Source organism: Filicampus tigris, chromosome 5 (assembly GCF_054856515.1).
Source record: "Filicampus tigris isolate MCC_2025a chromosome 5, RoL_Ftig_1.0, whole genome shotgun sequence".
NCBI lineage: Eukaryota > Metazoa > Chordata > Actinopteri > Syngnathiformes > Syngnathidae > Filicampus > Filicampus tigris.
The window spans coordinates 19,311,803-19,455,981 of NC_141221.1; the positions used below are offsets into that span (position 1 = coordinate 19,311,803).

Sequence of the window (144,179 nt, forward strand, 5' to 3'; positions counted from 1 at the left end):
AGTACCATATGGTTTCTCATCAAATTTGACAACAGCATCATTCTTGGATTATTTGGAAAGAATCAACACACATTCTCAAATGATTACTTTCAGATAGGTGCTGTTGTTTGAGATACATACTGTATAATCAGGGTGGAAAGTCGTACAACTTGAAAATATGATTTTCCATTTCAGTATGGGTATTTAAAAACTTTAATAAAATAGAACTATAATAAAATATGACTGAATCATCACGGGAAGTGCAAGTAGTAAAGTTCAGGTTTCAGAAAACTCTGTCCATGAAGTTTACGACTTTTTGGATTATGTCAGATCCATATTTGACCTATTTTCCTGCCTGATGACCAGTGCTTGTCCAAAAACAATGTCCCCACAAACCAGTCCAATCCAACTTTTAAAACTGTGCATTATAGTGGTAAATATTAGTGGTGATGTATACGGTTGCATTATAAAGGTCTGTCACATTGAAAGATCATCACGTCACATTTGGAACCATATGATATGGTTATTTCACATGTTTTGTAAAGAGATTTGTATTTATAACAGGAGACATCAATCTTTTCCTGAAGAAGTTAGAAATAGTCATTCTTCTGCAGCTATGTTCCTTTCACTGAACTGCGGACAACAAGGCGCGTGTGTGGTTGTGTATTTAGGTTCAAGTCTGCTAGCTTTAATGACTGATGTCCTGGGGAGAGGACATCCTGGGGAATGACTAGAACGGCACCCCAAAGGTAGACTATTGCTCATTTCCCTCCTGTTTGTGGAATATGGATGGCAGCAGCGACACAGACACTCAAAGCAAGTATAACTCTTGACAGCCATCATGTAGACTTCTATTATGGGAGATTGCCTTTCCTTTTACTTTTGGCCCATCTGTATGACTTTCACCTCAATCTGTTAGCTGTATACTGAAAAAAAGAACAAAATTGTGACATTATCCATCTTTTATTACTGTTACACTTTATTACTTACAATTAAAAAAAAAATGAACTGATTAATTTTGTATTTGTTTTCAGTTTTACTCATCTTAGGGGTTTTTTCCCCCAAAAAATTTAATGAGCAGGTTTCCTACTGAAAGGCATTGACCTGAAACTCCCAGGGAGTACTCGCTACAGTTTATGCGACCAAATTCAGTCAAGTGTGTCCACCACTGTCTCACCAAACCACATGTATTTGCTTGAGCCTGCGGCATAGGTTACAATTTGGCTGTTTTGCCGCAAATTGAATCATATTACTCCTGTCTTTTACAACTTACTCACTTCTTATGAAATATGCATACAAGTATACTTTTGCAGACTGCCCAAGGATACTGATGCACGCCCAAGTATTCTGTTTACCTATTTTGACATGTCTCAGTTTTGTTTTAAGAGAGACAGCCCACCCATGACTTGCTCTTTGGAAAACTTAGGTCCACAGTGCAACCTGTAAAAATATACCACCTAAAATGACCTCATTGCTGATCAAATAAATACTGATGCTTAGCCCCCATGCATTTGATCTTGATTTAGAGATGCTGACTTGGCTTCGGTGAATCAATAAACTATTTTACTGTGACCTGTTTTTGTTGTAAGGTTTGGTAACATTTTGCTGTTCAGTCCATCCATTCATCATCTGAACTGCTCAATGGCCTTGTGAAAGAGTGTTGAGCAAACTCAAAGTTAAAGTCCCCTGTTTCATCTTTGGAAATTCAACCCAGCATATTCACATATTTCAGCATTCATGCAATTCCTGAAGAAACTATAATTGCTTTTTTAAAAAGCCTTTTTGTCTGTTTTACATTGCTTATATTGACCCATTTGACATCATGTGTTCACTAGTGATGGTTGATGAGCTGAATATAAACGATGGCAAATAACACAATATCTGGAAATTTAACAGAGTGATGGAATTCCATAAAGACACCAATTAACCATTGACGGAAGTGAATCCCAGAATAGTTAAATTAGCCACACGGGGCTGTATTTAAATACTCATTTTTTCAGGAGTTTCAGTGGGTCTTTTTTTCAGTCAGTTGTGAAATGCCACATTTTTTCAAAAGTGTGAATTGACAGAAAAGTTAAGCCTCGGAACAGATAAACTGAGTTAACGTGTTTTTCAACTTAATCCGTAAACCTCTTACTGTGCTGCCATATGTGAGACACACAGGCACACACACACACACAAACTCACATTCTGCGTGAGTAGCCATGATCAGTAGCCGCACAAGTCCCGAGGAGTCACTCCAAATAGCTCCTGGCCTATTTGATAAATTGCTCCTAATATCGTCATAGTCTGGCAGCCCTGTCAGATGTTAGCTTAGTAAGCACAGAAGTAATGTGCAAAACAAGGAAAACTCACTGAACACCAGTATGAGAGCATTTACATAATTTCAAAACTAAAATTCAAAATCCACAACAGCATTGTGCTAACTGAAGAACTGTGATTAGGTTCATGCAAGGACACTTTTAACTCAAGCCTATAGGGCCTTTTGCTTGGGGCTTTAAATAGGCACCCACTGTGCATTTTCGCTGTTAAATAAGCACATCATTCATCATTTATTTTTAGGGAAGGAAAAATTAGTAGGCCAATAGCCTCCCTATTTAGATAAATAATGATGTTCCTGAATTTGTCTGAAGCTATATTCAGTAGGAGCGTTATAAGCCCCTGATCCTTGCTTAAGATTATTTAGCTTGCATTATCGTGATGGTTTTACATTGCATTCTCCATTAACAATTATGAATGTACCACAAATGGGCAAACACTCAAATGGAAATACTTGTTTGTATCTGTTACATGAAACACAGAACCACAAATTATTATTGCACTTAAACCCCTTTTCTCCACTGAGGTATTTGCTGCAGTGGTAAGAGTAGAGTTTAGATTTTCTGTTTATTGCCCCTTTGGTGATTTTTGTTGGGCAACAATTTACAGATCATTAGTTATGGTTTCCTCTGTGAAAACAGTAGTTAATCATCCGTCGGAAACCTTTGACGGTCTCAATGTCTTAAACAGAGGTGAAGATTTTGCTTTGAAAGAGACCTACATGCCCCATTAGTCTTCATGTTTTGATTACTTCTCCATGTGTGAAGAGGAAGTCCTTGACTGAACACGGAAAGCTAGCCACATAGGAGGCAGGCTCCAGTAACACGCCAGTGTCATCAACCTGTATTATATCTCTACTGGCAAAGGGATGGCAGATTCCCCAGACCGCTCAATGTCTATAAAGCATTCATTTTGGAATCAGCCTGGACGAAGCCAACCAACCAAAGTGTGAAATACCTACATCAAATATTTCACCCGAGGGATTCGTGCTCTTGATCTTCACTTTACATAGGTGTAAAGACGAGGGCCAAGTCAGCAACCGTGGTGCATTAAAAGTTGCAGACTTGAGCATATCACAAAATCACTGCGAGCCCAGATGATGGAAAGGGCTCTTTCTTGTATTATTGTTTCCCATGTTCTTCCACCCACAGTAATATTTTCCAGATCAAAGCTCTTACTCAAAAGGCAGATCCCAATTTCACAGAAGAAAACCCAAGTCACCGCAAAGGCACAAAAGGGAATTGGATTTTCCACTGAACATGAGGTAATATGTTTGGCAATGTGTTTGGAACAGAAATCTGCTTCCCAAGACATTTAATTTAGTTTTTTTCACAGTAACTATCACATTTCCAGAGCCCAATTACTTATCAATTTAAATTCTTTAAAGTGGTATCTGTTCAATGACAGCAAACTAGAGTCACATGATTATTTTAGTAGCATCTTCGATTCCACAAGTTCCTGAGATCACAAGACAAGTCCCTTAGTGTGGAGAAACCTGGCTACAGAAAGTTTACTGGCATTACCTTAACATGACTTACACGAAGCTGTGAGGAATTTCCTGGACCACATCAGACAAGTAGACAAGCTTAATAGCTCCACACTTTTGAACAAACACATGTGTACACTTTGCATCCTCTCAGCGCTGGCAGCTGTCAGGGCCTGTGTTGATCTCATAATTTGTTTCAGTGTCTGTAGGCTTTCTCCAATGTAAGGTCAGACTACAACAGAAGGCCAGACCTGCACTTTCAATGTGGACACCATTCGTCTCTGTTTAGTTTGGAGAGGTACCTGGGAAACATTTATGGACATGTAACTGAAGTCTTTGACTCCTTCAACCTCTGCGTTGTAGACATGCTTTTGAAAGACACGAGTCTTGGATGGTGTTTCTCTGGTAAAAGCATTGAACCCAACAGAAATAGTGCAGATCATGGTTTCCATCTATCCGATTTCAATAGGCTTACCGCTTTTTCTTGTTCAGTGTCTGCGTGAAGCTGGGGCTTACTGTACTTAGGGTGAGAGGAGGGAAATCCCTTGTACTGATCACCTGACAATCACAGAACTGACCGTTCCCTTTCACATTTACACCCATGGGCAATTTATCATCTTCCAGTTAGTTAACAAGTTAACTCTACATACTTGGTCTGCATTGTGGGATGAGACTGGAGTATGCACATGAGCTCAGGGAGGACATGCAAATGGCTCTGGCTCAGATGCAAGACTTTGTTGAGGTAACAGGCTTACATTCAACCACTGGGCCCCTCGGCTCAAGATTTAATTACTGATCTTTCGTATGATTAATATGATTATAATAATCATTTGGGCTTTACTTTGACCAAGGGATATTATCCTGAGTGCATCCTATCATTCCAGCATGGCTTTTCTTCTGGAGTAAGTTTGCCCATGAGTAAGACATTACAGGAAACCACAGTCAAATCCAAGTGCTTTATTCACTGCTGAAAAGCTACTGTGCTCGTTGCAAACAGTTAAGTGTGTTTTCAACTTACACATTTATAATTGCTACCATTTGACATCTCATTGTACATGTCCGATGTCATTGGCGAGGACTTGAATTTGGTACATAAAATGACTGCTGAAACAAAAATGCACTGTTATTATATTCATCTGGCAGCAACATTCACTTTTGGGTTTCCTTCCATAAACCTGGCAGCCAGATAGTTTTCAGAACATTTCCTGGGTTTTTTTGGGTTTTTTTTAATTCTATCATATTTATGCAGTATATATTCGATTGATCCAGTTCTGTGTTCTGGCGTGCAAGATCTTAAGGTAGCAGTTTGAATGGCATAACCTGAAAAGCTTTATTGTTTAATTCACTGCCTTAGTACTATGCTTATTCATGTGTAAACTCTCTCTTCTATTACAGTGTGAGAGAGGCCAAACTTGATTACTGCACCTCTTGTACCCTTGTACCCTGACCTTTTACCCCAACGACGATTAAATCCCTACCACCACCACCTCTCGTCTAATGATAGTAAATAGTAAAAAGAATAACCGTAATTAAGATTTTTCATCCAAAGAGTGAGCCACGGTTACCTAATATTTGAATGTCATAGCTTCCATGTACTAGAGCCAATGTTTAGTCTTGACAATTTCACCAGCATTTTGCCAGCTATTTCCACTGGCTAGGCGGAACATTTCCCTTTAAAAAACCACGCGCTCCAGACAGACATTACTGTCTTACACTCTTGGGTCTGTCCACTCATTATGCCCAGATGATGTAAATCCAGGGTGGTAGTGGTGACTGTTATGTCACAACTTAATTTCAGTTTATTTTTAAGTGTTGTAATGTTCAAGGCTAAGTCTCGATTTCAACATTCAAATTATGCAGGCCTGGAGTGACGGGCTTAGTCACACACTCGTGACAAAGCTGCAAATTAGCTTGCTATTTGATTCTTTTTATTCGGTTTTCAGATGATAGACTAAGGTTAACCGCTAATAACCGGGCGCACTGAGGATTGCAAGTGTGCATAATTGCCACACAAATCGTATTGCACATTCTGGGATGTGTGTATGCAAATTGATCAATTTACCACACGCAATGGGGTTTGTCAAACCTGAGATAAATTGCGATTGCTGATTTTGATACATCCGAAAGGCGGCTGCCAGCAGCACAACTGTGCATAACCATGACGAAGAGTTGCAGGCAAAATGCGAGGTGACGGGAAGAACACGTCTTTTCTCCATATGTCAAATAAAATGCCAGAAACAAAAATTTTTGTGACATATACTGAGCAATGCAATTTTTGAGCTTCTGCGTGACCTGGGCATAGGTGGACAACACTATAACTGTGATTGAGCCATAAAAAAGGCGGGCCTGGTCTGATGAGTGATGTGGAAGTGCACGTATGATGCACTGGCTATTTCCTGGATATAGCTTTAGCCAGCCACGCTGGTCTTCAGTGATGGCGGCAGTTGTTTGTTTAATAAAGTGATTGAAAGAGCACCAGCATCTGTTTCCATGCACCCTCTATCTACACCACCTGTTATGGATTACAATTCGTTCTAATTTACCATGGTAGGCTATATTCAATTTGCTAACGATTGATCTGGTTGGAAAGCAATCTCCAATTGCCCACTTCACAGATCTGTGATCTCCCTGGCCAACTTTACATCATTCGCCCATGGAGGTCTGCGAGCGGTTCATTTATAAACGCTTCTTGGTCTCATCAGTTTCTCCTTCCGCCATGTCAAGCACTGTGCGCCTGCCATGCACCTATTTTAAAGGGAATGATAGGAGCTGCTTTTATTGGCGATGAATCAAGCCGGCTGTGTTCATGTCCACATGCCCTGTTTTTTAACTGCGCCAAGCTGCGTGTCTGTGAAAATACCAAAACTTGGTCTGGCCCGCCACTACTTTGGACTGTACCTCGTGCTAGAGTTGCATTGGGCACAAAAATAGAGCTCAGTGTTTAACTGTACTTATACCTTAGCATAACAATATACAAGCTTTTAATAATTGGTCAGTAGGAATTGGAATATTTGAAGAGTTTAATATCATAAGTTCAACCTCAACACCCCCAACTAAGGTTTGGACACATAACCGTTTTTTTACCCTCAACAATGCAGCCGGAGAGCTGATGGAAAAGCCATAAGTGAGACTGATTTTATAGCTTTCCAGGCCTTTGGTCCCTGATGACATCATTTTTGAGGAATGGCCCTCAGAGAAAAGTCAAATGACATCAGAGTGCTTCACATTTAGTTTTCTAGGTCAAACTTTCTGTTTCGTGGAAAATACATAAAATAATGTTCAACGTTGTTCCTATCTAGAATTAAATTGTATACATTTTTTACCCAGTCAACGAAAGTACAGTATATTTCAGTATTTCCTCATTTACTTTGAGGAATTATTCATTTAAAAAGTTATTATTCTATTAAAGAGGTGTCTTCTTTGCAGTTCATTTAATTTATTCAAGTACACACAAAGTCATGGTCTGTAAATATTAATTAAATTATTAAATAATAGATGTTTGAAAACATTTTTCCTTTAATGGGAAATTCTACCATCACATTTAAGAAGTTTATTTCACAACAAATACCATGTTTTAACCTACCCCCAACGAAATTACAATATTTCATTTTTAATATGAAAAAAGCATTTTGTAGAGGCTGTGGTATTTTCATTGTTGAAGAAAGTTGCTCTTGCTTGCTCGAGCCTATTCAGTTTTTTGTTTGTTTGTTTTGTTTTGTCTTTTAAGTATATCATGTACTTGCAGGTGTGCCATCGCTTTACGGTAGCCTGAAGACGAGGGCGGAGGTTTAGTTTGGGTCTGTGTGTGTGTGAGAGATTGTGATTGTGTGGCAATTCATTATCTCAGCCTAGTTCCTATACCTTTGATTGTATTTGTGCTTGCACATTAAAGACTACAGGCCTATTTTTGTTTTCCTTATTTTCAGTTTTTCCTCATGAGATTGTAAGTTGAAGTTTGCAGCAGTTTACTAGTGTGGACAGAATTTTGAGAGTAATGGCTCGCAGTAATGTACTGTATAGAAAAAAAAAGAATTATGCACTAGTTCATTTTTGGATCAATTTGTTATTTTTTTTAATATAAACTATTAACTGAACACGTTCATGAAAAAACCTGTGAACTAAACTATCCCAACAATGTCTATACGTATGTCTGAATTACATTCCCACTGTCATTTCTATTGAACAGTCATTTTGCTGTGTCATTTTCCATCCATCCGTTATCCAAACTGCTTCTCCTCACATTTTCGGGCAGTAGGCAGGTTAGACGCTGAATTGGTTGTCAGCCAATCGCAGGGCACACAGAGAGAAACAAACATTCACACTCACAATCAAACCTAGGGACTCTTTAGAGTGCTCCATTAACCTACGATGCAGGTTTTTGGAATGTGAGAGGAAACCGGAGTACCTGGAGAAAACCCACGCAGGCACGGGGGGAACATGCAAACTCCACACACGAAGGGCCGGATTCGATCCAACGACCTCTGCATTGTGAGGCAGACGTGCTAACCAGTCAACCATGTGCCACCCCTGTGTCATTTTAATTTACCTTATTATTGAGCAACTCAAACATACATCGTCTATGACTATACGATACATGTTGAGTTTCTTATCCAAAAGCTATCCAGCCATTATGCATCAATGTGTGGTTAGAGAAACAGTTATGGTCGTTGGGGGACACAGTGACGTTGTATTGAGGCAATATGTCTTTCTCAATAGTCATGAGTTGTTCTTTCTCCCAAGTCATGACCATTTATCAGCCCAGTCTATGTTTTAAAGAGTAGAGGGCAACCCAAGCTAAATCTAAGTGTGGCTTGGATTGGATTTCAAGAAGCGCCATATTTTGAGTGTTGAGTGAGAGGAAAGCCAGAGAGAGTGTGTTGTGGCCATGCCTCACACAGCATGCGCCACTACTAACTGTGATGGCTGGCAGTCAAACACTACCACCACCCCATTCCTGGGGGTTGCACCACTGGAGGTCATGTCTTCCTGGATGTCCGCCACAACCGCTCACAGTTCCAGCATGGAAAAACTCATATTAAGAGCATTCTGGCTACAATGAGACTCTGAGGCAGACAACTTGAATGCCTGACTAATGACAACGCAATGATAATGCTAACCAGAACAACATTGCTCACTTTCTCTTCTCTCTGTCGGCATGAAAACATTTCGTTTGTGAGTACTAACGTCTAAGAAGTTGAAGAACGTGTTTGAGTCATTTTTTTGTTTTTCCTTAAGGTTTCATACTTTTGTCTTGAGCTAATGGTGTGAGGTTTCAATTACATCCAGTGTGTATCCGCTGATCTCAGCCTGCAATTACATCGGCCTTTCCTGTCCCTGATAAAAAAAAAAGCAGAGTATCGTTTTGTAATTGTAAAGGGTTAAATGGATAGTATTTAAGTTAATCGTAGCATATTCATTGCCACCATGTGCTTCTATTCTTCCACTTCACTCTCTTAGCAAAAGTGTAGAGGAACTATACCATTGTACTTGCAGAAACAAAACGTGCAAAAAATTGAATAGGGAATCCATGAGGTCTTTGAATGTGTCTGGATGTTTTGGGCAATTATCAATAAAATTTGTGAAAACAGGCACTGTTGGATGAGAGGATTTTGGTCACATGGTCACAATAATTCAAAGTCGCAATCATTGAATTGTCTAATGTCTTAGTCAGGTAACAAATTAAGATTCATGGAGTACTTAGCCCAACTCATGAATGGTTTATGAATTGATTTACGTTCATTATAGTATTCATATCCATATAGTGTATCATATCCACATCTGTTTAACGTCTCAGTTGACAGGAAACTTACATGCGAAAATTATGTGACATCTGGAATGATGATGAGTATTTGTGTTTCGTCTGACTCGTATTGCTCATCAGGTTGTTCCGGGCATCCTGGACAAAGTTAATCAATCCATCATTGCTGTGTGCGAGGATCAAGACAACACTGATGCTGTTTTTGGATTTCCCTTTGCTTTTGCATCGTTAAGTTATTTCCATCCCTTTTCTGATGCTTTGCCATTGCAGTGCTGTGGATGAATTGCAGTGCTGTGAATGAATTGGCAAGTATTGTGTTCCGTCTGTTGTGACTTGTTGATTTCTGATGTATGTAAGGTATTTGTGTAGGACTACCAGGATTTTTATTCTATTGCAACTATGAGAGCAGTCATTTTGACGGATTGAGCTTTGTTGCACTCTGGCATTAACGTCATTGATTAAAATAATTATCACTCACTGTTCGAGTGTCTAATAATGGTATTTTGTTTATTAAAATTTTGTTGTGAATATATTTTAATGTAAATTAATTCTTATAAATGAATGAGAAACAATTGGTGGAGCACCTATATTGTCCCGTGCGGCTCTCGTGCTACGTGCATGTCAGCTGTTATAGAATACAGCTGATTTGGGGCCGAAGGAAAGGAGATGCATGTCGCAAACGGCTTTACGGCACTTCACTTCAAAGAAGAGGGAGTAAATGGGAAGTATGGCACACAAAACAACTCGTATATATATATATATATATATATATATATATATATATATATATATATATATACAATTTTTTTTTTTGATCATGGTGACCAGCAGCATTTCTCACTGCCGTTGCTGGTTGCCATGGAAACACGACAGCGCCTTCCCAGCGCAACCTGCATAAGATTAAGTCGAGCCGTCACTTTGACTGGGACGCCATAGTTAAAAGAAATGATGACTCGAAACTAGTTTTATATTGCCGAATACCATAAAATTGCACCATGGTAATGAAATATATACAGAATTAGGAAAAGTCTTATCGCATCTTATATCTTTATACACAGAGTAATAACACATCAAAGTTTGAAAACAGTCAAAATGAATGGAGAACAGCTGTTGAAAGCACTTAAAAACAACAACTTGAGCTTTTAAAAGTCATTTCACAGCTGCATGATTATACACGTTGGCTAGTTGGTCATCTGGTTGAAAACAGGGATAACACGTTTGCTTTAGGCTTCTGTTTTGAAGTTTGGAGCATTCAAGCAGATTTTTTTTTTTTTTTTTTTGGTTTTGTGCATGTGATGCAATATAGTTTTATGCAATACAAGCATTAACATTTACATGTGTCAGTAGGATTTTTCCATCTACTGAGGAAGAGTGGTTGGTGAGTCTCAAAATTACTGCACGGAACTCAATCCCCCCCAAAAAAACATTGCAGATTTAAACTTTAAACTTTTAACTTGATGTGCCATGTGGCTAATTTCCAGCCTTTTCTTTTTGTAGATCACCTAAGGTGTTCCCGTCACTGCTACCCCCTGTAACTTTGGCATGAGACAGTAGTTCTTTACAACCAGTCTTACACAGCTTAGTCTGTGACTGAAAATAATCGCTGAAGCTACATTGACAATTACCTCTCTACCAGGGCAGTAAATCTCAACCGAGGGATTAATTGAGCAACCTCAGGCCTGGCAATGGGAGTCTTTGGTCTCATGATACAGTCGACACAAAATTTCCTGAGGGGGCAGCAAACTTGTTTTCTCTGCCAAAGGTTTTGCTTGCTGGTAACAAGCCAAGTTTTAGAGCTGCTGATGCAGTAATCCTGGTATCTTTGTCCAACCCGTATAACTACACTGTTTTTGGCCAGTTGGAATCTGCAGGAGTAGAAATCTTATCAACGTTTGAACTGGCATCCTGGACGTTTCTCAAATGAATCTTTTTGTTGTTGTCGTTTAGTTTTTCTTTGTTTTTTTGCACCCCCAGAGAACAGCTGTGTTACTCCAGTTGTTGTTGCTGATGCATCGATAATTAAATAATAATAACTTTCCAAAACGCAGCAGCCTTTACCACATTTAGCTGTTTGTCAGACCTTCTGCTCACAGTGTTCAATTGCACGCATCTGCCTCAGAATACATGAATCTTCCCAACTGTAGCAGGAGCAAAAAAAGCCACGTACTACACACACAGCTAATCTTTTAGTTGCTTTATTGTGAACTATAAAAGGGTACCTAATGCATATTCAAACCTTGGAAGCAAGTCCATGTCGTTCATATATTTAGCACCTCAGCAGTCAGTCTAAACCCAGAACAGAAGCTTTGAGTCTATTAATGGAAAGTAACCAAGACTTGTGTGTGTGGTCTCTTTTTTTTTCGTAATCACGTGTTGGTCTTCGAGCGCTTTTTGTCTGAAAGTAAAAAATTAGTTAGGTTTAGATACTCATCTCATTTTCCGCAGTCGGCAGCCCTGAGGGAGTAATGATAGGAAGCAGGACTTGGCTGGCAGATTGGGAAGAGGGATGGATGGAACTACTGTGGTCAGCATTGTGGCAATGAAGTCAGAGTCTGGCCCACATTAAAACGAAGCAGACGCAAGCACTGAGACGGCAGCTTCACTCCAGCCAACATGTTTAGAACACATGAAAATATTTTCCCTACAGACTGCATCTCCTGTGGGCAAATGTTTAGCAAGTGTAAGTGCTTTGTTCAAGTGAGATCACAACAGTGAGAGGATATCTTGTTCATTCTGCAGACGGCCATATAAATCCACGTGCAGGGCTGTAAAGCTCAACAGTGCACCTCAAGCCTCTCATGTATTTAGTGAGTTGCTCCCATATGTGTGCAAGAAATATTGTCGAGCTGGCTAAAACGAATGATGTCAAGGAATATACCGCACAGTGCGCTACTTTTTATTTATTGCACACCGAGGGAGGGGCCATTTTTAGTTTGGGCTTCCTTTAAGCACCTTCTTTTTCCCCATCCTGTTTGTACTGCTTATTGCTATGAGCTCATGCTCATTGACACTTCTGCCCTAAACATTTTGGCCTCCACCCAATGTTTGAGCATATCCTTATGAATGATGACTAAGATGCTGAATGAATGCATGGACAGAAAGGGAATAGATCAGGACATTAAAAGGCAATTTACCTTTCATTATACATGATGTGTGTGTCAACTCTGCATTATTGCACAGTTGTGTATTTTGCCTCTGACCTACTTCTTGAGGTTTTTATAGTTTACTGTTGCTATGACAACGAGTAAATATTACTCAAGCGTTCTTTTCATCTGCACGGTAATTTCCAACAGGTCATATGGTTGCTCTGGTTAAGAAAACGTGAGCATTTATTATCATATTATTTATTGGCTGGACAACCGTTGAAGAGAGAAATGTAATATGTCATCTGGAACTATGCTCCAGTTACATTCGTTTGTCTCCAGACTGCGTGCAGTGTTGACAAAGTATGTTCTACTTCATATTGAACTTGCTAAAGCATGTCACTTACATCGCTGCATTTGGTCACTGAAAAGCACAGTTTGATTGAAATGAAATTCTTGGCATGGTATGACCTCATATTTCTGTGAATTCTGTTTGAGAAGTTGAGAACAAGCACATGGAAGGACATTTGTAATGTTGACAATGAATGCCAGGTACTCAAAGGTTACTCTGTGCCCAAAACTGCTCCAAAACTTGCCACTTATTGCCAGAGGTGTCAAATGCATTCACATTCATTACTCAAGTAAAAGTATCGATATAGGGATTCAAAACGTAGACGTTTAGTAGAAGTTGAAGTGTCAATCCTTTTACTTAAGTGAAAGTATAAAAGTAGTGGTTTTAAAAACGACTTAAAGTACAAAAGTAAAAGTAATGTAAAAGTCAAGTCAAATATTTTCTTTTCATTATGTTCTACGTGCCCTGCTAATCTGAACACAGTTTTCTGATTAATCTTGCGTTCATACATTAATAATTAATCAATCAAAATGTTTGACTTGACTTGAGGACAAAAGCTCACTACCCTACCCTGTGCACTACCCTAATCCCCTAAAAAAAATTTTTATAAAGGCCATAATGATCAAAGTTGGGTATTTTACTACACATTGAGCATCTGTTATTCGTCATCCATCTGCAGCGTGGGTACCCCTCCGTTATCCGTCATTCGCCTTTTTTTTCCAGTAGAAAGGAAATAGTATATTATTAGTTAGCACTAGTACATTATTGGGTATTACATACTGTACCGTATAGCAATAAATTAAACACGTATTATAACATTTGTCAGAAGTCTAATTAAGTCTTAAACCCTCAACACCCATCCATCCATCCATTATCTGTACCGCTTCTCCTCACAAGGGTCGCGGGGCATGCTGGAGCCTATCCCAGCTGTCTTTGGGCAGTAGGCAGGGCACACAGAGACAAACATCCGCACTCACAATCACACCTAGGGGCAATTTAGAGAGTCCAATCAACTTACCATGCATGTTTTTGGAACGTGGGAGGAAACCGGAGTGCCCGGAGAAAACCCACGCAGGCACGGGGAGAACATGCAAACTCCACACAGGGAGGTCGGAGCCGGGATCGAACCCACGACCTCTGAACTGTGAGGCGGACGTGCTAACCAGTCGACCACCGTGCCGCCACCCTCAACACCTTTGATGATAAATTTTCAGCTTGCCTCAATTTTCCTTTTTCAAGCTTGACAGCAAGTTTTTCAAAGCTTTTAGATGGTGGCTCTTCGGTTCGCAAATTTTGCAGTGCATTTGAAACGGGTTGTTTTAGAATAAGTCCTCCAAGTACAAGCAGGGATGTGAGATGGCTGTCTGGCTTTTTGTGCAACGAACCTCCTCACTGCTGCTGCTACTCGTTTGGGACACGGACAGTCGGACATCTTACCGGCAAAGCTATACGTCTGCTCTAGTTTGAGTGTGGCAAGTTCTCATTGATGTGTTTATTTGTGTCACATGCAGGTACTATGCATCATGTACAAACCAAAGGAGTGTAGGAATAGCATATGTTTATATTTTACATCCAACCACAATAAAAATCACTCGATTTACCCGAATTGGTGTTTTGTACAATGATAAACTGGGATGAACACAATCCAAAATGAAATAGTAACAAGGCTTTTTTGCGTGTGTGGGAGTGTGTTTAAAATTTAAGGAGTAAAACTACAAAGTATTCTGAAAAATAAATACTCCACTGAATTACAGATACCCCAAATTACTACTTATGTAAGGTAACAAAGTATTTTTACTTAATTTATTTAATTTTACTTAATTTTACTTAAAGTAAAAATATTTTGTTGCTTGACACTTCTGTGCATGGTCAATTGGTCATGGAGGTCAGTATCACTACATCACCCTGTTACTCAATCCTCTCAAAATGAGTTAGACAGCCTTCTGCAACCGTGGCATTATTCATAGTTGAACTGTTATTTTCCAGTGACACCCCTGACAAAGAAAAAATGTCTTGGACACATATTCCATCTTCTTGGAAACAACTGACCTCATGTGCTGGTGCTTTGCCATATTGTCATGTCAATAATGCATTTTGGCCAATCTAACTAGGTTCCATGACTACACTAACAAAGCTTGTTAGACTGAGACCTGCCACCCACATTCAAAGCACTCCACCCAAAGTCACATGCATACACAATAGCTAATCCCCCAACACAATGACCAAAACTAAATAGCATTAACAGCTCCTCTCGGTCTCTTGGTGGCAGCGCAACACGATGAGTTAACGATGAACATCTGTCTCATTTTTAAAAACATGTGAACACATTAGCATTCATGAGAGCTCTTTCCAGCCATTTTTAACAGTCCTCTTCAGTTTTCATCAACAAATGATGGACATCTCTGCTTCTGTGGCTTCCAACGCTACGCTCTGTCGCAAAAATGTGTCGCTAACTTTGTCTCCTTGCTGTCTGGAGAATGTCAGCAACCTTATTATCCATTTTTCAGAACAGTCTTAGTGTAGAGAATGCCTGCTTAGCAAAGGTGCGGGACAGAAGTAAAGCGAGTTACACGGAGCCGGAGAGTGAGCTATCACTTCTCTTAATGTTTGCTGACTAGGGAGGTAGGGAATGCGATACCAGTGATTTTGGAATATATTCCAATACCAAGTAATACTGGACCTAATATTGCGATACCGATCCGATATCAATACCGGAAGTGACTTTTTTTTTTTTTTTTTTCCACACAAAGCTGTGAACAAAACCACATTTGCACTGCTCTTGCACTCACACCAGTGGGAGCGCGCACATCATCAGTTGAACCAAACTACTTCAAACTATTGTGTTACCATTTCCATGTCATCTTGTCAGCAGTGGCATGCACTCCATGCAGTGCCTACAAGACGTGGGCCTTCACCCTGATTGTTCTTCGTCCAGTCAAACGCGTTTACAAAGTTCTGGTCGGCGGGACCAGAGCCGGCATTCTGACATCATCCCTAGGCTGCTCACAACCTCGAGGCGATTTATTTGCATCTTCACCTTTGTTGTGATGTGCTGTGATGCATTTACCAGCAACCAGTGTGTATGTGTCTGTGTGTGTGTTTCCAACAACATATTTACGAAATTTCTGGGGGATTAACCACACTTTAGAGGTGAATGAGGAGAATTCATAACCTGAACTAACTATGTTAATGTATTTCTTTTATCAGCCCAAACACTTAACCAAAGTGCTTGGCACTCTTGAAAATGTTTGAATTTTAAATTCCTTTTTGCATGAACTCAGTTACTGAAGCACGGACATTTTACGATCAGATCTTCCAGGTGTTGGAGGCTACTCTGCTCATTGAGTTTCAAAGCAGCAGAATTTTTTCTGTACCCTTCCCCAGACCGTCCCGTCCTGCAGGTCTACAGACAATTTCTTGGCTTTCATGCTTGGTTTGTGCTCTGCCATGCACTGTCACCCATGGGACCTTATATAGACAGGTGTGTGACTTTCCAAATCATGTCCAATCAACTGAATTTTCCACAGTTTGACTCCAATTCAGCTGTACGAATCTCTCAAGGATGATCGGCGGAAACATGATGCATCTGAGTTCAATTTTGAGCTTTGTGGCAAAGGCTGTGAATACTTACAGTATGTACTACATGTGGTGTCTCAGTTTCTATTTTTAATAAATTTGCACACAAAAAAAAATCACATTGTCATTATGGGGTGTTGGGTGTAGAATTATGAGGGGGAAAATTGATTTATTCCATTTTGGAATGAGACTGTAACATAAAACATGGAAAAAGTGAAACACTGCATGTGAATACTTCCTGGATGTAATACTGTGCTCATTAGTGACATCCTGACTGTGTAAACCAGTAGGAGAAAGCCTACTGGTAGCAATTGCACAACTCCAAACATTAATTTGCCCCACCGTTGTTGTTGTTATGGTAACGGCCTCCAGTTGCTTTTAAAGCAGTACATATGCTATCGTACTATGAATTTGTGAAGGTTTATCAAAACATAATAACTCACTGGACTCCAACTTAATTTGAAGGCTGGTTGTTTTTCATGGAAAATATAGCTGATTTTGTTGTGTGTTTTTCTTTGTTTTCATTAATTGGCATTTTGATGGTGCATGCCCTTCCAGTGTGTTGTATTTACAAGCAAATGTGGTCTTGGGTCGCTTGGGAGTCCATCTGATAAAGTCTTATTAGAACTACTGATTACTGGCTGATTAAATTAATGGCTATGATTCAGGCAGGCATAAAAGTTACAGCACAGATTGTTTTAATTAGCTTCATGTGTAGAGAAATGAGCTTGCTTTGTTGAGGAACTTGGTTATTGAGAAGGTGTCTCACTATTAATGTTTTACATGGAAAACACAATGATGCTGTGTTTACTGTTTAAAGTGCTATTAAACATTTATTTGAAAATATTTTGAAACCGTTTAATTGTTGCTAATAATTGTGGTGTTATCGTGTAAAAGTGATGTTTAGGAGTATATATATATATATATATATATATATATATATATATATATATATATATATATATATATATATATATATATATATATATATATATATATATATATATATAAAACCTTCCAATAAAGTTGTTGTTAGCCACCAAAGCGTCCAAGCAAATGACCACATCAGAAAAGCAGTGAAAAGTCAAACAACTCCAGGCAACCGACAACATTAAACAAACACTCATTTTAGCTCAAGTTGTCTTGATGCTCGACTTTACTCATTTCCTGGACATGACAAGTAAAAAAACATGACAAGCAAAAAAAATGTATTACTTTAGAATTACAAACTACATTAACATGCATCCGCATGTAAAAGCAGCATGGCAAAACCTCACTTATGGCATAAAAAGGAATTCAAGTGTCAGTTTGGGTGTCTATTAATTCCACTGAGAATGCTGAACACACCTCCTGCTGAGAGCAAACCTGGTTGCGTTGCTGTTGTTTTATTAATCTTCAACTCAAACAGTTATTACAACCAGCAGCTCACGTCTGACAGTGATGACAGCAAAAAGACCCAACAGGCCTCAGCACAGCGGAGCTGATGATCTGTTAAAAACATTTATTGAGCAATCTGACATCAGCTCCATCTGCTGAGAAGCTGAGGTATTACCCGAGCCAACTTCCTTTTGGTTTCAAGGAAGACTCAAATCAAAGTAATCTCAAGAGAAGATATAAAATCACTACTCGAAAATATTCATGAGGCATATTATGTATTACTAAAAATCTTGATGATCACATTTGAAACACATGGGAAGAATTAAATAAAATATACAGTAAGATGGCTACCTTAGCAGATATCTTGATAGTGTTTATACAGCCTTTTGAAAATAAAGAAAAGCAGACCTCTGTATCGGCCAGATTGTAGCCACACACTGATTTCCAGTGGTTGCTTTAGTGAAGACTTCTTTCCACCTACAGTACATCTTGAAACAATTACAGTGTTGCACGGTAAACAGTAAGGCATTTTGCTTTTTAACAATGGATATAAAAAGTATACACACCCCGTTCAAATGACCTTTTTGGGTGATACATACATATATATATATATATATATATATATATATATATATATATATATATATATATATATATATATAAACAAAAACACTGAACTTACTAAACATGCAACTGTAGACTCTTTGATGAGAGAGCAATCAAATGTTCTACAACAGCCAAGTCTCATGATCTCAAGCCCACAATACATTTCTATCATGTCTTGAATGTTTTAATTCAAATGGATTGTGTAGATGTAGAATAGTAACAATGATGGTAAATTCATAGTTCTTTTCATTGTTGAAATACTTCAAGACCGAACCGTATATATTGGATGTTTTAATATTCTGTGATAAACATAAGCATTCCCCCATATGTATTGCCTTCTTAAGCTCCTGTGCGTACAAAAGTCGCTTGGAGACCAGGTTTTCATGGAAATACTTGTTTCATTACTACTTTTCCAGGTACCAGTCGTTGACCTGGATCTGATAGTTCTGCTGTTGAATGCTGTCTGGGGTTGACGCCATTCGTACCTCTATTCTGCTTTTAATAGTAGCCAGCACAAGCAGTAGCACCTTTGTGCTGGGACTCCGTCCCCTAATACAAAGCTGATTCTTGTCTGGATGTCTCAGCGCTTAATCTTAAACAAATACATTATTTACAGAAGATGAAAGGCATTTTTCCACACCGACTTTTTGTCTTAGAACTAGATGTTCAGCCCAGTGTGTATTAATTCAAAGTTGTAGTGTCTACTAGTTAGAAAGGTCACTTCTGATTGAAAATGTCAATATTAAAACAAATATTTGCTGCCTTCAACTAAAGAAACCCCAAAACATGTGTATAGTGCTGTTGCTCTGCTTTTAACTAATGATAATTAATTAGAACGATGGGAAAAGTATAAAGTTTAAAAAATGTTGTCTTTTTTATTTCTGCAAATACTCAACATACATACAATAATCTGTAAAACGTACGTCAACCCTGTTTGAGTAGGGTCAGCACTTTATTAGCTCTTTTTTCACAGGCAAACATGGGTTGCAAATGACCTTTTTCATCTCCTTTTGCACCACAAAATCCCATACCATGTATGCAAGGATGACACTTGGAGCTGCAGCAATCAACCCGTATATACAGTCAATACCTATAAAAGTTGTATTCTTTGTAGCACCCACCAGTTGAGTCACAGCCTCAATAAAGTCCACTCGGATACATTCAGAAAGGCACTTTTAAACATATTTACATTAAAAAAAATGCAGGGTACAAAAAAAGCTGCAAAAGTGCAACACTATCACACATTGTTACACTCGCTCTTCTGGTTTGTCACTTTAAACAAGTGGCTCAAGCAGTCAGAATGTCTTTTTTTAAAGATTGCAGAATAGGCAATTACTAATGTAAATATTGTTCATTTTCCTAAACGGTGAACATTTAAAACCGATCAGGCGTGCATTTTCATTTATTTACCAGACATAGTTCCACCAGACATTGAATCACTTAACTACCAGAAGAGGCAAGCTTGGCAGTTTTTGATCAATAGTAAATACTATTACTGCATAAACAATTCCACCCATTTTTGGGGCTAATGGCAGATTCTATTTTCTCTGGTCAGGCATATCGGTGATGACAATATTTAGTTCTTTCACCATGTTTCAGTCCTAAGTTCGTCAGTATTTACAGGATTTTTCAGTCACAGATAGGTATAGACCTCTGAATCTTGTCTGATTGACCGTGTCGTCTTAATCATATACTGTACGTAAGTTGAATTGTCTTTGGAAGGGCATAATGCACCCGAGGCTCAGGTTTCTGGGGAATTACCTTTGGTTTAAAAGTATCTACAGGTCTTTTGGGGGCTAGTCACTCGTGAAGCTGCAGATGCTCAGTAGGGAAAAGCCGAGATGGAAATGTAGATGATGAAAATGCTCTGGTAGGTCACACGGCCCTGCTGCGAAATGGTGGTGGCCTGCACTTTGAGCCGCACCAGTTCCGGTCTGTCGAGAAGCCGCAACGTGTAGATGACCCCGCGACCTGCTTCGTCCCTGATGCCAAATGCCTGTCCCATCGGACCCATCTGGGATTCTTGCTCTAGTATGATAAAAGATGTGCGTTCTTGCAGGATGCCTGACTCTGAGAAAGCGGACAGCCGCACTACGTTGTGATTGGATGGTATGCCAGAGGGAAGCGTGAGAAGTTTGTACTGCAGAAGCAGAGGAGAGCCTCCTGTGGCACAGTCCAGAGAGCACGGCTTGTAGCATGTCCTTTTAAAGAGTCAAGAGAGGAGGGACATGACGAGTCATTTGAATGCTTTTGCAATACAATCTCGGTTATATATTTTATCATGTATTTCAATGGCTATTTTTGTTGGACTTACCCTGGGCTTCTTCCGCGCTGGTAGGATGCAGGACAGGGAGTGTCCAGGCACTGGTATCCTCCTCTGGTGTTAAAACACATCTGATTGTGGCCACAACGGATGCCCTGCTCTAAGCACTCGTCAGTGTCTAGAGTGGGGAAGAAGGTTCACTCGTCGTAATTGTGGGAGGGATGAAGCATACATAATCACAAACTGATTTTCTGGTACCTTTACAGTTCCTGCCATTGGGTAGCAGCTGGTAGCCTGGCGGACATAGACACCGGAAACTGCCGATGGTGTTTCGACATTCATGTTGGCAGGGCTTTCTGAGTAGACATTCGTCCACATCTACACAGATGACAACACAGTATAGTGATAAGTATGTGGGTGGAGCGTGAAGATGGCAAATTTGATGTTGGTTTTTATCCATCCATCCATCCATTATCTGTACCGCTTCTCCTCACAAGGGTCGCGGGGCGTGCTGGAGCCTATCCCAGCTGTCTTTGGGCAGTAGGCGGGGGACACCCTGAACTGGTTGCCAGCCAATCGCAGGGCACACAGAGACAAACATCCGCACTCACAATCACACCTAGGGGCAATTTAGAGAGTCCAATCAACTTACCATGCATGTTTTTGGAATGTGGGAGGAAACCGGAGTGCCCGGAGAAAACCCACGCAGGCACGGGGAGAACATGCAAACTCCACACAGGGAGGCCGGAGCCGGGATCGAACCCACGACCTCTGAACTGTGAGGCGGACGTGCTAACCAGTCGACCACCGTGCCGCCATGTTGGTTTTTATTTTCTTGTAAACTCTCTCCAGGGGTAACGCATAATAACATTTTCAGGACAATTATTATTCCCAGGGACTCTCACGATAAACGATCGTTTTTTTATTTTTTTTATGTTTGTTTGTTTTTGCCACTGATGTAGTGATGAAGTTAGAGCAAAACCTATTAAAGTACTGCATCTTTCTCAGTGAAATTATCTTTTAATTCTCAAAAATATTGACCATTTACATTGAAATATAGAACAATAACATCTTTTATAAAAAATAAATAAATAAATAAATAAATAAATAAAAATGACTCACGCTCTGTTAAAAAACACACTAACAAATATTAACATGATAAATACAACCAGATAGGTCTACTATCGGTAGTGGCAGAGTAAAATGTCTTATCTCCTTCAGAATATCCTCTTTCACTTGGTTGTACACGGAATGGCTTTTAGGGAACTTCACTTTATTTTTTTTTTAATCCAATTTGTAGTACCTATAAAACTTTTGTAGTTAGGTTAAAAGTGAAAGAATGAACACTGGAGTATGTTCACAGCATTATTATTATCATCATTATTATTTTTCATGGTGTATTTTTTAAAATAAATTGTAGTCACCAGATAAGATTTATATTTTTTTCTATATATGCCACCTGTGTATAGTGACAGGCAGAAAAATCTAATCTTCCATTGGATAACAAAAGGTCCAATAGGCCTGTGTATCCAACTGTTGCCTCAAGAACTGCTTTGGACCACAATAAGATGTGACTGATGTGTACTGCTTGCTAGTGCCAGGTCAGTGTCTAAGCGCTAGTCAAGGGCAGAGGCAGCCTTTGACGCGAGCTTACCAACACATTTGCCGTCTCTGCTGGTGTATCCAACAGGGCAGCTCTGCCTGGTAATACGAGATACTCCATGAGGACGGGATAAAATTGGCCTGCCAATGGATGACACCAGCTGCGGCCGAAGTCTCGCTCTGACTCTGGTTCCATTAGTGAAGATCTGCCCTCTCTCCAGCCCTGCACATGAGCGGCCATCCCCAAGCAGCACAGTTCCAGGTGGACACAAGCACCTGAAGCTGCCAGGCACATTGCGGCACTGGAAGACGCACGGGATTGGCATCTGCAGGCATTCATCGACGTCTGAATGTATACAACAGAGTCATTACTACAAAGGCGTGATACTCAAATTTGTGTCGAATCTGAAAGAGATAAAGCAGTGTCCTACCCAGACATGGCAGACCAACTCCTTGAGATCGGTACCCTCTGGGACATATACACCCATAACCTCCGACTGTGTTCTGACAGATCTGAGAGTAGCGACACATGTGACTTCCATCCTGACATTCGTCAATATCTGAAAAACAATACAGGACAGGTCCATCAACTTTATAAAACATGACAAGTGAGAGTGTTAAAACACATAGCCAGAAGTACAGATGGTGTTGAGTGCCGTTTGCAGTTTTGGGAGCTTTTTCCACCATGGTCACCGCAAAGTAACAGTACCTAAATGGAGGACCTACACAACTAGCCTTCTGATTGACCAACATAATTATGACACTTTGGTGCAACAGAGCGTGAAGAAGAGGACTGCTTATTTTTAAAACATAATTTTACTGTTAAAATAAAAGAAAAAAGAATCAAGGAATCATGACAACGTACGGCACAGTGCAATGTTGAATGAATTTTTAGTTCTGTTGTGTTGCGCAAGTGCAAAATACTGCGATGCCGGTTACACCCTCCTGAAGTGTAATCACAAGCCAGATCACGGTTTACGATTCCAAATGTAACGTGGCGACCTGAACTAAACTGTACCACTTGTTTGAAATGTGGCTTTATATTTAGTCTGTTAGTGCTCCTGTTGAGTATATTTCTGTGGAATCTGCGCAACAAATTATGGCATTCAAGAAAGCTCCTGCTGACTTTATGGAGGCAAACCAACGGCTTCGTGCTGTCGCAAAGCAATGCAGCAGATTTCCTGTGAAATCTGACTCTGTTACACAATGTAAAATGCAGTGCCAACAGGATCATCCCCATCTTTACCCACTCAAGAAAAAAAAGTGTTTCTAAAATTTCCTGGAGCTTTCAACCATTATCTTACGTAATCCAACCTCTGTAGAGTGGAAAACTGGAATTGCTGTCGACATTTTCAAAAATGAATGAAGTGAGGAAGAACAGACACTAACCCACGCACACTCCGCTCTCTGCTTTGGTCATGCCAGCGGGACAGCTGTCGAAACATTGGTACCCTCCTTCATTGTTCTGACATTGCTGGTGAGCTGGGCACACATTCCTCATACACTCATTGATGTCTGTAAAAAGAAGATGGTTACTTCATCATTCAAATTAAACACCAGTACCGGTGGTATAAAAGAACCAATTTTGTGTTTAAATGGCTGACCGACGCATTGTTGTCCTGACAGCTGGTACCCAGGGTGGCAAATGCAGCGGTAGGAGCCCAAAGTGTTGAGACACTGATGTTGACACGGTGATAGGGTAGACTCTCGACATTCATCCACATCTAAAACACAACATTTGTTCACAATCACACAAAAGTGAATTTCCTTTCGTGATGAGCAATGTCTACTATTGGCTGACAAGCAGTCCAGGATTCATCTGGTCTCGCCCTTTCTCATCCATCTAATGACTGGATGGATGAAAGAGTGAACATGGATAAAGGGTGACTTGCCTTCGCAGCTGTTTCTTGTAATGCTGGGTTTAAATCCTGCTCCACACTTGGCTTGGCAGCGGTAAGTGCCCACTGTGTTGATACACTGCTGGTTGTAGTGGCACATGTGTGAGCTCTGGGCACACTCGTCAATATCTGTTGGGTTCAGGTGATGAATAAGCGTAGCAGTTTTCACATGTGTTATATAAAATACGACCCATCAATACAGTCACCGTGCTGTTTGCGAAAGAATGTCATGTGTGCTTGTTTCACCTTGGCATGTGTTGGTCTCCGTGGAGATGGTAAAGCCAGATGGGCAGACACAAGAAAATCCGCCCATGATGTTGTTACATGAGTGAGAGCAGGGAGACTGAAGGGTGCATTCATCTTCATCTAGTTACAACCACACATTGAATTACAATAATCAAGTGGCACAATGACATATATTTAAAGTTAAATATTGCCAAATCATAAATAAGGCGGAGGCCACCTACCAGCACAGTATGAGGTCGTGTCGAGGACAAAGCCTTTAGGGCAACTTTCTTCATGACCATCTGCAAACAGAATCGTTTAACGTGATGTCTTTTTTCCCCTATTTGATTTGATTTTTTATCAATATTTTCCCCCAAATAATTTCCTCTGACCTGGTATGAGAAGGCTGGCAGTGAAGTGGAAGTCCATTGTAAGAGTAAGCATATTGTAGACACTATTCATTCCGGAAACCTTCAACAGCTGGAGCAGAGGGCCCTGACGATTCTCCTCACCCTCGTAAATAATGGTGTGATTGCAGCGCAGCACCATGGGGGTCCCTCCCCGCTGGTGGGACTGTGATGACCATGAGTACATCTGCCCTTTGCCTGTCTGCACGTAGGACTCATCAAACTCCTACAGGACACACAATTCAATCTTGAGAAAACTGTTGAAAATGCGCCGATAACAAGAAGAACAGTGGACACACCTGCAGGCTCAGATGTGAGGTTGTCAATGATGGAGGTACAAATCCATTGATTACAATGTCAATCAGTAAAACTCCCTCGGAATCCAGTCCTCTGGCCACATGGGTGAGACGGAGGACCTCCCCTGGTTGAAGGAATTGGAAGCAATATTTTACACATCCAGTTTAAGGACTGTAGCCTTCAAAGACTCGAGTCATTAACACCATCTTGTGGCTGTTTTGTGAACACCATGACGTAGAGTCAAAGAAAACTGTCAGCACTGGAGCAGTTTTTCCTGTTAGTATGGTGGGCTGATGATGAATATGTAAAATCAAGAACAAACCTGTGTCGAATTCCAGCTGAGACTCCTGCCTGAACTGGCCGTGTGTGAAGGAGTAGCCATTCCTTGTGGGCCCACTCTGAAGCACAGTGGTCCAGTAGATAGGTGCAAAAACAGACACCAGCACCCGCAGCAAGGGACCTACCATCAATACACTGGATTACAGCAGGAGTAAAATACTCAAATGTACACTGTACTAGGAGCACTAAAATGAAGCAAGCCAAAAATATGTCCCTTCTGGTTCGATTTGTTGTGACCACTAACCCACACTTGGCGGAATGTTGTCGAGACGGGCCTGCAAAGTGCTGCTGCCTTCCTCTTCATTATCTGTGATGTTGGCCTCCAAGAAGGACACTCCGAACTCCCTCTCGTTGACTATACCTATTAGGCTACCTCTGGTTTTACGAGGGGCTTCACCTGTCATCAGAAAAAAAAAAAAAAAAAATCTATTATGCCTTCCTCATGCATCATCATAGCGTTTAAAACACATACATACTGTATATGGCTGTTAAAAATACCATGTAAATGTACTTACAGGGGAAGTCAACCCAACCCAAGCATCTTTTTCTCAAGAATATGTTCAATGCAAGCCCACTAGTTGAAGTCAATTCGCTTGTTTTTAGCATCTCTGGGGGGCGCCATTTTGTTACTTCTGTCGACTGAAAATGACATCACAACTGCTCAGGGCTCAGTTAACGACCAATCACGGCTCACCTGTTTTCTGAAGTTGAGCCGTGACAAAATGGCTAAAAAGTGGGGGGGGATTTTGCTGCTAAACTCATATTCCACAAATGCAACATTAATCAGAATGCCGTGTTTCAACTAGTGAGCCTGCTGGGAACATTTTCTTCAAAAAAATATGTTTGGCTTGATTTCCACTTTAAAGCAATGTGATTTTTTTTAAAAATATGACCAAATCAAAAGTTGACCAGCCTCCCTGAACCAATGTGTATGGACTGTTCCATTGCACAACAGTATATTTATTCATTTACAGATATTCTTTTTTTAACTGAACTTTTAATTGTTTACCTACTGTATACCGAAGATTAATATACTGTATTGTTTGAGTTAAACCTGGACAAAGGCCGGCATGACATTTCCTGGAGTCGATACTTGGCCCGCTGCATGATCGTCCACCATTAGTTGGTTCTGGGTTGTTGCAAAGTCGACTGCGCTCTTGGGAGCCTTGACCACATGTGCTACTGCAAGGACCCCAGTCCTCCCAGTTGGAGTAACCTCCATTAACTAAGACATAGAGGCAAAAATAATTGTGGCCATTAGCATATGTTTTAATAAAATGCAGTCACAACCAAGATAAAACTAGTGATGTAATGACTTCCCCTGCCATAAATGACATACATGATTCACGAACAGAAAAGGACAGTTTCATTAACAAAGTATGTGATGGTTGGTGGAAAGGAGTTATGTACTTTGACAGGGAGCTAGGGTGTATGACAAGTCCAAGGGATGCCCCTTCATTAAACAAGGTTGAATAATAAACAAAAGTGAAAACTCACTCTGAACCTGGAGAGTAATGGTCCGTTCAGCTGACCCTGCTTCACTCTCAGCCACACATTCATAATCCCCTTCGTCTGCAGCCTATAGATTGAAATGACAGACATGTATTGTTTCATATGATTGGCAATGGTATACAAAATGCTCTCATTAAAACAAAACATTAGGACCAGACTAATTCTTTGGTATAAGCCAACAATACGTTTATAACGCTTATTCTGTGGAGGGTCGTGGGTGCACTTGAGCCTATGCTAGCTGACAGGGTGAGAGAAGGCACAATCACACGGCATATATTGGTAAGCAACCATCCATAATCACATGTACACCAATATGTTCAATGAACTAAGCATACAGTGCATTACTGAACTGTAGAAGGAAGACTGCACTAACAGAAGCCCTTTGTCATCCCCCCAAAAGCAAAAAGCTTTGGTCTGATATAAGGTAGTAAGGTATGAAATAAAGTCAGTATATGGACAACGAAACAACATGATACACCGTTGGCCAGTTGAGAGTTTATGTGACTAGCAAGACATTGTCGTGCCAGGTAGAAGACTAAAGGCAATGATACACCAAACCGACGTCGGAGGTCGTGAAGCGTCTTGGCGTCTTTACGCACCGTCTAATTGATGTACTGGCCACCGTCGTAGTGTCGTAACCCGTCTGTAAGCGTCTAGGGGGCGTTTACGCATGTTGAATCGGCATCGCCAGTCGTGACATTTGGTCACTCTGATTGGCTGTTAGCTAGCAAATCAGCGCTTGGAGCACCAAATGCGGAGAAACAGCGAGCACGCTTTCGCTGCCTTAATCTTCTTACAAGTACAAGAGCGAGGGTTGACAATGTAAGTATTTCACAATACTGTGTCAAGAACGTGAGGGTTTACTTCGCGTGGGAGCCCATCGTGAGCGAAGAATATAGCCGAATGCATTGTTTACATTGTTATAATCCGCCCCCGGCCAACAGTTTTCCGCTTGGAGTTTTCTAACCATGAGAAATGATGACTACCTCCGCCGATGGTACGGAAGGGTATTACATCTTATGCATGCGCAGAAGGTACTTTAATGGTCAGCGTCGCTGTCTGTCGTTGCGCCACAGGGGGTAAGCGTCTGTCATTGCTGGTGAACGTCGTTTTGGTGTATCAGGGCCTTATCTCACATAGGGAGCACTGTGGGAAGCACAGTCATCCGTCTGTGAGAATCTCAGCTTCAAGCTATGCAATTACAGCAGCAGTTAAAGAACATAACAAGGTTAGAGGCTAAGCAGAGCAGGCCAGAGTCTGGGAACATCCAGTTCTCTGTTGACCTCCTCCCTCTGTTGATAATGCTGTTAGTTTCTAACTGAAGTGCCTCCAATCAGATTGTAGTCGAAGCAGGACACTGCCAGTCATTCACACAGATGAGGCCTGTATTGGATGAATGCGCCTCCTTTCAGAAAAACCTTTTCTCCAAGTCTACTCACGGAAGCTTTACGATTCAAACTGGACTAAGTTGCTGTGAATAAAATGTGTGAACTTTGTATTTACAGTGATGCTGTAAATGATCAGTGATCCATTGTGAAGTGTCTGCATGCGGACAGAGCGGTGCAGGGGTTTTCCATTTCGGAGCCAGCGGAGGACAGGGTTGGGGTCTCCATGGATTGGACAGTCGAGCACAGCGGAGCCACCTTGAAGGACTGTTTGAGACATGTGGGCTTCACCCTTCAGCACGGGAGGCTCTAAGAAATGCACACAATATTAAATTGAGATAATCGGCTGTTCAGAGTTTCCACTTATCAGTCCGATATTACCTCTGATGCGAACAAAGGAGAGCGCTCGGATGGAGCCCACGCTGTTTTCCGCAATACACACATATGTGCCACCGTTACTCATAGTAACGTTGTCGATTATGATGGTGTTCCTGCCTGCTTCATCTACAGTGGCACCTACAAAATAGGATTCATCAAAAATCATTAATTCAAAGTTCAGTGGCAAAAATCTAGGCTGTAGTAGAAAAACAAACATTGTTTTACTTGGTATTACTAGTCTGTTCATTTGAAAGCTATGAAAAATGTGTACTGCGGAATGTTGCTAGTACTGGGAGCTCTACAGCAAGACCATTCCAAGTAAATGATACCTGGGTAAGGTTCGTTGTTGACAGTCCAGGAGATGACAGGAGGAGGTGTCCCCTGAGCGTGGCAGGACAAGGCCAGATCCTGTCCTTTATTCAAGGTCACATCACCAGGTAGCTCTTTAAAGGCGGGCCGCATGTTGACGGACAGGTGAATGTCCTGTCTTGTGGAGCCTGCCGCATTGGTGGCTACACATGTAAACATTCCAGCATCTCTTGGCTATGTAAGAAAAAGCAAATAAGAGTCATTGGCAGGCTGGGCTGACACTGAAGCTGCCGATGTTCTCATGCTCACCTCGGCCCTCTCGATAATCAGCTCTCCGGATCGCAGGGCGGTGAATTTGCCCGGTAGGTTGAGCAAAACTTCACCATCCTTTTCCCATGATACTTTGGGATCTGGTGAACCCTGAGCAGCACAAGGTAACAAGGCCTGAAATCCTTGAATGACAGACATCTCAGTTTGCCCAGGAAGAATCATCGGGGGAACTGAAACACAACGACAAGATACAGTAACTATTCTGTAATTCTTTTTTCCCATTCATTGGGTACCCTGTCATTCCTAGCGATCCAATCTTTCATCCGATCACATCAAAGCTATTTATGAGGCATTTCTCCTTACAAAACCACAACGGCTACATATTTTCAAAGACATTTAGTGTTACAATAGCCAAACATTGCTTCACTTCGTACATCTCATCTCATTAATGCAGAAAAGCATTTGAATTCCTCTCTTAACAAACCTTTAAAACAGCATTTTTCTTTAGGGTCCGTGCAAAAATATCAGGATCTGAACTTAAATCACTTCAACTGTTCTTGGAAGCTTTATGCGTTTTCAGTCAACATACATAGCACAGTGTATTTTCAGAAGGTGAAACTAAGAGCCTTGACTCACTTTGAATAATCAGTCTGATATCATGACTTGTTCTGCCAGCAAGATTCTTGGCGGTACATGTGTAGGTCCCTGCATCACTGCGCTGGGTAGAAGTGATCACCAGTGTACCATTTGCATATATATGAATATGAGTACTGTCAACTATAGGCCTCCTGTCTTTGTGCCAAGTAACTTCCGGTTGGGGTTGGCCATCTGCCGCACATTCCAGACTGACAGGTTGGCCCAGCACAGCAGTGTATTCCCCGTGGGGCACACTCAGCACTGGTGGAACTGAAAACACCCAAGTATAAGATTACTATCATGTCACCGAATTTGAATACTAGTGGGAAGCATTTCAATTTGAGAGCAAAGGTATACTACCTTGCAGGACAAGTTTGGTTCTTCCCACAGCCACACCAGCTTCATTTTTTGCCAGGCATTGGTACATCCCTGCATCACCAAGAGTAACACGTGCAAACTTGAGGGCGCCGTTTGAGAGCAGAGCTAGCCTGTGACCTGTAAAATAAGTAGAAACATTTTTGGAACAAATATGTCGTTTGTACTTTCTTAGTATTGATGATGTACTTTGGTTACCAGCTGCTATGGGAACACCCTCTCTTTGCCAGGTAATGGACGGCCTGGGAACTCCTTGAACCTCACAGGGTAGGATGGTCCCATGATGTAACACCACTTGCACTTCCTCTGCCATTGGCCTGATTTCTGGGGACTCTATTAGATCAAGGTACAGTGAGATTATCTTTTTGAACTTATTGATGTGATATGTCTTTTAGTCAAACACAAGATGGTGCGCCAGAGCCTTGATGCTAGCAAATGGCTACCCACCTTGCACCGTAAGTGAGATGTGTTTGTGAGCCACTCCAGCTGTATTACGAGCTGAGCAAGTATACCTGCCGGCATGACTTGGTAACGCGGCAGTTATCTCCAGCACCCCTGCATAGAGGATAGCAGTTGTCACATAATAACAGAGGTGGTTCGTAACGCACTAGTTTTACTCTGTTCAACTAACTGACGTTGAAGTTACGTATTGAGCAAGGTCTGAAGTCGTTCATTTGGATGTTATATCATTGTAAATTAAATGTTCATACTTCATTTAAATAATAAAAAATCTAAAGTTACTAAGCAGTTACTCAGTTCTCGAGTATTTTTTTTCACTGTGTACTTACTCTTACAAAAGGAGGACTACTTTAACCTTTAGTTGAGTCATTAATCATTATTCTAAAATAACAGTACTCTTACCTGAGTACAATTTTGGGCTACTCTACCCACCTCTGCATATAAATTGAGAGATTTTATTTTATTGACCAAGTGGGACATGACACAGGCTACCCACCGCTGCTCTTGTCATTATTTGAAACATATTACCACATCTGGCAGAGTAAATACGCATAATTTATGCGCCTCTGAAATGTGGTCATGGTGAACAATAAAAGAGGTGAGTTTTCTTCTCAGTGATTTGCATAACACTGCATGACATGATAATGCCAACAACACAAGTAGAGGTGGTATCTTACCAGTAGGAAGGATGCGATAAGTTCCTCCTCTAGATCCCAGCTTGGCTCCACCTTTTGTCCAGGAGACGGTAGGCTGAGGTTGGCCTTTAACATGACAAGGCAACTCCACAGGAGACATTTTCACAGCGGTGACTGTGGTGACATCATCTTCAATGGATGGCGGGACTACGAGAGCAAGGCACAAAAATACAATGGTTGCATTTTAAACTGTTGTGTACTTGCACCACCTTAAAATCCATACCTTGGAGGTTGACCTCAATAACCCTGCGCTCCTCTCCAACATCATTCACGGCTGTGCATTCAAAGTAGCCTTCATCCTCATTGGACGGCGATAAAATCACCAGGGAGCCAGAAGATAATAACCTTCAAAAATAAACATCTTTGTCTTTTACTAATTCTTTTATTGCAGTATCACTGACATGATACAAAAGTGTGAATTTACCTGTATGCACTAGATTGATGGCTACTATCAAGAGGAGAGCCATTCCTTTTCCAAGACACTTTAGGAGGGGGTATGCCTGTTGTCTCACAACTCAGGACAGCTCTGATGCCTGTGGTTACTGTCATGTTGAACGGGCCTGGACTAATTGAAGGACCCACTAACAGGACACAGAGCAGATTCCAACATATTGAGCACAGTCACAAGATTCAGAGTTTCCAGTTTTGCTCTATTTACCAAACACTCTGAGATCGATTCCCCGGTGGTCTGAGCCCGCCTGATTTGATACTGTGCAGTGGTAGCGGCCAGCATCACTCAGCTGAACCCCGTGCACACGTAAGGAGCCTTCTGGTAGCATGGTGTACCTGAAATGTTTCACATACTGAATCATGTTCATAAAATACATCCGATGGGATTTTAATGTTACTATAAACTCAGTCAGTGTCAAAGACAAATAGGTTGTTGGATTCATACACAGATGTGTATGGGTGATTTTATTTGAATGAATCCTTGGACAAATTCTTGAAAATGAATTGCCATGTTTGAAAATGCTTCCATTTATGATTCAGATTACCGGTTCATGAATTCACCAAAATTAGCAGTCTGGCTGACTTTTTTTTTCCGGTACAAAACTACATTTGGAGCATGGTTTACTATATGAAATTCATTGTTGTTGGGATAGTTTTAAATTGTTGTCTTTTTTTCAAATACAATCTCATGCAATTTTAACCACATTAACACAACATAAAGACCTACTTGTTGTTATCGTGGGTTATGGGAAAGCCATCTTTTCTCCACATAATTGTAGGAGACGTGCCATCCTCGACTTCACAAGGTAATACTGCATCCTGGCCTATATGAGCTGTCACCACTGCGCTGCTCTCCTTTATTACTGGTGGCACTGAGAGGCAGAAGTATGATTAGGGTCAAATGTGCCGACCCAGTTTTAACCATGTCTGTTAAAAGAGCAATTTACATAGAATCTCCACAATGAAGAAGAGACTGGTGCTTCCTGCCATGTTGGTCACCACGCAACTGTACTGGCCACTGTCCTCGGGTTTGACGTCCTGTATTTCAAGGTATTGGCCACCTGCGAGCTGCTGAATGCGGCCACCCAGCTAATTGGACAGAAGGATCTGAGTTAGGGATGTTCTTTTACTTCAATAAATGTTTGTGAATGTGTTCTCATCCTGTACCTGCATCTCGACCTCATCCTTGTACCACTCTATGTCAGGAGGGGGGTCACTGTCAGCCAGGCACTCCAGGGTCAAATGTCCATTAACTGGCACTGACAGTGTCCTCACATCTTCAGAGCCGAGGAGGGTCGGTGGGACTGAAGTGTGAACAATGTTTGTGTAATCACGTACTAATTTAGAGGACAACAATTTGTGTAGTTCAAAGAATGTACAACCGGTAACACAAAATTTACACTGGACTTTATAGTGCACATGCTTGCTCAGAAGATAGCACTATAGGTGGATACGTGTGCCTACTGTCTAACCTTGTAAATAGAGGCATTAAAACAAAATTTGAGAAGCGATATAGAAGAATAACTTGTATCACCTTGTACTCGAACCCAATAATTTCTTCCATCCTCTCCAGCTGGGCTGCTGGCCAAGCAGGTGTACAGACCTGCATCCTCAACCTTGAAGAAGACAGCGTTTGTCAGGTAGACTGACTCTTGCATTACAATGCTTTGACTCTGATGCCCAGCATCACGTTTAAATTCTGTGCTTTTTTGGGGGGGTTTGTTTGTTTGTTTCTAGTATGGACTGTACCTACTGTAAAGAAAATGGATGCGTCATACTACATTGTCTACATGGGCAATGGAAATTGCAGAGTGAAGAGTAAAATATTAATACATTCCAATGGATTTTAATTTCAAACTGACAACTGAATTCAGCTCTGTTTTAAAACAAATGTATGTGGAGCTCTGAGATTATTTTCTTTTCTCTTGAAAATCTTTCATTCTCAGAGCCACACAGCATAGGTACATTTCTGATGTACCGGTATGTTATATAAAGCTCACAGCAACAGTAAATATGTTTACAACAAAGCCTAACGCCGCACATGCAATGTAGCATACCGTCGCTGTCATGTGAAAAACACTTATCTCCATATTTTTCATTTTCTTATTTTTACATGAATGGTGTATCTGCGTTACAGACATTGAAAATTAAAAAAAATAAGATATGTGTTTTTCGCGGGACAGCGACGATATGTTGCTGTTAGATACTGTTGTTTTCCACCTGAATTTTGCTTATACTGAGAATGTGTCCATCCTCCTGAATGATGTTGTTCCCTCCCAGCGGATGACCATCTTTGAGCCAGCTAAGGGTGGGGGGTGGTACACCCTCTGCAGAGCACTCCAGCTCCAGTGGGCTGTTCACTGCAATTGTTAGCTCTTCCGGGGCACCAGACTTGGATATCTTTGGAGGCTCTGGATCAGAATTAAAGATGTGTTGTTGAAATGTATTCATACTGGGATCAAAAAAATGTTTTAAGTATACCAAGAATGGTGAGATTAAAACTCTTTGTGCTGCTTCCAGCCTGGTTGCTGGCAACACAGCTGTAGAGGCCTGCCTCTGAGGGCGCCACATCTGGCAGCTGCAGTCGTGTCTCCTGTCCGTCCAGCAACAAGTTCCGGTGAAGTGACAGTGGCTGGCCGTCCTTCATCCAAGTCAACGTTGGAGGGGGAACACCATGGGCCTCACATGTAAGCGTTACTAACGATCCTTGCACAACTGTCACTGGCTCCACTGGTTCCACGTGATCCACACCAGGGGGCACTATAGAGCATATAACTCTGTGACGTACAGTATCTGAATCCAACTGTCCTAATAATGAACACTTTGGTGCATATGGTATGTTACAGTTTTCAAAGTTGATGGAACTAAATGAGTTAGTGCTAGTTTCACGATTGTTAAGCATCAACCACGTGTGTAATAATGGTACCTTGAACCTGGACGTCATAGCTAAGCTCAGCAAGACCAGCTCGACTGCGAGCTATGCATGTGTAAACTCCAGCATCTGACAACTGCACAGGAGAAATCCTAAATGAGACAAATGGACAGTCAGCATCACTCTCATCTATAATATGACAACATATACACAAATCAGCGCTGCAGACAGACCTCAGTACTGAGTCACCAGAAATTAGGCGTATGTGGGGTGATAAAAGTAAGGGGTGTCCATTTCTGAGCCAGCTGATCTGAGGTGGAGGGTTTCCATCAGCATGGCACTCAAGAGTCAGAGCATTGTCCTGTATGGCCTGCACCACTTTGGGTTCGGTGGTCTCACCCAAGATGGAGGGTCGCACTGTAACAAAACAAACAAACAAAAAGGATAAATAAATTAAACAGCAACCTCTAATTTGATCGAAAAGTATGACAATTGAATGTCAAAACTGACCATGGACAAAGAGGGTGTAGATCTTGCTCTCCTGGCCAGCAGGACTGACAGCTAAACAGGTATATGTTCCAGAATCCTCAGGACTAAGCCTTAGTAAAGTTAATGTGCTGCCATCAGGAGTCACACTGGTAAATAAAAAGCACAAAATAGTTTACATGCAATGAACACCAGAATAACATTCTCTTTATTATCATCACGGCCCCACGTCTTTCTCACGGTCAAACAAATAAATGGTTGTCTGTTACTTTCATTTATCATACAAGCTACTGACCATCTGTATACCATCTGCTATTAATGTTCTCCATGATTGTACCATAATCAAATCAATTTGTCTCTCTACACATTCATCTTTCATGCTTACAACCTTCAGTGCTAATGATTTTTGTTTATTCTCCAAATCTTTGGGGAATGACAAAGATTAACAATTTAGACTATTGTAAAACAAATTGAGCTACTTTGAAAATATAAATAATGTATTATTATGATGACCTCATACAATGCATTATTATTCTGTCATGAAATGTGGGCTGGAAATAACTTACGCTATGTGACGGGTATCTGACCCTTCCAAAGTCAAGCCGTCTTTAAGCCAGCTAACTTGAGGTATGGGGTTTCCGGCTGCTTTGCACTCGAGTGTTACCTCTTCTCCCATGGTTGCACTGACCTCAGATGCATGATCAGAGTCCAGAATAGTAGGTGACACTACAAAGGAAAAAGGTCAATGCAAACAATATTTTGTTCTTTCATGGGTGACACTTCAATTTTAAATGAGTCATTGTTTCAGTTAATACATGTCATTTTTTTTACCCTGGACTGTGAGAATATAATCCTTTTGTTCCTGTCCTTCACTGTTCTTGGCCACGCAGGTGTAAATTCCTCCATGAGCCAGAGTAAGAGGCCCCAGCTCAAGGCGGTTACCCCGAATAGACCACTGCCACTGCAGGCTACTCTCTGGAAACAGAAAAGTTATCATTTTACTTTGCATGGTACTACTATAGTATTTACATTTCTTTGTCACAGTCTTACCAATAGGTGTTCCATCTTTGAGCCATGTGATGCTTGGCACAGGGACCCCTGACGCCTCACACCGAAGTGAAACATGAGAGCCCAAGGTGAAGTTTAGGGCCTCTAGGCGAGGCTCATCAAGCACAGGTGGAACTGTAAAGATAGAATTGCAATGTAGTTCAAACACTGTTCAACACTCTTGCTTCACTACTTTTGTCTATAACACAAGATAGTCTCACCATAAACTGACAGTCTAAATGTCCTGTCTACCTGTCCAGCCACATTGGATACTTTGCAAGTATAGGTGCCACCGTCTGCCATCTGGGAGAAAAGTAATTTCCTCAGTATGGATTTCATGTGTGACAATAGAATGGAGGGATGACATGGCTTTGAAGTTTGATACGTTGTGTTTGAAAGCTCAAAGTTTTCCTAACCTGAACCCCTGTGATCTCCAGTTGGTGGTGATCTGTCTTCAGTCCATTCCCTGTAACTAGCTGGAGTCCATTTTTATACCATGTGACCTCAGGCTCAGGGACACCATGTGCCTCGCATTTCAGGGTTACAGAGGAGCCAAGCTGCGGGGTCACCACATCTGACTTGGCATCAAGACGAGGCTTCAGGGAGGGCAGGACTGTTGGTTTGCATTTAGAACGAGGACATGATCTCATTGTGATTCATTCCGACTTGTCATGAATCACTTCTAAGCTACGTATTCTCTGTCACAGCTGTGGTAAACAGATTTTTTTTTGCTGAAACAATTCTTTGAAATGTGATCATCTGTGTATGAAGCTGACGTGTGGGGATGGCTCACCATAAACACTGAGGAGGAGACTCTTCTGGTCCTGGCCAGCTGAGTTAGAGGCTGTGCACACATATTGTCCTGCATCCTCCACTCTTGCCCGGGGGAGCTGTAGCATCTGGCCACCTATAGTATTAAAGACGACATATTACATTTACTTTGTAATTGTTCGTATACAAACATTTGCGTTGTCTGGATTGTCTGCCCACCAATCAAGTGGGAATTTTTGGCGTGTGCTTTGCAGCTCAGCCACCTCGAGTCATCATAATAGCAAAATCTATACTCAATATATTCAACATTCATCCAATACTTCTTGATCCTTGCGGTGTTTTGGCAAAACCCGTCACAGATAATCTATTAAATTAAAACACCTGGGAACTGTTTAAAATTGCATAATGTTATCCTTTAAAGAAAAAAAAAGGAATAATAAAGACCATAATTACATACCGGTATTGTATTATAAACATACAATTGGAACATCAGTATAGATTGTTTGTTGTTTAGATCTAACCTGGCAATATGTGGATACCAGTACTAAAGTGGAGGATCTGCCCGTCTTTGGTCCAAGTGATTTCTGGTGGAGGGTATGCTTGGACATCACACAGCAATGACACCATGTGACCCTCGGTGACGCTCATCTCCTCCTCCTTAGGGCCTAATATTCTTGGTGGTACTAAGACACAAAAAAAAACAGTGAATTGTACATAAACTGTAGATACCAGTCACCATGTCAAGTTAAAAATACCCAGCGATGATCAATACCCAGTGATAGTTAATCCAACTGAAAAAGAAAAAAAAAATCCTACCTTGAACAGTTAGACTGAACAGCTTCTCAACTGACCCAACCTTGTTTTCAGCTATACACAGGTATCCAGCCATGTCTGAAACCTGCACGCTGAGGAGCTATATAAAAAGACAAGAGTTATTCCTAAATCATATTTTGATCCGTTGGCTCACTAGGACAACATTGCTTTACCTGCAGTTGTGCGCTGTCCTCACTGATGAGATGCTGTGAATCTGTGTGTACTGGCTGTCCATCTTTAAGCCATGAGATAGCTGGGGTTGGATGTCCAGTTACATCACAATGGAGGGCCACAGTGCTGTTGACCACGGCTCCTATTTCCTCCATAAACTCCTGCGACGCCCCCGTGATCACAGGTGATACTGACAATTTCAAATGTTGGAATGGATTGTTTATATCATCTATTTCGTAATTATCGTTGCAACAAAATGAGGCAAACATGAATGCTTACCCAAGACCTCCAGTTCAAAATGCATATGGTCCTCTCCAGCCTCATTGACAGCCTCACAGGTATACCTTCCTGCATCGTGTTTCTGCACTCGAGCAATTTGTAACACCTGTCCACCTGAGAGGACAAACCGAGACGAGCAGGTGGGTGTTTCGCCATCGGAAGTGATCTCACACAATGAATGACCTCTAATCTGACCTGGCAGTAATATTGCTCCGTCAGCGCTGGTGAGCTTCTGTCCATCTTTGTACCAATTGAGTTTGGGTGGTGGTATTGCATTACTTTCACAGGACAGGCTGATGGGATGGCCGAGGGTTACTTCCCGCTTCTCTACCATGTCCGCATTCTCCTCATCCTCCCTGTCCTCCACGCCCCAGGCTGCTTCTCGATTAGTCACACGGTGGAAGACCGGCGGAACTAAAAAGGTGATGCCAAGTTTTTGCTAGGTTAGAGCCATGTTCAACTGGTGTGATAAAACTTTGATACGGCATAACACACCTTGTACTGAAACATGGAAGTATCTCTTGTCTTCTCCTGCCGAGTTGGTGACCACACACGTGTACTGACCTTCATGGGACAGCATTGCATTCTCTAAGTGCAGGAATGCCCCATTCTCCTGGATGCCAACATGGTTGTTTCCTGTCAACATCTTAAGGGTTAAAAAAAAAAAAAACAGACTTAGATTCCTGGATTAAACTTTCCAGGGTATAAACATTGTGAGTTTGTGCTGTAAAACATCTGCCGTAACAATAATCTTGGAAATGCTGTGTCTTACTAACCTGCCCATCTTTGAACCAGGCAATCGTGGGCTCAGGGAAGCCTTTAGCAAGGCAGGAGAGAGTTAAACTCCCATTGATTCGTACTTTCTCTTCCCAAATGCCGAAAGATGTTGAGTCCCCCTCTATTTGTGGGGGTACTTGAGAGGGAAGAAATGGTATAAAAATCAGATATATTGTTTAACAACCACTTTAGCTTCACAAGCATGTGTAAATCCATCCTACCCAGAACAGAGAGGGAATAGTCCTTGACAGCAGTGCCAGCTGGATTGGAGGCCCGGCAGGTATAGAGGCCTGTGCTGTCCCCTTGTGCTGAGCCCACCCTTAAAGCGTGCCCACCTTGGGTGTATGTCAGCTGGGGGCTGGACACAATGGGCTGGTTGTCTTTCAACCAGGTGATACTTGGCATGGGTGAACCTTCCACATCACAGAGAAGAACTATCGGGAAACCCAGCACCACTGACACGTTTGAGGTCTCACTGGGACCCTTGATTGTTGGAGGAGCTGTAGAGAAAGCAAACCTTTCATGCGTCAATATATTTGAAATATTTATACCTACAACAACACTGTTACCAAAGCACTTTTGCAACTATAATCTCATCTTGAATGGCACAGTAATTATTTTAATAACTCTCATTGTGTGTCCTGTCAACACAATTATGAATGTTTTAGATTTAAAAAAGAAAAAAGAAAATGTTATCAAATTATGAGTAAGGACAAAAAAAATGGAAACCTTGAACTGTTAGTCTGAACTGGCGCATCTGTGTCCCTGCATTGTTGCTGGCCAGACACTGGTAAAGTCCTTGATCTCTCAGCCGGACTGATTTCACTTTCAGCACCTGGCCATCTTCCAGAAACTCCACATGTGGATCTCCATCACGGGACAGAACCCTGGGAACAGGAAGGACCGATACAGTATATCATATCCTTGGAGTTGTTGAATTGAGCGTCTGAAAACCGATTAATGCCTGCATACTCTCCGTCGCGACTCCATTCCACTCTGGGTGCTGGACGCCCACTAACCCTGCATTGAAACTCCACCTCCTGGCCTAGGACAGCTGTTATATCTTGTAGTTTTGATGTCCCTGAGATCACTGGTGGAGCTGCAATAGTAGGTTAACACATAACAAGGTGTTATTTATATACAGTGGCTACGGAAAGTATTCAGACCATTGCAGCCATTTGCCAAAATCAAAAAAAGTTCATTTCTCATTCATGTACACTAAGCACCCCATCTTGACAGAAAAAAAAATCTGAACTGTAGAATGTTTTGCAAATTTATTAAAAAAGAAAAACTGAAATATCATATAGTCACAAAAGTATTCTGACGCTTTGCAAAAAAACATTGCCCACCTTTGTGTGTGGGGGGGGTTGCGTGTGTGTGTGTATATCTATCTTTACATATAGTTACCAACAACAGCAATAGGCACGGCTATAGTATGAACACAATGTTTGAAATCAAGTAAAGCTACTGTATCAATTAATACATTTGTAAAACAAGACATGCATTTCACAATATATATTCTTGTAGTACCAATATATACAAAGCAATATATACAGTATAATTCAATACAACATACCAAGAGGTATTTCCATTATCGCTAACTTATTAAACTACTACATTAAGACTGCTCTAAAAATGTGAATAAAATGACCGAGGATATATACAATTTATTTTAGATAGATAATCCGTAATAAATACAACTCATATTTGATATAAATAGATTGTGCAGATGTGCTAATGACAGGATTGATCAAAGTGATATTTTTCCACTGGGCCACAAATCACTGGCAACAACACCGGCAAATGACTTGGTCAGTGACGGTGATTAAAAACTAGGTGGGGTTGCTGCATTGCGAGCTCACCTTGCACCACAATATGATATTCCATTCGTGCCTCTCCAGCTGAATTTTTAGCAGTGCAAGCAAACATTCCTGCATGTTCTGGTTGGACTCTGTAGATTCTGAGCAGACGGTTCCCATTTTGCAGATGCAGCCCAGGACCGTCGAGCTGGACAGATAGAAATCACCACAGTGTATCCTGACTGTCCCTAGCGTCATTTTGCAGTTACAAGAAGGACCACATGGTGGCATTGGAGAGTCACTTATGGCTTGAGTCCCTAACGTGCAGGTGCAGATGAATGAGACACTAGCGTCACCAACTCACAAGATGACCATCTTTAGTCCAGGTAATCGCAGGGGAGGGAATACCAAAGGCATCACAGCCTAGAGTGAGTGGCTGCTTTAAGGTCACAGTAAGGTTGTGTGCCTGGCCATCATCTTGGATTTCAGGAGGAACTGAAATAATACAGGACATCAGAGGATTTCTGTTGTGCTTTGTACTTCCAAATAGAAGTGGGGATGAGGTTTTACCATTCACTTTCAATCTGGTCTTCCTATCGACAGAGCCCGCCTCATTCGTCGCCACACACTTGAAGTCGCCACTGTGACTGGCAGAAGCTTTACTAATTACAAGAGCTCCATCCCTCGTCACAGAAAATTCTGATTGTCCAGGATGTATCTCCAGGCCATTCTTGAACCAGCGCACCTTGGGATGTGGCGAGCCTGCAAGACAGGGATGCATGAGGTTTAAAATAACCCTCTGAAAAAAAAACAACAAAGAGGAGTGGGCAACCAACCCAAAATCCCAAAAAAACGGAAAACAAAAGCGTCTACTGATTAAAGTGGCATTGGGCAAGATTTCGACCTTAATAAAACAATTTTCACAACTCTTTTGATGAAACATTGACTTACAAGTAGTTGAATAGGACTTTTGTCATGCCCGAGGGGGTGTCTGTATCATTTTTACTGGCACTAAGCAACTTTGAGGAGGATGGGAGCAACCCTGGTACACAAAAAATATACAAATGTCCTGAATTGTTTTACGGCATGCTCACTTCCTCCTTTCACTATAAGGACGGAAGTCGATTCGAACGTGTATGCACTATTACTGGTGTCATGGCAGAAGCCCCAAAACAAACAAAAAAACTATATTGTTCGAACAAAATTAGATTCATTACCTCATTGCTATTCATCTTTCACACAACCACTGGAAATAGAAATGTAATTCGGTCCAATTTGCAGGCCAGCGAGAGCTCAGGATTTCACGAGACGACGAGCTGGCGCACATGGGAAATGTGGTTGACTTTTGTCAATACACATACCGCTTTTATCCACATGGCGCTGCCTAATCAACAAAAACTGGTATATGACGCAGTGTTGCTTAAATATGTTAGTGAGCGGGGAGGGCATGTCAAAAAGGGTTCCGTTTCCTTTCACTGTCAGATTGAAAATTCAAGGGCACTATGACAGCCAACATGTAGAAGTAAGGTTTGATGAAAGATTTGGCCTACTGTTATCGAGATTTATGTCCTAACACAGAGGGGGAGTGTTAAGCAGTACGAGTAGTTCAAAGGCACAACGCTCCGACTCAGGAGCTTCAAACAGATGTTTTCTCCAGATTAGTGGGCACAAAAGAGCTAGAAATGGTGCATGAGAGATATGTGGAATGGAGAAAAGGTGGGAGGATGAGGTACTTGCTCCTAACGCAGATTCACAGGATGAAGACAACTGTTGAGAGCACAGCGCAGTATCCGGTAGATTGACCCAAATATTGTGGGTCTGTCTATTTACAGAGGTGTTACGTATGGAGACAGCATCTTTCCTCAACCCCCTAAAATAATTCCCACGAGTCATGAAGAAAAAAAAAAAACTGTGATGTTATCATCTGGTGTCTTTCTGGACACATGTTTACCGTTAAGGAGATTTAAAGCAAATTTATCTCATTGCTGGAAGGAAATGCAAACAGATGTTCTGTTTTGCATGTTAGACCTCATTTAATTGACTCTAGAGTTTATTTGCAATGGGACCGACATAGACTGATTGATCCACCATGTGTTTCTGAAATGATTACCTCTTTTAAACGCAATGCTATTGTCTGTGAATGAATAACACCCCTCAAGCAAAACTGGGTTACATCTTCCTCATAAGGGAAGTTATCTGGAGAAGAACCTGGAGATTTTTACTTCTTGCAGCCGACTGCCTCTCTCTCTGCTCTGTGTAAAGCACACGCTTGTGTTTCAAGTGAGCAAGCACAGAGTCTGCCTGTTTGACTTAGATGCAGGCAGGGGTAGGTGGCTTCATGTGCACCTCATACATACAGTATATGGCCTTTATCTGCTTGCTGCAACTTGTAATTAGTATTCCTTTCCCAGCAGGCCCAGGTGCAGACGAGAGCAGATGTGTCTCATGGAGGTAGCAGGCAGGCGGATGTTCCAGCTGTTGTTTCACATTAGATACAGCCCTCACCTTCTCCATTTGAGGATTAGCAGGTTACCGTGGCCCAGAACGACACAATCCTTTCTTTTTTGCGTGGACATTTTTAATGCAGGGAGAGAGAGGCAGGTTGTTGATTTGAGCCCACTTTTAAACTAGCGGGCGGAACAACCTTTTCCGGGTTAATGGAGCAACAAGTGGATAAATGGTCACAATATAGTTCAATGGACCACCATTGCCAATTTGGACAAATGACATGGCCACTCGATATATGGACGCATTGGGTGACCCAGTTTAAAAGCAACTCGGAGGGAATGGATAGCGACTATTTCGATCGTATTCATGGAGGATTTATTCATTTTAGATCAAATTTACCGAGTAAAGAGTGAGCTGTAAAAGTGGGGGAGCTAGCAGGCTAGCCTTACGCCTGCACCTTGTAAGTAAATCGTCGCTGTCATGTGAAAAACACTTATCTACATTTTTTGTCATTTTCGTATTTTTACATGAATCATGTTTCCGCGTTACAGACATCGCATTAAAGTGAACATTTAAAAAGTTTCCAAAATTGGAGATAAGTATTTTTCACAGGACAGCGACGAAATATTTCCTTATCCCATCACAAATCACCCACAGCTTTACTATTTAAACACACAACTACCAGTAACAGCTGCTAAACCTCTATAAATATGGGTGTGTGCGTGTCTGTGTAAAGCTTATTGGTCTCTTTTCTTTTCCATTTCATTCTTAATAACAAAAACGGTTATGTGGAAAGTTTTTAAAAATTGTCATCCTCATGGGATGAATAAAGGATTAACCAATCAATCTATCCATCCATCCAATCTAATTTAATGTACAGTATGGTGAAAATTGGTTAGCACGTCAGCCTCACAGTTCTGAGGTTCTTCCTCCTACATTCTAAAACAATGCATATAAAACATTAATATGACCAAAACAAAACCACATAAATATGTATTATCTTTGATATACTGTATAATCGTTTTTGTCCTTTTTTTTAAGGATATTTGTCATTGGAGTAATCTAAAAGTAATTAAAAGTAATCAAGCCTCCAGGCTCCAGTACCAGTTCTCTCGAGAGGGGTTGACTTTCTCCACTCTGCAGTTGTCCAGGGAGAGAGGCGCCGAGGAGGTGTGGGCATTCAGTACTTATTGCCCCCCCCCCGGCTACGTGCCTGTACTTTGTGGTTTACACAGGTGGACTGAGTGTAAAGGGATTCTTTCTGTTATTTGTGCTTATGCACCAAACAACAGTACCCAGGGGTGCTGTAAAGCACTCCCGCTATGGACTACATCATCCTGCCGGGGGAGTTCAATGCTCACTTGGGCTATGACAGTGAAACCTCGAAGGGCACAACTGTGACGAACAGTATTGCATTTCTTGTTTTTGTAAATGATGTGGTTCTATTGACTTCATTAAGCTGATATCTCCAAATCTCATTGGAGCGGTTCGTGGCTGAGTATGAAGCATATGGGATGAAAATCAGCACTACCAAATCTGAGGCCATGGACCTCAGTCGGATCAGTGCACCGTCTGCAAAGACGCGAATGCTGCATCGGTTCGCCGTGGTGAAGAAGCAGCTGAGCCGAAAGGTAAAGCTCTCAATTTACTAGTTGATCTACATCCTACCCTCGTCTGTGGTCATGAGCTGTGGGTCATGATCGAAAGAACAAGATCCTGGATATAAGCAGACTAAATGAGTTTCCGCCGTCCGGGTTCTCCCTTCGATATAGCCTGAGAAGCTTGGTCATATGGGAGGGGCTCAGAGGAGAGATGCTGCTCCTCTGCATTGAGAGGAGCCAAATGAGGTGACTTAGGTCCCAGGGACGACTCAGGACACGCTCGAGAGACCATGTCACCCGACATCTCTAGGACAGCCTTGGAATTACGCCGGAAGAGTTGGACCAAGTGGCTAGGGCAGGGGTGTCCAGCTCTGGTCCTCAAGGGCCGCTTTCCTGCCTGTTTTCCAGCTCTACTGCATCACACCTCATTTTAATGATCAGCACATCAGCAAGTTCTGAAGAAGCTTGATAACGATCATGATCGCTTGAATCAGGTGAGTTGCAGCAGGGATAGATGGAAAACAGGCAGGACACCGGCCCTTGAGGACCGAGTTCTGGGAGATTTTAGTTGGGAGAGGGAAGTCTGGGCTTCCCTGCTAAAGCTGCTGCCCCACTACCCGACCACGGGTTAAGTAGAAGAAAATGGATGGATGGATGAAAGTAATCAAGTTACATTACTTTAACATTATGGTACCAGGATTACATTACTAACTACATTTTTTAACAGCTAGGTCAATACAAATTGTGTCATCATGTTTCATCTTCCAAACCACTTATCCTATACAGGGTCGCGGGGAGGGGCTGGAGCCGTCAACGGGCGAAGGCAAACTACACCCCGAACTGGTCGCCAGGGCACACACAGACACCGCCACTGAGCGAGAATCGATCCCACGCTGCCCGCACACAACACGGGCGTGTGTACCACTACACTATCAATGACGCAATACAATTTGTATTGGAACACATTTTTCCAGTAACCACCCAACTAAGTGTTTTTGTGGGAAATGACAAGCTCACTACCTCACACTCACTCAGCCTCACCATGCGAATTTATTCACAAAGAATCAGTGAACAAAGGCGAAAGTGTCTCTCAGGTGTCAAAATAATGATAAAGTAATTTGATTAGTACAAGGAGGCAGCAACACCAACAGTTTTAATTACCCTAATATTTGAATTTATTGTTACCTTTCGCTGGGCAGGGAATGATGACTTTGCTGTTAGTTATTTTCTCCATGACTCCATCTCCTGGTTCTGCAAAAGACGGGGCCTCTGTGGAAACAAAAACATGGGTAAAGGCAAAGTCAAAATTCAGAAAGGGTTGCAAAAGCCAAAATGGTATCACGATAGACCAAGTCAAATCACTCTTTGGTTCCTCTCCAGAAGCCAAACTTCAAATGAATCATCACTTAGATAACATCATAGATACATATGAACTAACCAAGTATTCATTGGAACAAACATTAATAAAGATACATATTCCAAAGATATCAGGTTCCTGCTTGATGGGCAAAAAAAAGAATTACAGCATTCTACTACTCTTTTGGTGGCCCAATAAAACATGATCTGGGGCCTATTTTGAGGTTGGAAAATGCAACACAGACATTTACAACTGTGTTACACTTAAACATGACTATGAGTCAATGGAGGCGAAAAAGACTGATTCTCCCCCTGATACGCTCCTATTAAAATGACAAGACAGGTTAAAAGTGGGGTATACATATATATATATATATATATATATATATATATATATATATATATATATATACACATATATATGTATATATATATATATATATATATATACATATACATATACATATACATCCATGATCCAATCCGCTTATCCTCACAAGGGTCACAGGCATGCATGCTCGAACCTATCCCAGCTGTCCTCGGGCAGTAGGCGAGGTACACCCTGAATTGGTGGCTTTGCAAAGTGTGCAAATTGTTTGGGATTTCTCCAATGAGCCGTCAAGCAAATTTTTAAAGTAAAATTACGTAAAGAAATTCGTCTTTGCGACAGTGAGTCTCCTCTAAGTTTGACTGCAAAGTGAACAGAGGTCAGCTGCTACAGAAAGTAAATAAAACCGAGTTATCTGAGTTCTTTTTTTTTTTATGTGTTAATGTGTGTAAAATTTGTATTAATCTCCATATTTAACGCTTTAACTCTGACTGCCCTAGTATATATATATATACATACACACACAGTAGTGTATGTGGTAGACAAAGAATCCATCATTGCAAACTTAATTTAAAAGACAATATTTGTCTTTTTTGTTAATTTTTTACTCGAGCTGTAAAAGGCTGGTGTTAAGTTACAGGAATTCACCGAGAATTTCCAGGATGATCTCCAAAGTCTCCCGTCCAGCGCTGTTGTGAGCCACGCACTGGTAAGTTCCTTTGTCAGCCAGGCTGACCTGATGGATCCTAAGAGGGGACGTGTCCTTGATCCCAACAGGAAGACCATTGTGAAACCAGTTGACCTCTGGGCTCGGCTCTCCCTGGACCACACAAGGGAGTATGACTGTTTGTCCCACCAGGGCTTTCAGTAGAGGGGGTGCGGGCTGAATCCTGGGCTTGGCTAAGGACAAAAGAACAACTTTAACATGTGGTTTTATCCTATCCATTTATAATTTTAACAGTTTAGAGAGAAGTGATGTTTTATCATGAATTCTATCAATATGAAAGTGTTCTCAAGAGACAGGTTATTGCGTTTCTGCTTTTATACTAAAGCCCCACAAAGTTACCTTGGATGTGTAAATTGTAGCTTAAGGACACATTGCCGGCTGGGTTCTCTGCAGTACAAGTGTACAATTTACTATCAATGAGGCGTACATCAGTTATCTTCAGGGAGCCTGAGGGCAAAACAGTGAACCTGGGGAATGGTAAGGAGTGAAGAGCAAAGAAATGACACAAAAAAGACCACAACACTTAATGAGTCCGTTAAGATCTAGTCTCTATTTGTGGAAAGGAAGTTATCTTGCTTGGAAGAAAAAAATTCCCAGAATTCCTTTGTTTTTGCAGTAACATTAGTAAGACTAAAAGGACTAAAAGTTTAAAAGAAATATTTTTGTCCCTCGAATGCCATTGCTTTTGGCAGAGAGTGCCAACATATATGTATATATATATATATGTATATATATATGTATATATATATATATATATATATATATATATATATATATATATATATATATATATATATATATATATATATATATGTGCAACATATATATATATATATATATATATATATATATATATATATATGGGGTGGGTGTGTGTGTACTAAGGAGACACAAAGTGGATAAAAAATGGAAATATTTCTATAGAAATATTTACATATTAAATAGCTTGCAAATATTAAATATTTAAATATTTAAAAAAAAAAAAAAAAAAAGTTAGTCTGAGTGGTAACAGTGTGTCGCCCTGAGTGACAAATGTTAAGTCTAAAAAAAGAAAGCACTCAGTGGAATGCAGCATCCTCGAGTGAGCTCCCCTGTGACTTGTTACCATTGTCCAAGGTAATTACAGTGTAAAAGGGTAGCCAGAGTTTAAGTTGATGAAGTCATCCTGGGAAAGGTCACCAAGATGCCAACATCAATAGAACATTACCGAGTGTTAAGTGCAAAGTATGTCACTAAGGCATCACGGGTAATTTGATTTAAAGAAAGGCCTGACCGTGGTGCTAGATGTATGTACTGTACATTACTGGGACATCTGCTTGAGAAAAACTAATGCAAATGTCGCCATTACTTCGCCTGTCAGAGAGAAACAACAAGTATGCTTTTGGCTAAAACATGCCCAGCTGTTTAATGTTTCAAGGGAGTGAAATGCTGCTTAGTAACTCAAAAAGTTTGTGTACATCTGAACAGTATCAAAGTAGAGTTGTATAAATGCAAAATACACACACGTAAACAGACCTCACCCAGTTATGGTAGATAAGTGTTTTGCTAGGCAACTGAATTATAACAATAACATGTTTATATCAGTGGAAATAAGCTTTAAGCAAAAATAGTTTGTTACTCCATGCTGTGGGTTATCTTCCAGTCGTGTGAAGAAAAGCAGTGACATTTGAGGCACCAAGCGCACCGCGGTGCTTTGGGCAAAATGTTGTTTTGCAGGGTTATACAGGCTGAAGTACAGGACAGGACAGGACATCCCCTCTCCATCAGTCCACACATTGATACACTGTCTAAGGCCTCATGTACGTATAGGGGGGCTTTTTAAAAACCAAATTTTTCCGTCTCTCCGTGTGGAAAAAAAATCCATCCAAACTGCCTCATTTGTTTGATAAAAAACACATGCACACCAAACCACATGAGTACGTTTTTCAGCGCATTTACAAGCATGTCAATTCATGACAGAGTGACCGACTGACGATGACAGATTATCCTAAAATATGTAAATCTCCTGTTACGACTGTCAAAAGCAAAACACGGATCCAGAGATATCTGCAAATCTCCACTTTGGTCGGAGTTTTCAGAAATCTTCGTTTTTAATGAAAAAAAAAAACAATCTCCGGGGGCGTGCCTGGCTCGTACCTGGCTTCGTGTGGACAAGGCCTAATACAAATAAGATAAACGAACTAACTGGTCAGGGTCAGGTCTTGAAACACCAGACCCACCCCCCTAATTTACATGATGCAACAATCAGCACCCTGCTCGTCTCCTCTGTGTTGTGCAGCATGCATAGTGTCTGCAGTGGCTCCAAATGCAGAGCATGGGCCCACGTGGGGGTTGTTCACAAAGATATGTTATACTCATCAGACAGGACTACCAAAGAGTCAGCATGTTGTTTTATTGCTAACGCACCCCAGGGATTCCCAACTTCAGGCAGACAGGGCTTGTATCTCTTCTCTGTCAGTTAGTCCCCCCCCCCCCCCTTCCTGGCATCCCCCACACCACCACCCACATTTCCTTTCTTCCTGGCCGCATAGACAAGCCATACTGCATTTGAGTCACCACTGCAGCTTTCAGCTCCCTCATCATCCTCCTCTCGACCCATTTTGTCCGAGGGTCTGCCCTTTATCTTGTCTGTGTACCGAGTCGGCCTGCCTGTCTGCAGTCAGTGTGACCACACATGAATGTGAGTCATGCAGGAGCAGATGTTCCACCTCAATTTAGCGAGCAAGTCAAGGCGACACACAGCTCCCCTGCAGACTGTTGCCTCCTCTGCCCAGCTGCGCTTTAAAGGGCAACACTAAAAACTTGAGTCGAAATGAATGGCAGGCATAGATCAGACGTAAGGCATGCTGAGGACCTTTGTCTTTCACTACACATGACACAGTGATGTAAAAACCTTCCACTTACCCAGCTGTGATGGGGGGGATGGGGAGGCCATTTCTGTTCCACGTGACAAGTGGCGTAGGACTCCCTTGGGCCTCACAAGGTAGAACTACCTCTGCTCCCACCTCTGCAGCCATTTTTACTATGTTGTCATGGTCACTCACACCCACTATCTTCGGTATTGCTGGGAAAAGGGAAGCAAGTGTGAATGTTAGCCCTCCAGGAAACTGCTGTATTTGGGTGACGACGGTCAGACATGTGTTTGCCTTACTGTTAACACTGAGCTGGATTTCTCGACTAGCGTAACCCACAGAACTGGTGGCAGTACAGACATAAATTCCTGCATCGTCAGTGGTGGGGTGAGGGATGTGGAGGTATCCATTGGGGTCGGCCTGAAGCGAGGAACTGTCCCGAGGCAGAGGCTGCCTTCCCTAAAGCAGAAGCATGCATTGAAGAACCACTATAGCTCTCCGCACGTGGCAATGCTGGGACATGGGGCTCGATCTCAAGTTTGCAGTCAAACCTTTGATGTTTCATATAATTACAAGGCTCCCCTCTAACCTGCTCTCTGTCTCCGGTATGAACATACAAGAATGCAAGCTACCGAATTTACACTTGTTTTGAACGTTTAACAGCTTTTGCCTTATCTGGCAAGTAGACTACTGTAATGAGTTTGACTGTGCAGCACACTGATAAAATTGTTCAGGAAAACAAAGTAAAAAAAAAAAAAAAAAAAAGAAATCTGGCTCAAAGCCCTGATGTGACATTTATAAGTGTAACACAGCCTTTGTACAGTATTTATGTTTTACAGACTTGAAAGCTGTTCGTAATCAAATGATAGCAGCGTAAGCAAAAAGCATCGAGCTGATTACTTTGCAGTCATGGGTGCAAAGGGAACCATAAAAGTCATGTTTGAGTACGGCATAAACAAATGTATCGTGAATGGGATTCGACACAAAACTTGTGAGTGCTGTTCAAATGGGGACAACTGACTGCATTTGAACAAACAACTGTTATATTGACATTATTTAATTCAGGCTTTTTTCAATTCATTTATTAGCAATGCTAAATTAGATTGTGTGAACATGTGTGTGCAGCATGGTGGAACACGTGCCTAGCATGTCTGCCTCTCAGTCAAAGTATATGGGTTGAATATTAACCGCACTCAAAAGGTTCCAAGTTGAGTTTCGAACCCAGAAACTTTGACTGTGAGACAAATGTGCTAGCCACATGCTCACTGTGCTGAGTCGCTGACAACAACTAAATAATACAATACAATTAGTCAAACGTACTTGATGTCATGAACAAGGCAGTTGGCAGAAAAAGAAGGAAACCTGAGGTAATAAACCACAATTTGATATGTTGGGAATATGTGCTCCATTTATTCCATCATTTTCTATAGGGTTTATCCTGTTCAAGGACAGGGGCTGGATTGACTCGAGCAGACTTAAGGCAAAAGGCAGACACCCTGGACTGATCCCCGGTCAACTGGGAGTTTGTGAATGGTTCACTGAATGGCAAACGGCAGCTTACCTCAAGGTTCATTCTGTGTAATATGGTTAGGCAATTAACAAAATATTCTCAATGTCTATCACTAAGCAAGATTGGAGAAGTCTTTGAACTGGATTGCAAAATGCTGCAAAAAATGCTTAACCGACAAATACTACGAGTGATTACTTGAGAAAATGTAGCTCACATTTCCATCAAGTTTAATTGAGCCCTTTGTTTAAATATAATATAAGTCAGCCATGCTGTTCTGTACTCATGCCTCATGATGTTTCATTTTCAGCAGCAAGGCCGGCAAGGGTCGTACGAACCAGAATAAAGAATACATGCAGTCAGAATAACAAAAAACGTCAAACTCCTCCTACCTTGGACCAGACCACAACTGGTTTAGGAACGCCACTCGTCTCACATGACAATGTGATGGCTATACCCTCGTTGGCTATGTAGCGGTAGGGCCCAGTGTTGATCTCTGGGGGCACTGTGAAGAAAGTAGGCCACAAAGCACAGCTGACTATTTGCTTGACCCTCACAAATCTCACTGGCCTTAGAAGGTCAACTGTATGGGCACTTCAGGCATTTATTCATTACAAAGTGATGAAGCATCATCTGTCTTGTCTGTCATTCCCCTCTTCTGAGCAAAATGACCCCACTGCTCAAAGCATGTTGCAAATTCAAGCATCTCACAATGTTGACAGCAGGTGGTGAGGCCCCTGAATACCTGCTCTTTTCTATAATAACATTCACGTGAAAACAAAAGACTACTTACCATGGACCTCGAGGGTGACTGTGATGTTCATAGAGCCTGCTACGTTCACTGCTGTGCAAACATATGCCCCAGAATCCTCTGGGACAGCTCTTTCAATGTACAAACTTCCGTCACTCCTCACAAACATTCTCCCATTCAGTTGAACCTTTGGCGGAGTCACAAAGACAGATGTCAAACAATCAAGACTGCATAATACCGTATACAGCTTTTTTCACTGTTACTACATCTTACATGTTTCCCATTTAATGACCAGTGTCTTTCTGGGAGGGGTATTCCATCCAGCAGCATACATGGGATACTGAGGGACTGCCCAATGCCAGTAGTAATGATGGGGGCCCCTTGAGCTAAGAGAGGGGGCTCTACAAGTGGAATTATTCAATGATCATTAGTCAAGGACTAGCCGGTTTGCACTTTGTAGGGATAGTGAGAAGCAAAAGGCGAATGTTCAGAAGGCGAAAAGATACTAAACAAGCCTACCCAGTCCAGTGACACTAACTCGGGCCTCAGCTTTGATGGTTCCAAACTGGTTCTTGGCCTCACAGGTGTACAGCCCTTCATCATCCAGCCAGACACCTAAAGTCAAATTGAACATGAATGATGCTTCAAACACAGCAACAATCATCACTTCAATAACAAGTGATGCTATTGGTTTGACTGTGCTGTAATTAGGAGTTGAAAATAGAAACAAACAGGGTAAATGGTTTTGGCTGTGCTGTCAGCCTGCTGATGCACGTCATGCTGGCAGATGTCGTTCAACTCAAGTGTTAAGATTCTCAAGCCAAAGTTGAAACAGAGCATGACAAGACATTCAACTTGAAAGCATGTACAGTGAGATATACAGGATGTGTCTATGTAGGTTCATAAAAATTAAGTCATGGCATGCCATTGACAAGGACAATTTATGTACTAGTATCAATGATATTTTGTTTTGTTCACAGATGTATAGATTTATAGTACCATCCTTGACATGAAAGTGGAAGAGAATCATTCTTTTCATGATGTACACCAGAGCTCAGGATTAGGGTAATGCACCATGAGTAACTCACTCTGAATCAGAAGGAATCCATTCTCCAGCTGCATTTTTCTACTGTCATTGTCTGTGCTTGCGAGAATGTGTCTACCATCTTCAGTGTACCAGGTCATGGTTGGTGGTGGGAAACCTTCAGCCACACAGGGAAGGGTGATGTTTTCCCCTACATTAACCGCCATGTCAACCGGTGCCTCAGAGAACAAAGGTCCCACTGTGGTGAGAAAAGTGGTAAGAGAATTATTTTCCCTAAATTGACATGATTTAGAAGGCAGTCTGGTTTTACCTCCAACCTGCAGACTGACTGTGCCAGAGGCGCTCCCAGCAGGGCTGCTGGCCACACAGCCGTATTGACCAGCATCTACATCCTGCACCCCTCGAATGTGCAGAGTCCCACGGTGTACATCCTGCTCAACAAAGGGGGCTGAGCCCACCTCAAGTTTCCCTGGAAATACAGAATAAAATCAAGCTCCAATTCTTCCTTTGCATTTCAATGTATTCAACCAGGTTATACTGTGAGTTACCTTTAAACCAATGGACAAGAGGAGGGGGCGTTCCACTGGCCTGACACTTCAGAGTAGCATCATCCCCAACAGCCACAAGCAGGACCTGCTGCGCCACTGTTATGATAGGCACCTCTGAGGGAAAACAGCAGATTTAAAGTTTAATCACTTCATGAGCCAAACGTGGAAAAGTAAAACTTACTAAAATGATGTTTCACAGTGGTTCTCAAACTATTTAGCCCAAGTACCACCCCCCAAAAAAGGTTTTCCAAGTACCGCCATCATGACCCACATTAAAATAAGGAGCACAGTAGACATAAGTGTTCATTAAAAAAAAAACAAGGCAGAGATTATATTCATAATATTATTCAACATTATTGTACATAATGCAAAACTCTGTAACATTATCCCTTGTATGGTGTTCGTATTTTTTGTTACTCAGCGAGTGTTGATGGGTCTGGTGGACCCGCTAGAGTTTTGGGTTTTCAAAACAACACAATCAAATAATTTTCTGTCAAAATACTCAACAAATGTTTACTACATCCCAATTGCAAGTCATATGAACAGCAAACATTGTTAGAATTTGCCCTTTACCTTTGTTAGATCACATTTATGAATTAATGGGCTACTCCTTTTTTTAAAAATAAAATGTAATAAAAAAAAAAGAAGAGAAAATCAAATAACAGTGTATTATCATCATTTTTAATAAAAACTGAACGCAAAGCGGAAATCAACCCAAACACATATTATTCAAGAATATGTTCCCAGCAGGCCCACTAGTTGAAAGAAGGCATTCTGAATAATATTGCGTTTGTGGAATATCATTTAAGCAGTTAAATCCACCCCTTTTTAGCCATTTCAGGAGGCGGCTATTTTGTCATTCCTGTCGACAGAAAATGACATCACAACTGCTCAGGGCTCAGGTAACGACCACTCACGGCTCAGCTTCAGAAAACAGGTCAGCCATGATTGGTCGTTAAGTGAGCCCTGAGCAGTTGTGGCGTCATTTTCAGTCAACAGAAGCGACAAAATGGCCACCACCAGAGATGGCTGAAAGCGGGTGGATTAAACTCTTATTCCACGAATGCAATATTTGTTCAAATGCCTTGTTTCAACTAGTGGGCCTGCATAGAACATATTATTGAAAAAAATATGTTTGGGTTGACTTCCGCTTGAAGTTAACACAATTTTAAATTGATCTCTTATCGGCCATCACATTTTAAAGAAAAAATGCAGATAATCGTTCGGGCCTAAGATACCCAAACCAGACTTTGAAAATCACTGATGTTACGTAATCGCAATGACATTCAGTATAGCGTACAGTCGGTTTCAGAAAACCCTTTGCCAAGCACCTGTACTTTTTGCACGCATGCTGAAAGAATGTGGCCACACTCACTACAATTCCTTCCTTGAAGCATTATTAAAAGAATCTTTTGAATCTCAAACACACAGAGGAAGATATTCCTAGTAACAGAGGGACGTCATACATACTATAGATACCTGCATAAGTAAGTAAGACAGACTGTGAGGCAGTCCCAGCCACATTGCTTGCCAGACATGTGTAGTTCCCAGCATCCTCCGGGATAGCCCCTGTTATGGTCAAAACTCCTTGCTGGTGTAGACTCAACCTGCATCAGGTAATTGGCAGACAGAATTCACGACGCTGTCTCACACTGATTGCATGTGCAGATGTACTGAAAAACGAACATTATAGCGCAAAGCAGTTTTGTTTCTCTTGTGCATCGAGTAATTTATTTTCACCTCAATAAGCTCATAAACAGTATTTGGCAAAACAATCTTGACACCAGAACAATGATTCAAACAGGATGTAGCAATCTCTCTTGTAGCTAGAGTGGAATGTAATGAGTCCTTTGTGCCGGAGGTGTTGAGTGGGTTGAGAGTCCTCTTACCTCGGCCGATTAGCAAGGAACGTGTTTCCATGGCTCCAGAAGAGCAGGGGAGGGGGAGAGCCGGATGCTGAGCAGACAAGGCGTATTTCATCCCCTCGGGAAAAGACCTGGCTCTGGGGGTGAAGTACCACAGAAGGTCCCTCTGCAGTCCAATGAGCCAAAGAACGCTGACAGTTACTCGGGGCCTTGTTGACCCTGTGTCATTTATATTTTAGCAAACTAAACATTGGTAAAGAACCAACTCAGCAGCACTGAGACTACAGTTTGTGAAATTCATCAGGAAAGCCAGAGGCCATGCCACAATAGAAACCACAACTTTTAACATGCATCATGAAAAACATTTTCTGACAAGGTTGTGGCTAAATCCGACTGTAGGATGTGCTCAACCTGTAATGGAAACCAGATGACAGCGTCCCGACAGGAACCAGGAGGCCCAGTGTGTTAAGTATTTAAACAGATGCCCATTGGAGTGTGATCGGGTCGTACCTGGGACGAAGAGCCATACAGTGATTCCGGTGTCTCCATGAGCATTTGAGGCCACACAGTGATAATCCCCAGCATCCTGAATCTGCACACTGTTAATCTGCAGGGATGAGTTGGGCAGCACCCTCACCCTGCCCGAACGGGCTCGGATGGTGCGACCTGCTCGATGCCAGGTCAAGTTGTAGCGCATGGAGCCCTCCACTTTACAGGAGAGCACAGCCACGCTTCCCACTAAGGAAGTCACATTGACTGCTGGCTTGAGTACAGGCGGAGGCTCTGTTGTAGAAGGGAAAAGACCAAAATATAACAGCTTGGAACAAGTAGAAATGTTTTTTTAAAAACTGACACCAGTGCAAAGTAAAAGGTTTGTGTGGGAACTGATTTTAAAAGTTTACTTCACCATATTCACACAATTACTGACGGATAGCTTTATTTGTTTCAATCAATTGGTACAATACAGGACATAGGATGCAATTCTTTGTTTCCTTTTTCAAAGTACATGAATGGTGCCATACAGTATCACCCATCCATCGCGTAGGGTTACCAGATGTCCGTGCTTCAAAAAATGGGCATGTCTAACACTTTTTTAGGACCCTAAAAAAGGATCTAACTGGAATTTGTAAATTGTCCTGGATCACATTCTTAAATTCTGCTTTCTTTTTGCACACTCTATGAATATAAATGGCATCAGCATTGTTGAGCATCTCACTACCAATCCACATATTCATTGACAAGGCTACATGTTAATCATTTCACAGGTCAACACAATTTTACAATATGTTTTGATTAGAGATGCAAGTAAGCTTTTCTAGATTTTTTTTTTTTTTTTTGCATTGATTCAGAATTTGCCCTTGTTTTTTCTCTGGCACATCAGATTTTCATAATAACAATAATAATAATAATAATAATATGTACTCTAGCAGTACATTTACTAATATTTATAAATTAAGGGTTAGGTTCAGCAAACAGGTAGATTTTTTTTTTAAGCTATCAATTATAATGCATCGTGAAGTATTGCACAAACTTTTATTGGTCAACTTAAAAACAAAAAAAAAGAAAAATATCTTAAAAACTTTATGTGCTAGAAAGAAAGTAAAGACATTTTTAAATCAGTGTCAAAAATACTGTTATGGACACATTAAAATCGCAGATTAAAATTTGCAGCTGACCAGGTGTTATAGACATCACCAGTTTGTCTTGTTCCGCCACAGTCTTCAGGCAGCTGCTTGTTAAACTAAAAAAAAGTCAGCCTCCCCCCACACCCGTCCCCACAAGCCGCAGGGGGCCATGCCCGCCCCCCAAGATGCTTGTGACCTGCAACTTGAGATATGGCTGTCTCAAAATTAACATTTTTCTTTTCAATTGACTTTTTATGTTATTTCATAGTTGTTATTTTTGCGTTGCGAAATATTAATGTTTTTTTTTTTTTTGTTGCTAGGACATTAAATTTATGAAGAAACAATAGTGCGATTTGGTTTAATTGGTGGCCAGTCTGTGCATGGCACATCACAGTACAGCAAGTGAGGGACACCTGTCAATGGGAGCGGGAACTACTGTCTGTAGGGTATTAATAATAACCACCCCCTCCAATGCATTTAATGTGCCACCCTTAGGGCAGAGGTCTGGGAGTGGGGACTAGTCTGTCTACCGCATTGCACAGTAAATACCACACTATTGCCCGCCGAAAAGGTCAACTTCCAAGCATCACTGTAATGCATCATGTCTCTACTTTGATTAAGTAATCAAACAGCATCATACTATTTGTGTCGGTGATTCAGCTATCAATGGTAGAAATGTTAGCCAAACCGGGGTTTAATGTTACAAACCATGGCTAGCCAAACTGAAGTGTACTGTGGAAACAGCTTTCGTGTAAGCGTTGTGCAGTACCTCTAACAGTCAGCTGGGTTAAGGCATGTCCTTGACCTGCACCACTCTGTGCTATGCACTCATAGTAGCCCTCATCCTCTGCTGAAGCATGGTGAATCTCCCAAGATGCAGTGGCAGATTTCCTGATACAAAAACAAGCTTGGTTCAGTGGCTCAGCGTAACAGTAGCAACCCGATCTTATTTCACGTCACATTCAGTTAGAATCTCAGACACACACTGGAATTTTTGCCACAAGTAAATTTCAGGTAATTCAAACCAGAGCGTTGAACTAGGACACATTATTAATTGATCAAGACAAGTGAGTATACACTCTATGATCTCGTTCTCTGTGACATATGAGCCAATAATGCTAACCAATTCCAAGAATATGGATGGTGGAGATAATTATCTTATTAGAACTGCAGAACGTTCTGAGTTGTGAAACAAAAATTACTGGAAGAATTTCTCCAGCCCCAGTGTCCTTCCACTTCTTGTAAATCTTAGCCTGTAAGGTATGTCGCTCTCCACCGAACAGTGAATCATAGCCGGCTGCATGTAGATACCCTTCACCACATCAGGCATGTTCACAGCTGGGGGAGCTACACAAGGGAGGGAACAAGGTTAAAGGCGACAAGAAAGATTGATGAGATGTGAGAACCTTAGCAGCATAGCCAAGGAGACACGTCTGATGGGAGGTAGAGTCTTACCTGGAACTATGTTGGTGTACGAAACACTTGAAAGTCGCTGGAAGCGATAGCCCTCCTCGTCTTTGCCAGTTACCTTGATGAAGAAAGTCTGGGAAGGTGTACGCATCTCTGGGACACTCCACAGGCCCTGCTGGCCAAGGTCAGAGGGCAGAGGCACCTGGATGGTGCGCAGGGAACGTCCCGAGCCAGACATTAGCTCTACATGAGTCAGCTGACCTGGTGGTTTCAGGCCTGTGCATTTTAGCAAAATATATGCTGGCAGTCCTGAAAAGTACACAAATCCATCCAACCGTCATTTCCCCAAATGGTCTTTGGCAGATGAATAGCTAACAGAAACACTTGCAGCACCTTTTATCGGCCTTTCCCTCGTGTGGTTGAACTCTTTAACAGGCACACTTGAAAAACCAGCCCGGAAGTCCAGATTGCTGACTCCTGTGACCCTCAGGGTATGACGACCACTGCAGCTCACCTTTAGGATGAAAGCAAAACGATGAGACTACTGTCATAAGATGAAGCGCAAATGATTCCAAGAGTGGTACCTTCAGGTTCCACGCTCCGGGCCTGGGAAACTTCAGGTTGACAACACGAGCAGAGTTAGGAATGTTCAGAAGCTCTTTAAGACCGTGCTCAACACCTACGACGTGGCCTGCATGGAGTAGAAAATACAATTTTAGCTGTTCAATGTTTGGCGATACACTTTGCACTGTTTATTGAGGTGGAACTGTTACGTTGTGTACCAAGGGGGTCTCTAAGCTCAATTTGTGGAGCAGGCCCACTGAGTGACACAGTGACCTCACGGAGGCTGGGGTCAAAGGGCACTTCCCACAGGTTCTCCTGGGCGTTGTCATGGTTTGAGGACAGTAGATGGACCTTCATGGCCTGAACAGTTTCCTCGACCCACTTCAATACCTAGCAAGCATGGAAAAACTCAGTAAGAATATGACATCTCATGCTGGTGCATTAGATGAATCTGGGTTCCGTCAAACTTTATCTGTGAAGGTTCCTCTCTCAATAGGATAAAAGCAGGAAGGACGTGATCATGACCTTCCCGAGAGAGTCTGTTCCTTGCCCAAGCAGTGGTCTGCTCTCTATCTTTGGACTTTTGTTCTTCATCATCACAATTGTATTCTTCTGATGTTTTTTTTTAAACAGCTCAACTGTCAAAGTGATAACCTCCCATTTTCAGCATTTTCTAGTCTGTATTCCCAAGAGTGTGTTTTTTGCATCAAAGCTTTTATCGATCATGATGTTCGTACATCAGTATAGAAAGTATTGGTATAAGTGTTTCACAAAACCAACCCTTTTTTCTCAGTCAGTTATAGACAGGCATTTCCCATTTGTCTGCCGAACACGTTATTTCTAATTTGTTCCAAATTGATTCAAATAGGTCCAAAACAATGTGTGATGGCTCGATTACATTCAATTGCAAAAGCAGTCATCACAGCAGCCTATAACCTCCCTGTCTGTTGCTCCCTAGAAAAACATCTTGCCCTATACAATTACAGTTTGGACAGGTGCTTGACTACAGTTTCATTTTGTTGTATGATAAATGAAAACAGGAGCAGCAAAAAAAAACAAAAAAAACACTGACATTTCACAGTGTTATTGCGGTGGCCACAATGGACCCACTGTCCTCCACCTTCCAAAGGCTTAACCAGCAACTGCTGTGTAGTATTTGTTTTGACCTTGTATAGTGAGGCATTGTGGTTATGCTGCATCTGTAAAGTAAGAAAGCCTGCAATGGGCCCTTTGACAAAGATCCAAATGCAACACATTTTAAGACATTGATAGAAAACCCAAAACAAGAAAACCTTTGATAACATAATCATCAGACCTACGCGATGTGGTCTACCTATTGCTGACAGCAGCTGGTTCCTCTTGACGTTTTACAACTGGAAACAGCTGTAATGTCTGCCATATGTGTAGTCATCACCTGCAGAGCAGGAAACTGCTAAGAGGTGACCTACATCTGGCCCTGAACCTCCACAAAAGAGCACAAGAGGAGTGTGCATTAGGTTGCCCTTACACCACAGATAAAAACAAGTGGAGGGCAGACATGGGAGCACCACCGTCCACGCAACAGTGCTCGTCTGAAGCATGCTGAGCTGTGCAGCTACGCCCTGTTGCAGCTTGTGGGAATGCAGAGGATCAAAAGTCCTTTGAAACATCATCATCCAAGGTGTTTCAGCTGAACAAGTTTGTAGGGCCAATACTCCATTTTCTAGTCAGAGAAGCATGACGGATGGGCTAAATTAACTGTTGGGACTCCATTGTATTCCATTGACCAGGTATATTAGCTGACCCCAGTTAAAGAATTGTGAGATGCCAGTAGCACAGTTGGCGGTGCAGATGTTCGACCAGGACAGCTTGACAGCAGACCCCTTGTTCAGCAACGGTCAGTTTTGTACTTGTAGTGGTCTACAAACCACACTCACAAGAATTTTTAAGAAGCTGTCCCACTTCAAATCAAGATTATTAGAGCGAATCAGTCCCAGATGGACTCCGAGACTACTAATTGAGCTGCAAAACACCTGCCAAGACCTTTTATGTGACTCCACCTGTTTTTCTGTGAGGCAGCCTTTGTCTTGCACACTCAGACAGATGACCTGAGGATAAATATTACCTTGGTTTAATTTTATTGCAAACAACCATTAGAGATACTTGAATCCCTCTGCATTACCCTAATGAGAAAACCATGAGTGATTTTTCTTTCAACTTCTTAAACACAAAATCCGAGTATATGCATGGAACTCAATTTAAAAAAAAACCTACAACTGGCTCGGTCATGCTCTAAAAAAAAATAAAAAAACAAGCCCCATCGGGCAGCTGTTGGATGGAGAAAAACCATGACAGATCATATCCTGGGATTAAGGAGTAATCTACACTTGTTTCTGGTTGCGCTACACTCTCCCTCCATGGAGACCAGACAGAGACCCCATACAGAATATTTGTCTGTAGGGAGGTTCGATGTGCTACCATAACTCTAGTTAGAGATTTAAACAATTCGCATTACTTGGCTAAAGGTATGCTACCCAAGACCAGTGAACAACATATCTTGAAATTTAAAACGTACAAATGTTTACGTGGAATTAAAGCATATCAAGATGCTAGTTCCAGCAAAAGACACGAGGGGAAGATTGGTTACATGCATGCATAGCTTGACGGAAAACAGACCTATGTCCCGACCCCACCCACCTTAACACACACACACAAATGTTTGAATTCACGGGTTCAGTAGGCCACCAGAACACAGAGCTGCTGGCTCGGGTTCTTCGCTGCCCAGCACTGTGCTGAGTTGACAGGCATGATACCAGTATCTCTTGTAGAGGAAAGACGGCCTTCTTTTACGTCTGCCTAGGAAGTGAGCGTTACTATCCTTGGCAGTTGTCTAATACTCCCAGCATGTTTAACATCACCCATGCCGTGTTTTAAAGAAGTATTGGGAGAGAATTCTTAAATTCTGAAGTATAATCCTTGCACCACAATGGATTTGGGCTAGGTCAACATCTATATTGATTTCTCATTAGCTCTCTGCATGCTAGTTTCCAGAACGACAACTATCAATACTTACAGTGAACCCATCACAACTCGAAAGGTTTTGTGGCCAATCAACTCTTAAATCAAACTAAATTTAAGTTGTGCTTTAGTCCAGAGCCCAAACAAAAACTGTTTGAGACGGTGCCAGAAGCTTTAACATATTTTTGTTCCTACATGATGATCAACATTGCTAAATTATTACTTACGTGGGGCCATAATCATGCTACGCTAAGATTTCCACAGTTAGATATGGTTAATTCTGAATATCCAGGCATTTCTGGTAATACACAAGATGCAACGTGCCTTCGTTGATGAAAACAACCCACCGTATTGTATTGCTTTTGCCTGTGACTAGCATATAAACCTCACAGAAAATCATGCCTAGAAGTTGTTGTGTGGTGGGATATCCCAACCATAACATGATGGAAACTAAATTATCATTCCATATTTCTGTGTAGACCATGAACGTCGGATAAAGTGGGTAAAAGGAGTGAAGAGAGTGGGACTGGATGGTTCGTAATGGAAGCTAACCAAGACTGCAGTCCTTTGTGGTGAGCACTTCTTAAGTGGTAAGACTCGTTCTCGAGTGTGATAAAAGTCGCACTTTTGCCTCTGCAGCCAGATTGTTATAGTGGTCAAACATCTCATCACATTTTGAAATGAAAATAATCCTCACAAATAGAATGACAACGACCCAAAGTTCAATGCTTTTCAATGAGCGGAGAGATTGTTTTCGCCGACTTGACCGCCATCTTGACTTGTGACCTCATTTTAAGGTAGATGATGTTTGAGGTATCTGAGGTCAAAGATCTATCCATTCATCCATTTTCTAGACCACTTATGCTGCCTGTTAAAAAATGAGGAGAGCTGGAGCCGATTCCCAGCTGACGTCAGATGAAAGGCACTACACCAGGGGTCTCAAACTCAAGTCCTTGAGGGCCGCCATCCATCTATTGGTTTTAAATTGTACCGATCCTAAACACAGGATTGTTTTATTGAATGCAATGTAACAAGGATCGGTGGATTGAAACCAAAATAGCGATATTTCAATCCACTTCCGTCAGTGTTTACTTAGTCCGTCATTTTTGTGTCCCATCATTCACCAATCGTCAGCAAAATGGGCATCATTCAGTGACAGACCCACCTCTGCTGAACGCAGAACACAATGACCAGGAATGGGGGACAAAAACAAAAACAAACCAAAAAACTACGGAAGCGTAATGAAAATAACATCATGGAGTGACCAACTGCTGATTACAATTTGACTGACAATGATGGACGGGTGACCAGGCCACTGATGGATGACGACAGCAAAATTTAGTCAATTGGCCACCTTTTGCGTTCTGATCTCAGGCTGCTGAGATAGCAGATGTGAGTCTCCACAAGAGTATTCATAGAAGCCACTACGTCTACTAATAATATTTGGGTGCCTATGAGACTGTGAAAGACAATACTCATTCCGTTAAAATCACCCAAAATAGTGCGAGTTTCGTTCTAATATTTTCAGACTATGATGATTATATTTTTACCCTACTCCACATAAATTTCATTGAGAATCAGTCACGTTATTTTCCACTAAGTGACGTAATGGTTCTGCTCTACGAGGCAACCTTCTTAAATGAAGTCAATAAAAAGTAGTGAGTTTGTTTGTGAGTTCGTTGTAATATTTTCAGACTTTCATTATTGTATTTTTATCTATGCCCACGTACATTTTTGTGGCAATCGGCCATGGTTTTAGGACGTAACGGCTTCTATGAAAACTCTGAAGCTTGCAGGCTGGCTGCATTGTCAGTAATTTTGCTGTAACACTTTTTTTTTCTTTCTCTAAGGAAGAACAAACCTGACAGGAGTGCTATCTAAATTATGGGACTACTTAAAGACGACATATGACGGTTTCATAGCACTATAAACTAGGCAAGAAGATGAACAGTGTAGTCACTTCAAGGATTTAACTTATTGCAGGTATTTTGGGGCCTGCTTATTCACCCCAGCCAACAAACATGCAGGAGACATGCTGTGCATGTTTCTGTCAGTCATCAGCAAAACAGGCATCCGTGATCAGTCAGTGATCGTCCGTCAGTGATGGACTAAAAGGTCCATCGATACTTGATCCGGTTAATGATCCGGTTAATTAATAAATCCCCTTCCGACAGTGCTTCCATTTTTTGGAAGTTTGTCATCAATCATCATTCCTCAGCAAAATGGGCGTCCGTCAGTGGACTGGCAGACCTTCTGTCAGTACTGACGGAATGCCCACCTCTGATTAACACAGTAAATTTTGAGTTGTAAATGTAATGTATATGTGAAGTGAAAAAACTTGTGTTTGCAAGTAGCACATTCAAATTCATTCAATCAAGTTCTTGTTCTTAAAATATGTTTTGGGCAATCAAGCCCATTTTGCCCAAATTATTTTATTATTAAGCACTGCTGTTTTTTTAAAATTATTAATTGCAATGTTCTGTACGCTGATTAGGGGCAAAGCACCACAAAAGTTAGCTGTCCAATCAGACACCCCTTCTCTAAATGGACTGACAGTGAAGGCTTCTTGGTCATGCTCTCACCTCATTGACCTGCTGCTTGTCCAGGTGAAAGATCTGCCCCGAGGACATGGTTGCAATCTCCTCATAGACCTTGTAGCCAGGCTGAGAGCGGTCACCACAGTCCCCAGTCAGTACAAAAACCACCTGGCAACAAGACAAAAGCGATAACAGTTACTTTTGTCCCACGTTGACGTTTTTGACACCTCCACGCCTCCAGAGTGATGCTGACGCCTTCTGTCATGCAGAGACTTCAAATACAGTCAGCTTCATTCGAATGTTAGTCTGTCTCATGCCATTGTATTACAACTTGTCCTTTTTGTGAAATATACATGCAGTGTCACTCCAATTGTTCTGGACTTTTTGTGATTTGAACATTGACTCAGTAATTGCATAAAACCATACAGTAGAGTGTGACAAAAAAAAAAAATCACTTTCCTGCTCTTTGACTACCCATTACTTAAACACTTTTTGTTTAGCCTTGTTTAGTTTTATAATTCTATTAAATTTAATGACATGTTCTTTAGTTAAACCCCTAGCTTATATTAATGTCAATGCCAAAATGAGACTAACGAACAACAACATTGGAGGAGAACAACGGTCTTCTGGATTTGTTTGACTTATGGCTAAGGTAAGGAGACAAACTGCATTCGAGAGGAGACTGAAAACTGTACGATAATGCAGCGGGCGGCAGTGTTGTGAGGCCCAGGGCTAAGGGATCCTAACTGGGTAAGCTAATATTAGCATGCTTGTTTATATTTGCATTTCAATCTGTGTATCCTCAAACGTTGCAAAGAGTCAGTAATGGCGAATGTGCTCGACCTTTCAGCCGCCGCAGAGGTTTATGTTGCCAATATTGTCTCAGCATGCTTAGAAACCTGTCTAGTACTACAAACAGCGGTATCAACTTTTGCCAACGCAAAAGGGAGTGGCAATAGTGGGCAGAGCCGTACACAGTTGAGTAGGTACCATGCTGCAAAAAGGAGCAATTTGAAAGTCATTCAGTGGTCTGGTTGCTAATACAGTCACATCCGGCCATTGCGTTTGCCTTTACTTGGCTGTGGCCAGCCTAGTAGCTGTGTCACATCAACTTGCCAAAAGTACAAACTTTCTGTCACCATTTTATCTGCTAGTTCATAATTTGTCCCTGTGTAAGCCCTAAAGTGTATGACATTTTTTTTTTTTTTTAATTTCTTAACACATTCTTGTTGACCTTGTTCTTGTCTCATGAGTTTGACTACTTTGGACTAATTGTGTGTGCACCCATAAATGTTTTAGAAACTATAAGCATTCTCTGAACTTGTTTCCTGTGCCCAGAAGCTCACGAACGAAATCAATTTTTTGTACCTTGTTGATAATACAATGACATGACCTAAACTTTGAGATACAAAATTGGTCTTTTACTAATCATGTACTGTTGGTAATGGTTACCTGAGACTGACGGAGTTGCACCAGCTGTAGAACATCCCTTTTCAGGCGGTAGTCTTTTGCTCTAGCATCAGTGAAGACATAAATGAAAGATCCAGGACGGGAAACCTCCAAGGCTCTCTTAATGGCTCCAACACTCATCTCAGGGCAGTCACCTCCACCCTGTGTAAATTATAGCTACAATAATGTGTTTCCTCACACAAATATCACTGGACCAGATTACTTATTCAGAATTGTTTTATATAACTTCAAGTCAGGACATCATCAATACAAATGTAAAAGCATGAATCATTGTGCCAAGATTGTAATTCTACAGCCATACATAGAGTCGTATGACCAGTAGGTAAAGGTGACTAAGATAGTAGATCTGGGTTTCTATCCAAATTACAAATTACAAAAGATTCTCCGTTGAAATTGACATTCCTGAGTTACCCTAGCGCTGGCTCTTCAGGGATCAAACTACTGTTTGCACTGCATTATACTGACCCTATCCCGGCACAGTCTACATACACATAAAGCCTGAGATAATATTGTGGTATATTAATGGTGCAATAATCACAGCATGTGTTCTGTTCCCACCTGAACAAACAGCTCTTGAAGATCCTGCTGGAACTTTTTAGGGTCAGTTGTGATGGACACTGGACCGATATCTGCAAGGATGAAACGATAGACCATCAAGTTACTAATATATATATATATATATATATATATATATATATATATATATATATATGACCTAAACTTTGAGATACAAAATCTCAAATATATATATATATATATATATATATATATATATATATATATATATATATATGACCTAAACTTTGAGATACAAAATCTCAAATATATATATATATATATATATATATATATATATATATATATATATATATATATATGACCTAAACTTTGAGATACAAAATCTCAATATATATATATATATATATATATATATATATATATATATATATATATATATATATATATATATATATATATATATATACGTATGTGTATATACATCGTCAGTTTGTGTAAGCAATCAATTTTGTGCGCTTTTTTTGCATGCACAAACCTTGTGTAAATCAGGCCCTAAAGTATCTTGGAGTAATGACTCAGAGTTTGCAGTGGTGTATCAAGCTGGTGACGCTACTCCTCCAATCTTATTTATTTTCTCAACAGTAGTGTTGTGCTCCTCATGAGTGCCCATAAAGGCCTAACAGCACCATCGCACCTCCTTGCCAGCCACCACAGCTTCTTAGCAATCCTGAACCTTGACAAGGACCTTACGGGTAGGCCACATTAACCGAGACCAAATGTGTTATGTTAAGGCAATCCACCAGAACATTTTCCCCCCACTACCACTCTCAGCACCTCAGGCTGGCAATACTGGGGGGCTGAGAGTTGTTTTCTTTTTGTTTTTTTCTGGAGGATGGTGGAGACGGTATGGTGGGGTGGGTGATTGGGGGTAATTACACACAGGCAGACAGCATATGCTTCTCATCAGGGCCCAAACACCCTCCCCCATTAGCGTACTCTTATTTTCAAACTGCAGCACTTCCAATATAGTCCACAGGGAAGGAGCAAGCAGCCTTACCTGGCCCAACCATCGGTTCAGTTTGACAACTTAACAGGTTTGTTCCCAGCGTGACTCGCAAAAAGAAACATTTAATATTTAAGAGGTAAAACATGTGTAATAGATAGCTTTTGTCCTTTACAGCCGTGTCAAGAGACAATTTTGAGTAAAACCAAACTATTCACTTCTGTTATCCAATAAAATTTAATATAAAGATGTGCACCCCCCCCCAAAAAAAAATACGAATGTTTTAAAGAAAATGCTAATTAGGCCTACTTTGTAACAGGATCATAGTGAAGTTAAAGCTGTTTCAAATATTTGGTTACCTCCTTGAGATAAAATACCACACGTACACATAATTAACCGACAGAACAACCACAATATTACACATAACATTTTGTATTGCAGCTCATGTCCCAGTTTGCCATCAATTTGACTTGCAATTGTCTCTTGTATTTTAACACGAAAACATTTACGATAAATAATTTTAAAATGGATAGATTTGGGGTGTTTGTTTTTACTTTTAAGTGCGAACAAATCCTTTACGAAACCATGCATTTTATCCAAATGACTGTTTCCAGTAGTGCAAACAGTACCTGGATCATGGAACGGAACTAAGACAAAGTTTTTGATGGGTCTGGTCCTGCGGTTGAGGGTCTTCTCCAAGATCCGCGAGGCGCCGTCGATCACCTGTTTGAGGTCGTCGTACATGGAGCCGGTCACATCGAACACAAAGGCCAGGGTCGAGGCGCTGTCATCCAACCCGTTGCCGTCCTCCAAAGCGGGGGATGCCCGGAGCCTGTGCACGCTGCTACATAGCACCAGCACCAGGCACGTTATCAAGACACCCTTCATCCTTTTTTTTAAAATTCTAATGCATCCGTCTGCTGGAATGAGATGAATCACCGGGGAAACGTGTTTAAAAGTTTAAAAAGACGTATGAAGTAGCAGAAGTGAAACTCTATTTTAAATCGGCAAAAAACACGAGTAGAAAATGCATCCAAATGCGGCATGAAGTAGGTCCTGAACTGCACATCCGTGCGTAAAGTTTGGAGCAAAGTGTGGCGAGGCTGACTTCTGCGGCACCCCAGGAGAGCTACTGCTCTGACGCTCCAAAAGGGGGCGGGGATAGGTATTAAAAAGTTCCTGCAGTGACAACCTGACTTGGACGCATGAGTGTGTGTAACTCAACCCCGCCGTGATTTGCAGCCTTTAACCTGATTCAACATGCCCCTTCAATCCATTCTGCGATTAGAAAGGATGGATTGTAATCGTACACACTCGTACCACAAGAACAGTATTTAAACATTGTCCCAGTCAGATATTATAGATTTTTTTTTTAGATTAACCCTTTCATGCAAAGTGGTCACTACAGTGGACAGCTATTTAAAAGTTGCTTTCGCCTATATTAATTAAATTAAACAATATATTTATATTTTAAATAATAACATTCAATCATAATTAATGCATGAAAGGGTTAAATATATTTTGAAATTTAAATTTAGATTAATTAATATGGGCGAAAGCAACTTAAATAGCTGTCCACTATAGTGACCACTGTGCATGAAAGGGTTAATTTTTGGATCAACTACCTAGTCCACGTTTGCTTGACATGCCACAGACGAACCTGATAATAAATTAAACGTTGGCTACGTACATTCCATCAGTACATACGACGTCTACTCTGACAAAAAAAAAGAACCTTGAGGGGCAGTAACAAGATGAACGACTTCTTTTCCCGCTGTGGTGTATTCGTAACGCTATCAGTATTTGCGCTTATATTTTAGACACCTTCAAGAATAAACCGATTAATTTTAGTGTGCATTCAAAAGTCGGAAAAAAAGCGAAGAGGTCAGTTCCACGCAGGCCCAGGGGAGAATGCAACCACACAAAAACAGCACTTAATACACATCATTATTTATTCATTCAGTCACAACAAGTAAGTATAGTTGACAGTGTCCCAAACATTGTCTTTTGTTAGTTATTACAACAATTGCATCCTAAACATTGGGTGGGTGAGAATGTTCTAATTAGTCATATACTTATAGAAAGTAATAAAATAATACTCTACTAATACGGGTGGCATGGTAGTCGACTGGTTAGCACGTCCGCCTCATAATGCAAAAGTCATGTGTTTGAATCCGGCTCCGGCCTTCCTGTGTGGAGTTTGCATGTTCTCCCCGTGCCTATGTAGGTGTTTGGCGGGTATTCCAGTTTCCTCTCACATTGCAAAAAACATGCATGGTAAGTTAATTGAATGCTCTAAATTGTCCCTAGGTGTGAATGTTCATTTGTGTCTCTGTGTCCTGGGATTGGCTGGCAACCAATTCCGTGTGTCCCCCACCTACTGCCCAAATTAGCTCGGATAGGCTCCGGCATGCTTGCGACCCTTGTGAGGATAAGCCGTTTGGATAATGGATGTATGAATAATACTAGGACACACAACACAGCCATTTAAATGCATTTTATTGTGTGCTCTCATACTGATCAATGACAGGTAAATGTCATTTGTCATTCTGTAAATTATTATTTGCATAAGGCGTAACATCAGTGACAGTGCGATAAAACATGACTGATTCAACAAAAAATGAAGAATTGGAAGAAGGCATGATCGCATGCTCTGGCTTTACACATCAGGACAACTATAAAGTGGACAATAGTAGCCACAGAGCGGGCAAAAGTTTTACAAATAATTGGTGTTTGTTTGTGCCTCTCGTGAATGCTCAAAGTGAATGACGGTAATGAGCCTCAATTAAGCCATGAGCTTTGGCAATGCTGCTCAGCCATTGCACTGCTGACACTAGACACTCGTACTCACTGGGAAGTGAAAACACAATAGGATTCACAGGTAGCAAACATAGTAAAATAAATCCTTAGAAAACTCCCCACTCCCAACACTGTTCCACAAATAAAAATTCTATTTTCTCAGGAGACGAAACTCAAGAGCGTGAGAACAAAAAAAATCCCACAATAGTAGTGAAAAACGCAGTGCAAAACATTTCGACAACTTTGATAAAAATAAAACTTCATTCCAGTTTTAAGAGGTGAAAACTCTTGAATACAGCAAAGCAGGAGCTAAATTACCATAATACTATATGTACACTTTACAATACACTGCTTTGTAATGTTAAATTAGTGCTTACTCTATCACCATGTAACACACTTTTCCATGTTAAACTCAAAGAGTCCATGATGACAGCACAGCTCTCTGCCTCTGCTTGTGAAAAGTCTGGAAAAGCCTCCAAAGGAATTCATCTCGTGGGACTTTTGGCGGGGAAAGAAGACGACTCCGACGTTTGCACAGAAGCACACAGTAGCAGCAGAAGCATGTTGAAATGACTGAGGGCATTGCTGCCAAGTTTGAACGGCATCGGAAAATGTGTCCCCGATCCTTGGTGGAAACACAAAAAAGTGTCTGCTGATTCAGTCAGTCCACTCCTGGATGAGCAAGAGCCATTGTTAGGAGGCCGTGATGCACTCATTTGATGGTGCTGATGTGACTGATTCCAATGCTAAATTGAATCCGTCTGGTGAGGTGAGGAGAGCGATCACGATAAAAAAATAAAATAAAATAAAAAACATGCCTTTGCTCAGACCATGCAGGATAATCACTTCAATGGTGTGTTCAAAATATGCATTCACAAGCTCACTTCACAGCTGACAAAACGCTGAGCACGATGTCAGCAACAATTGGCAGAGGCTGGTGGATTACATGAGGCGGCGGAAGAGGCTCTTCGCTCGGCACTGATAGACCATTTGATTGCCAGCAAACAAGTGGGCCGCCTGAATAATTCATAAGAACAAACTGAGAAGAGAAAGCAGCTGCTTTGCTTTGGATGTAGGCCATTCACTGATTTTTGTATCTTTTTAATTGGCTCAGATGACACAAGGATGGCATGATATTGAATGCTCTGAACTTCCCCTTGGCTATGTGTGCATGTGGCTTGCACGTGGATACTCCACTCACCTTACATTCTTAGACTAGACCATCATAGAGAGACAGTGCTTGCACAATAGAGGGGTCGGCCTTGGAGCCCTCTTGAAACTCCTGCAGAGTCAGCTTCCCGTCTGCATTCTGGAAGAGGAACATGAGACACGGACGCCATTAGCACAGTATTACCAGCAGGGGGCAAACAAGGCCGACCACCTTGCTGCTTTTCAGTCCCGATGGACTTGAGATGGCTCTGTGGGCTTAGATTTTAGCCAGTTTACTGACAATAAAATCACCAGATTCTGCTTGGACACGCCCATGCAGGCCTCAGCTTATCATTCGAGGAAGACAAGTAGATTCCCTGAGCTCAGAGAGTGGACACTGGCACCGATTGGCCTGTTTGGAAGGAGACTACCGTACAATGTTGACAGTATGAATGACACAGTGAGTGCTAGATACAGCTTTGCAGTTCTAAATTTAACAGTGTCCATCTCAATTCCCTAGAGGTAGCCGCTACACTCTTTTTAATGGTAACAATACACACACACTGCTCTTATACATGATGCACTTGATATCAAGTCTGTTGCGCTAACACAACACTAACCTTGTCCATCATTGCAAAAATGCGGTCCACTCGCTTTTCTGGTGTGTTTTCTTCTTCTGGCAGCTCCACAGTGTTTCCCTGAAATACCAACTTATTACACTTACCATTTCAAAAACAATCAGCCATAAGTACAGTTGAACCTTTCAAACAACCCAAAAGGTTGTATAATTTAAAAAGAATGATGATATAACAACAACAAGAAACTATAGTATTGACTGTGTGTATGTTTTGCTTTATCTATGGCTATTTTCACTTCTTTCCCACCACCTAACAAGGATGGGAATATTCGCTGCAGAATGATGGTCCAGCACCTCTTTTCCCAGTTCGAAAGTTTGAGGTTCAAATCTCAGCTCTGACTTTCCTGTATGGAGTTAGGGCTCCTCCTACATTTCAAAAGTACTGCATGTTAAATGAATTGAGAACTAGACTAAAATAAATGGTGAATGTTAGTAAAAATTGTTGTGTGTCAATATGTTTTCTGCAATTTGCTGGTGACCAGTCCAGGGTCGTCCAAATTCAGTTGGTATAGGTTCCAGCTCACCCACGACCTTAATGAGTACAAGCTACATTGAAAATGGATGGGTGGAAGTAAATGGAAGAGCGAACCGTCGATGAACCCTTTCATTGTGTACGTGCCGTGAGGGCGTGAGGACAGAAAGCCGCGTCGTGTCAGAGCGTAATGCACAGGGTGGGCGTTTACAGCGACGCAATGCGCTCTCGACTTGAAAAATGTTCAACTTGAGAGCGGCGTCGTGGTGACGTCAGAAGGTGTGTCCAATAGGAGGGTGGCTGGAGGAGTCATTTAAGAGTGCCCACGGCAACACACCAACCAGCAGGAAAATGCTGCTTTCCTGGTATGCCGCTAAAAAACATTTCCAAATATGGGCTTGCACCGGAGCACCATAGTCCCTGCCGCCATGATGAACATTATGAAGACCAAGTGCAGTGTGAAAAGGACTTAACACTCCAGTCGGAAATGATGCAATGGTAGTCGACTGCAGATGAGTGAGTCGATGGCGAAGTAAGTGAATATGTAGCGGCTGAAAAAACAGTCCAGGAAGGAGTCAGCTACTAAAGTTAGCTCCTAGAAAGTGACTGGATATACGGGATACATTGTCACATTGTGATTATTACATTAGCAGCTCATTTTGTTTTACACTTACGTGTGTTGATGTTTAAAAAATGAAACTGCAACATACATTGTGTTGTATACCCTCTTCATTTGTAATTAAAATTAGGAGAGTGTAGAGTGTGTTTTATTGTTTGAACGCATAGGTTACTTCAGTGATGAACTTTGTTTCTACGTGCAAGATTTCCTGAAACACTTTTTTCTTTTAAGTCAAAACATTGGAGGTCAACCAGACCCGGAAGGGATTGTGTTTGGTTCCACTCTATGTAATCTTTGGTCAACTTACCACCATCTGATAAATGGCATCGACTATGTTCAGCATCTCATCACGGGTGATGTAGCCATCATTATCCAAGTCATATAGTTTGAAAGCCCCTGAAAAAAGAATTAAAGCATTAAAGTACTACGACTAGTGAGCAAATAACATCATTCCAGAGGCACCGTGACCTCAATAAATGTAAATATAAAAAAAATGGAAAAAAATGTGCATAATTGTGCTTCTACAAGGATTTAAACAAAGCACTGCTTCCATAGATAAAACTCATAACAGGCAGGCAACTTAAAGCTGCACTCCACAGGATTTTTGCCCTGAAATATATTTACAATAGCCTTTTCATTTGACCATTTATGACTCAAACATCTCATAAAAAGCAGATTTATAACACTTTAGCTGTTCACAATGGGTATTGCAAGCCTCTGGAAAGTAATTTTCAGATTGGAATCGGGTTTGAAATTCCCGCGCTCTTTCTACGGATGTGACGTTATGCTTGTTCTTGTCGTTGTCTCACAGAGTCACGACCAGAAGCTACAGTATTATTTTGCCATAATGGATTCTACATATGCTCAGAAGAAACCGCCGTCTAGCGCGCCCCAGACATCCACAGTCTCCCCCCAGAAGGCAAAAAAAAAGAAAACCAGTAAAAAAAAAAGATTGAAACTTGCTAGTGACCGACGCTGGCAAGAACTCGGGTAAACATTGGTTTCACACTTGAGCGGTGGAGAGTACTGAGATCGGACTTGGCTTGAAAAGAAGCGCACAAATGGCTTTCTTTCTACTCCAATGATAAGAAGTGATAATATTGTCATTTCGAAAAAAAAGTGTTGTGTTGTTTTCAATTAGCAGTTACTTCATAGCTCGCCCACTTTTCGGTCCAAACTGAGGGTGAAAGTCAAGTGGACGGCGAAATTTAGCATGAAAGGAACACCAACAATGGATCAAATTGAAACGTATGATGTAAGACGTTCCACTCTGCGGCTTTGCATTCAGGCTAAATGTCGTCCTATTTTTTCTCAGTAATGATAACATATTATAGGTACAGCATGCTTGCAGAATGTAAACACCATTATGCCGAGAGCATTTCCGAACGTATCACATTGTGCAATGAATGTTTGACTTGTTACGACGATTCAAGCCACTGTGCTGAGTCTATCAGTTGTGCTCGTGTGAGAACATCCATCGTGCACGCGAAGAAAGGAGTGTGCAATTTCATTTATCGGCCGCAGGTGGCAGTAGCAATTAGAAATTCAAAATCCTGCAAATGCAACTTTAAAATGTTTTGGATAAAGCACTTTTTGCACCTTGTGCTGAGTGAAAAAAAAAATTATAGCAAGTCGTGTCTTGCAAATCAACCAGTGCAAAACAGTGACACACAATTCTAAATTCTGTCATTTCAATGTCAACAATAGTGATAGGGGTACATCTTACATCTAAGTTTCTCATCCAGAGTCCCTCGAGATGTCACAGACAACGCCTGGATGAATTCTGAGAACTCAATGCGCCCATCCTAGAAAATGGCACAAGCAAGAAAAAAGATGGCATACTCTTACTTACACATTTACACTTCTTGAGAGATGTCCTTGCTGCATGCTGCACAAAACAGGGCCAGACATTTGCTTCAAGTTTGTTGCTATTTTTGCCCTGCACCTAGTTCTCTCAAGAGGCAGAAATATGTCACCTCTGGTCATTAGTTGGATGGATGTCAATGGCTCACAAGTCTAAAAAGTTACACTTAAATACCTGTCAACGCTGGGCTCTGCTGAATCTTATAAAAGTTGTAATTTGCCCGTATATTTCTGTATATAATCTTACAAAGTATCTATATATAATCTTATACAGTATTTATCGCTCAGCGGGAGAGGTGGGGGAAACGGAACAGACATTTCTATATAGAATCTTACAAAGTGTTTAACGCTCAACGGGGGGGAGAACGCTATGCTTGTGAAAGTCGACCGAAGTTTACAGTTGCAATCGCTAACGGACGCTCCGTATTAGAGCCGAAATGGGCAAGACGAGATCGGTCTAACAAAAAACGAGTTAAATTTTTTTTTCCCGTACAAAAATTGTTATACGGCGTACACAATTTGAAAAAAACTTGTAAAATATGGGGAAAATGTATAAGTTGACAGGCATGCACTTTACAAACACACAATCACTGGGTAATAGAAAGTAAACCTGTCAGGGTTTTCAAGAATATGGTAGCCACTTCATCATACCTGACACGGTGTTTGTCCCTGAATTACTGCAGCGCATAATTTATGCAGTTTTGTATTGTGCATCATTAAATAGTGGACAAGAAGGTCATGTTCCGTGGATCAGACCGACTCATCACTCAAGTTATCACTCAGTAGCACTGTGATGCGTGCAACAGTGACCATCTCATGGAAAGTGGCTTCCTGATGGTGCAGCAGTCAGCCTCACTTCCTGTCTACATTTCTCTTAACATTTAGCTGTGCACTCTAGACCAATGGTTCTCAACTATTGTCACCTGGGACCTGCATTTTCCTATTGTTGCAAAGTCACAACCTACTTTTGAAGACGTTAAGAACAATAAAGAACATGATTTGTTTAAAAATAGCCTCTGAAAACATATGTATAGTAAGTATAGTTATATTATTATTATTAGTGCTGTCAAGCGATTAGAATTTTCTAACTAATTAATCGCAAAATTTTCCGTGATTAATCGCATTTTTCAACTACAATTTTTTACAAAGCTTAGAAACGATATTTACTTGAGTAAAATCTTGGAGTTAATGTGGAAAAAAATTAAAAGTATATTTTGATTCAAAGACTGTTGTAATAGCTTTCTTTGATCCTTGAATATCATTCTTTCCTATAAAATACAACTATTAACGATACACCAAAGACATACAACAAACATGGTATTTGAATTTGGCGTTGCAACGTGCACAAATTATTTTGGATTTCTCCAATGAGCCATCAAGCTACTTTTTAAAGTAAAACTACGTGCAAGTCCATCTTTGTGACAGTGACTCTCCTCTAAGATTGGCTGAAAAATGAGCATAGGACAACTGCCACAGGAAGTAAATAAAACTGAGTTAAACAAGTTCATTTTTTTAATGCGTTATAAAATTTAAATTAATCTCCATATTTAACACTTTAACTTTGACAACCCTAATTATTATATAATAATACATTATCATTCACTTCAAAAGCTGCTTGATGAGTTTGATGCGCCGCCATAACGTCCTCCAGTCAGAATCTGAGCTGCACTATATTTGTTTACAGAGTAAACATTTAGCTAAAGCTTGAGGCAGCTACATTTCCTGTCAGTTACCACAATGTACCACTTGGGACATCTCTGTAATGTACCGGAGTAATCAAAATAAGAAGACATACCGGGCAATTTTTACTAGCTGTTCGCAAACCTACCCAAAATCGGTCTGTAACCCATTTTGTGTCCCGACCCAACAGTTGAGAATCAATGCTCTAGATCATGGGTGCCCACACTTTTTGAGCCTGAGAGCGACTTATGACATGACCGAGTCAAAATGATCTACCACCTACTAAAAATGCAAAACGCATTATTTACAAATATATTGAGAATTATATCTATATGTACCGTATATTCTGGCATACCTTGCATGACTGCATCAACCTATATAGCACAATACAACAACAAAAAAATGTTTTGTATTTACCTTACCCTGATGACTTGCACTGAATGGAATCAACCAGGGACGCAGAGTCTGAACAGTAGCTGCTGATAACCAGCCTCAAGCAGATTTGCAGCAACAACAATCTGCCCATTCGCTCCATTCGGCGTGTATAAAACAAGTCAACTTTTTTGCACACTATCCTAATGCTAACAATATTGCGGTCTTGGTAAAGTTCAAGAACTGTAAAATAATAAATAAATAAAAATAAAAAAATAAAAAAGCCGCCGAGTTAACAGGACGCTGTGTGGCTGTGTGTGACGTAGAATGCCGCGAGGGGAAATGGCAAAAAAGTTGACTTGTTTAATACACGCTGAATGGAGCAAATGGGCGGATTTTTGGTGCTTCGCTCCGCGTCCCACTGCTCCAAACGCATCATTGGCACCGCTCCGCACGCAACGGCGGCCACCCGCGCGAACTACATTGACTCCAATTCAAACGAAACACTCCCAACGCAGCTGGAGTGAACGTAGCATGAACGTAGCAATACAGTAGTGAGGACGGATGATAGGCTGGCGATCCACCCACAATGCCTTTGCGATCGACCGGTCGATCGCCATCGACGTAATGGGCACCCCTGCTCTAGATGGCCAGTCAAAACCTCTCCATGGCTTTAGACAAAAAAAATCTATCAAAAGCAGACACACTCATTGCTCATAGAAACTGTTAAGATCAGTGTATTCTTCAACCATGGTGTGCCTGATGCTAATCAAGGTCATAGATAAACATCAGCCAAAGGGGGACTGTCTCATCTTAAGGACACACTGCATCTTAAACAACGCCAATAACCCCACAGGGCTTACGTACCTATTGGGAGATGTTCAAAGGCAGTTTGTCTTCCAAATGACATTCTAAAGGTCTCTCACAGTGACAGCATGCACACTTTGTCTCTATATTATAATACGGTTCAGCTACAGGAAAAAAGAAAAATTGAGTTGGCATGAGCGGATTATAAACATGTGTTCCTATAACCTGCGACTAAGCAGCTAGAGCAGTTCATTTTCCAAAAACTGAAACTTCTGAATGTTTTGGGAACAGGATGTAGAGTGAAAGGTGACACATGACACATCGTTTTCATACAAGCAAGTCTACGGTTTTGCCCTACATTGCTATGATAGAAAATATAGATGACAAACCTTATTTTCATCAAACACGTTGAAGACAAAAGAGGCAAACTTTGTGGGATCTCCAAATGGAAAGAACTGCTTGTATATCTTCTGGAAGCCCACAGAATCAAGCTGTCCACTGGGACAGTCTTTAATGAAGCCTTTGTACCTGTCAGGAAAAAGACAGATGTTGACAAGAATGAACCAATAGGCATAAAGGTAGAAATAAAACTAAAGGGTAGGGTTATCACGGTAAACACCTCCTGTCTGCAGTGAACATGCAGTAAGGATACATCTGATGAAAAAGGTGAAAATGCAAAGCTATTTGTCTCATTCACAGATAAGACCATAGCCCTAATTCAATAGCAAGCCCAGAGTGGTTTGCTGTAATCCAATTACTCTCTCGTCCTCTTTTGATAATATGCATGGCTGATGGATAAATCCGAGCGCTTCCCCTTACCAAATGGCATATCTGGAGAGTGGCTTTATGTACACTAGACTATATATACAAGCAATTCATAAGTGATTTGAAGTGCAGTCACTCAAAGGTGGGAAGTTTCCTTGTACAGCTCAATCAAGAACCAAGGCAGCCTGACTGAACACTAGTACTGTAACCCCATTATGGGCAAGAAAAAGCGTGTTAGCCTATACCGGGATGGAGCAACTAATTGACCACCCAAGTTCAACAATATTTTACTACTTTCCACTAATGAGACATCTGCGATATACAGTATGTGTTTGAAAATGTTCCCAATGTGTTAACACTAGGGATGGGAGCACGAGATCTCGCGGGATTAGAACGCCACAAGATTTCTCGTCCTTGCACAGCACGAGATCTATTTTCTTTTGACGGTGTTTTGGAGTCCGGGTGAATATAGCAGATGTCCTAAAAGGAGATGTCACCGAATGGGAACTTCCGAGGCCAAATCACGGAGTCGCTGTTGTGACCGACAACGCTCGCAACATGGATGTGGCGATGCGTGAGGCTGGCTTTGAGCCAGATATGTTTAAGTGCTTATCGTGCAGACAATGAACGCAACGCTAGTGCAGCTGGTCCAAAATTGGCCGCGTATCATGTTTGTTTGGACGTGTCAAGCGTATAGTTTCTTTTGTTCACCGATGCTCAACAGCAGCAGCACTTTTGACGTCAAAATAAAGACAGCCCAAGCTGCCCGCGCACAAACTAATTATGGAAGTAATCATGCGCTAGAACAACTGTTTGGACATGATGGCTCGCGATCTAGAGCAGCGGGGTGCCGTATCTGCGGCTCTGAGGAGCCCAGAACTACGACGAGTTGCAGAAAACTTGACAGAGACGCAGTGACATTCCTCTTGTTGAAGATTCAGTAAGAGGAAAGATCTCAGCTTTAGCTGTTATTGCAGCAATATTTGAGAGCATGTAACGAAAGTGACTCCTGTTTGCATTTACACTTTAGAGCTAGATGATTAATTTTCTTGCAGTCTGCTCGATAAAAAACATTTTGAAAACTGAAAAAATTACATTCGGTATTTTTTTATATTCGAAATTTAGCAAAAATCTCGTGAGACATCTCGTCTCATGGGATTTTGTCTCGTCCCATCCCTAGTTAACACATTTCCCTGATGCCAGCAGGCTAAATTACCAGAAGATACAAGCTTGTTAACACAGCAGCAGGTTAGTGAAAAATAAAAAAAATATAACAATAACTCAAACGGTCGGTAAAACATATTGCATCCGTGATTTTTCGGTGCTGTTTGGACTTCTTATCATAAGGAGTAATGCTGGCAAAGGCGTCATTGTTTTTGGAGTAGATGAAGTTACGCCTCGGGTCCCACTTCTTAGTTTGAACTGCTCATACAGGGGCTTGTGATGGCGATTGCAGCAACAACAGGGAGACACTGTTGGCAAAGGATGTTTTTTTGTTCTGAATCTTCCTTTTTAGAGCAAAAATACTTTCATATTTCGGATGTTGACTTTCTTTTGGGGACTAAATCCACTGCCGCTTCTGCCGCTGTCGTCTCCTCTATGTCGCCTGTTAGTGTTTTCAGAGCAGACAGCAGCGGCTGTGAGAGTGGAGGGGGAGGGGCCGGTGACTGATTGGCGGGAGGGAGGAGGTGAGCGAGACAGGGAGCACGGAGTAGCTTGCTGCTTTTATGAAGCAAAACAAAAGTTTGCGTGTTCTACGAAAAAAAAAAGTTAAAACATCGCACGTCCTATGATGTGAATATCGCGCATGCGCACATCGCAATCATGATGTTCAAACGACATATCGTGCAGGCCTATATTGCATGTATTCAGAGAGCTAGCAACTTGCACCTTTTGGGTTCGAGAGAGCTCTCCCTTCTCTTTACCTGTTCCGTAAAAGGTCAAAGGCTGTGAAAATGCAAGCACAGAATGTCATAGTCTGTCCTATAAATTTGTTTTTTTACCTTAGTATCGTTTTCTCAATACAGCCACTGGTTGCTATGGAAACCCGGCGGCACCGTCCAAGCGTAACGTGCGTAAGATTAAGTAGAGCCGTCAAATTATCTGGCACGCCGTAGATAAAGGAGTAATGACTCATATGCATATGGCATATTTAGGCCATTACCGTGATAGCGATATTTTTCGATATATTGTGCATCCCTAATATATAGAGATATAGATAAATATATAAAGCTGAAACAATTTCCTCAGTAGTCCTGTGCATAAAATATTTCACTTATTGCTAAGTTACTACCATTTGTTTCAGTTTTAACAAGCATCCATCCATCTATCCATCCATCCATTTTCACCAGCGCTTATCCTGTTCAGAGTCATGGGGTGCGGAGCCTATTCCAGCTGAGTTCGGGCAAAAAGCGGACTACAACCGAACCTGGTCACCAGTCAGTCGCAGGGCACATATAGAGCCAAACAACCATTCACACCCACATAGACTGCGTTTACATGCAGTCAATATCATTCCCGGGTTACTCCGTTTCCAACCCGAATCTGCGTGCGTGTATACCGCAATTGGAATATGCTCATGGTCAACCACAATAATCTTGGTCTTTTTAGTACAAGGAAGTGCTTGCATGCGCACTGCTTGGCACGCAACCCAGCGGAAATACACGTTAAGAGATAAACAAAACATGGCGAAATCTAGAGCAAATCATCTGCTTTATTCGTGCGATGAGTGACATGAATATAATGTGGTCTATTGACGGAAGCAAGGAACAAGCGGAGATGACGTAAATTGCGTCATGCCCTCCGTGCGTTGCTGTTTCAATTGGGTTATTTAAATGTGGGGGGTCACGCTCTCCACTCAAGCCATACAAACGGGGTCTTCCGAATGACTCAGAAATTGGAATATTGACTGCATGTAAATATAGTCATAGTCACCACCACTGAGTAGGTACTGAATCCACACACGAGTCTGGCGAGTGCACCACTACACCATCAGTGACTTTCTTCAAGCACGTAATGAGGAATCATAGGATACACACTGTCAGCGCAGTGTCAGCCTGTCTTCACAGCCTTAACCAGAATCACATTCACTTGTCAAGAACAAGAATCACATTCACTTGTCAAGAACATGAGCCTGTATTAGACATCTGACTTGGTGACATGCACAGCCTATACTTGGGGTCGTGATGCACTTATAGGGGCATAAAAGAGGCAAAACTGGGCACAAGACTACGATTAAGAACTGACATGGAGATAAAGTATGTATTCCTTTTACAGGTCCTCAGGTCCCAATTCAGTGCGCAGTGACACGTTGGTACTGATTTCAGGTGAATATCGGGAATACTAATTCTGTTTCTTGTATGGATAACTAGAAAGGGGGACTGAATTTCTGTGAAACACGGGCATTTTTCAAACCATGCTAATTCTTGTATCTGTGCATGTGCTCTAATTACAAGCCATCTGGCATTTCCCCTGGTAAAATTCTCTCTCATCCCTCACCCTCAGCAGTGTTGATTGCTGCTAATCTCCAAGTGACAATTCATGCAAACTTTGCAATGAAAAAACTGTGATTGATGGTGGCCTAGCTTGCTTCATAGGGAATTGGAAGCAAGCAAGAAACAGGCCAAAGGCTAGCTACTGTACCTTAGAGGCTTTGGACCCTCCAATGCTCCCTCCCTCCCTTACCAGACTCATGAGAAGTGACTAGCTCTTTTCAAGCATGGTGAATTAGATTGTGAAAGGCAAAACCAAAGCAGGAGAATTGAAGTGTGAACATTGTAGAATGATTGCTTTATTACAGTGCTCCTTTTGATCAGATGTGCTATTCTTTGTTTTTTCATGCCCCCAACAATAGCTCAGCAACAGCAGCAGCAGCATTCAGCAAACAAATAAGAGGACTGCACTCATGCTTGAATCGTCTTTGTAATGAAGGTGAATTGCTTGCTACCCCAGCGCCCCCGGCTGTCAAATAGTGCCTTCACAATTACATTCAGAAATTCACACCTCCACAGTAATAATCGCTCTCACCACTGTTGTGTGACTTCTGGTCTAGGGTGCTTCTTCGGCATAAATATGTGTCATTTTGATCTATGCAAGTACTGTAAATGTTATATCAGCGTGTGGGCTCTGATCTGACAAAAGATGGGGGTACAGATGGAAGGAATAGTTCCCAGAAGCCTTGTGAAGTATCGGGTTTTGCCATGATAAAATTCTTGAAAGTCAAATGTCCTCATGCCCCCGCCATTCTTCTCTTATCAGGCATTCCTTTTCCAAATGAAGCAAGAAGATAGATACACATTAGCGTTACCAAGCTTGAAAACTATTCAGTCTCAGGAAGTCTTCAAAGTCATTCAATTTTCAGAACTGAGCAGTAATGAAGAGGACTTTAAAGCGGAAGTCAACCCAAACATTCTTTTAAACATTCTTTTAAAACATTCTTTTCTTTCATGGCTCAGCTTCAAAAAACAGATGAGATGTGATTTTTTTTTTTTTTTTTTTTGGAATGTGTGTTTTGCTGCTTAACTCGTATTCCACAAATGCAGTATCAATCAAAATACCTTGTTTCAACTAGCGGGCCTGCATAGGACATATTCTTGAAATAAAACATGTTTAGGTTGACTTCCTCTTTAAATAAGTTATTTGTTTTGGGCTCTGCAAGTATCAACATGCAGTTTGATGGTTTCATATATAATCTAAGTACGAGTCGCACCAAGTCACAGGACCAGCCAAACTATGAAGTGTAGTCTAAATAATACAATAATTAAGAATGAAATCCCACACTTACCACTGTTGCACCTCTTTTTCTGTAACTGCAAGAGAAATAGAGTGGGATTAGATTGGGGACAAAATTCATAGCACCATTAAAGACCATCATTTTGGACAATAAAACTGTGGTAACAGACACTTAAGTGAAAATAGCAAGCACCCAGGTTACACTGAGTGCTTAAAATATTTTATCACATCAGAAGGCTTCATGAAAGGAAAATAATTAATCCAGGCCATTTACGAGACAACTAGTGCAAGTGAACCCTCAGGATGCAACACGAGGACAAGTAAGGCTTGATATGTTATCATGCCTGCACTAATATTCAACAAACACAAAATCCTCGCAGCTTTACACTGTCAAAAAATGTGTCCAGTGTAATTGATAATTAGAAAGCAACTCATAGTTGTGGTGAGTGCAAGGTGCAACCAGAGTAGCAGAACAAGAGTAGTGTCCCTAGAAATTTATAATTTCATCATTTCTTTCCAACACACTATATTACAGGGCATGTAATCCAAAGGATGCGGTCGGAAGAGTCCACCTGCCGAAAGACCCGCAGCTGTGCATTCATTTTAGCCCAGATGCATTTGAGACCTTTCATCGCCCTCAGCTCATGAGAGAGCTCACTGGTATATCAGACTTTAAACGACAGTTAAAACCAATTGCAGTGCCTAACGTATTTCCTCACAAGGAGCCTAAACGCCCACGAGTGAAAACCGTGCTGAAAGACACGAAAGACAGGAGGCATACCTGCAGCATGCTTCTCATTCAGTAGCTTCAGCTACGGACGCCCCTCTCCCCCCGGCCACCGAATTTGCAGCGGAGTAAACGAAGAACAAAAAACAAATGCCAGTCAAGGAGCCTGACACCTGTAAGTGTACTATGTTCACCGCTTCTCTTTGTCAGTCTGCATTGGCCAGCAGCTGCCACAAAGAAAATGACCAACTCTAGCTTCCTCACATCCGTGATCTCCATTTTCATCAGGGGCTTCCTCCTCACTTTGGTCAAGTCTTTGACCACGCCCTGGTTCGAACTAAAAAGGCTGAACGTCGATGCTAACAGATCGCTGTGACTGCTAAAAACATTTGCGCGCAACCATGCTACGTCACTACCCAGAATACATTGTCACATAAACAATTGTGACGTCGATGAAAATAATGTTTTAACAAAATGTGTTCAAACGGAAATTATTCCCTAAAATTGTATCTTATTAGTCAAGAAAAGATGGGGGAACAGTTTGGTTCTCCTCTCGGAGATGCTAACCACCAAGTAAACCACATAAAGAAAACCTGTCATTACACTCAGGGTTCCTCTTATGCGCTTGCTCATATAAGGGCTATTATGCAGGAGGCTGAGTCGGGTAGCTTTCATCTGTACAACTGAACTCGAAAGGCTTCATGTGCCCCTGGCATTGAGTGTCACAGTCAATCTCACCCCTGTCAGCTGAGATAAACTGCCATTAAATTGCCAACGTAGTCAGAAATGGAGGTAGTTCAACATGGCTATGAATTACTTTAGGAATGTTATATAACTCGGTCAGAGCCCAATGTGCAAGAATGCAATCCGTCCATGCAAGAAAGCGTGGGGCCTACTCGGCCGGTTGGCCCTGGAGGGTCTGCTAAAACCCTTCCCGCTTGCACTCTGTCACTGTGAACCTCTTCATGGCTCTGACAACACAGAAGAATCATCACGCTATTAGATAGGCCAAGCGTACACCCTGGAGACATTTTAATATGACCGCTGGTGTTTCCATGTGATGCGAGACTGAACACTAATTCTAGCCGAATCTGGTATCTCTTTCAGCGCTATTGTACTCTTGTAGACTTTTCAGTGACTGTACAATGTATTCATGTTTAGTTTATAAATGTGCCTTTGCATCTAAATCACACACTTGACAGCTCTCACTGCCGGCCAGGCCTTGGTTGGTTTTCTGGCAACACAATCTATTATTTCCCCCCCAAAAAACACCCTCCTTTTTTTCACCACGGAAACAAAGAGCCACTTTAGAAAGAGAAAAATTTCATCAGTCCCCAATCTGTCAAAAACCAAAGGAAAATGATGACGAAAATGGAGACAAAGCTTCTCATGAGAGACCCAAGAATAAGGTAGCAGGATGAATCAACGTAAGACTGATGGGAGTCTCAAGAGATGGGAGAATGATCTGGAGGAGAACAGCTTGGTGCTCCTCTCAGCGATGCTAACCAGATAAGATCCTAATTACACTATTCCCTTCCCTGCTCAAAGAGGGCAATTAGTGGATGGAGCCAAAGAGAATGGGTGAGCGGGAGGAAGAGAGTAAAGGACAGCAGCAAGCAGGCCAGCCCAGCACGAAGCCACGTCTCCCTCCACAGCAATTTCCTGCCGCAGCAGCCCGCCTTGCCTCTGCTGTGGAGAGTGCCACCACGCAAATAACACTGTCATTAAGTAGCCAATGGATGTCAGCTCCCACTCACACCTGCACACTTGACAACAATGGCAATCATAATAATAATAATAATCATCATCATCATCATCATAATCATCATAATAATAATAATGATAATAATAATAATAATAATAATAATAATAATAATAATAATAATAATATTGTGCTCCAACAATAAGACACAAAAATGGTGTAACATTTTGGTAATTATCAAACTGAGCTCAAATCTGATTGAAAACCAAGGGGGAGAATTAATGTTCAGTTTATATTCCGAAAGCTGAATGAAAGAAATCGTCACAAGGAAATACAAGAGTGTGTCTATACAGTGGATGAGTGTTTCTGGCCCAATTGAATATTTTCTCTCTGCAGTGTAACTGTAAAGCAATCTTACAGTATTTATTTCTGAACAAATCCAATTACTCACATGGTGTGAAGGTGCATTGCCTGCATGTAAAAATTGCTAAACATTTTTTTTTAAAACCTACTGCTCAATGAAAGCATAGAACATGATTAATACTATAATTTCGAGCCTGACCTTTACCAATTGCAATTTGTTAAAAATCAGATTGGTTTTTTTGCCGCATCTTGAATCGAGTTAGTGCCATTCTGTTCATTCCACTTATAATAGAAGCAGTGGGAACCGGCTATTTACTGAAAGGTTTGCTGTGAGAAGAAGCCATAACAATACAAATTCTGCTTTTACTTTTGTGCAAGCTATCATTGCAATTAAAAGCTCCAGCAGGAATTGCTCATTAAAAACAAGCAAAGAGAGACCAGAGGGTACTCACAGTAAGTTTTTCTCGTCAATTCCTCCACCACCTCTGGCTTCAGTTTGCTGTTGGATTTACCCATGATTTTCAGATCTCCTCCACACCTTCAAATCCACCTGGTATTACCTCAGTCTGCTCCTCTGCCAGAAACATAAACAAAGGAAGGCCGGTCAAGGCCAATGCAATGACACCAGTGAAACCAAGGAAACACACATTCATGAGGTGTGGTGCAGAAGAATGAATGCAGCTCCCGCAAACTAACTAGCTTAAATATGAACACACTCCCCATTGGGCTGAAGGACCCTATAATGAAGGGCCGTCTGGCTGTTGCGATAGTTCAGGGCATGGTTTGTCTGCTCAATTCTTCACAACAGTCCGTGGAAGAAGAGTTGCGCTTGGATGTCTTGCTACCTTTGTCCTTGGAAACAAGTCATCACACGGCGGGTGAGTGAAGCACACTCCCACGTCCCACTTTCACTTGTCTGGTCTCCTCGCATCCCTTCTTTCGCAAAACTGCCCCCCGCCCTCCCAGGAACACTTCTCTTGACAGATCAGACAAGGAGGTGTCCAAGAAAAAAAATTAATTCAAACATAGAAGAACCTGTCTCATGCACTTCTCATTAGAGAGTGAGCTGTAGAAAAAAAAATAGAAAGCAAAATATTGTAGTTTACAGAAAACAGGAAGAAGCCAGGCGGGTGGGTCATTGAACAAAATTAGGCTCCTGCTCTCAAAATAAGCATGCCAGTTGTCTATCAAGCTTATAGGCAGATTTGGAGAGTGAAAGTTCTCTCCTCCTCCATTCTGACTCATAATTCTCCCTCGTTGCTGGCTTCAAGACAACATGGTATGGTGATTTCCTCCTCTCCTACGAACGCAGCAGACAGGAGATGAAGGATAATAGAATATCTCGATACCAGAGGCCCAGTGTTGGGATGCACTGATGCCTGACTGCAGCCACACATATGCTAAGTACTGGTGTGTGCAGGCACCTTCAATGCAAACGTCCGCATGTGTCCATGGCCAGTGACGTCCTGCTGAGGGAAGTCGCGCTGGGAATGACCATCTTGAGACCTCACGAGTCCTGGTCTGCAAGGTACTGCTATGGACATGAAAACACAAGAGAGCAGTAATAGATGGGTGAAGAGAGAGCAGGAATAGATGGTGATGAATGATGTAGTGGAAATGAGTCAAACCACAGACTTATGACTGGAAAGAAGCTTAAAAAAGCTCACAAGTATTCAACAGTCAAAGCATAGCGAAAGAAAAGTGTTGGTGTTCACATTTAAACTAAAGTAGTCGATGTGAATTAAATCAGTATCCTAATAGAAACAGGTGTCACGAAAACGCTGAACTCGTGTGAGCGTGTTGATATAAAACACATGGCGACGATTTACAAGCCATGACCAAAGAGATTGTATTGGTAAATTTAAGTTTTTCCACGTATGACGTGGCAAAAAAAAAAAGCATTGCCTACATCGTGAGGGGCTGCGGCGCGGCGGCTGCCGGTAGGATGTTGCCTGGCAATACCATAGCAACACACAGTTTATGCCTACAATACAACAGCCACTGCATGTTTTGCTAGTCGTTGAGCTCGAACGTTTAGCACTAAAACGCAGTCTTGCCAAGCTACTAACCTGCCAAAACAAGTCATAAAACACCAAAGATGAGATTCAAAGCCAGCTTAAGTCAATATTCAACATTTTACCTGAAGCACAGAAGAGGAAAGGCGCCGTTCCGTCAGCAAAGACGAGAGCAGAGACGAAGTGCTGGAGCCACTGCCTCGCGCATGGCCGCGTGTTGTGCTGCTCCAGCCCGCCGCCGACAGGGAGTGACGTTCAATCGAGCTGCTAGCCTCAGTGCGCACACATTCGTGACTCAACGCTCTGAATGCGTGTATGGGTGTGTGCGTGTGGGCGCGTGTGCGTGTGCGTGTGTGTGCGTGCGTGCGTGTGTGTTTGTGCATGCGTGTGCGCGTGTGTGCGTGTGTGTGCGTGTGTGCGTGTGCGTGTGTACGCGTGTCCACGCGTTCGTGTGCGCGCGAGTTACATTGTGCGCGTGTCTGTGCGTGTGCGTGTGCATGCGCGCGCGTGTGTTTGTGCGTGTGCTCCAAACTTTTTGCTCCTGGGGGGGCCACACGCAATACAATGTAAGGATGCAATGGCACTTTGACATTTTCACCTTTCCTTTTTCTAACATGCTGATTAGTAGTCAGTTTCGGTAAAATGTGCTAAAGATGTTAAAAAAAACACACATCCAGGTGATAAAGCAAAAAGTCAAAACATATTCATGATTTTGGGGTGGTCAGCGGCCCTGTATCCCACTAGAATAAATTCGGCTGTGAAATGAGCAGCAGCGCAATCACATCTCCACATTGGGATCCAAAACTCAAGCAATATGTAGTAAAGAACGTAGAAGCAGAAAGTAAAGAAAGTACACTGTAAAATCCAATTAGTTATCATTACTTTAAAAAAAGCATGCAACCGACCATTACCGCCACCAACTGACCGGGGTGTGGAATAGATGAGGCTTGAATGAGAGTGTTTGCTATTTATTATTGCAAGTGAGTTTAACTACAGGGTCAGGCAAAATGATCTGACACATTTGTAGGTTGTCATGTCATGTCATCTTCCAAACCGCTTATCCTATACAGGGTCGCGGGGAGTTGCTGGAGCCTATCCCAGCCGTCAATGGGCGAAGGTAGACTACACCCCGAACTGGTCGCCAGCCAGTCGCAGGGCACACATAGACACTGTCACTGAGCGGGAATCGATCCCACGCTGCCCGCACACAACTCAGGCGTGTGTACCACTACACTATCAGCGGACCATTTGTAGGTTAAATAACCTAATAGTAACCCAGTCATCTTTACTCTAAAAACTAAGTACTTTGCATTTTTAAGCATGCAAGTGATTGTTACTTATAAATATGCAAATAGTGAAAATACATGTATAATTGATGCCCATTATATGTGAACGGAATTTTATTTTATTTTTTCTTTAATTTAACCTCCAGTAAGCGTGTTCTGTGAAAAACTGCTCCCCCGTCACCCAAAAATACATATTTTTAAATGTTTTTAATCCGCAAAATGGTGAATCAGCGGGCGCCGACTCACAAGCAACCGACATTCCACTCTAGATTGAAAGGCAGGGGAAATTGTGGGCAGAACTCATAGGAATAAGGATGCTAAGGGTCATGTCTAAAGAAAAGAAATTCATCTTTACATCAATTTCATTAGGTCTTGCTGGCAGATTGGTTGAAAGGAGTCAAGTGTGGTAACAAATGGTGAGATAGGACTGAAGGATTCAGTATTGCCAAAGAAAGAAAGCTATACAGTCTATTATTGTGCAAGTAGTTGAAGGAGACAGTTAGGAGTTAATACTGTTTATGGTGCCAAATAGAACCTCTGGGTTTCTTTTGGGGGTTTGATAAATAAGGAAATACGCAGTGAGTGATGGGAGAGTGAATGATATAATTACAAATCATAGATTAAAAGTGAAAGATTCAGCAAAGACTATTTGGCAGCACAATACCATCAATGATTTGCCAAATATCTGCCAAGATATTGACACTTTTACAAAAGCTAAGTCTGACATACAAGTATCTGAGAAACTAACGTCTGCAATAATCGCTATAGATGAGTGGCTTACCAAATCATGTCTTCTCCTGAATTCCAAGAAAACTGTCTGTATTCTCAAAGCGTTCAAAAGTGCTGTCAAGTTCAAATATATTTCTGAAAGGTGAGGAGCTGCAGCTTGTACAGGAATTTAAATATCGTGGTATCATGCTTGATTCAAATGTAAGTTTTAAAAAGCATCTCAAAAATGTATGTAGAACTGTAAATTTAAATCTGAATAATTTTCAGACAAATAAGATCATTGCTCCCAGACAGGATTGCTAAAATGTTTCTTCATTGTATGATCTTTTCTTACATTGAATATTGCATGACTAACTGGTCACTAACAAGTTTAAGTACACTAAAACCAATAGAATCTCTCTTCAAAAAAGCTGTGAAAGTATTGGATAGAAAATCATTTTCCACCCATCACTGCCCTATTCTCCAGAAACATCATATTTTAAGTTTTGATCATTTTAAAAAGTTTAAACTAGCCTGCTCTATATATAAGATTTTGCATGGACGTGCTCCCCCACCTTTGAGTGAGTTTATTATGTTAAGATCCAGCATCAGTGGGAAAAGAACCAGAGCCTTCACTAGAGGTGACTGTGCAGTACCACATAGACAAACTACTTTCAGTAATCAGGTTTTATCAGTTAAAGGTACTGTGGTCTGGAATGAGATTCCTATTCAAATAAGAGACTGCACCACTTTAAGCACTTTTAAAGTCAACCTAAAAAAAAGTGGCTGAAAAGAAACCAAATTTGTGAGCGCTAATTTTAAATCAAGCTTCTATGTGCCCTCTTGTTAGTATTATTATTATAAATTCATTTTTGGGGTTTTGTTTTGTATGTCACTGATGTGTCAGTTCTATGTGCTGATTTCTTTCTGTCCTTCTCTTTATTGGTGTTGTTATTGTAATGTTACTTCTTTTGACCTGCTAGGGACTGCAGATGGAATGTAGCCGATTGCTAATTCTGGCATATTTACATGTAAATGTTCATTAATATGCACCGTCCCTTTTAAATAAATAAATTACAAATTACAAAGGAAAACTTTATCTAGTTTCATGATTTAAGTCAGAACATCAAGATAAAAACAAGACTGTGTGATGATGAGGATGCTAGATGAGGGCGCAATGAAATGGCTTTAAATCTGACTGACAGGTTGAGCTCAAAGTTGGACAACAAGCAAGCAACAAGCAAAGTGGTTCTCCAGACTACAGCCAGGCCACCTTTTTGACCCACCAGCTCTGGAGTTGCCAAAAATGAACAGTCAGTGGGACCAAGTACTATTAAGTGCATGAATTCCACATGGTGTTGATATGAAAAGCAAGTCCAGTTTGTTGGTTTTAAACATGTCATTCGATATATGCACCAACAGAAAATATGTTTATTAGGCACATGTTGATTGTAGATTGGGGTTTGGGGATGATCGGAGGCCTGATGGTGAGCCAGAAATTTCAGTTGATGGCTGTGCCTCCACATCACAGCAAGCGCAGGGGTGATCCTCCTGCAAACTCCTTCCACAGCAAACTCATTCAAGTATGCCTTCCTTGCCTTGTGCACTGAGTCGCACAGTCACGCTGGAATGAAAACTGGCCTTTCCTATGAAATTGGAACTATACAACTCTCCAAAATGCCTTTTCATTCTATAGAAACTGTTGGCTCTGATTGGCTTTTGAAGAGCTCTGTCTCCGTACTTTTCTGAACATGATCCTTAACCTAGTCCATGTGTACAATGACCTAAAATAATTGAAGTGATGTGAATACGTCAAACTGAACTGAATGATGCTCGTCCTCTAAACTTTAAAGTGAAGCATTTTTCATGTGTAGCTCATCAAAATGCACTTCCCCTCAGCAGTGTGCAAAAAAACTTTCTCCCAACAGGACTATTTCAACCCACGCATAGGAGGCTTGCGTCCAAATGCCTGGGACTGCACTTACCTGCAGTGTCTTATTGTAATCGACTGCAGGGAGCAAGGCTGAGAAGATGGGAGTTGAGATGGGTTAAATTAACGAGAGATTCTAATCTCTCACGTTGAGATCAGTGAAATACCCTTGATTCTCATCAGAGATGGGGGACTCTAGTCATGTGACCACTCAAGTCAGACACGAGTTGCTATTTTTAGGACTAGTGAATGACTTGACTTGGGACTTGGTATCTATAGACTCGACTTGACTTAGACTTGAACTTCATGACTCGCCAAGTCATTTTGTTTACACAGTAGTTTGAAAGCTGCATTTTAAAACAATTTGCATTTTTAGGAAGGAAAGCAAGAAAGAAACAAAGAAAAAATAGGTGTTTCGTTTCATTCATGCCAACCTGGCAATCCAGTCAGTGTCACTTGCACCAACAAGTAAAATGTGAACTGGCAACCTAAAAACCTAAAGTACTTCATGTCGGTCCTGCATTTAAGTGAGAAGCCAATAAAGCCATAGATTAGAAAGCATGGAGACTGTAATCTTGAAACTGCCATTTAAAACGACGATCATTATTCAATATCCATACACCCATACATAGAGTCCCTACAAAGAATACTTTTCTGGTGTAGAGTCCATACAAAAGGCACTTTTCTGGTCATGAGCATTTCCGCCATATTTGATGTGGCAGCGCCTCTGTAAACTAATGGATGTCACCTTTCATTCACCCTTTTATACATATTAATTTAGATTTGGGTAACAGATTGCATCAGAAACAACATACGTCGTTTTGAAATCTGATGATTATGTTTACATTCACATTCAGTACATTTCAATATTTATTACCACATATGTGCCGCTCGTATAAATGTTGAATGATTGTTTACTTCCACATTCAGCATATTTCAGTATTTATCACCACATTAAATGTGCGCTACTCACTAAATGTTGAAAAGTAGTCTGAAAAAATAAAATGCACTGTTCTAAATAATCTAGGTGTAGACATTCATTCTATAAGTTATTTTTTAATTTCATTTTTAGAGATGTAAATGTTCATTTAATTTTTAGAGATAATGTACTTTTAACGTACGTTTTGCGGTATGGTCAGTGAAAAACAATATTCCACTCCAACATATGTTGTGACTGAGCAAGATTTTATGACTTGACTTGCTTGAGACTTGAAGGTTGCAACTTTAGAATTATTTCTTGCATATATGTAACTTAGGCTTACTACCACCTCTAATTCTTATGAAAGTGTATCATATTATTCGGTGTGCATGAAGCAGATACTTAGTCTGATGCGATCTGGTTTCAGTAAATAATTGACATTACTTTATACCTCAGATTCATGTTTTAACGTGATGGAGTGATAAATACTAAAAAAAAAAACCAGTATTGTATTTATGTCACTGATGCAGATGTAGATATCCTAAAATAATGCATGCATAGTTTGTAACTAATGCTTTTTTGATATTTTTGTTACATTCAAAATTATTTCATTGGAGTCATTGACGGTGTGTTGGTTTACTCACTTGACTTCCATGAGGTGGAATTCCAAGCGTGGGTTCATTTCTCACACTTTGATGGTGTGAATGCGAGTCTGAATGGTTGTCTATATGTATGTGTCCCGTTCCTGTGATTCACTGGCAAGCAGTCCAGGTTGCAGGCTGCCTTTTGCCAAAAGTCAGCCCGGATAGGCTCCAGCTCCCTGCTACCCTGAACAGGGCAAGCGGTAGGGGTGGATGTTTTCAGTGGATTAATTTTGCAACTAAATACATAGGAAAAACATGTCAAAATATAACCAACATGTTTAACATTGAACACAGTAAATATAGTTGAATTACTGAATTTACTTAGAGGTTTTATATTTGTCAGTGAACAAAAATGACCACCATTAAATGTAAAGCTTACTTAAAAAAAAGTTACCAGTGTATGTCTTTTGCATCAACGGCAGTTAAAATAGAAAGGGAATTCACCAGGGGAACCTCTGGAAATTATCACAGTATGTATTTTTCTGCTGCTGAATTTCGTCACCCTTGGCAATGCACTGCAGACAGGAAACTCCTTTATTTTATTTCTGGGAAGTTACTGTCAACAAATTTAACTGAGAAAACACATTGTAAAAACTATTAGCAGTGGGAAATGTTGGGAAGGCGATAGGGATAGTTCGTTTAAGGGGCTAACTGTAAACAAGATGGTGTGCCGGGGTCAGAGCACAGGCAGGAAGAGACAGGACTCCAAGGTTCGATTTAGTATCCTTTACTGGACTGATGTCTTGCAAGCGAACATACATTGATGCACAAAATAATATAAATTAAGACTGTTTGGTAGATTGAATTGACTTGAATAAATGGTGTAGCATGAAAGCTAATCAGCTCCATTGAGAAAAAAACGTCTAAAAATGTGTATGCACATCTTTTAAGATTAACAAATTTGCTAGAAAATCACATCCATAGAATGGCAAATGAGCTTTAAATGACCCATTCTCACACAGTGTTTGGATTTACATTGTTTTTCCATAGAATTTTTAATACGGCAACAACAAAAAAGGGTATAAAACAAAACCACTTTGGTCATTTAATGCCTTAGAATTTTCATCAAACAGAATTTAGAATGCTCAAAAAATCAACATTTGAACAAAACAGGCACGTAAGTGACATTTATGTATTTGCGCTCCGGTCGAGATTCGAATCCAGCTCTCCAGGAGACGAGTTTCCTCTCGCGAGATACTTCTTTATCGCGATGGTTCGGGCGTGCCCACCGGCCTCCCAGAGTAGGCTGAGCCTTTTTTACAGGAAATGTTCTTGAGTTCACAGATTTAGAAAGTACAGAAAGCAAGCATGTTTGTGAGAAACATCAATATATTTGAAAAACTAATGTTATGTGACCTTTCATTATAGATGTTGCTTTTACTTCTTCCGGAATGATTACATCCTTGTTTCAAAAAGATCCATCACTGTGACAGTTTTATAAATAAATGCTTGCCCAGCTTTGAACAAAAAGGCAGCCATGCAGAGATAAAAGATGTGCTAGATTTCAGCAACAGCCTCCGATAAGACTGCTCTGACAAGATAAGAAAATAGCAGGACCAAGCTCAGTGATCATTGTATTGAAGATAGTATGTCGCATCCATCCTTTAAAGTAGGATTTACATTCCAGATAATGAATTTAGCATCATTGTAGCATATTGTGGCAAGGGAAAAAAAGGCAGAACAGGAGTCCTCATCATCCATAGAATATCTAAATATAGTTGAAGTGAACACATGAATCTTTTACAAGCGTGACAGATGGAGAGATCAACAGTCAGGAGCAGATGAACGAGAATCCTTTTATGTACAAGGCAGAGCCACTCTACTTAAATTCATCTCAAAATGAAATACTGAAAGGTTGGACTTTACAGCGCAATCTTTCACCAGCCAACTGTCAGTCCATAGCGATGATAAGTAATACACCATTTGGCAGGAACCCTTTTTATGTCCAGGAGAGTTTTATTTATGTGATATATATATATATATATACTATTGCAATAATTGCAATTACTAGTCAAAATTAAAGCCCCCCCAAACTAAGGAAGAATTCATTCTGTTAAAGAACTTCCTAAACACAATCTTCCTTTGGCATTATCTGTTTGCCCGTTGGAGTGTCCCATATGGCTCATGATATATAATTTATTACATCATAAATTTCCAATTCTTCATCCACCTTGCAGCCATAGCCATGGGAGTCCAACAATACTTATCACAGTCGACTGCACTCTGTAAATCCAGAAAGGCTTTGAGGCACAGCAATGCTGGTGTAATGCCAGTGTTACGCAGCTGTTGATTCAGACTGACATTCGCCAGATATCGAGCTCAGTGATGTCACAAGGGGCTTCAATCCAAGGTTTCTGTATATCCCCCCACCCCTGCAAAAAATCCCACTCAGGATTGTAAAAGCTGAGAGGAACAGCAAAAGAAGATGAGTAGGTCAGTCACTTGGCATTTAACGTGCAAGAAGGGGAGGGATTTAGAGAAACTACAAACTATTATAACACATTGTGAGACAATTTCACTAGATGAATAAACAAAATGGCATGGGTAATTATACATGAAACAAAGGGCGGGGAGTATTTAGTAGACATCTTATCAATTAACAGGGGAAGACCTCCTAAAAATGTACAGTCGCTCATAATAAGACATTTAGGAAACGTATATGCCTCTTACATTTTGGGAAGTAGTTTAGAGCAATCTCTTTTCCATTCCATCTAGTCTCTTTCGTCATGCAAAAAGAGATGGTCCAGAGAGACATGCTTGGATAAGTTTGGTGTGGAAAAACTCGACAGCCCCAACATAGTAAACGTTGAAGAACAAATTCCATATTTTTGTCCTTTTTTATTTTCCAATGGTGCCCTAATACTTCCACGTAGTGTAGGCCAATATTACTCAATTTAATCATCTTCAATTACTCTTTTTTCTTTTAAACAAAATATAAATATCAAAATTAGATTTGGTATGATATTAAAATGCATCTAATAGTACACATAGTGTAATTTTGTTACAATTTTGTACTCCATAATATTGCTTGTCGTGGTCATAGTGTTAGATTTATTTTCTCGCCTTCAGACTGTATTTTGAGGATCATGTCTGCCCTCTATTGGTATAAATAGATAACAGCACTAGTATGTGTTCCTCCCATTTGGAGGACTGTGCCGCCAGCTGTATGAAAGGAAGGCATTTAAAAAGAGCAATTAAAACAGAAATCACTCATTTTCTCTATGAAAGTATAATTCAGATAGAAGAGAAACGTTAATGCTCAGTAGCCAGAAGTGCTGAAATACAAACAACAGTCATAGTATACACACAAGAGAGGCAACCAATGAGGGGCCTCTCTGTGGTCCCACACAAGGCAAAGACAGCAAATGAAATGCCTCATCCATCAACTTTGTCCCTGCTGTTTACATAAATACATTAGTCATTCCGCCTTGCAGGATCCCAGCCTGCAGTGTGGGACTATCACATATTGTCCTAGTACGAAAGCAGACCAGGCATGTGCTCAGGAAGGCGAGCCAAAATGGTGTTCATGACCCTGCTCCGTCTGCTGCTACTCCTACCTGGCTTCAGCGCTCTAATGACATATCCATCGGCCGAGGTAAGAGGACCGCTCGCGTCCACGCAAGCGCTGTGGCTTGTGATTCCACCGCTCAGGGCCTCTGCTAAGTACATTGGACTTTTCAACTCTAAACTGTTTATCATCTGTCAAACACCCACAGCCTGGAGAATTGTACTATACTTTGCCGCAACCTCAAAACATAAATATAAATATGTATTTTTCAAGATGCTGTTTCCAAAATACCCGAAAAGAACATTTGTTTTTGTTTGTTTTGTTTCGCAGCATTTCGACTATTCTAGCAGGCAAAGAGATGTGGTTTCACAGACTCTTTCCTCTGATGTCTCAGGTATGAGAGCCTATATCTGAGATGAAAATATAGAGGGCATGAAAAACACATCTAATGTACCTATTGTGCACAGTGAGAGGTCGGCCTCGTCGGTCAACTCCGATGCCTGATGTCACACACTTGGAACTCCTGGTAGTGGTTGGATCTGATGTCCAGCAGGTCCACAAGCAGGATACAGAACGCTACATACTCACCAACCTCAACATTGTAAGTATGAACAACGACTCTCAAAAATGTATGTACACTTTAACAGCTGTTAGGTTAATTGAGGTTGCTTTTTGTACATTATATTACATTCCAAAACACGTGATATATTTTCATATTGTTACTTCTAAATATAACATTACAATTATGCAAAGAATGTGTAGATTATTTGACACACTTTCCATTCGGTCCAATCAACTTTACTAAATGTTCACTGTCCATACAGGCCTCAGAACTGTTGAGAGACATGACTTTGGGAGCCAACATGAGGGTGCACCTGGTTCGCATGATCATCCTTTCAGAACCAGAGGTCGGTAACTCCTTGAAGAACTCGAACAGAGCCTTTCACACTGTATAGAATCCTGTTCTTTCGTCCCATTTCAGTCAGAGATCCGAATGTCTTCAAACATCACCTCTTCTCTCCGGAGCGTGTGCGAGTGGGGCTCACGCTTAAATCCGTCGAATGATACAGACCCACTACACGCGGATCTCCTCTTGTACATTACAAGGTTTGTGGCACGCTGTTGGTGTGAAGGGATGAAATGGAGAAACGCTGTTTTATTTCCGCATGTCTCTCATTATGAACAGGTATGACCTGGTGTTGCCGGATGGGAACAAGCAAGTCAGGGGAGTTACACAGCTGGGAGGTGCTTGTTCCAGTGAGTGGAGCTGTGTGATCACAGAGGATACTGGATTTGACCTTGGGATCACGATTGCTCATGAGCTTGCACACAGGTACTGCGGAGTCCATCACACAAGTGTTGTACCATACATAACAACACCAGGTCATCTAATGGTGGCAACTATAATGGGGGGTTCAAGTATAAATCCCCAATAGGCCAATAGGCCTATATATAATATATTTTCATTATTCTCGTAGAATGAATAGACCCAACTAAATTACCCCCCCCCCCAAAAAAAAAGATCAAAATGAGGATGTGAAGTAAGGGGTTACATTTTTCGCCCAGTTTTGGCATTAATCATGATGGAGTGGGGAACACGTGCAGTAGGAGTGGCTTCATGATGGCCTCCGATGGCGGCTACAACAGTGTGGATCTCACCTGGTCGTCCTGTAGCAAACATCAGCTGCTCAACTTTTTCAGGTGAGGCAGCTGCACTTCCAAACGCATGGGATTTTTCACTTTAGTCTCTGATTATATTCTCAGAAGATTTAAATATCAAAATTTTCAATGTGACGTCTGCCAAAAACAATCCTTTTACTCCACATCATCCAACTCTGTTGACATTTCCCCATGAAAACATTCAACAGTTCTTTATGTTCTGATTTACACTCACCTAACCTACACTTTTTCTTTTACATATTATCCTCTGGCATTTCTTCAGTATTATGTTTTACAGCTTTGAAATTTTAAAGGATATCACATGCAATTGTGTTCCCAGCGAAGGGAATGCTGAGTGTGTAAAGGATCTACCAGCCCTAGAAAGCTCCCTACAGGACTGGAAGCCCGGCCTCTATTATGGGGTTGATGACCAGTGTCGAATAGCTTTTGGAGGTACTGCAAGAAGATGCTCGTTTAACAATCCAGATATGGTAATATCCATGTTATTACAGTGCAATAAACCAGTTGACATTTTACAATTATTAATGCTCCTTTTGCCATCAGCCAATGTGTAGGGTTCTATCATGTCACACTAACGTTAATGATGACACCTCCTGCAAACGCCTTCTAGTGCCACTGCTAGATGGGACCCAATGTGCACCTAATAAAGTAATATCATAAGACCTTTGGTTGACATTTGAGTTAAAGATAAGCATGATGTCCACAAACTACTTTCCCCTCTGTCGCAGTGGTGTCTGAAGGGGCACTGTGTCTCTCCGGACCAGCTTAGCACCGCTGCAGTGGTGCATGGCTCTTGGTCCGGCTGGTCTGGGTTCTCCCCCTGCTCACGAACATGTGGCGGTGGAGTCATTCACCGCACGCGCCAGTGCAACAACCCAAGGTTAACACAAATCACTGTCGATAACAAGATAGCATTTTTTAAACAAGTCACTGAATAATAATTGTGATTTTTCCAGACCTGCTTTTGGGGGAAATGATTGTGTGGATATGAGTATTGAGGCTGAACTTTGTAACCAGCAGGTGAGTGTTCACTTCATGTTTACATTGGGCCTCTACACAGAAAAAACGTTTTGTTGAATTTACTCAATTTTATTTCATCAGGTGGTCGCACCAAATGAAATCATGTGGATAGATACCGGTACATTTATTAATTAGATGTACAGTCTACTTAATACTTAAAAAATGTACATTACTGTTTTGATTATTAATTTAATTAACTAATTGAGTAAATTCAACACACCATTTTTTTCATTGTATACAGTAGAGGTCAGTATTGTTTACTCTGTGGATTAGGGCTGTTCGATTTTGCCTAATAAGAAAATCCCGATTATTTTCTCTCAAATCCGATTTTACGATTACGATTTCTTTGTAAAATAAAAAAATAATGAAAAATGAAGTATTTTGAATGTCTTTTATTTAAACATAATTTTTCTTTCTTTGAACTCAAAATGCCAGTCAATTTAATTTAATGCACACAGAACAATCCATTGGGATTAACAGCATTTTATTTACACAATAGATTTCAGATATGTTCTTAATCAAACCAATAATGAAAGTAGAAAGTGCATATACCATCTGAAACGAAATCATCAACATGAGAGAAGGTAGACAGTCAAGTCTGTAAACCAAACAGTCTGTCAGCAAGTCATTTTGCCAACCAGTCACAACTGCTCACAACGACCAATCACGGCTCAGATTCAGAAAACGGGTCAGCCATGATTGTGGCTACCGTTGTGAGCGGTTATGATGTCATTTTCAGTCGGCAGAAGACAAAATGGCCGCCCCAAGAGATGGCTAAAAAACGAGTGCATTTTGCTGCTTAATTTATATTCCACAAACGCAAAATGAATCAGAATGCCTTGTTTCAACTAGTGGGCCTGCTGGGAACATATTCTTGAAAAAAATATATGTTTGGGTTGACTTCTGCTTTAATAAAAGACAGAGGAAGACAACTGAATGTGAATCCATGAGCTTGAGGCTGAAGTAATGTATCTACTTTGTATCAACAAAATCAATGAAAAAAGCCACAACAGTTGTTGGCATCATTAATGCCAGAAAAATGTATGAAAAATAATTGAGCAATTTTGCCATTGCAGCCATGTGAACGCACGCAGCTGGATTTCATGGCTGAGCAATGTTCCAAAACAGATTTCCAACCGCTTTACCTTCATCCGGACCAGGCTTCCTTTTACACCTGGATCCCTGCGGTGGGCTTTTCACAAGGTGGGAAAACAAAAGATACTCATCCTGTGAATTGAGTTTTGAAACGTTCTTGCTGTAATCAGGTGACGAGCAATGCAGATACATGTGCCAGTCCGAGGGAGAAGCCTTCATCGTGAGCCGCGGATCTCAGTTTGCCGATGGGACACGGTGCGAGGCTGATGGCCAACCTCCTTCTGGTTCAATAGCTGCTTGTCTGCAAGGGAAATGTCTGGTAGAGATCATTTTGATATGAAAGAAAACATGTAAATCATTGACTTTTGTATTTCAATGTAAACATTTGCTGCTGATCAGCTCTTCGGCTGCGATGGCGTGTTGCGCTCTGGGAAAGTGAGAGACGTGTGTGGTGTGTGTGGTGGGGATGGATCTTCCTGCGCATTGACCTCCGACTCATACACTGGAGGTCAGGCAAGAGGTGAGAACAATGCATTCTCACTGAACATGTACGAGAAACAACATTTTGAAATATCAGCTAATATCAAAGGCATTATCACTCGTTTCCCTGTATTTTTCTGAAAGCTTTGAAAGCGTAGTTAGATTATGCATAATGAATTATTTGTGTCTTAACTGATAAAATGTCTTCTGTTCATTACTTCCTGCATTCTGTTTCAGAGTACACCACTTTCTTATCTTTGCCAATAAATGCTACACAGGTTTATATAATCAACAGGGCACCTCTATTCACGCATATGGGTGAGTGACATCCCCTCTGCTTTAGAATCACACAGTAGGAAGATTGTGAATTTCATTTTGGACTGTTTTTGCCTTCTGCATTGATAGCTGTAAAATATGGAGATGAATATATTGTGTCTGGGACGGGTAGAATGGCATTAAATATGACCCATCCCTCCCCACTGGATGATAACTGGCTAGAGTACCGCCTCCATCTGACTCCTGACCTCTTGCCTGAGACGGAAGAGCTACTGCTGCCTGGACCAGTGCAACAGCAGATAAACATTCAGGTCAGAGCAGGCCATTTAATTTTTTCATTGTTAATCGGAATGAACTTAATAAACGCTTTGATTATAAACCACTGTAATGTAATGTATTCTTATTCCAGGTTTATCGCAAATATGGAAAAGAATATGGAGAGAAAACAAACCCCAACATTAGCTATCAGTTTTATGTTCCAAATGATCACAGCGACTTGACACAAATGAAACTTGAAGGCATATGGAGCGTTACTACAGAACCCTGCTCTGTCTCCTGTGGCTTAGGTATGCCATCATTTTTCATTTATTCAGACCCTTCCATTCCCATTGAGTCTTGCTCTGGCGTTAGCACTACCATTCAAGGGAAAGTCAAGTGAAATATGTTCTTTACAATAATATGTTCTATGCAGCCCTACCAGTCTAAATACGGATTAATATTTTGTCTGTGGAATATTAATTAAGCAGCAATATCCACCTCAGGGAGTGGCCATTTTGCCACTTGCTGTCGAATGAAAATGACATCACAGTGCAGAAGGGCTCAGTAAACAGATGAGCCGTGATTGGTCGTTACCTGAGCTTTTAGGCTCTGCGATGTCATTTTCAATTGAAATATTTTTTGTAAAGAACATTTTTGACTTAACTTCCTCTTTAAACTCTGTTTGTAAAATACTAAACATACAGTTACTGCTAAACATTACATTAACATTAACATTACTGCTAAAAACTGGTGCTTTTACCATTGCATTCAGTAGCATTAAGAATTTTTTATGCTATGTATAGTAACAAGGAAGAGATTGTATTTTATTAATATACTTTTTAGAAGTAGAGAATTTTTGGCATCTCTCCTCAGAAAAATGATACAGTAACATTAATTTGCTCTTTGCTATTAAAGAGCTCTTCCCTTTATATTTTCTTTGTCAGAAACAAACAAAAAAAAGAATAAAAAAGAAAAATATAACATACCAAACTTCCTTGGAAATTTTTAGCATATATATTAAAATAAGCATCAAGTAATTATATCTGTTCTTGTATGATCCATTAAGCCAAGCTATGTATGGGTACAATTGCTGTTGTGAAATAAAAAGTTTACAATATCATGCTGTACTATAGGTGAGTAGAAGTGGAAGAAGTACATGTGACCAGCAATGATGGGTTTAACTGTAATTCTTCAAGTATTTTATGGAGACAATACAGACAGATAGATAGATAGATAGATAGATAGATAGATAGATAGATAGATAGATAGATAGATAGATAGATAGATAGATAGATAGATAGATAGATAGATAGATAGATAGATAGATAGATAGATGGATGGATGGATGGATGGATGGATGGATGGATAGATAGATAGATAGATGGATAGATAGATAGATTAATTGTTAGCCGGTCAACAAAACACTACAAACAACAACCATCATCAACAAAATCGCATAAATTGAACAGCAAGAAACAAAATCACTTTAATTGACCAGCAGGGACTGAGGTGGGTTGTCCAGTCTCTTAACCCCAACCCCATAATTAATCAAATGATAGTTGAGCCACGCATCGTCGACAAATCGCCGCATTATGCAACATGCAGGCTCATGCAGACTTTTCTTACAGGTGTGCAGAAGCATCAGTATGTATGCGTGGACAAAGAAACTAATACACGTCTGGAGGGGCACCATTGTTATGCGCCTCCTCCACCTTTACCACTGCATACATCCTGTCAGCTCCCAGCCTGCCCACCAAGGCCAGTATGACAAAGTTACAGCACAACCATGTTTTGGCCTGTGGCACTGATATACAAATGGCACTTTACAGATGGATCACAGGAAATTTTGGGTCCTGCAGCACTTCCTGTGGTAGAGGAGAGAGGATACGTTCTGTAGCATGTGTTCAGAACCATGGCGCTGATGTTGTCAGGGTTCGAGATTCAGACTGCCCAGCTGATTCAGCTCCGAATGCTGTTGAAAAATGTCATCTTCAACTTTGTCCTGCCAGGTAAGAAGTGCACACTAAACATCAACTCATTTTTTTTGTTAGGTTTGCCTCAATAGATAGAAGACATTTGGATAAAGGGAGAAAGCAACGTCAAAATCAACATACTATTTGTGTTCTAAGGTGGCATGTGTCAGAGGCAGGTGACTGTTCAGCGGTGTGTGGGCCAGGAGAAGTGAAAAGAAACGTGTCATGTGTGCGGCAGGAAGACAGCCAAGAGGTTGAAGTTGATGAAAGATTCTGCTCAAATCAGATAAGACCTCCTGAATCTGTGCCCTGTGTAGTGGACGTCTGTCCCATTGGGTGGGACGTAACAAGGGAGGTAAAAAAAAGAGAAGATGACCACAATGTCTTGTTTCAATGTGTGACCAGAGATGGGGACTTTACTGTATTTTGCCAGTCCGTCCTCTGTCTGCGACCTGGGTACCCTTCTGTCGTCATCGTCCCTCCATCCCTATTCATAAAAATAATCGTCCCCCAACCCCATCCTTCTTCGTCCTTTTAAAGCGCTTCCATCCTTAAATTTAGTTTTTTACCGAACATTTACATGTCAGTCCCACTGACCCCCCCACCCCTCAAAAAAAATAAAGTCAATGTATGATGCCGTGGGAGAGATGCTAACGGCAGAGGTTTCATAATTCATAAACGTTATTTAAAGCTCATTAGTGGGCTAATTTCCTATTCACATCCACTTACCTACTGGGGGTATCGTGGGTGGATTTTGAATTGTTTACAACAGTTTAAGTGTTGACCAAGATAGCATTTAGCTGCCTACACAACCACCGTCGGTCACCGGACCATTGGAGCCCGGCAGAGGACATCACGAGAATATTTAAGATTGCATTATAACGCAATACTGTGTTATTGCATTATTTTGCAACACAAATAATTATTGTAAAATAACTAAATGTAATTTTAGGGGGAGAAAGAAAGGCTTCCACTTCCGGGTTGTAGCTTTAAGTGTACGGCGGCGCTTGTATGAACATGAATGATGGCTTGGAGGGATTTTTACGCTCTAGAGATGTCCCAGACAAGGACATACTTTGTATGCAAAGAGTTAAGGTATGTACTAAATGTTAACAGTGAACAAAACAAAATTACTACCCCCCTTTTTCCTGGTCAGTGAAATGGGTGTCCTGTGGCTTAATCCATGGTATTACATGTGTTGAACCACTAGAGGGCAGACTATTTTTCTGAGTACAATGTTACTGCAGGAAACGCACATGAAAAAGAAGGGACTCTACAGTGATGTGCCGGCAGCCAGCTCCGTGGTAACGCGGAAGAGAACAGTGGTCTTTCTTTTTAAAAGAAATCAACACAACACGTCAGTCGGTACATGACCCGGTCAGAGACGATTACAGGAAACCCACTTCCGTCCTTGCTTAGTCCATGCTTTAAAAAAAACAAAACTTCTCGTCCTCCATCCCCAAAATGGGCCGTTCCTGGCACGGAATTCCCATCTCTGGGTGTGACGTGACGTGTGTCTTAGGATTGTTTTTCTTGAACAGGAGCAGCCTGCTTTAAAGTCTGGCTTCTTGATGCCACGCTCTAGACAAGCCCCTGTGTTTGTGTGGAGTCCCGCTATCACTCAGTGCTCAAAGACATGTGGCAATGGTAAGCAAAGATGTGCAATCACTTCTATTCACAGGTGGTGTGTCCTCATCACTCACTCGAAGTATGTATGTATGTTTTGTAGGAACAATGCAGGTGTGGTTCTCCTGTGTGGACCATCACACCAGATGGATGGTACCTGATTTCCACTGTGACCCTTCAAGCAAACCTCCTCCTAAATCTGAGAACTGTAATGCACTCCCTTGCCCTCCTATGTAAGACATGAAAAAAATATCATGCAGGTAATTTTCAGTGGTGTAGAAATACTTCATCCAGAGAGGTGTGTCTTGTATTTTGATTATTTCGTGTAGGTACACGATCACATGTCATAAAAGCCGGTCTGCTGCTTGCTAGCTGCCCCCAAAAAGTACAAAAAATACATTAAATATAATGAAGGAATGAAAGAGGTGACGCAAACATCAATACGCTGTTTTCTGTATACAAATGTAATACTTGAAATCCAATTCTGCCGCCACCCTCCTGAAGGCTTCGGCTGGCACTGTATGTAATGTTACACCTCTCAGTATGATGCCGTGCAGTTTTACACCACAGAATGCTATAAACAAAATAAGAAATGCATAAAATTAGATTGTGCTGGGTTGTTATGACACTGTTGTCAGGAATATATATATATATATATATATATATATATATATATATATATATATATATATATATATATATATATATATATATATATATACACATACATACATGTATGTGTATTGACTGAATATTTTCCACCACCAGGTGGAGATCTAAGCTAGGCATCTGCAGTACAACATGTGGTGGAGGGGTTGCCAACACAGTGCTATACTGTGCTCAGGAGACTGACGGGGAAGAGAAGGTACTGGAGGATTCTGAGTGCAGCGAACTTCCAAAACCCAAAGCAGTGGTGTCATGTAACACCCACAACTGCCCTGCAAGGTGACATAAAAACACACAATACACTTTGTTTTTCCTTTGTCAATGCAAAAATCACCTCACCATCATTTTCTTATGTTCAGGTGGAAGGTTCAGAGTATGTCGCCTTGCTCTGTGTCTTGTAACCTGGGTGTAGCTCACAGGAATGTGTCCTGTGTCCAGTTTGTCCAAGGCAAGGAAAGTGTAGTGCTGGAGGAGAAGTGTCATACATCAGTCAAACCCGCTACCACGGTGCCCTGCCTGTTGCAAGTGTGCAACTTTAGATGGGAAGCAAAACCATGGAGCCAGGTACATTCATCTAAATTGAATATAGACATTAAAAAAAACACAGATGGAAATCAACACTAAAATCTATTAATACCTGTACAATCCACAAAGTCTCTTTACCGCTTGGCCTAATTGAGCTTATAGTTGAGGTGGAGCCAACATCAGCTAACTTTGAGCAACAGGCCAGACAACACACTACAGTGCAAAAATAGATTTAGAGTCTTCATCAACCTAATACATGTTTTGGGAATGTTGGCGGAGGTTGGTATATACCGAAAGATATCCCAGGAAGTACATACAGTATAGCAAAGCAGGACTCAAGATGTGAACCCATAACCTCTTGACTGTGAGGCAGACTTGCTAACCCATGCATCACTGTGCTGAATACCAGTCGTCAGGTCAAATAATGTAGAGTAAATAACAACAAAAACCTTTAAATACAATATGTTGATGCTCTTGCTTCTTATTCACATATTGTTCTCTGCTTCTTGAAGTGTTCTGTGTCCTGTGGATATGGCATTCAGTCCAGAACAGTGTCATGCATGGGGCCCTATAAGCCAGATCCCCTCAGCCCACGACTGTGCATGCACATGCCCAAGCCGATCACCATCCAGGGCTGCAGCATGGACAGCTGCACGGATGTGCCGCCTACTTCAGTAGTTACTCCAGCTATGCTTCCTGCACGGGAGGAGGATTCTCACCTCTCTCGCACTCCATATACATATACAAAACGTTACCGCATGGGCAATCTTCCTCCAAGTCCATCTGAGACAGTCCCCATCCTGCAGTCCAGCACAACAGCCAGTCCTTTAACTACACCCAGTAATTCATTTAGATCGCTCTCTTCATTTACTTTCATTAGGAGCTAAAGGCAGTTTCCCACTAGTGTGTTTGCTCCTCACCAGACGCATGTGGAGAGCTGCTCCTGCAAGAATCAGGCACAGTTGACTTGAGCAACATTACTGGTCCCTGCACGGTGGCCATCGGGCGACCCCTGGATGAGGTCATTCACGTTAAAGTAGAATCAAGCTCCTTAAACTGCAGAAAGAGTGAGCATTACCCAGGATGCAGATGTATAGTTGAAACTTTAACTTCATATACTGTCTTCTTAAGCATGAGGCCAAAAATAATTGATGGAATATGTCCCCACAGGAGAATATGCTGTATTTTTTGACCGACTGGCACTTGTGAGGAAGTGCGAGCAAGCAGCCGGTAGCACGCTGACCACCAGAACCAACGTCCTTCTTGTGCGCCAGCATCTGCTCACTTGGGGGAACGGCATCGTGTTCAGCTACAGCTCACAGAGAAACATGAAAAAGAGCCACCGTCAAGGTATGATGTGTAGTCACTAGTCATTGTATGCAAAGCGGACCAAACAGAACAGCAGCATACCCTTACTAGAAAAGAATTGCTCAATTCCAATCAGGCAAAAGCATTATGTGGATTTTAAAATATCTTGCTGCACCAAAATCTCTTTTTAGCTAATTGTACTCAGCTTCCTTTTTAACATGAGCAAATTCATTTCATTCCCATCAATTTTAATGTATGAGAATCATGGCATGATAAGTAGTTTCCATATAATACTTGTGAGTTGCTGTACTTTTATATTGAACATTAGTGCCTCTCAAAACAGAACATTTTCTTTGTAAAGGCAGAATCATTGTTGCACTACTTGTAATGTGATGTAGTGTGAGTAAACATTTTGAGGTTTAGCTTCATTTAAAACACACGACACAAACTAAATTGCCTTCTTAAACATCACCGTTTACATAACCAAGTGATGCTTGGATCAACGTGTTTTTCACTAATGATATTAAGTTTGTTTTCCCCAAAGATTGTGACAAGCAGCTGTTTTCCTCCAGCGGGGTATTTGAGAATCCAACAACCTCTGACACTAACCACACCTGTCGGGTGCTCATCAACGCCCCTCCCTCAGTGAAGATAAAAATCCAAGCACTGCACATAGGATTGGTATTCAACGCCACAAATTTGCAGTCTTCATACATTATGGTGGGCACTTTAGCCATTATATTTTAAAAAATACTGTGCAAAAAAACACCTTCACATTCAGTCATGTGTGCTTTTTTGTTCAACCTGACTTGTGTGTTGTTCAGATCCGGGACATGGACATGCTGAAGACCAATGTGTTTAAAGGCCCACGGCTCTTCCGATGGCACTCCTCCGGAAATATGGCCGAGGTTGAATTTCACGGAGATTACCAGCACACAGCGGGAAGCTTCAGAGCGCAATATTCCTTTGTACAACTTTAAGATATTTTGATTTCTCAATAAATGATTTTTTTTTAACACGAGATATTTCTGATACAGCCAACTTATCTGATGCCGTGAAACAAGTAAATGTAAGCAGTCAGAATGTACTTAAATCAGATGTTAAATTTAATAAGTACATGAGTAAATTCAGTTCATAATGTTTTTATACAGCCATTCAACACCATGTAACAAAATATATAATTTCTATCAGTGAGACTCGTGTTTTTCGTTTCAATAAGTCCCCGCCTCAAGCTCCTCATAAACTTTACAAACAATAAGTTGCCCTCCCAGACTTTCAGTGCATTGCAGCTCCCTGTCAGTGAGTGCTGGTGGATTTCCAGCTCTCACGCAGGCTGGCTGGATCCCCTCCCCCCCCGCCCTCCCCAACTCTAAAACACTCCGGGCTTGTGTGTGGGTTCACTGCTTGGCTGAAGCCGTGTCCTCCAGCAGAGCTCTCATGTCCAACAGAGCATCATTTACAGTCTGCGCATACTTGGCTGCATTTGTCTCTTCACAGCTGTTGAAGGCTGTGATCGCGATGTTGATGTGCTCATCCATGGGATTGTAACACACTCCATAGCCATCTGGCACCATTGGACCAAAGCACATCACGCAGTCGGTCTTGGAACCGACCTGGAACGAACAGACGCGGTGATGATGACGGCTCACGCACAAGTAAACAAATGAGATGCAATTTCCAAAAAGAAATTGAAAATACATGATTTAAGGACTTTTAAAGGGAAGTCAACGCAAACATATTTTTTTCAAGAATGTGTTCTATGCAAGCCCACTATTTGAAACAGGACGTTCTGATAAGTATTGCGTTTGTGGAATAAGTGTTCATCCACTCGTTTTTAGCCATCTAAGGGGGCGGCCATTTTGTCTTCCGTCGACTGAAAATGACATCACAACTGCTCACAACGACCAATCACAGCTCAGTTTCAGAAAAAAGGTAAGCCGTGATTGGTCGTTGTGAGCAGTTGTGATGTCATTTTCAGTCGACAGAAGACAAAATGGCCGCCCCCAGAGATGGCTAAAAACAAGTGCATTTTGCTGCTTGACTCATATCCCAAAAACGCAAAATTAATCAGAATGCCGTGTTTCAACTAGTGGGCCTGCTGGGAACATATTCTTGAAAAAAATATGCTTGGGTTGACTTCCACTTTAATACAAGATATGATATCAGCAGAACAGCATTCACATCCTATTTGTATGTCACCAAAAAGATCTGGTGGATACATTGGATTCGTCGTCCGTACACATTTTTTGGTGGGGTGGGGGTTTTGGTCGGGGGGATAGGGGTCTGTGCAAATTTACTGATTTTATAACAGTAGTACAAAGGTCATGATGGGATGAAAAATATATTTTTAGGTTTTTCTTCATTTTGATGGAGTTATGCCTTAGTCAATTTAATAAAAAAAAAATGCGATTTCTTATCCAGCAATTCACATTGACACATTTTTTAACACACTCTCAAAACTTTCTTCACTGTATCTAGATGGGCATACCTGGCTAGTTAAAAGATTGTAATGGTGAGCCACAGCAAAAGATGTGTCCATGAATATCTCAGGCATAGATGTGAGGTCTTCAATAGACTGCAGCCTGAGTCCTAGAAGATGCCTGTCAATGGCGTGTCCATGAATGGCCTTAAAAGAGAGACAGTGTTGCTTAGGAGCCAAATTGACATAAAGTGCACACTTTTGAAATTCTAATTTTGACTTCTCACGTTGTATGCGTTCTCCTTATGTGTCTGTGTAGCCTTCTGCAGTAGTGCTAATCGCTCTGAGTTCTGTAGGCAAGATTTGATTCTCAGTCAGACAACGTACGGTAAGTATAGAGCAAACTATATTGCAACAAGCCTGTAAATATTCTCATCCATCCAGGTCATTGTATTCTCAGGACACTAAACAGACCGTCAACCAGACCAGATGAGTTGTGAGTGATTCAATGCCCTGAGTATATTTCAACACGTAACCACACCTGTTTAGCTGGGTCTTGCATTGCTTGGACAAATTTCAATGACTCCTTGGTCGTTACACGTAATACGTCTGTTCTTCCATATTTGAACATTCGTAATGATGCACTCTCATATGTAGCGCAACATGTGTTATACATCCTGAAATGCAAAAATTTGACAAATTGACCATGCATACACTGCATCACTGTGCACCGTCTTCTATTTAGATATCAAAGGTGATTTCTTACCTAAAATAGGCAAGCTGGAAAGCCATTTGAATGAAGGCATCTGGACTCAGGTTGTGTTGCTTTGGCACATTTTTTCCAAAATCAGAGAACATAAGAACATTCACATCCAGGTCGTGTACCATTCTGGCAGTGCAAAGTAAACAAGAAGTTATATGAAATATTTGACTGTAACAAGTCGAGGAAATTGTACTTTCAACCACACTCGCATACACGTACATGTTCATATTTTGTTTGGCTTTTTCAATGTCTCTCTTGACTTCAGGGGTAATGTTAAAACGCAGTTTCTGAGGCATTGTTAAAGGAACCATGGGGGAACGGACTATTTCTGTCTTCTGCCTATGACAAAAAAAAGAGATGATCAATCATTCCCACTCCATTTTAAAATGATTTTAAAAAAAGGTGTATGCATGCACAATAGAAGTAACCTTACATATACTTAACGACATAATCAATGAGAAACACAATGGGTGGGCCCTCTGAAGGTGCATGCTCATACACCAGTCCACAGGCACCATCTTCACCAACAATAAACTGTGGATGATTCATATGAAAATGATCATTCTCAGTCACCTTCATATCTGCATCTATTGATTTATGGAGGTAGGCATTCACTCACCTGTAAGGTCTTGTCAAACCAGCGGTTGCCGCTGTTCCAGCGAGCCCCGCCCCCATGCAGCATTTGCGCAGCGACGCGGCTCTTGTACAGCTCGTCTGACACGCGAGGCATCGGAGCATCCAGACATACAGTGAAGATACTTTTTTGGATGGCACGGACTGACTCTTTATTTGTCTTATCTGCAGAGTGAGGAAAAAACCCACAAAAGGCTCGTTAAGATAATATCCGGATACCATTTTGAAGTAGACTGAAGGCCATTTTTTTCTCTCTCCTTACCCTTAATGAGATTATTATACGCTTTTCCCCACGTGTTACGATGCTGTGACGTTAGGATACCGACAGGTTCCTTGTTGGTCTGCAAAGAGGTGTTCCAAATTTTTTCCAGTTGCATGTAAATTTGATCTACTGTCAATGTGGTGCCGTCACTGTTGTACACATCCAAGATAAAAAACTGCAAGGGAAAACAGGCAGGATCAGTTCGCTCTGTTATGAGCTTTGCAACAGAGGTATGAAAAGAACAACAGCGCCATCTAGAGTACCTGGAAGTTATGAACTACAGTGATGTGCGTGGGAGGCGTTTTGCCAATTGCATGATTTACAACAGTGTCTCTCTTTGGTCCAGGGATACGGCAAGATGACAGGATCTGGTAATACTGGTCCATACAAAGGGGCTTCTTGCTCAGGTACTCTACTGGCAGGGTGTCACTGGAATCAACAAATGATTTTGCAGACTTTACACAGATCTGAACGGCTGGATCGGATCGGCAAAACATTGGCATTTTATGCCAAATCTGTGATTAATTGTGACGCATTAAATTGCCGATTGAGCAATGATGTCATTGATCGGATCTGCAAAACAAGACATTATAGCAAACACAATCTCATTCACTCCAGGAAAGTTTTGTGTTTTTATCGTTAATAATCCAAGGTTTCTCAGGATATAAAGTCGGATTTTCTTCGATTTTTTCCCCCAACATTTTTAAATGATTTTGTTTTTGTTTTTTGGGAGTAAGTGGGGGTTTACCCCTATCTTCCATGCGAGGAATTGTTATCTGGTTTGGCGGAAAATTTTTAGGGTTTGTTATTATTTTTTTCCCCAATGGATTTCAATGGGCCTCAATTATATGCACATTTTCACTATTCATGGGCCGGATTGATCTAGTCCCCTACGAATAGCGGAGGTTGACTGTACTGTAAACAAACAAGTTGTTAAATTAAATTGTACAGATCAGTCCATCTTCTGATCGAATCGGTTATCGTTTTTTGTTTTTTTTTCTGATAGGTGATCGGCTCCAAAATCCTGATTGTTCGCGGAAAGCCTAATTTTTAACACTCTTGTCATAAAAGTATAAAAAAAAAAGTGAAAACATAAAAACTATTCTGTTTTAACCTTGCTAATAAGGGACGATTCATATGGTTAAACAGGAGCATTAGTGCATGGAATGTGAATCTGTGCTGACTCTTGTCTTAACACCTTATATGGAAGATGCTGCTTTTTGAAATATGTGTCATAGAAAGAGCAACACATACAGAAGTAATCATTCAATGCTCACTGAACTGAAGTCTTAGTGTGATACGCTTACATTAAGCATGACTTCCACGGATATTCAATTTAGAGTTTCCACTGTCCTATTTGAAATGTTTGGTCAAACTCACCTGTCAATCATTTTTTTAAACTCCAACACTCCTGCAATCAATTTAGCTGCAAACCTGCAGAGGAGAAGTCTCTGTGTTATTGACACGTAAAAGAAAGACAAATAATGGCTTGAACTAAAATAATGCACTGCTGAAGCATTTGCACTGTCCTTGATAAACTCTTGCTGCATGTGGCCGTCATGTTCACTGCATATCCTGTGGGTCACAGCAGTCGAAAACAGCTGAGCAATGCTCGGAGCACTCCGCTTTAAATAGCCAGCATGGCGAAGAAAGCATGAGTAAAGGTCGGCTTAAAGCTCCAGCTGCATGTGAACTTGTTTACACTAAACTTACATAAATAATCTCAAAAATATTTATTAACTATAAAGCTTCATGTCTGATATGGTGCAGGAAGAACATGACGGAGCAAGGTATTTCATAGTATTGCATTCGGGTATTGACACTTGTGTTTACAATGGTGGAAATTTAACAGTGGTTTGTGGCTGGTGGCCCACCTCATCTGTCCTTGGCGATCTTGGAAGTGCATGCGTGGCAGAACCACACCGGGGCTGGTGTAGACAGCTACCGGCATCCTACAGTCCAAATAGGCTGACTGCATCCACCATTCGGATAGCTACAAAATAAAAAGACAAGAGGGCACCAAAAATTAAGATTACAAAAGTATTCATCGCCAACACACCAAATGATCAGTGGTGGGAAGTAACAAAGTACAAATACTTTGCTACTCAATAGATCTTTCAGGTATCTGTTAATAGAAACATTATGAAAAAAAGGTTGACTATTTCTTGTGAAGAAGTTTTCTCTTATTGTGCTATGTTATCAAAACAGGTATTATATACAATAGACAATTGACAATTGATGGGCACTTGACCCTTTTTTGCCGGTCCGTCCTCCGTCCGCGACCTGGATACGCCAATGTCCTCGTCTCTCCGTCCTTATTCATAAGAGTAATCATCCTCCGACCCCGTCCGCCCTCGTCCATTTAATCCCGCTTTAAGTTATCTCAGGGGGCAGCCATTTTATCACTGCTGTCAACTGGCTAAGAAAAGGTCGATTTTGCTGCTTAACTCATATTCCACAAACGCAATATCAACCAGAATGGCGTGTTTACACAAAGAACATATTATTGAAAAGAATTTTCTTGGGTTGACTTCCTCTTTAAATACATAGTGTGAGTACTTTTACCACCTCTGCAAATGATAAAGGTTCAAACCAGCAACATAAAAGGCGAGATATACTGTACTAGAGGCATTTACCCAGTTATCTGTCTTTCGGGCTCGTCGCTCAAGACCTTTCTGCAGGCGGTCCCCTACACCACCTTTGAGGAACTCCTCCACCAACTTCCGCGTATGTTCCAGTTCCTCTTCACTGACAATAGGCTCCAGCGCAGCCAGGTAGTTATCACACGTCTGCTTCAAGGGTGGTACAGGGAGCTTAGGCAAACCCTCCTGGTGAACCAGAGACCTCTCCTGGATGTGTGTAGCGGGCCCGAGCATGCGACATGGCTTCACCATGCCAGGCCGCAGCTGGAAAAGACATTTTTAGATTAGAATGAGTAGGATCGCTGCCAACGATGAACAACAATAATTTATATCATTTTCAAATTGTACATCCTCACAACATATACACAACTAATATTTATATCAAATCAATGTATGCGTTGAAAAATGTCTTATAATGTAATGTAAACAATCTTACATATGCACAGTAATCTACATTTGCACTACATTCAATTGGTATTTCGTCGGACCATAAAGCTGGTCGGTAGGTTTTGGACAATCCTGCTGACAAACAACACACATGAGCACTGAATTGGCCTACAAATCTGATGATCATTAAGCAATATGTTATCATGTTGTCAAAGATTAACAGAATGTAACAGGAGTCTTGGATGCAAAGAGTTTGCAGTTTGCAATTAGGAGCTTGTTTAGTGCTGCAAACATAATTTCAACTGGTTTACAAGTAACATCCATTCCAGTAGGATGACTTCGTTTGTGAAAAGTGACACCAAAACAACAAAGCAGCAAAGCAGATGTGTTTGTGTGTGTACCATCTTTACTTAAAATAGAAGGTTAACACAGTTGAACCTTTGAAATGGGAAACAAACACTGGCACATGCAAGAAATCTGTGTAGCCAAATAAAGGTTATGGTTATCACCATCACACTTGTTTTTCTGACATCATATTTTAAGACCATAAACACTTTTTTATATTATTGTTTACTATTTAGGAAAGAACCAATAATAGTCAAAAGCTACTCCTCCTACTACTACTTTACACTTAATTTAAGTTCTCCATTAATCCATTTTGTAAACTGCCCATCCAAATTCGGGTGAGGTGTGAAATGTGGCCTATCGCAAACCCAAGGCCAGTGATGGAGCTTGACTTTTATCCTTGGGGTCACAATGGGAATCACGGATCGACATTCATTATATGTTCTCTATGGAGAAATGAAATGTGGAAACAAAATCTGAAAATACCCCAAAAATCTATTATCTGGCCAAGCATCTGGGGGTCCAATCATATTTTGGGGCATGGGGGGGGGTCAATGGCCCTGCAGCGCCCCCTCTAGCTCCGCCAGTGACCAGGGCACATCTAGACATACATTTACACTCACATTCACACTCATGAGAAACTTTGGTTATTCAATTAACCTAACCTGTAAGTTTTTGTGATGTGGGAGGAAACCCACACAAGCATGGGGAGGACATGCAAATTTCACACAGGATGGCCAGAGCGGAGATTCAAACTCAGGATCTAACTATAAGACACACGTGCTATCCACTAGTGAGCTATGCCTAACTTCATAACTGAACAGTATATGCACAGCATTTCCGGGTCAAAGGCACAGCGTATTAAGTTCTTCCGGTCTCGCTTGTTTTCAAGCTACCGGGACACCCTCTGGAGGAAAAAACAACTTTATTCTTTAAATGTCGTTAATGTGGTAAATGGTAGATGGGCTTTTCTACCTTGGGTATTCAAAGCGCTTCACACTGTACCTCATCTACCTACTGATGACGCGGCATCAGGAGCAACTGGGGGTTCAGTATCTTGCTCAAGGATACTTCGACATGGTCACAATGGCCAGGGATCGATCCCACAACTTCCGGGTTGGGAAACAACCACCACTGAGCCATGCCGCCCCAATTTGGCTTTGCCTTTGTTTAATAGCTATTCTATAGTTTGGAGCTAGTGCTTTTCAAGGTGGAAATGTCATCCGAAGTTGTTATTTAAATTTCTTGAAATCTTTAAAAAAAAATTAAAGACGAAGGGATAGTTATTCCAGCCAACTATGTTGTGCCAGCCTTTTAGTGATTCAACTCAGATTTTTATTTGAACAAGTCTACCGGTGAGCTAGAGGAAGTTTATAAATTCAACGAGAACATTTCACTACGGCAACAACGAATCGGCAATCATAGTCTGTCCGTCTCTCTGATTTCTGACGAAGCTATAGTTCCCCCTAAACCCGGAGTAGCGCCGTCCCTGCTTTGATGCAACCAATATTATCGCTGTGCGTACTAGCAACCGGAAGTTCGCACGCAGTTGTAACCCAAATGCAGAAATAATGCGTGCACACAGTCCAATGATCCATTTTATAATATTGTTTATTTATCCGTCTCTTTATAGATTAACCATTCATAGTTAAAATGGACTTGTATGAGTCGTTGTCGTAATGTCTTTTATGTTTACCTAAATCACGATGTATTTAACATGAAACTTCCGGTTAATCTTTTCAAAATACAACTACAACAAAAGGGAGAAACAAGGAGTGCTGCATGCAACAAAATATAAAATCTCAAATTAAGCGACACTGAGTTTCAATAAAACACGCAAATTTATATCAAAATAAAACTTTCAAACGGCAGGTAATGTAGTAGTAGGTCAGTTAGCAGTCCGCACAAATACTAGTAAGCTAACGTAATGACACGCGCGGCCTGCTGAAAAGCAGGCTAGTCTTATCGATGACGAGAAGGACGCATTGATTTTAATTTTTATTGAACCATGGTAAATAAGAAGCGATGGAAGAGGGACGGGTAAAATTGAAGCTAATGGTGTCAAACAGTCTTGCTGTCCCGAGCAGGTTGCGCCCCACCCCCTGTCAAACAGTCCCGGTGCAGTCAAAGCAAATACACACACGTTACTGTCCATACCTTTAGTTTACGCAAGCGCTTGCGAAATAAACTAACTATACACTCACCGCGGTTCTGACAAAAACGGCCAACATCCTGTCAGATCGACGCGCTGATGTTGTCTTTAAAGATGTCAAAGCTTCGAGCAGTCATATCTCAAGGACGCGCGCTCGGCGTCTATTCTGAGCCGCCCGCCCCCCCTCGGACCCAAAGAGCAAAGACAACTGCGAGCCCTTAAAATATCTGCTTTTCGACTTTGACGCCGAAGCAATATTTATCAGATAATATTAGCTAAATTAAACTATCCCCAATAACTTAATATTAATGTCCTTGATAACCCACGATGCTTACATGTAGTTTTTTTCACCCATCATGAAGAATGCCGAAGCTTTTAACCAATGTCAGTAGTGTGATTGTATCAATAACTGTGCTTTAAATACATGTAAGTATGCTCAAGGACAGATATTACTGGATATTTATAAAATAACACTGCACACCTACGTGGTTCGTGAGCATGCACATCTCCATACTGGCCACATGGCGGAGCTCTTCCAGCGTCGCTGCAAAGAATCCCGCATTAAACCCCCTCGCCAGTAAACAACCCAGAGACTTTGCAACTCTTCTAGAACACACCAGCAATATGGGGACTTCATCTTCATGATTTTAATAAATGAATATAATAATGATTTCCTGGTGTATGGATGCCATTTATTAACCAGGAGGTCTGTCAATTGGAACATTCATTTGTTTATCTTAAAAGGCATGTGAAATCTTTCAATAACAGAGCAGAAGAAGAAGCTTTTTCAGTGATGACATCTTTTATTAGAAAACAATGAAATAAAAAGGCAAACATCTACAATCATACAAATCAAAATGCTTCGATTGCTCGCGTCCAACCACTGCCTGTTAACAATGTGTGTTTTAAACTAATAGTTTGCGAGGCGAATATTTGCTCCAGGTCCGTGTGCTGCCAACTCACAAACTCAGATAGTCCACCTGAACCCAACACCGAGATCAGGTTGGAGATGTTGGAGTCCAACGGTTCTGAGTCTGAATGTGCATCTTCATCAGTCCTCAGCCGTTTACACGGCACCGGCCCAAAGTCAGACAAATAGAACTCTGGCTCAACAATATGATAACTAGTGTCCATCCGTCTCTTTTTGGCGTAGCACTGCGCGCCCTGAGATTGTTTTGGCTGCGCGCAACAGTCCGAGTGGAAGTATCCGTTGGTGACCGTAGTCACCACATGAGTGTCCAGGTCCAGGACAGTCTTGTGGTTGACTTGTGTGCTTGGGGCGTGTGACTCCCAGGCGGATTTGTCCGCACAAGTCCAAAAGCTTTCCGACACCATGAGGTCAGAGTCACTTGGAGGAACCATTGCGCACGCCGATGCGTCTTGGTGTGCCACATCTGCAGACTGGCAACTGGACTGGTGCTGGGGCGCTCCGCAGTGCCAAGTGTCCGAGTCCACCCCGCCAAAGTTGCAGTAGAAGTCATTGGCCAACTCCGTAAAGCAACTCCCGGTCAATTCGAGGTATCCTTGCGTCTCTCGGGCTGCGGCGACATCCTCGTACTGCTGCGTCCTTGGCGTCGGCGACAAGTTCTTGCTCATATAAAACTGCCTCGCGTTTCTCAGCACGTACGTTACCAGTAAGTTCTTATGGAGCTTGATGCCTCCTCGCTGCGTCCTGGAGCTCTGGATTTTCCTCAAAGAAATGGAGATCAGATTCTGTGCGTCAAAAGCACACTCCATCCTCAACAGGACCACTCTTCTCCTCCGGTCTTTCAAACGATTGGCCTTTTTAGCAGAAGAAATGGCAAGGTTTCTAGTTGAGACTCCCGTTTGGTTCGAGTAGACCATGTACATGGCGCTCCATGTCTACTCACTAAGGGCACGGGTTTGCAACTCTCATGTTTCCTTGCCACGCCCTCACACAGGCACTGTCCAATGGGAGGGAGGTGGTGCTTCTGTTATACGCAAATATCACTACATGCCTCATTCAGAATGCACATATAAGCCATGCTGCATTTCACTTTTTAAATCTTAGTGCGGCAACGCTTTTTAAATCTTAGTGCGGCAACAGTCACCCGACTTTAGTGCATGGTCAGATAGAACACAACAGGCTATATAAAGACATACACACAGATTTACTACTGTTAACTACTTTATTACTGTTTGGATGAAGTAGTATATAGAGTAAGTTGCAATGGAGAAACAATATAGCATTATAGAGTACAAGTTTTGTATGGTACAGTATAATCTACTCCATACAGTAAATGAAATTGTATAGTAGTGCAGGATTGCATAACATACACTACACTAACCATAACCATAGTAGCACAACACAATACTGTTTCAGAATATTATTAGAGGAAAATGAGATGAAAACGAGAACCACATCTCACGCGTAGAGAAGAAGAGACTTCATTAGGTACACTTTCATAATGAGATCCAATACAATCGATGTATAAAAAGAATGCTGCCTTTATAAGGCAAGGCAGCTTTATACACATTTCATACACAAGGCAACACATTAACAGAAGCCTTTAAAAAAATTTAAAGTAAAGTAAAGAAAAAACTTGAGTATGTTTCTAAAATAATCAAGAAGTGGAGTCTGGATTATTTAAAAACGTTTAGAAGACCTTCATCAAAGGAATGAGAAAACAGCAAGCTTTTTAACCTGGAATTAAAAGCATCCACAATTGGGGCTGACTTCACTTTTGTTGGTAGTTTATTCCGTTTGTGTGCAGAATAACAGCTAAATGAAGCTTCACCATCTTTGCTTTGAACTCTGGGCTCCACTAATTGACTCCAGTCTGCAGTTTTCAGAGCTCTACTGGGCTTATATATTCAATCAGCAACTCTTTAATGTATTCAGGACCCGAAGCATTCAGTGATTTATAGACCCGTAGCAGAATAAGGTAATAGTCACTTCTGATTGACAATTTCAGGGGATTATTTATTGAACCATAAACTTCTTATTAATGTCATTGATGTACTGTAAATTGCCCTGCAACTTATTTATGTTTGAATAATTTGCTCGTCTCATGTTGTTGGGAGGGGGTCGGGGGGTATCAGTATACTGTATTAAAAACACCTCTCATATTAGGGCAAGGTCTAGGCAGGGGGAAGAGGGGGTCTGGCCCCCACAAAGCTAGTCTTCATAGGGACACCCAAGTTGAGAAGGTCTCAGGTTAGAGGCCTGACAAAGTGCAGTCAGTTTAGGTTGAGGGTAGAACTGGCAACATACTGTGCAACTAAACCTAACCCAAGTTCATACATGGTTACTCTAACAACAATAACCACAATAAAATAATGTGCCGAGCATTTGAGAGCAGAGTGCTTTACAAGGCACTTGTTTAGTGTACCTGCATCCAAGTGAGTGGATTTGTCAGTTAGACCTGGTAAAAGGTGCTGGAGCACAATGCCTCTTCAAGATTTGTGGCTGCCTCTCATACATGCCTGTCTAGACCCAGCTTTGCTCCATATGATGCAGTGCAGTTGTACAGCACTGTAAACTACTACTGCAGTTATAACGTTTTGCTAAATCAGTAAAATGATCCTTGTAAAAGCCACATCTATAATATTGGATCTGATTGTGGACTATTAATGTTGACTACTTAAGCAGCATCTTGACACTCTATTATGTGATATACTGTACTCAAATACCATTGACTAAATTGAACAATACAAATAGTAGCCGTGGTAGTGCTGGATAGAGCAGAATGCAGTGCAGATTTGCCTAGTACAGAATAGAGAGTGGCTGGTTAAGATCAGTCCCATTACTGATGCTGAATGCATGCTTCTGGCTGCAGAGACACCACTTTACTTCCCAAGAAAAACAGCAAAGGTGCCCTTGAGCAGGGTACTGAACCCTTAACTGCTTGGGTCACTCGTTATGCATGTCCATAGGATCTGGCTTGTGCGGTTGTTTATTTCTAGCTAATGCATGTTTCGAACTATCTGGATGAAAAAACACGTTCAAGTTTTTCTCTTGAGGATGTTACAACAGTGTTGCCTTAATGTATTAGTAACTCATTAAAGTATTAGCAACTCATTAAGGCAAAATTCTTGTTTTGATTACATTTTAATTTGATGGTCTAAACAGGATACTGTAGTGGTTGCATAGTATAGTATAGCATAGTATAGTATAGTATAGTATAGTATAGTATAGTATAGTATAGTATAGTATAGTTTATATATACTGTGGTATACAGTAGTTGTGCAATATCATTTAGTAGAGTACAGTAAATATATTGGAACAAAAGAAGAAAGCAGGAATGACTAGAGGTCTTTATCTATTCATCCATCTTCATGACCATTTATCCCACTTCAGGATCACACACCTGGCAAAAGGCTGACAACACCCTGGACTGGTCACCAGTCAATCATAGGGCACATACAGTAAATTGTCGAGACAAACAATTGCAATTGCACTGACATTTGCCAGTCAAGTGAGGCAGTCCACCAGTTACTAGCAGTGTATTTATAAATTATTTGTTTTAATCAAGTCGAATTGAGGTCAGAATTAAAGCTGTTTAGGTGCTAAGATTCCCGAGATGCCATTGAGACTTTTGCACAAAACATCCCAAAAAATGAATGCACTTAATATTGTTGCTTATTTTAGTGGTTAAAGTCTATAAGCGGTGTGAGAAACTGCACTAAATTTTCCCTGAGAGGTCTTTCTGATATTTTCGTTCTGAATTAGTTCAATGGGAGGAGCAACATTTGTGATACAGCTGTTAACATGAGTGTCTTACACTGTACAAGTGCACCTTTTGTATTCTTAGTGATTGTCCGTACATGTACCTTACAGCATAGGCTTAGTAAATTACAAAGTAAATCATGACTGTACAGTCTGAAGCTGTCAATGATGTCATTAGGATTGCCTCTGATAATAGAAACCCTGTAACATAACTTGGAGGTGTGCGGTAAACGCTCTTAGTAGAGATATTATCCGTCATCCCACATCTGTTTGTGTGCACATGCAGATGGCTGACATCATACGGAACACCTGGATATTACTTTGATTTGCTGCCAAAAAAGGTGAACGAGGGGGACAGCCGCTATTACGGTTATCATGCTCTGATAATAGTGTCAACAGGAACCTGGCATGTATGTGCTCTCGCAGAAATCTAATTTAAAATGCACATAGCAGATTGACACCAACGTGTGGCATGGTATTGAATGGTTGGTTCAGCACTTCATGAAAAAGTATTAGTGGGCAAATTAGCTTAATTTAGCACACATCTTTAATGATATTACACAAGGATGGCATTCGGTTGGGGCTGAGTAAATGGCCACCGTTTCAACATCTACATTCTTGTATTTAGGATACCAGTGCTAAAGACAATGTGATGCAGTCAAAGTTACCATGTAAACAAATGTACAGTACACAGCACAGTACAGTTTGACAGAGTAACATGAAGGGCCTGCCAGCATAAACTCAAATCCTTTTGCAGAATGCTTTCTATGATTCATAATCTACATAATGTCAAAAGATCAAAAGTGAATTACTGTACTAAGAACAGAAAACTAAATGTTTATATACACACACTGTGCACTTCACACCAGCACAATGTAATGAGTTTAAATACTAAAATTGTGTGAAAATTGTGCTTTACGAAGATACTGCTGAGATTTGAATGAGATAATTAATTTGATAGTGATTTTACTGAAGGTTTATTAATGTGGTTGTACCTTGCAGCTGTAAAAAACTGCACTGAATCACACCAATAGTTTCTCATTTTTTGCACCTAGTCATTCTAATCAAGGTACTACACTATTGCAACGTAGTATTTATTTGTGTAAAACAGGGGTGGCCAAGTCCGGTCCTCAAGAGCCACAATCCAGCCTGTTTTAGGTTTATCCCTACGGCAACACACCTGATTCAAATTATCAGGATCATTATCAGACTTTTGAAAATCATGCTGATGAGCTGATCATTTGAAACAGGTGTGTTGCCGTAGGGATAAACCTAAAACAGGCTGGATTTTGGCTCTTGAGGACTGGATTTTGCCACCCGTGGTGTAAGACATCAGTGCTAGTGTTAGTCATTCCTCACAATTGTGATAAACATATTGTTAAATCAATATAAATTTGAAAATATCACAAAGTAAAACTACAAACATAAACTCATCAGAATGAGACCCTGCAGCTTGTATTTTTTGAAGCAGTCAGAGCTGAACCAAAAAGTGAAATAGATACAATGTGAGCTATTTAAAATATGTTGTCACAAATAAAAAGACTTCTCCTCAATTTAATTTGAAAAAGCAAAAGTATCAGCATTTGCAATAACATATGACAATTTGCTAATCTATTCCTGTTATGTGCTCAACGACTATTAGGTGTACCAACCACCTAAAGGGAAGGGTAATTTCCAGCGTCCAGTAATAGATAATATCACAATCCAAAATATAAAATCAAAACAATTGTATGTGATTGTATTTGATGGAAACAGATGTTAAGTACACACTTAAACACATAATGTTTCCCATAGTTACATTTAAAAATGAATCAAGGTCAATACAAGCAAACACAAAATGCAGTTCTTAAATTAAGGTTTTTATTATTAAGGGAGAAAAAAAAATTCTTTGGGTCATGGCATTTTGCTACAGCTTTTTGAGATCTTTTGGCCAATTTCATTTTGTCAGACAGGTTCTACATAGGTGATTTCTTGATTGAACAAGTCTGGAGGTAATCAGGGTTGGGTGTGGTCAAAGAAAATTAACTGAACATTTTGATTAGCCACAGTAAGGGCGGAATGGTGGACGACAAGTTAGCACATCCGCCTCACAGTGCAGAGGTTGTAGGTTCGAATCCGGTATCGGCCTTCCTGTGTGGAGTTTGTATGTTCTGCCCGTGCCAGCGTGGGTTTTCTCCGCGTACTCCGGTTTCCTCCCACCTTCCAAAAACATGCATGGTAGGTTAATGGAACACTCTAAATTGTCCCTAGGTGTGATTGTGAGTGTGAATGGCTGTTTGTCTATGTGTGCCATGCAATTGGCTGGCAAGCAGTTCAGGGTGTCCCCCGCCTGCTGCCCAAAGACGTTTGTGATAGGCTGCAGCGCGCCCACGACCCTTGCGAGGATAAGCGGATTGGATAATGGATGGATGGATAGCCATAGTAAATTCATGATTTAAGGCAGGCAAGTATTTTCCTAACAGAGTCAGGTAGCTTTTAATAATTTTATTCTTATAAATCATATTACCATTTAAATCAACATTTTTTTGTTTACTTAGGTTATCTTTGCCCTAGCTTTAAATTTGTTTATGTTCTTAAACATTTAAACCAGGAAAGTCATGCAAACAAAACTGAATGCACTAAAAACCCTGTTTAATATCATAAGAGAATACAGTATGGCTCTTTACAGACACTACAGATATACTGATAAATTTGACCATATTCGAAGTACTGTACACTTTTTGCAATTCATTGACAAAATGTTTAATGATTTTAAATCAAAGTACTTGATTCTAAATGAATCATTTACACAAACCTGATTTGCAACTGAAATGACTATGGATCTATTTGAAATTGGTGAGTGAAAAAAAATCCCACTGTTTTACAGTTCAACAAATGAGCTGTAATTGAGTTGAATGAGCCGTTAAAGAAAACAACGTCTGCTAACAAAACGCACCAGTCTTCCGACTCTCGAACATCGAGCTGGAATATGCCGCTCTGTAAAGGATGCACCCGATTACTTCAGAGGTTGGTTGCGTTATTTACATATGCAATATGCATAAGCAAGGTTACTGTGAGGGTGAAATAACCGCGAGATAGAAGGAGAGAAAGAGGGAGGGGTTTGGTATGTGTGTGTGATGGGTGTGTGACGTGTGTGGGGGTGTGCATGCGTGTATGTACGTATGTGATGGAGAGAGGGTGTGTGGGGTAGGCGGAAAATTGGTGTTATCAATATTTAACCAACCCTTCCAGCATATTTATGGCAGACAATAGAGCAGACATGCAACTGTCTCATTTGAGTGGAAGTCTATTTGTTACACGCTGAAATCGAGGCTGTAAATTAGGTGTTTATTGATAAATCCCTGCCGCACATTCAGAGTGAAGAGCCCAGTCCTCGGTACATATTCTGTTTTTAACTTTTAACGTATCTAGGAATTTCTCTTCCAAGCCAGAGGGGATTACAAATATACATTGAGTATAGTTATGTCTACATATGGCAAGCACATGTATGCAATTTAATCACTATGAAAAGTGGGAGGAGAAATAAAAGGTCTCAAGCTTTTTTTCCCCCTTCACTCACAGAGCAGTGGCCTCTCGGAAAATGTTTCCATGTGTTGTGTCTGAGCACACTGAGAGCAATGGAGGAAAACATTCTCTCCTCCAAACCACATGCAAAAGATTCTTTCTGAATCCAAATAAATCAACTCTGTGTTTCGGATCATGTGACTTTCTTTCTTTTTTTCTTTTTCTTTTTTTTTTTAGCTTTGTGTTATTCCCAACATATCCTGTTTCGGGCCTGCGCCGTATCCCAGCACGCTTTACACATGCGTGTTTGGACACCACACACACACACACACGCACACACACCCCCGCACACAAGCAAGAAACACATCCCAAAGCACATTCAGAGTTTCCATTTCCCGTACGTAAGATCACCTGTGCAGACAGAATGGCGTGTTTCAGTGCGACATGCTCAGGCAGGAAAACAGGAAAAGGGAGTTCAAGGGTGTCCAACATGAAATAGTCAGAGTTAGGGGAAACCCAGTGCTCATGGCAGCACTCCAGTTTCTGAAGAAAAGTAAGTAAAGTTTTACTAGTGCTCTAGTTTAGCTTGTGAACATTTTGTTTTTTATATAGGCAGCACAGACTTTGAAGAATCCAACAAGATGATCATGCTAAACCTTAAAAGTGGTATTTACAGTTCAGCAATACTATAATGGATTTTTGGAGTTTGCATAGGAATTTCCAGCTCCCAAACTTAGTTCATTTCTAGTTCTCTAGTTCCATTTTTCGTTCATCACAGACAGGTTTGTTAACGGTTTAGGTCAGGATTCTGTGAGGAGTTTTTCTTCAGCTAACTCACCTAACCAAGCCTTTAAGGATCTTGCTCTCAGCATTGGGGCACAGTCATGCTGGAACAGAAAGTTAAAATTCAGGTCTACCTAAATGATCTTATCCTTGACTTATTAATTCATTAATTACATTTATTTTAAACGGGGGATTGGTAACAAAAAATGCTTGCACTATATCAACATTTTTAAAAGTGCAGACAATTTTGGTATTTTAGCATGAGGCATGAAGTCGATGCACATAATTTGCTTTTGTGGGCAACATAAAATAATGTGGCGGGCCAGATCTGGCCCCTAGGCCTTGAGTTTGACACCATTGATCCAACAAAAACTGCATTTGCAACTGCATTGCAACTGTACTACTTCAGGGGCTTTGGTGTCTTTCTCAAGAACACTTTGACAGGTGTGGAGTAGGGGGGTTGGCTGCTGAAGTCGGGCCGGAAATCAGACCACTGCAAGACAGCCACTCTAATGATTTTTTTTTTTGTTTTTGTTTTTTTTTCATCTGAAAGGTTACTAAATTTGAAAAAAAAAAGCGATTTGGGAGGCTGGCATTGGTGATGCTGGCCAACGTTCCTTATATTTTGCTTGCCCTAATTCATATACAAAGTACAGGACACTAAAAAAACACAATATTAAATGCACCCGCCCAATCTAATGGAACCCAGCTGTAAATGATGTGGTGTCAAATCAAATAATCTACAACGTATAAAGTGAAACTTTAGTTCTTCTATTTGATGTTCCTAAATTGTGCCGATATATGTAGATTTCATTGAAAATCACATTTGCAAGGTGTACCTAAAGGTGTACCTCCTGAGAATAAATACCGTGACAAAAAAGGGACACCTTTAAGTTTGACCCACACCAACCTTAACCAGAAAAAGGTCAAAAACACTCCTATCCATAATTTAGTCTTTGTCATCTCATAGATAGGTTTAACCTATTGTTCTATTGTTAAAACCACATAGTTACAGCTATATGCGACACGGCATTCTGATCAATCGGCCAGGCCTCTGAGGGGCGCAGTGTTCCCTTTGCATCTGTCAGCCATTCCAGGCTCATTCATTGTCAAATAGGCACTGCACTCTTTGCCGGAGCTGAAATGCAGATTTATGCCAGAGCAATGCCGGTTCTTGCATATTAGATGAAAGCCTTGTTTGCATATACCCGCTCTCTCTCTCTCTCTCTCTCTTCCCCTCCCTGCCACCCCCTCCCCTTCTTTCTCTCTCTTCCTTTTTTCTGAGGCGTCACTTTAATATGTATGCAAATGGGCTCCGCTCCACGGGCAGATATGTGTGGAGTCCTGTCCTGCAGTCAGGAGGTGTAGGAGAGATTGTGTTTGTATTTATGAGGCATGGGCCCTGCCGCTCCTGGGAGAAAAATGCAGCGCGTAGTGTGGTGGATGGAGGCTCTGCAGTGCAGGCAGAATGCAGATATGCCAATAACAGAGGTCATGCTTGTCACTAATGATAAGAAGAGACAATTAGAATGTAGTACAGCTGTAATGTAACCTCCCCATACACCCTCTTTGCACACACACAAACAAATCTATGAGCCTGCAAAGAGCAGGCTTTGACATAAAGAACAAAGCAAAGGCAAGCAACTGAAGAGAAGATGCCTTTTTGGTGAATGCTCTATGTGGCGCTTAGGATCTTCACTTTGTGCTGGACTTGGATGGGAAATCCGGGGTGATTGGTTTGAGTCAAAGACAAAACTATTGACCCCTTGCATCCCTCAGGGGGGAAGGATCACTGTCAGGGGCCGAGGCAGAGACGACAAGGTCAGGTCACCTACGAGAGCGGCACCTACGGCCCATTTCATCAGTCTGCTGATTCCCGGACAGGACGCAAGAGCCTCGGATCAATCACATCGTCTCACTGTGCGAACATGAACTACATTGATAACTGCACAGCACAAATTTCTCCAATATTCTGTGTAGGATCACCCTTGCCTTAGCATCAGTTTTTGAATTCACCAATCACCTATGCAGAGGAAACAAATTCAGACGTTTTTTTTGGTGTATAACTTGAAACTATATAAAGCGAACACTCATATGAACTTTCTCACATGGCTGTTATTAAATTCAAACCATAATAATACCTTGGCTTGGTGCCAATCAGTAATCTACCAAAGCAGCGCGCACACACACGTACGCAGGACTGTGTGCAAATCAAATGTTCTCTCTCCCTCCCTCTCTCTCGCACACACACCCCTTCCTCCATCATGAATAAACCATACAGTGTCTATGAGTCATATACCACCCCCACATCCCTCTGACCCACTCCCCCTATTCGATGCTGTTGGAGTAAGGGAAAAAAAAAAAAAAAACGCTAATTAACGTGATGGCTAGCTCCAGCTCCTGTCAGCAGCTTGTGGGGGCCTCTCAACCAGCCAGACTCCTCTGGTCTCTGGTTTGAGCTGCTCTCTCCCCAACTGCCATCTCTGGAGAACCAGGGCCCTTAATTCATATTCAGCCCCAGTCACAGGCACCTGGAAGCAGCCAGCACCACCACCTCCGCCACATGAGCACATCCGCGTTACAACCACAATGTCTATCATCAGCCCCTTCAGACAAGCCCACCTCACCCCCAGTACTGGAAAACACCCCCTCCTCCCCAAAATATTATTTTGTTTCAAAACCCACAAGCCCAAACTGAAATTTAAGAGATGTTGGAGCTTGAAACTTCACCTAGGCGGTGACACAACCCAACTGATGGGTTGAATCACCCCACAGTGAACAGGGAGAGAGAGAAAGGAGAGCTAGAGAGGAAAGACAGAGAGAGCAAGAGAGAGCTTGCCTTGGTGGACTAGCTCGGTAACCATGACAACACCGCCGGGAGAGCTAGGAACAGGAATATACAGAATCTGTTTCTGCTGAGACTTGCACATGTGGCACAGTGCTGCTTTTCCTCTGAGAAGAAGTGGAGGGGACGTGTATGTGTGTGTGCGTGCGCGCGCGCGCGCGTACGCGTGCGTTTTCGCCTTATGAAACATACATGCCTGCTGCCTCTCCAACTCAAACGTCGCCCAGTGAGTCACACTGACATTATGGCGTAACTGAGGTGCACAGCCTCTTTCAATGGCAGCTCTTTGTCTTTAGTTCCAATTGCCAAATGTGTTGAGGTAGAATCTGGCATGCTGTATGAAGAAAGCGACATAAAACACAAAACATAAAGGCAAGAAGAGACCGCATTCTCCCGCTGCAGCCGTTGTTTTTGCCTATTTTCTTTCTGTGCGCTTCAACGCCGCTCCCCTTCTGCCTGTCTTTCCTTTTCCCTCTTGCTCCCTCTTTCTACAGGCTGAGTCTAACCTCCCCCTCCCCTTTCCTCAAGGGAATAAAGGTCGTAACGCAAATGATTACTCAAACCCGAGTTGCCATAGAAACGTAGTCATGTGACTAGAGCAGGCATGCATAGACCACAACAAAGGGGTGGATCAGGAACCAGCACTGGAAAGAGCTGTGGCTCGCCTTTCTGGTGCCTGAGTGCATTTCACTCAAATTCAAGCTTTAAAAATAGGCGAGCAGCATGAAACGGGGAGAGAAAAGCGAAGAAAAACTAAACTCAAAAGAGCTGCGAGCTACGATTACAGACTGTAATGAATCTGGGCTATAACACTGCAGTGTGTCTTATATTCTAGCGTTCACTAGCATACCAAGGGTGTGTCCTATTCATCATGCCCTTCTTGGAGGCAGAAGTCAGGCGCCAGTTGTCTGGAATTTGTGAAATGGCGTCAGTTGTACAAATGTAGAGGGTGGTGGATTTGTATGCTTGTAAAATAGGAGTTGAAGCTGCGACTTTTGGTGCGCAACACTTTCAAGTCTTTCCCCCCCTCAAAGACCAAAAACTAACTTAAATGGACTCTTTCTTTCAGCATGTTACGTTTCATCCGTGGTTGTTCTCTTTCAGTGAGGAAAGAAACATGAAAGGGGATTGTGGAAAACGCAAAGAATTGCTATAACAAAGATGCAGAAATGCAGGGGTATGGAGGAACACAATGTCTCCCACCAGATATCTCCAAATTACAGTATTACAGCTGTGATACAACTTGCACAAGTAGGAGTAGTCGGGGTACACTTATACATAAAAAAATAAAATAAATAAATTATATGAATATATATATATATATATATATATATATATATATATATATATATATATATATATATATATATATATATATATATATATATATATATACACACACACACACACACTAGGGTTTAATTCCTGCATTCTTAAAAAGACATAAATATATAGTATGTCATAGCAGTGGTTGAGTTTTAACTGCTTTGATTCACAATATTTTTTTTAAAAAACATGTACGCTTAGTTCTTAACATATAAAAAGTCTACACACCCCTATTCAAATGCCTCTACACACCCCTATTCAAATGCCTCCCAGTAATATGCCCTCTAACCCGTAGAACTCAATTGAAAATAAAAATAAATATTTTAAGGCCTACTCCGGTCTCCTCCCACATTCCAAAAACATGCATGCTAGGTTAATTGGACACTCTAAATTGCCCCTAGGTGTGATTGTGAGTGCGGATGTTTGTTTGTCTCTGTGTGCCCTGCGATTGGCTGGCAACCAATTCAGGGTGTACTCCGCCTACTGCCCGAAGCAGTGTTGTTTTCATCAACGATGACGATGACGTAAATATTTCGTTAACGCCCCTTTTTTCATGACGATAACGAGACGATGACGAGCTAAACGTGGCTCTTTGACGACGAAAACATGACGTGACGTACGTGAATTTTCGGTGACCAGACGAGACAGGACGAAATTGTTAGCGTGTGGTCCATCAGACGTTCAAAATTTATGACATCCCTTCCTATTGTACACGTAATCTGTCTTTCAAAGAATTGCAATGCTGGTGCAACCTATCCTCGTTTGGGCACGCCCACCTGTACGCGGGGCGCACGCGTCGCACACACCGTTGGACACACCGTTGGACACACCGGCACAACAAAACACAAACAGGTCTGCGGTCATTGTTCTCGGCTCACGCACACTGACACGCTTTCCTTTGACGGACCATGGCGACAGTGACAGCAGATAGGCTTGGTGGTCGGAAACGAAGGAAAGATATGGACATACTTTCTGTACAACCCAGCAGAAAGAACAACACGATGCATTATAGACAGCGGTAACGGTGAATGTGGCCACAAACTGGAAAAGTGGAAAGAATGACAAATCTCAAGCGACATCTGAGGGCTCACCACGCTGATATTTTGTCCCAACTCGTCCTGTTAACATTTACTGTATACATTTACTTGCACTCTGTTATTCAACAATGGGCTTGTGATCAATTTCATTGTTTATTTTTTGAGGCTTTGTTTTTCTCCTAAAACTGCCCCAGTAGCCTCCCGCTGATGCCGCTGTTGTCTCCCTTCCGTGATGACTGACACACATGAGCCATAATGGTAAACCGGCTCTGCCATCGTGCAACCAGTTAAACTGTGGCTAACTAGATTATGGCTAAGTGCCGTTAGCTACAGAGCGCAAAAGTTTAAGCATTTCACCCAAAATACTTAAGAGGAATACGATGCAAAACCTGCAAGACAAAACTTCTTTTTCAAGGCAGCACATAAGTGATAGACAAGCATCTAAAAATCAAACATGTTGTGGCTGATTCAATTTGTGTTGACAAGGGAAAGTCATCTTCGTCAGCTATTTGGTTAGTTAGCAACATGGTGGGGAAAGCATTGCCATCAATCGCAATGCATGTACAGTAAATTGAAAGTCATAACTTTCAACTGATTTTCATGAGGTTTGCTTTTTTTGGTCAATGTGCTCATAAAGAACATTTGAGAAAAGAACTATGAAAGGTTATTTCCTAGTGTATACTGTACTCACCATGGTAATAAGCAAGCCACAAATTCGATGGTGGCCATAATTAACAGAGACCAAGTCGTCCGCAGTGATAATGTTATGATAGGAAGGTACATTAGCATAACATCACTGTAAAAAAGCCGTATCACCCATGACAAAGTAAAATGAACATTAGTTTAGACATGTCCCAACACTGTCCAAAAAATGCCAACAGCCTCTCACGGGTTTTTGTCTTTTTGACTACATTTGAAAAAAAAAAAAAGGAGTTCCAAACTAAAAAGTGAGCAGCGTCACTTTTCTTCAGCATTCTTTCATTCTTCTTCAGCATTTTTCTTAGCCGGAAAGCAAGGTCCGTGTTGATAACACAACACAACATGGTGCTTGCCACATTACCGACTGTTCACAGATTTTTGGTCCTCAGTTTGCTTTTATGGCTGTTTTATTGGTTGTTACCCGAGCCCTCAGCAACTGTGATGTCATTTCAGTTAAAAGCAAATGACAAAATGGCTGCCCTCTTTGATGGCTAAAAACAGGTGGATTTTGCTGCTTAACCCATATTCCACAAACGCAATGTTAATCCCAATGCCCTGTTTGGACTAGTGGAGGCGTATGGAACCTTTTGGGGTTGCTGTGTCTCAACTAGTGGGCCCGCATAGAACATATTCTTGAAAGAAATATGTTTGGGTTGATTTCCTATTTAAGCCACAAACTCAGCTATTTTACATTCTCCATTGGATGTATGGCAGACAGTACTGCAGTGGCAGGCCATGCATTTAGTGCCTGGGCCTTCAGTGGGGACTGAATCGATGAGGTTTAATTTTATGACTTAAATGGTATAAAATAAATTACTGTAACTGCAACCTTACCCAGTTTTAGGGCTGGGCAATATGACTGAAAAGTATATCATGATATAAGTGTTTCATATTGGTCGATATTGATGTATTTTTTTAACTATTGAAAATAATTACCCGGAGAAAAATGAATTTATTTTATTTTATTTTAAAATAATACATAACCTTTAATAAGATGTCCATGTAACTATGAAAGAGTGAATTAAACTGGTGAATATATAGATTGAATAAACTCAGTTTTAAACAGAATGTGCTTAATAGAGCTGGGCGATAATGTCTGATGAACCGTCACAATCGAAGTATTTCCTATCAGTCAATATTGCTAATTATTGATTTTGTTTTAAAACTATTTGTAAAAAAAAGTTAACTGTTTTTGTATTCATCATTATGTAGCCTAATGTGCAGTTTCTACTCCACCGGTGCATTGTAAAAGCTTATTTGAATTACGTGCTACCACAAAGCAGTATGGTTGATACAGATACAGTACATTAGCCTTCATTCAATGTTCATACAATGAAAGTGAATACTCTCCTGCAGTGCATACATTATCGTTGACCAACCGTCTCAGGACTACTTTATATTTTTAGCGGACTCATTATTGCCATAGTCCATTCATATCTTACTTGCTTGATTTTAACTTGAGTGCGGTGCCGAGGGTCGGATATGGCTAACTGGCGCTAGCATTTCAAAGATGGGGAACTCCTTTACTTGTACACCACGTCTCCGTCTCCATAGGGAGCTGTTTAATCGGTGAAGGATCTAAATCTATATGAATGGCTAGATAGCCAACAGGTTTACCAAATACCAATATGGCAATTACACATTTACGGACATTGCATAATCAGTTAAAAGTGTTTGAGTCAGTGTGCCCTGATCTGACCAAGCTGGAGAGGATCAGCCCTACAGACAGGGCCAGCCAGGGAGGAGACCAGCCCACATTATGTTTAGATTTTGAAGACAGTATAAATGTGAGGGCTGAATGTTAGACCGTGCCCCTTTTCTGCCCTTGCCCGTCTCAGGTGAGAGCACTCGTGAGGATGGAAAAGCTGCCCAGATCTGATCATTGAATGATTCCTGAACTTCAGAGATGGAAAAGAAAACAGACGAGAAAATTCAATCGACTTGTGTGAGTCTTTATTTGCATTGGATGCCTTCTTGAAAGATAAAAAGAACACGCATTGAGTAAGCAGTTGTTTTGTAAATTGCTAATTGGGCTTATGACCTCAAGACCTATAAAATATTCTAACATTGGGTTATCATGCATAATATCATTTTATTGTAAGAGTTGTACTGAGACGGTTGGTCATTTATTTGACCGAAGTTACGCCAGTCACTCGCTCGACGCGAGTATGGCGCATGGCCGCCGGGCCCGCAGGCATGCTCCGGTGGGTTAGCTGCTTCTTCTTCGTTGGTTTAAATGCTTCCTCTTCATTGGTTTTGCGGCTCCGTTGTTGGTTTAACGTCTTCTTCGTGATTGGAGGTGGATGCATGTTGCCTACATCACGCATCATGCCGCGATCGGGTTTGTTTTCTAAATTTTTTTCTATCGAATCTTTTATCAAAGGCATTTTCTATTGATATCGATCACGTTTCAATCGCGATATATATTGATACTGAATTATCGGTCCAGCCCTGCCCGGTTTCCACTTTCTCATGCACGAAGGAAATTGTGGAAATTGGTCAGGTGTTTTATGTGTAATCTTGTGTACTGAATACATCCTTATTTAGGATTTAGGGTTTTCAGTCACAAAAGTCAAAAATTTGCTTTGAAAAGGATAATTATCAAACAAAGCTCATGGTGTCTGAAACTTTTGCACAGTCCTGCAAATGTCATATGTTTGTCAACATCAAAGAAGGCTATTTAGCTGATGCTGAGATGCTGTATCTAGTATAAACACACACAAAAGTGCAGAGTAAAACACAGAGCCGTTGGATGCGGCAAAGGACAAACAACGATGAATCCAATCCGTTGTTTTTATTGTTTCCCCCAGTAACATACAATGATGGGCAGTTTGACACTGTCAGAGATGCATTACTTTGACAACAGGTTTGTTTTTGTGGCTGTGGTCTGCAGTACTGCACAACACATTTCAATGTGCAGTACAGTTCTACACTAAGTAAATAATAACGATCTAATAAGTTAACAAAGACCATGTCAAATGAGTAACTCTCCACTTGTGTGAATAAAAAATGAACATGATCATCTTTACCATCAATTTTTGAGGAGACACATCTATTCTTGAATGGAGATTTGTCACTTGTAAGCCATAATTGAACCTGTACAATGACAACTATTTGTGAGACCAATGGTATGATGCAAGACAGCCATATAATAATTTTCCTCCCATTTTTCATGACTAAAAAAAGGTGTGCCAGGGACCAACACCTACAGTTCAATAAGGTGTCCTGTCCTAACAGGATTCAGTTATCCTGCAACCTGTCCACCCCCACTGCGATTAGTCCTAGGCCCGAGTTGAACCCGTCGACCTGCAGCCATCTTTCAATGCTGAGAGACCAACCAACATCCCCCACAGTATACACACACAGTCACTGGCTCTACTTGCAACATAATAATTACGAATGCTCTTGCAACACATAATGTATAGGCAAACACGAATACACCATGTTGGGATCCAGAAAGAGCTCCATGGTTTCATTTTAGTTTTAGCAACCATCATTCTAGTGTGCTCCATCAACACCAGAAGAGCAATAGGACGGGGTGCATTTTTTACTGATGAAGTCACCACATCTGCGGTTATGAACACTAAGTGCTCTGTGCCTCAACTCCTGCTCTCTCTTTCCCTTGTTTCTTTCCCCCATCTCCCACACGACGATGAAGCATCGCTTGCCTCCATACTAGCAAACACCTACCGGTAGTTCATACGCGCAAACAAATAAGCACTCAGTCTGAAGGGGCATGAACATTGTGAGCCCCTAACTGACTGCTGCCGCTCTCAAGTCCACCTCAAGTCCCATGAGGTTTGAGGCAGCAGCTGAGTGTTCACTGATGTCTGCAATTATCCCGTGTCTAGACAACGACTAGTGATGCACATTCTGCTCAGGCACAGCTCTATAGGAGAATAGGCCTGGAACACATACAATATCATTTTAGCTGATGACGTAGTGGTATATAAAAAGGTCAGAGCCAGGCTAGGAGGAAGAAAGAAGTTTCAAAGAAAAAGCCGCGGATGGCAAACGTAAATTTGTTGTGTTAGACAAACGCAAGAACGTTTTACATGCTAATATACTGTGAATTTGTTTGACTTTAATGAAATTGTCCATTTCCTATGGCGTATGGTCAACAGAATGTCAGTCAGAAATGCATACAAAAAAATATGCAATATAAAAATAGTGTTATGATTTGTGAAAAGGGTGAGTTTGATTCCCTATAACTCAGCCAGAATTTTGGCTCTCACATATTAGCCGGTGCCCATGTGGGACACATCTACACACAATCAACCAATTACCAGTATAAAATCAGGTACTCCTAAATTTCCCCTTTTTTTGTTGTTTAAAGCACACCTGTGATAGGAATATGTGTTTAACTTCCCACTCTCCTTGAGCAAGACTGCAAAGCTTCAAAAGATGTCCGGGACAAGATTGTTGCCCTGCAAAGGCTAAAAAGGGTTACAAAACTATCAGCTATTTAAAGGCTGTTGGCACAATTTTTCGAAAGAAGACACAAAACAAGAATTATTTGCCCTTGGTATAAAATACAGAATCTTGTCTGCGACTCCCCAACTCGTCGCCAGGAGACGTTTCTGAAATGTCCCCGCAACCAGCGGAGACTCGGGCCGCCATCAGGCCACCAACTAGTCTCCAGGAAAGTGAGATACTGTCGGCCCCTAAGGGAGCAGCCTGAAAGTACACTGCACAAACTTGTTGATGAGCTGAAGACATTTGAGACCACAATGACCATAAAAACAGTAATGGATTGAAATCTTGTAGTGCCCGAAAGGTCCCTCTGCTCAAGAAGGCGCTCATGTATAGGTCCGCCTTAAGTTTGCCAGTGAACACCTAAATGACTTAAGGAAGGCTTGGAAGAAAGTGGTGCTCAGATGAACAAAGTTGATCTATTTGATACCAATTCACCAACCCGCCGTGCTTGAAAGACGGAAAATGACCAAAAGAATCTACCAAACCATCACCACAGTCAAGCATGGAGGTGGAAACATGGAGTCCTGGAGGGGTCTAGTCAGTCTCCAGATGCAGCTGACCAAATAGAATTCAAGATTCAAGTTTCTAAACTGCAGCCATGGATCTTGAAGGACTAAGAGCAGGCGTGTCCAAACACTGTCCTCAAAGGTTGCTGACCTGCCTGTTTTCCCATTTCATCCTGCTGCAACACACCAGATTCAAATGACCAGGATTGTTATCATGCTTCTTCAGAGCTTGCTGGTGAGCTGATCATTTGAACCAGGTGTGTTGCAGCCCGGAGAGATGGAAAACAGGCAGGACAGCGGCCCTTGAGGACCGAGAGCTGGACATGATTGACTCGGAGAATTTCTTTAAAGAGGAGTGGCCCACAGTCCGACCAACAAGAAAGGTCTCGGCGCTGATTGCCTACGAGGGTTTCTCCACTAAGTACTAACTTACGTTTTGTTTGAGGATCAAACACTAACATCACTCAATAAAATGCACATTTTGAAACATTGTGTGTTTTTTAAGCATGTTTGAATGAAATTTTGTCCATCACCATAACCAATAAACAACCAGAAAAATTACAGACTTTCAATTTCTTTGTAAACAAGCAGTTAGAATCAGAGGATTAAATAATTATTTCCCCCATTGTATACGGACAGAAAACCGTGCTGCAGAATTGTACATCATCAAATAGTTTGAGACAGAATGCTTATCAAGACTACTCACAAAAAGTTGTGCATATTTGGCATTTGGGTGAAATTTCAGTAACAACCTAAAATAACAGGTGAACATAATCTGACCATCTCAAAAGGTGAGTACACATTTCGGATTTTTCAACATTTCAGTACTAAGCACAACTTTCTGTTTTCTAATAAGGAGTTGAGTGGCAAAATTCACAAAAGGTGTTTGATCCATCAATTGATCAATACATTTCATGGTCCAATGAGAAGTGTTTATCATACTGTAGACATTTTTTTAATCAGGGGACCCGAACATCACCTAAAAATTGATTTGCAGTACCTTCAAACAGGATGGTCACAGAGGGAAGTGCCTGCTTTTGCTTTGAGTGTCACCACCAGGTTGCAACAGAGATACAGAGACCAGAAGCGTCACAGAAAGGCATAGAAGTGGATTCATGGACACACACAAATACACTTTTTGAATTTTGCCATTCAGTTCCTTGTTAGTGAACAGCGAGTTGTGCAAAAATTACGGAAACATTGAACAGTTAGATATGCATTCAGAGGTTTAGATGTCAAATTAAGTTCACCTGTGATCGGTATTGTGCATTTTAGGTTCTTTCGGAAATTTCAACAATTGCTTAACATCCCTTATTTATTTACTTACTTATTATGAGTATGTAGTTTGGATTTTCTATGTTGGCAAAACAATTTTTGTCCCAGTCAATTACCACAAATCACACTACAGGTTTCCTTTGCTGTCAAGAATCATTTTTGAAATTTCAGTCAATGTAAGCGAAACATTACATCATTTACTTGCCTTCTTTGGAGTTAAAGTGTTTTTTATTTGTTGAATGAGTATAATCTGAGGAGAAATGACAAGGGGCAAAATGCAGATAGTGATGATAAATATTTTCCATATTCACTGTTTTTCTTCTCTCTCTTTTTTGAAATTGTATTTATTATTTTTTTACATTTTGATCTTATTGACAGTTTTAAGAAACACAATGTTACTTCATTCTAAAGGATCCTGGCAACTCTGAAGTCTCCTAATCAACTATAGCAATTTTAAATACCTCTGGCAACTACTAGGGCAGAATTATTGATAGCAGCTTGTTGAGTGTCATAAATATCAATATCACATAATCAGTACCACGGCAGAAGTGAGGTTATTGTATGATATTTTTGTGGTTCAGCAATAGTTTCAGGAAAACTTTTATGAATCAGATTGCTACTTTCTTTTCTTTAGTATGCATTAAATATCTTGAGAAGACAAGTATCTCTCAGATAACCATTGGAAGACTTTTATTATATTATGACTTTGTCGTTATTAAGAATAAATTGTAGGTCTGTTGTACTTAGCGGTACGAGATTAACTTTGGGGGAAAAAAACTTTTTTTTTTTTCTAAATCGCAATCTAAATGAAGAATATAATTTCAGAAAATAAAGGCGGAAGAAAACATGCAAGAGCTTGAATCAAAGATTGTACGTTATGGGCTGCAGTGTAAGAAAAGGCTGTGAGAGAACAAGCAGGTGCGGTGGAAAGACCCATGGGCTCCAGGGAGAGAAGAGATCAATAACTAATTTCAGTACCAAGCTTCACCCGCACTGTTTTCCAATAAATGCTGGACGGAGAGTACAGAGGTAGCCCCCGCCCCACCCACTATCTCGATTCTATCACCTTCTTCAAGCTGGCGGTGGAGACTGTGGAAGGAGGCTACTTCATCCTGTTTTCAAACATATATGTGACTGTGGATTATGCTTCTACAGGTTGACACTGTGCAAAATGTTAGCCAGCTTGGCTATTTTTATGTGTGCTCCACATATGTCATCTCTGTATCTTTAAAAGATTGTGCTTCCTGCAATCCCCCTCCCTTCCTCTCATTCGGCCAGGGCCGGTGTTGAGGTTTTGTCAAGAGTATGCAGGGAGATTGAGGCAGACAGGAGAGTGAAGCGTGTGTCATGCAGGGCTGCTGCTGCTGCTGCTGCCGCTGCTGCTGAGGCTCTTCTCCTCAGAGGCTGTGACCTAGATAACCAAGAGGAGCTGGAGCGCCTGCAAGCCTTGGAGCCACTCCAGCCTCAGCAATGTCAGGAAGGGGTTAGTTGTGTAACACAATGTCCTATTTAGTTTGCTTGTCACACACGTGGATGCAGGCAACATATAGCGTATGGAACCTATGTACAACCCTACTCTGATTCTCACATGTGCCGTTGTCAAAGAGGAGACAAAACGGTTACTGAAAAAAGGAGGGACCGAATGGAAAGAAATCATCCCTAAACACATCTGAATTTAAACATAAGCATTAAGAATGCTTGGTCAAACTTTCCATGCCAGGAGCTACTGCAGCTGCATGGTCAGTGGTCACTGTAAAGCCACCCAAAGAACTAGCATCTACGGGTCACTCTTGCTGCACCGTTGCACTCAACGGATTTGAACACTTTACCCTATGGTGGTTGGTGCTAACATTAAAAACAAGGTTTGGTTACATAGGCAGTTTATGTGCGGATGAAATATGCACACTCCTTTCCCCAGAGTCAGTGAAGGTAGTTATGTTGCACGCTCACCTCATCATTTTCAAATGGCTATGCTGAATCATTTTTGGTGTTGTACGTCGACTAACACTACTGCTTCATCACCAGTCCTGTGACTTTTTATTTGTCAAACTTCAATTTAAGTGGGGGAAAAAAAACACATTTCACATGACAATCACGTTGAGGACGTAAGTCAATACAATGGTGGTAAAACTTTAACAGGCTGCAGCCTAAAAACCCCATAGAGAAACACTGCCATCTGGTGACATCTACAAAGAATTGCAGCACACCTGACGCGGCCTCACATCACACACGAATCTTTCCACGCGTCACAAATGCGACGCTGCAATACATTTGCCTTTTCAATGTTGCAGTAAACACAATAGAATAAGTCCAATAAAAAGCACACATGATTGGATCTGAGTCGCGTTGCCTTAATACTTTGTAGTTTGTAGGCTTTCTGTTGTAGTTGATGATTAATGTACAGCTGCATTACATTAATTTACGGCAACAAAATTGTGACACAGCAGATAGTTGATCAGAGCTGGCTTTGCTGGGGCTTAAAACAGTCCCAACCAGGCTTTGGCTTATATGTGCACTCAGGAAGAAGGAATTCTTTCAGTCTGTCTGGTAATGGCAAAGCATTGATTCTCTCTTCCAGTGGCCAGGGCTGGAGGTGGCCCCTAATAAATGCCCTGCAATGGCACTTGAGAGCAGCAGGGGACGTATCATGCATCACCACCCGGCTGTATAGATCTTGCAGAGCTTGAGCATATGGGTGGTGAGGGTGTCGTTCAAACGTAAGAGCTCCCAGCCTGGAATGCGGGCTCACTGTGGGGTAGTTCACCCTTGCTAGGTCCAGCAACAACTCAGCTTGCTCAAGGAGCTCGGAGGCATAATTCGGATCTGAGCAGTGCCGCAGGGTTGTCTGAAGCCGCTGGAAAATAATTGTGGAAGCTTGCCAGCAGGAGTCACTGTGGGCACAAAACAAAGGGGCTCCGCTCTGGATGACGAGCACAGCGAGGGGGAAGAGCAGGTCAAAGTGCTCCAGGCTTGTTTGGGTCAGGGAGGACTCGCTGTCATTCGTATCACAGCTTGGGTCGACGCCGTGGGCCAGCAGTAACTGTGTGGTTTTCAGGCAGAATTTAGTCATCTCGGCGGCATCCTCGGCATTGGCGTCAAGCGCCTCCTTGACCAAAAACACCAACGAGGAAGCAACTGTTTCGCCATCTTCAGTAACAGCTTTGACGTCAGCACCTGTGCAGAAGTTGCACATTCTTGAATTGAAGTTTCCTATCTTTTGCTGTGACACTATATGATTTCAACTTTGTTACTATTGTGCTATTCCAAAACAGCTTCAGCAACAGATTGACTCAACCAAAGCCAAATTTGTCCCTTCCATTATGGAATACGATAAGATGAACTGATAAGAAAACTGTCACAAAGATCTGCTATTACATGGACCATGCATTTACTCATTTTAAGAAAAGCAGGTATTGTACTGAATATCCATGGATTTACTTGAGTAACGAGACTTAAAAAAAACATTCGCATGATTAAAAAAACAATGGCAAATCATGTGTAAAAGACATTACAGGTTTGTTAAATAGGCCAAGCAATAGATCGTTTGGGATTTCTTAAGTTGAGGCATGTATTTTTTGTATAAAGAGAAGTTATCTTACCTTGCTAACATTTTTGTCAACACTCAAGCCTTCTTCGGAGCTCTCTCCGCTTTATGTGATAGGACAAAAACGAAGAAAAAAAATCCCGGATAAGCACGTGTCTACGAAAATGCCCGAATGCATGCACACAGCTGGGTGCACTTCAAACCAACTTGGCATTGCTCGACCAAGAGTGGCCCCCAGGGATCAACGTGGGAACTGCAGATGCAACCTTTCTATGCAATGTCTATCTATCAAAATTACATTGAAATGAAATATATTCAAATGTATGCTTTGTAACGTTTACTGTACTTATCCTGCTAACTTTGCATTGATGAATCCGCTAGGCCATGATAATTATCATTTTCCTTGTCATGTTAATGACATAATTGTAGAAATATTGCCAAATGTATATCTTGATTGCAAGAAATTTGGAATGGGTTCAAAGTTAGATCTTTCCAGCCTAAGCATGAACTTGTTTCATGTTATAAATTGTGAAATACATAAAGGTTTTAAAATAACAGTTAAAATACATACACATTTAACTTCAAGTTATCAGAGGATTTGAGTCTCACCTGAAATTTGAGCTGAGGGGCGGATACATTGCATAAATGCCAGTGTGAAGAGAAAAAAGGTCTTCCCTTTTGTCTCCAACACTCTCACTCTTATCTCTTCTGAAATACGTCTTTGCTAAAAAAACAAAAACAAAAAAAAACTACACCCAGCAACCGCTTGCTTCGTGGCAATCTTTCTTTTTTCTCTCTCTTATTTTGTTAGCGCTCCCACTGGCGCTAAGTCCTGCCTTCAACCACTGACGGTGGGACTTCTAACTGACTTGTGTTTTAGGTTCTCGTCCATGAAACCAGCACGTACGTGGCAGGTTACCCGTGACAATCCGGCTGCCGGGAGCACAAGCGAAACCATAAACCAGCCCTGCTCCTTGCCTGAAGGCGAGGAAAACCGGTGGTCCTGACGAAGCTCTGAAACCGCACGGGGTCAGCGCCACGAAAACCCTACCAAGCTTTTGATTTCATGCCGTTTTCCGACTCG

General features: G+C 41.3%; 6 protein-coding genes across 9 annotated transcripts in view; 1 reads left to right on the forward strand and 5 right to left on the reverse strand.

The window, feature by feature from the left end:
• Positions 1-19,386: 19,386 nt before the first annotated feature.
• Positions 19,387-69,312, reverse strand: hmcn2 (hemicentin 2). Its single transcript, XM_086030949.1, has 81 exons — positions 68,834-69,312; positions 67,241-67,311; positions 66,665-66,823; positions 65,258-65,380; positions 59,897-60,068; positions 59,699-59,805; positions 59,508-59,628; positions 59,160-59,423; positions 58,907-59,051; positions 58,474-58,595; positions 56,590-56,862; positions 56,104-56,245; positions 55,694-55,821; positions 54,215-54,328; positions 53,977-54,135; positions 53,710-53,904; positions 53,141-53,236; positions 52,895-53,022; positions 52,664-52,808; positions 52,263-52,375; positions 50,663-50,822; positions 50,416-50,575; positions 47,851-47,978; positions 47,433-47,684; positions 46,286-46,369; positions 41,622-41,813; positions 41,416-41,546; positions 41,115-41,259; positions 40,225-40,351; positions 39,982-40,139; positions 39,474-39,752; positions 39,252-39,388; positions 38,971-39,121; positions 38,671-38,889; positions 38,476-38,589; positions 38,199-38,386; positions 38,029-38,125; positions 37,734-37,895; positions 37,235-37,348; positions 36,858-37,054; positions 36,663-36,744; positions 36,445-36,576; positions 36,226-36,369; positions 35,961-36,120; positions 35,419-35,543; positions 35,142-35,325; positions 34,963-35,060; positions 34,518-34,796; positions 34,257-34,447; positions 33,571-33,652; positions 33,204-33,340; positions 32,984-33,125; positions 32,764-32,908; positions 32,245-32,372; positions 32,011-32,167; positions 31,810-31,931; positions 31,569-31,733; positions 30,880-30,987; positions 30,631-30,765; positions 30,418-30,552; positions 30,058-30,327; positions 29,461-29,651; positions 29,172-29,385; positions 28,846-28,980; positions 28,583-28,773; positions 27,065-27,146; positions 26,622-26,792; positions 25,812-25,964; positions 25,551-25,688; positions 25,231-25,352; positions 24,917-25,157; positions 24,767-24,826; positions 24,546-24,665; positions 24,294-24,428; positions 24,006-24,125; positions 23,791-23,916; positions 22,833-22,961; positions 22,454-22,747; positions 21,058-21,177; positions 20,851-20,977; positions 19,387-20,737 (listed from the first exon to the last, which is right to left on the reverse strand). Exons 1-81 carry the CDS (start codon positions 69,090-69,092, stop codon positions 20,359-20,361), a joined length of 12,600 nt encoding a protein of 4,199 aa, XP_085887075.1. The 5' UTR covers positions 69,093-69,312; the 3' UTR covers positions 19,387-20,358.
• A 1,374-nt stretch (positions 69,313-70,686) lies between these two features.
• LOC147147687 (neuronal calcium sensor 1) lies at positions 70,687-89,273 on the reverse strand. Of its 3 annotated transcripts, none has more exons than XM_086030633.1 (10): positions 89,031-89,273; positions 88,315-88,424; positions 87,343-87,464; positions 84,151-84,175; positions 78,992-79,130; positions 75,607-75,685; positions 74,188-74,276; positions 72,773-72,850; positions 72,205-72,312; positions 70,687-71,628 (listed from the first exon to the last, which is right to left on the reverse strand). In XM_086030633.1, exons 3-9 carry the CDS (start codon positions 87,404-87,406, stop codon positions 72,214-72,216), a joined length of 573 nt encoding a protein of 190 aa, XP_085886759.1. In that variant the 5' UTR covers positions 87,407-87,464; positions 88,315-88,424; positions 89,031-89,273; the 3' UTR covers positions 70,687-71,628; positions 72,205-72,213. The 3 variants fall into 3 exon arrangements, with proteins under 3 accessions (XP_085886759.1, XP_085886760.1, XP_085886758.1); XM_086030634.1 differs by having other exon boundaries at positions 70,687-72,020; positions 88,315-88,421; positions 89,031-89,269; XM_086030632.1 differs by having other exon boundaries at positions 70,687-72,020; positions 89,031-89,269.
• An 8,548-nt stretch (positions 89,274-97,821) lies between these two features.
• On the forward strand, positions 97,822-110,001 carry adamts13 (ADAM metallopeptidase with thrombospondin type 1 motif, 13). The gene is made up of 29 exons (XM_086031181.1): positions 97,822-97,987; positions 98,231-98,294; positions 98,368-98,501; positions 98,725-98,808; positions 98,883-99,007; positions 99,087-99,233; positions 99,467-99,601; positions 99,900-100,050; positions 100,124-100,228; positions 100,309-100,460; positions 100,537-100,600; positions 101,677-101,803; positions 101,866-102,014; positions 102,095-102,215; positions 102,413-102,493; positions 102,581-102,762; positions 102,861-103,017; positions 104,338-104,467; positions 104,539-104,718; positions 104,839-105,037; positions 106,224-106,329; positions 106,412-106,541; positions 107,077-107,253; positions 107,334-107,538; positions 108,012-108,339; positions 108,423-108,566; positions 108,670-108,849; positions 109,352-109,527; positions 109,632-110,001. Exons 1-29 carry the CDS (start codon positions 97,886-97,888, stop codon positions 109,785-109,787), a joined length of 4,191 nt encoding a protein of 1,396 aa, XP_085887307.1. The 5' UTR covers positions 97,822-97,885; the 3' UTR covers positions 109,788-110,001.
• On the reverse strand, positions 109,893-118,611 carry LOC147147689 (carnitine O-acetyltransferase). The gene is made up of 14 exons (XM_086031182.1): positions 118,463-118,611; positions 115,521-115,790; positions 114,759-114,877; positions 114,265-114,318; positions 113,148-113,313; positions 112,885-113,059; positions 112,609-112,787; positions 112,423-112,523; positions 112,209-112,328; positions 111,993-112,115; positions 111,768-111,903; positions 111,514-111,576; positions 111,296-111,433; positions 109,893-110,420 (listed from the first exon to the last, which is right to left on the reverse strand). Exons 1-14 carry the CDS (start codon positions 118,487-118,489, stop codon positions 110,205-110,207), a joined length of 1,887 nt encoding a protein of 628 aa, XP_085887308.1. The 5' UTR covers positions 118,490-118,611; the 3' UTR covers positions 109,893-110,204.
• Positions 118,612-119,199: 588 nt separating this feature from the next.
• LOC147147690 (immediate early response gene 5-like protein) lies at positions 119,200-120,286 on the reverse strand. The gene has a single exon (XM_086031079.1). It carries the CDS (start codon positions 120,259-120,261, stop codon positions 119,263-119,265), a length of 999 nt encoding a protein of 332 aa, XP_085887205.1. The 5' UTR covers positions 120,262-120,286; the 3' UTR covers positions 119,200-119,262.
• A 21,279-nt stretch (positions 120,287-141,565) lies between these two features.
• The window catches only part of asb6 (ankyrin repeat and SOCS box containing 6), a 6,540-nt gene continuing 3,926 nt past the window's right edge, over positions 141,566-144,179 (reverse strand). For both annotated transcript variants that reach the window (XM_086031841.1, XM_086031842.1), the window contains one exon: positions 141,566-142,725. In XM_086031841.1, the coding sequence (XP_085887967.1) occupies positions 142,007-142,725 (719 nt within the window). In that variant the 3' untranslated portion in view covers positions 141,566-142,006. The remainder of the gene's footprint in view (positions 142,726-144,179) is intronic.

Bases quoted from the DNA above. Each gene is read 5' to 3' on its own strand.
- hmcn2 (XM_086030949.1), bottom strand. From the start codon at position 69,092: ATGAAGGGTGTCTTGATAACGTGCCTGGTGCTGGTGCTATGTAGCAGC. The intron at 41,547-41,621 runs GTAAAACCTCAT...GTATTATTTCAG, and splicing joins GACCAGATTGAAAGTGAATG to TTCCTCCTGAAATCCAAGAT. The intron at 39,389-39,473 runs GTAGGATGGATT...TTCCCTCTCAAG, and splicing joins CTATTCCCTCTCTGTTCTGG to TACCCCCACAAATAGAGGGG.
- adamts13 (XM_086031181.1), top strand. From the start codon at position 97,886: ATGTGCTCAGGAAGGCGAGCCAAAATGGTGTTCATGACCCTGCTCCGT. The intron at 97,988-98,230 runs GTAAGAGGACCG...TTTGTTTCGCAG, and splicing joins TGACATATCCATCGGCCGAG to CATTTCGACTATTCTAGCAG. The intron at 106,542-107,076 runs GTAAGACATGAA...TTCCACCACCAG, and splicing joins GCACTCCCTTGCCCTCCTAT to GTGGAGATCTAAGCTAGGCA.
- LOC147147690 (XM_086031079.1), bottom strand. From the start codon at position 120,261: ATGTACATGGTCTACTCGAACCAAACGGGAGTCTCAACTAGAAACCTT.
- LOC147147689 (XM_086031182.1), bottom strand. From the start codon at position 118,489: ATGTTGGCCGTTTTTGTCAGAACCGCG. The intron at 112,329-112,422 runs GTAAGGTTACTT...TTTTTGTCATAG, and splicing joins GATTATGTCGTTAAGTATAT to GCAGAAGACAGAAATAGTCC. The intron at 110,421-111,295 runs GTATGCCCATCT...TGTTCGTTCCAG, and splicing joins ACAATCTTTTAACTAGCCAG to GTCGGTTCCAAGACCGACTG.
- LOC147147687 (XM_086030633.1), bottom strand. From the start codon at position 87,406: ATGGGTAAATCCAACAGCAAACTGAAGCCAGAGGTGGTGGAGGAATTG. The intron at 84,176-87,342 runs GTGAGTACCCTC...TTTCTCTTGCAG, and splicing joins ATTGACGAGAAAAACTTACT to TTACAGAAAAAGAGGTGCAA. The intron at 74,277-75,606 runs GTAAGATGTACC...TTCTTTTTTCAG, and splicing joins TCTGGATGAGAAACTTAGAT to GGGCTTTCAAACTATATGAC.